General features: G+C 51.0%; 1 protein-coding gene across 1 annotated transcript; it reads left to right on the top strand.

Annotated features, from left to right (window-relative positions):
- The first annotated feature begins 236 nt into the window (after nucleotides 1–236).
- Nucleotides 237–84,838, top strand: LOC135892786 (junctional adhesion molecule A-like). Its single transcript, XM_065420585.1, has 9 exons — nucleotides 237–314; nucleotides 23,073–23,132; nucleotides 32,219–32,332; nucleotides 74,279–74,434; nucleotides 76,591–76,712; nucleotides 76,798–76,900; nucleotides 80,750–80,872; nucleotides 82,580–82,742; nucleotides 84,784–84,838. Exons 2-9 carry the CDS (start codon nucleotides 23,096–23,098, stop codon nucleotides 84,836–84,838), a joined length of 873 nt encoding a protein of 290 aa, XP_065276657.1. The 5' UTR covers nucleotides 237–314; nucleotides 23,073–23,095.
- Nucleotides 84,839–121,896: the final 37,058 nt, after the last annotated feature.

Genomic DNA, 121,896 nt, shown 5'->3' with positions numbered 1-121,896 from the left:
GCTGTAAGTGTGAGACAGTCAGGGCACAGGGTTGACTATATTATTGGTTGACGACACCGTAGCGGCATCCAATCAGCACTTGGGGGCGGGGTGCACGGGGCGGTGGGCGTGGGCCGGGAGCCAATGGGGGCACAGAGGGCGGGGCCTCACCTGGGGAAAGGGTGGGGCCTCACCTGCGGGCGGTGAGCGGGGCCGGGTGGGGCTCAGTCAGGCAGCGGCGGGCGGCATCGCGCAGAGCTCTGTGGGTAGCTGGGTGCGCGGCGATGGCTGGGCCCGGGGCCGGCTCCACTTACTGCTCCTCAGCGTCAGCTCCTGTGAGTGCCGCGCCGGGGCGGGGGGGGCGGTCAGACCGAGGGGGCGCGGGGCAGTGAGGCGGGCGAGGGGAACGGTAGGGGCAGTGAGGCAAGCAGGCGGGGGGAGGGGAGGGTAGAGGAAGGGGGTGGGGGCAGTGAGGTGGGTGGGGGGAGGGTAGAGGAAGGGGGGGTGGGGGCAGTGAGGGGGGTGGGGGGAGGGTAGAGGAAGGGGGTAGGGGCAGTGAGGTGGGTGGGGGGAGGGTAGAGGAAGGGGGGGTAGGGGCAGTGAGGTGGGTGGGGGGAGGGTACAGGAAGGGGGGTGGGGCAGTGAGGCGGGTGGGGGGAGGGTAGAGGAAGGGGGGGTAGGGGCAGTGAGGTGGGTGGGGGGAGGGTAGAGGAAGGGGGGTGGGGGCAGTGAGGTGGGTGGGGGGAGGGTAGAGGAAGGGGGGGTGGGGGCAGTGAGGTGGGTGGGGGGAGGGTAGAGGAAGGGGGGGTGGGGGCAGTGAGGTGGGTGGGGGGAGGGTAGAGGAAGGGGGGGTGGGGGCAGTGAGGTGGGTGGGGGGAGGGTAGAGGAAGGGGGGGTGGGGGCAGTGAGGTGGGTGGGGGGAGGGTAGAGGAAGGGGGGGTAGGGGCAGTGAGGTGGGTGGGGAGAGGGTAGAGGAAGGGGGGGTAGGGGCAGTGAGGTGGGCGGGGGGAGGGTAGAGGAAGGGGGGTAGGGGCAGTGAGGTGGGGCGGGGGAGGGTAGAGGAAGGGGGTAGGGGCAGTGAGGTGGGCGGGGGGAGGGTAGAGGAAGGGGGGTAGGGGCAGTGAGGTGGGCGGGGGGAGGGTAGAGGAAGGGGGTAGGGGCAGTGAGGTGGGCGGGGGGAGGGTAGAGGAAGGGGGTAGGGCAGTGAGGTGGGCGGGGGGAGGGTAGAGGAAGGGGGGTAGGGGCAGTGAGGTGGGCGGGGGGGAGGGTATAGGAAGGGGGGGTAGGGACAGTGAGGTGGGCGGGGGAGGGTACAGGAAGTGGGGGTAGGGGCAGTGAGGTGGGCAGGGGGGAGGGTAGAGGAAGGGGGTGTAGGGGCAGTGTGGCGGGCAGGGGGGAGGGTAGAGGAGGGGGAGTAGGGCAGTGAGGCGGGCAGGGGGGAGGGTACAGGAAGGGGCCAGGGGCAGTGCGGCGGGCAGGGGGGAGGGTAGGGGAAGGGAGTAGGGGCAGTGAGGCGGGTGGGGGGAGGGTAGAGGAAGGGGGGGTAGGGGCAGTGAGGTGGGTGGGGGGAGGGTACAGGAAGGGGCCAGGGGCAGTGAGGCGGGCAGGGGGGAGGGTAGAGGAAGGGAGTAGGGGCAGTGAAGCGGGTGGGGGGAGGGTAGAGGAGCGGTGAGGCGGGTAGGGGCAGTGAGGCGGGCGGGGGGAGGGTAGAGGAGGGGGAGTAGGGGCAGTGAGGCGGGTGGGGGGAGGGTACAGGAAGGGGGTGGGGCAGTGAGGCGGGTGGGGGGAGGGTACAGGAAGGGGGTGGGGCAGTGAGGCGGGTGGGGGGAGGGTACAGGAAGGGGGTGGGGCAGTGGGGCGGGGGGGGAGGTTACAGGAAGGCGGGGTAGGGGCAGTGGGGCGGGAGGGAGGTTACAGGAAGGCGGGGTAGGGCAGTGAGGTGGGTGGGGGGAGGGTAGAGGAAGGGGGTGTAGGGGCAGTGCGGCGGGCAGGGGGGAGGGTAGAGGAGGGGGAGTAGGGGCAGTGAGGCGGGTGGGGGGAGGGTACAGGAAGGGGCCAGGGGCAGTGCGCCGGGGTAGGGGGAGGGTAGAGGAAGGGAGTAGGGGCAGTGAGGCGGGCGGGGGGAGGGTACAGGAAGGGGTCAGGGGCAGTGAGGCGGGCGCGGGGAGGGTACAGGAAGGGGCCAGGGGCAGTGTGGCGGGCAGGGGGGAGGGTAGAGGAAGGGGGGGTAGGGGCAGTGAGGTGGGTGGGGGGAGGGTAGAGGAAGGGGGTAGGGGCAGTGCGGCGGGCTGGGGGAGGGTAGAGGAAGGGGGGGTAGGGGCAGTGAGGTGGGCGGGGGGAGGGTAGAGGAAGGGGGTAGGGGCAGTGAGGTGGGCGGGGGGAGGGTAGAGGAAGGGGGGTAGGGGCAGTGAGGTGGGCGGGGGGGAGGGTATAGGAAGGGGGTGTAGGGACAGTGAGGTGGGCGGGGGGAGGGTACAGGAAGTGGGGGTAGGGGCAGTGAGGTGGGCAGGGGGGAGGGTAGAGGAAGGGGGTGTAGGGCCAGTGTGGCGGGCAGGGGGGAGGGTAGAGGAGGGGGAGTAGGGGCAGTGAGGCGGGCAGGGGGGAGGTACAGGAAGGGGCCAGGGGCAGTGCGGCGGGCAGGGGGGAGGGTAGAGGAAGGGAGTAGGGGCAGTGAGGCGGGTGGGGGGAGGGTAGAGGAAGGGGGGGTAGGGGCAGTGAGGTGGGTGGGGGGAGGGTACAGGAAGGGGCCAGGGGCAGTGAGGCGGGCAGGGGGGAGGGTAGAGGAAGGGAGTAGGGGCAGTGAAGCGGGTGGGGGGAGGGTAGAGGAGCGGTGAGGCGGGTAGGGGCAGTGAGGCGGGCGGGGGGAGGGTAGAGGAGGGGGAGTAGGGGCAGTGAGGCGGGTGGGGGGAGGGTACAGGAAGGGGGTGGGCAGTGAGGCGGGTGGGGGGAGGGTACAGGAAGGGGGTGGGGCAGTGAGGCGGGTGGGGGGAGGGGTACAGGAAGGGGGTGGGGCAGTGGGGCGGGGGGGAGGTTACAGGAAGGGCGGGGTAGGGGCAGTGGGGCGGGAGGGAGGTTACAGGAAGGCGGGGTAGGGGCAGTGAGGTGGGTGGGGGGAGGGTAGAGGAAGGGGGTGTAGGGGCAGTGCGGCGGGCAGGGGGGAGGGTAGAGGAGGGGGAGTAGGGGCAGTGAGGCGGGTGGGGGGAGGGTAGAGGAAGGGGCCAGGGGCAGTGCGGTGGGCAGGGGGGAGGTAGAGGAAGGGAGTAGGGGCAGTGAGGCGGGTGGGGGGTGGGTACAGGAAGGGGCCAGGGGCAGTGAGGCCGGGGCAGGAGGAAGTTCAGGAGCTTCACTTTTCATCCCGCTGGGTGTGTCTGCCTGGCATGATCCTGCTGGTGATGGTACATGAAGCTGTGTCTGTCTCTCTCTGAGGTGTTGGGACCCCAGTACCCTGGGGCTGCCCATGGCTCCTTTGCTCCTGGGTCTCGCTCCTTGCTTCGCAGATGGTTCGTTTTGTTGCTGAGTCTCCTTTTCTCAGCTGAGTCCCCACCCTGCATTGGCCCCTATTGCCTTTGGGGTTTGAGGATTGTGCTAAACATTTGGTGCTTTGAGTTCGAATCTCTGTAAAGCCCTCGCCAGGGCCCTTCTGGGCAGATTAAAGGCCTGGGAGGGTGGAGGTGGATTTTAGCGATGCTTCATTCTGAATTTTTGCTTGGTCTGAAATGGGAGAAGAAGTTTCTTTCCTTGTGAGTTAAACACCGTTTGTAAAATGCTGATGATTCCTTATCCGAGGCATGCAGAGGGGCCTGTGCAGCCATACTGATTGCAGGAGGCTCTATTTTCACAGTGCTCACGGTTGGAGACCCAGTTAAGTCACAAATCCTAGATGCTGCTAAACAAATCTCGTTTCCTGTATTAACAAGAACACCTCAAACTCAGGAAAATGGAAGCACTCTAGAAATCCAGTTCGGTTTTCACCATTGAGGTTATTCACTTCTTGCACTTAAACAGTGAAAACTAGTTGTATTTTTTTGGGTAGCCTGTCTGTCATTGTTCCAGTGTTTTCAGGCACTTTGAATGTTTGGCTTGCAAATATTGCTGGGAAAGCTTTGTTTATTTAAAGCTATTGTTCCCTTTGTGCTGCTTTTATGATGTATAAGAGCAGCCCAAATGTTGTAAAGTTTCATTTGCTTTCTGTAACTTTACAATTAGGAATATCAAGTCTTGTTGGTCCCTGTCCTTGCTGGAGGATGAGAGAACTAGAGTCTTTTCAACCCCAAAGGGTGTATGAATCTTCTAGAAAGAGCTATTCACCCAAATCTATCAGGATTTGCTTTAAATAGGTGTTAACTAATTTTGAAAGTTCTCAAGCTATTAGAGGTGGGCCAGACAGAAAATTGGGGAGCTGTGCCCCCCCCCCCCACCGTGAGGCCCGACCTCCAGCCAGGTCTGAAACTGGAGCTGGGCAGTGTGGGGCACTTGCTGCTTGCAGCTGGCAGGAGCTGCCTGGGTGTGGGGACCTGGCTCCAGGGCCAGCAGAATCCTTGGATAGCAGTGATTGGGGGGGGGGGGGGGGCAGGGTCCAGGAGCCCAGGTCGGAGTGAGTCAGTCTAGACCACTATGGAGAGCTCCAGCCCTTCACCTACCCTGGGCATCGTTTCCCAGCTAGTGGGGACACAGGCTGGGGGGCTAGTCTTAGGCCCCGTGCTTGGCCTTAATTCTCCAATGCTGCTGGAGCTGGATGCCCGGCCAGCAGCCTCTGCTCTGCCTTCAGAGCTAGGTGGCCGGAGAACGGCAGCTGGTGGGGTGGGGAGAGAGGGCTAAGGCAAATTTTGGGGTGGCTATAGGCCCTGCAAGGCTCCCCCCTCCCCTGAAGTGCTGCTCCTGGTCTAGGATGGAATTGGCAGAGAGGAATTCCAGCCAGGGATTGTAGATCATGTATTCAATAAGATTAGAGATAAAAGGGGGAGAGGCAATGGTATGGTAATGGAGGGAGAAGGGTGGGCGTTTTAGTGGGAGGAAAGAGCCGGAGAAGAGTAAGGGAGGGTATGAGACTGGGTGTGAGGCATGTGGGATGGAGTCAGTGAGGCAAGTGGAGGGGCTGGAGAAGGAAAGAAGATAAAAAAACTTCTGTCTGTGGTCAGGGAGAAGGAGGCGAGAGTTGTGAGGTGGGAGGGGAAGGTAAAGAAAGGGCAAGCAGATGGGAGAGGGACGGTCATGTCAGGTTTTTGTTTTTTCCTGGGAAGAAATTGATAAAATCCCGTGTCAAGAGAGAAGCCGAGATGCAGGAGGAGAGGAAGGTTTGAGGATTGAGGGCTACACTGCTGTGGAAAAAAGTGTATTCTTAATTCAGGTTCACTAATTTGGGTTTAAATAATAATGAAGACACAGTAACCTGTCTTTTAGCTCGGGTTAGCAGTGCAAGTTCATCTTGCCCTATAGACTTTAACTCCAGATGCTAACACATGCTGTGTAGCTGTGTTTTCACTGCTATTTTATCCTAAGTTAGCTAACCTGAGTTAAGAATACACCTCTAGTTTGCAGTGTAGACATACCCAAAAATGGTGAAAAGGCAGTTGGGATTGGAGGCATGGGATTCATTTAAGATGGAGTAGCAGAGTGGTTCATGTAGGAAGATGGTAGAACAGGAGAGAATGAATTTGTAGTGCATGCAATTAGCCTGGTCATAGCGGTTTTGCCAGGAACACACCACAATGCAAGAACAGGAGTGGAGGAAGCAGATGTTGGGGGTGAGCATGGGGGGAGGGGGAAGCTGGCAGGGCGGACCTTCAGATGGAAGGGGGTGAAAAATGTCAAGGGTGGATAAGTGAAGAATGGAGGGAATCAACAACCATTCCAGAGAAGAGGGATGAGACATCACCAAGTTAATGAACTGGAAGTTATGGGAAACAGTTTCCTTTCAATAGCTCTGGTTGATGTCAAAATCTGGTTAATTCTTTAGTGAGTCAGTGAATTTGTTCAGCAAAAGCTCTAATCTCTCATGTTTAAAAAAAAAAAAAAAAAAAAAAGCAAAAATACAAAACCCATTATTAAAACACAAATCAATTCAGGCCTTTTTTGTGCATTGTTTCTTCTTTACAATCAAACACATTTTCCCCTTTTGCTCGTCACTTAAAAAACATTAAACCCTGCCCGTTTCCATTGAATTTCTAAAAATCAATGGAAATTTGTGATTTTAGTTTTTAAAACTTTTTAAAGAAATACAAACAAACCATTTGTGCTTGTTTAATTTCTGGGTCAAAGCTGACCTGCCAACATCCTTTTTAAGGTAGCCTCTCTTTCCATTAAAAAAAATCTTGCTTTTCAGTCTTAAGTAATGCATGTTACATGTGTGTAAATTTGACTTTGAATGCATGTGTAGCTCCTGCAATCAGGGTTTGGCTTTTGCCCCCCTTTTTTACTTCCAGGTGGTCGTCTTGATGAAGTCAGACAAATTGACCACTTCTGTGTTCCAAAACCTCCCAGTTCCTTTTAACCATCCATCTTGATTAAATCATGGGGGTTTGTCTCCTTTGCACATGATGCAGGTTTAATGACATTCTTATGATGTATGAGCACTGGCTCCTCCTCTGCATTAATTACATGCTAGTGTTAATGGGTTAGTAATAAACCTGCATGTCTGCTTTTCCCATTACTCGTGAGAAGAAATCCTCATCTAAATTTGCAGTCACTGCCTTATGTCTTTTAAATCCATCCTTAGTCTATCTTTGTGAAACCTATTTATCACTACCATGTGATGACACTAGACTAGTGATCACTCGTGAGTACTAAGATCATTGTTACAACTAACCTAACATCCCTTCTTCCTCCCTCCTGTCTGTTCCCAAGTCAAATCTTTTGTCTTAGACTGTGAGCCTTCTGGGTAAATTTGTTTGTACCTTGCCTAGGACAATGGGGCCCTAATTCCTGATAGAGGTGCTTATAACAAATGCAGATTGCAGAAGGCTCCAGTCTGTCCACACAAAGAATCAATACTAATGTAAAGTTGGCTCCAAATTAAGGTGTTTCTTTAAGTGGGTTAAAAAGCACGTAGTCATTTTTCCTGTTTTCCTATAAAATGTATTTACAGATTTAATCTCTAAAACATTAGTAATAAGGGCAATATGCTTGACTGTTAATGGTAGAGGTATCCGCACGGGTTGTCTCAATAGTGCAGACAGAGGGCGGGAGTTTCAAAAGGATGTAAGAACCTCTGGAGAAACTGGTGGTCTAGACTAAGTCTTGATGGGATCCTGTTAGGACCAAGATCTTGCCTTTTGCTCCCTGAGCCTTTAAAATCCCCAGCGGGAGCATAACTCTTTCATAAACCTGAACTTCTCATCTGTGGGGGATGTAGTGACACGGTGATTGCTGACCCAGATGTTGGAGGGGAAATCTCCTTTGGAAGTGCAAAGATCTCAGTAATTAGTCTCATGCAGGGTAGAAGGATAGCTTATTGGATAAGGCACTGAACTAGGAATCAGGAGACTTGGGTCAGTTTCTTACTCTGCCACAGGCTTCTGGTGTGACCTTGGCAAATCACTTAATCTACCATGTGCCTCAATTCACCATCTGTAAAATGAGGATAATACTTATCTACCTTCATGGCAGTGTGAGGTTAAAATCCATTGGTGGTTGTGAGGAGCTCAGCTATAACTACCTAGATCTGCTTTTGCTCTATGGGATGTTGGTGTTCCGGGGTGTGGATTTTGGGGGGAAATTTTTTTTATAGTGAATCTGGGTTCATCATACATAAAAACAAACCTCTGTAGCTCAGATTGGAGAAATGAGCACCACACTGCTGCCTCTAGTGCCTGGGTGGAAACGATGTGGCGGAGAGGCAATCCTAAATCCCAGTTTGCCTTTGGAAATTGTAAACTCAGTTACAATCTCACTTCTGCATGAGACCTCTGAAGAGATTACTGAGGCCGATTACCATGATGTGAGAGAGCCCCATAAACGCCCTATTCCGCATCTAGGCATGCATGCAGCCCTAACCCTCCTCGCTCCAAGAGCCTGCACCAAACAACTTCCTTCCCAAAATAAAAGCCGCTTACAGGGCACCACCTTTGGCATTTGTCCTTCCCCAAGCACTGTCCACTGCGACTGGCTACCTTCCTCCTGGCTTGAGAACAGCTCCTGGCTGCATGCATCTAGGGATGCTGGGCTGTCTCCCTCCTCCTCAGCACCCTCGTTCCCGCTTTCCTCCTCCTCTTGCCTTGTTGAACTGGGCTCTGCAGTGTCAAAGTGGAGGTGGGGTCGCCCCCAAGTATCGCGTCCAGCTCTTTGTAGAAACGGCAGGTCGCGGGGGCAGAACCGGAGCGGTAGTTTGCCTTGCGCGCTTTGCAGTACGCATTCTGCAGCTCCTTCACTTTAACCCTGCACTGCAGTGCGTCCCGGTCATGTCCCCTTTCCATCATGTCCCTTGATTTCTGCCCGAAGGTACACCTCTACCCCGATATAACGCTGTCCTCGGGAGCCAAAAAATCTTACTATGTTATAGGTGAAACCGCGTTATATCGAACTTGCTTTAAGCCGCCGGAGTGCGCAGCCCCGCTCCCCCGGACCACTGCTTTACCGCGTTGTATCCGAATTCGTGTTATATTGGGTCGCGTTATATCAGGGTAGAGGTGTATCATAATTCCTACGGCTGGAGCGCAGCTGGGACTGGACAGCTTGCTCCCCCGAAACACTGAAGTCCAGCACCTCGCCATTGCTCCATACTGGGGATCGCCTGGCGCGTGGAGGCATGGTCACCTGGAAAGATTCGTTGAGAGCACTCCACACCTTGCTGTGCAAACAGGAAGGGGATTTTCAAAATTCCCAGAGAATTTAAAGGGCAGGGTCTGACGGTTGGTCACCTGAGGGCAGGGCAGTAGAGTTCAAAGTGATGACCAGAGTGGCTAGAACAGGCATTGTGGGACACTTCTGGAGGCTGATCAGGGCGTCAACACTGGCGCTGCGGCACTCCAGCCGGGGCGCAGCAAGCGTTATGCTTCTCGGGGAGGTGGATTACCAGGAGCGCTCCAGCCACGGAGTCTGGGTGCGCTACGTGCCTTGCCAGTGTGGACGCATCATGAGTTAGGGTGCCTGGGGCTGCTTTAATGTGCTCTAACTTGCAAGTGTAGCCAAGCCCTTAGTAAACAGCACCTCTTTACAAAGCAAGCAGGCTTGGCTGAAGTGGCTGGGCAATTCTTTCTTGTGCACTGAGTGACTGGTACAAATGCTCCTGCACTAATTCGTTGCAAAAAGATGGGTAATCGGTACTACTGGACAAGACTTGGAAGTTTTAAAACAGTGGGGGAGAAGCTTTCCCTTGTACTCCTATTGTAAGAGAAATTGGTTTCCCTGGCAGGTATGTACTTTGAGGAAGTAGTTATTCAAACTATTGTTCTGACCATTTGTCCTCCATTTACTTCAATTGCTGCAATATGCATTTCCTTGTCACTCAACCACACTAGCGCGCCCCATTTCTGCAGGGATGCAGGAAATACAGGAAGTGCTGAGACACTTTGTAGGACAGAGACTGGGTCATAGATTCCCCCCCCCCCCCCCCCCCCCCGAGAAATTGTTTTGGAAATTTTGGCTGGGACTTCTGGTCCTGATTTTGCAGCTTCAGAGAGTCAGATCTTGAGCTGGAGTTACAAAGCCATCCCCTGCCACGTTGCTCCTAAGGAGAAGCTTTCCCTGCCCCACGGCAGAGGGAAGAGTGTATATTGAAGAATTAACAGCAGTGGAAAGGTAAAGACTGCAAGGAAAGCTGACCAAAGAGGGCATCTGTACAAGTGGGAGAGTCTTACTGGAAGTATCTAAAGCTGACACCATGCCCCACAAAGTTGCTGGTTCATGGGCGATGCCTGAGCATTGCCACATAGACCAGGGTAAGGCTGTGGCAGCCTGCTGATCATGTTGCAGGATCCAGCTGCAGGAAGCTCAGCATCCTCCCCTGCTTCCTGCCCCCATCGCTCCTCAGCTGCAGGGGGAGGGGTCACTGTACGGGAAGCTGCTCCCCCATCCGCCCAACCCCCGTGCATCTGGACCTCCCATACTCAGACCCCCCTGACATGTCTCACCCTGTACACCCAGAACCCCCCCCTAGCCCTCCATACCCAAACCCCACCCCACTGAACCTCAACGCCTGCATCTGGAGCCCCCCTGCCTCCAGACCCCCACCTTGCACCCAGATCACCCCCCACTGAGCTCCCTGCACTCAACCCCCCACCCTGACAAGCCACACCCCCCTGAGCCCCCACATCCAGACCCCCATGCCACTGACCCCCCCAACTAGCTGCACCCAGATCCCCACCCCACCAAGTCCCACTCCCCCAGCACCCAGAGCCTCCTGCTGAGACCCTCGCACCCAGACCCCTCCACCGATACCCAGCCACTTTCACCTGGAAGCTCCTGCAGAGTCCCATTGCCCCTGCACCTGGAACCCCCGCCCCCAACGAGCCTCTGTGCATTCAGATCCCCCCACACTGAGCAGCCTGCACCCTGATTCTCCCACACAGAATCCTCTCACCCCACACTGAGCCCCTCCACACTTGGATCCTGCCTGGTTGAGCCTGCCTGCCCCACACCTGGCGCAGAGGGGCAGGGCCCCAGGGTGTGTCTGCAGTAGGCCCAGGCCTTGTGCTGGGTCAGGTGCAGCTAGGGTGACCAGGTAGCAAGTGTGGAAAAATTGGGACAGGGGGTGGGAGGTAGTAGGAGCCCATATTTAAAAAAAAAAAACCCAAATATCGGGACTGTCCCCATAAAATCAGAACATCTGGTCACCCTAAGTGCAGCCTCACCACTGAGTCCGTGTCCTGGGGGTGGGCAGTAGGGAGGCTGCAGGGTGATTCCCACCTTCGTACAACCAGTGGCCTGTGCTCCCCACTGCATGCTGGAGCCTCTGCATTTATTTATTGACAATAAAGCTTGAAGAGCTTTAAAATATTGTGCACAGAATTTTTTTTTTTTTTTTTTTTTTTTTGGGTGCAGAATTTTTAATTTTGCCCTCAGGAGTAACAGGCAGTTCTTTAATGTAGCAGGCAAAGGCAGAATGCCAGATCTGAGGACTAGAAAGTGAAACTTGAAAAATTTAAACCAGAAACAAGGGGGCACATTTTTAACAGTGAGGGGGCATATCGCTCACTGGGACAGTGAATCAAGAAGTTTGTCGGGTTCTCCATCACTTGAAATCTTTAAATCATGATTGGGTGTCTTAAAATATATGCTCTAGCTCAGTTACAAGTTATTGGACTTGAGACAGGAATTGCTGGGTGAAATTCTAAGGCCTTTGCTCTGCAGGAGGTCAGACTAGATGGCCACACTGGTCCTTCCAGCACTTAAAAATCTATGGTCCTGTGTCTTGTCTTCCACAGAATAGAGTCCCTTATGCCAGACGGGTTGCTATTAATGTAGTAAGATATCAGCTTTTGTGTACACTGAAACATGCCACGTCTGTGGTTCACGCTCTGAAACATTGGTGCAGGACCAGCCAGCGATGGATTTACTCCCACAAACATTTTTCTCAGGGAACTGTGGGGCAAGGCCACTTGGTACAGCATCCTTGGAGGGTGTGCTATATGTTATAATTTGGACCTAGCCACGGTGGTGCATCTTCGTGTTATATCTGTTTAATTGTGAAATGGCATCAGGTTGTTGTATAGACTTCAGACTACTGCTCAGGCTGAAACTCACTGACTCAAAGAACCGCTACTTTGTCATGTAGCTGATTTAGTTTTCCATGTGATTAGTGCTGCATATTACTGGTTTTCACTCTCTCTAGTTACTTAACTGAGGCCTTGGCTACACTGGCGCTGTACAGCGCTGCAACTTGCTGCGCTCAGGGGTGTGAAAAAACACCCCCCTGAGCACAGCGAGTGCAGCGTTGTAAAGCGCCAGTGTAATCAGTGCCTGCAGTGCTGCACGCTCTCGCAGCGCTGGCGGCGCGACTACACTCGCGCTTCACAGCGTCCTGAGTGTAGCCAAGGCCTGACTTTAATCAATGACTGCAATTTGATTTGCCCCATTTCCAGCCTGTTGCTGTGTCACGGAGTAAGGGGGGACTCAGGGCCCTGCACCCCCGGCTTCCTGCGATTCACCATGACTCTCAGCCAGCCAGTAAAGCAGAAGGTTTATTTAGACGACGGGAATACAGTCCGAGACAGGTCTTGCAGGCACAGACAACAGGATACCCCTCAGTTAGGTCCATCTTGGGGTCCTCGGACACCCCAGCCCCCTCCAGAGGTCAGAGCCCTCCCTGCCTCCAGCCACCTCACCAGCCAGCTCCCCAGACTCTGCCTTCAGCGACCCCTCCCACCTTTGTTCAGTTTCCCGGGCAAAGGTGTCACCTCGCCCCAGCCCCCTCCTGGGTTCTCATGTTACAGGCTCAGGTATTTCCCTTCGGTCATTCTCCCATCCCCCAACGCAGACCATCCCAGCCACACTCCCCTGTCAGCACTTACAGATCACAGTAAGAACAGTCCCAGTTCGTCACATCTCCCCCCTTCGAGACCGAACTGAGCGGGGTCACTTCAGCCAGTGACCCGGGGAAGTTCGAACCTACCCCCGTTCCCATGGATGCCCCCGCATCCCTCCCATTCCTTGGTGAGAATTACACCAGGCCCCTCCAGTTTCACGCCCCCCCTTAGGTCGGGGGTGCTCGAGGGCATTCGCAGTTCGCATGTGGGAAGGGTTATGCGGCCTGTGCCCTTTTCCCACCCCCAATACCCCTGGGGTTCCAACTGGGCTGGGGTCTTCTCCCAGCGCTCCAGTCTGGAGGTCTGTGCTTCGGGCTCTCTTGGTTCAGAGCCCCCCTTTTAACCTTGGCCACCCTCTGGAAAGGCTCCTCTATGCTGGGCAAGGGTCCTAAAGCCGTTTTCCCCTTGTCCCGGGCCTTCCTCCCCCTCTGACAGGGGTCACAGGATCGGCAGTACTGCCGGACAGTAACAAAGACCCCAGGCCAGTAAAAGCTCCGTAGCAGCCTCTGCTGGGTACGCCAGGTTCCCTGGTGCCCTGAGAGGGGGGTGTCATGGGCCCGGTACAGCAGCTGGCGGCGATACTTCTGGGGTACCACCAGCTGCCTCCTGATCCCCCCTGACTCCATTTTCCCTGGGGGAGCCCATTCTCGGTACAGGAACCCCTTCTCCCACAGGAACCTTTTCCGGCCGCCTCTCCCCATGGTCTGTACCGCACCGAGGTCGGCCAGGTCCCTTATCTTCCGCAAGGAGGGATCTTTCTGCACCTCGGCCTGGAACTCAGCAGCTGGGACAGGGATGGCCACCTGCTCTCTCTCGCCGGCTGGGTCTGAAGCCGCAGCCTCCCTGAGCCGTGTCCCTGGGTGTTCCCTCCCCACCAGGTTAGGGTCCTGCGCCTCGGGCAAGGCACCCTCCCCAAGGCCAGGGCGCAGTGCCCCTCGCCGGCTCTGACTGCGGGTCACAACCAGGGCACCCTGGGGGTTGCTTGACCAGTCCTCCAGGTCCCCCCCCATCAACACCTCAGTGGGCAAATACGGGTGTACCCCCACGTCCTTGGGGCCCTCCTTGGCCCCCCACTTCAGGTGTACCCTCGCCACGGGCACTTTGACTGGTGTCCCGCCCACCCCCGTCAGGGTCAGGTAGGTGTTGGGCACCACCTGATCTGGGGCCACCACCTCGGGCCGGGCCAGCGTCACCTCTGCGCCCGTATCCCAGTATCCATCGACCTTCCTCCCATCCACCTCCAGGGGAACGAGGTACTCTTTCCGGAGGGACCGCCCCGCGCCCACCGTATAAACCAAAAACCCTGAGTCTGGAGCATCCCGCCCCGCAGAGGAGCAGGCCTGGAGCTCTCCTCCCTCCTTAGCAGGTGGTACTCTGCCAGCCCCCCTTCCCTGGGAGTGCTGCCTCTCGCCTGGCTGGGTCTCTACCCAGTCAACCCTCTGTGGGTTTGGTCTGCTCAGTCTGTCCCTGAGCCTGGGGCACTGGGCCCGTATGTGACCTCTTTGGTCACAGTGATAGCAGACCATGTCCCAGGGGTTCCCTCAAGTGGGTTGGATGGACCTGACGCTGGATCTTCCCCTTTGGTGAGGTTTCTCCGTATTTTCCCGCTGGGATGGCCCATGGTGACTCTCGCTCTGCGTTGTGGTGGGACTGTTCCTTTGGGACTCCTCCCTGCCAGCCCCTGACCGGCTCTTTACAAACTCATCGGCCAGCCGGCCTGCATGTCGCGGGTTCTCTGGTTTTTTGTCCCTCAACCACAGCCTCAGGTCGGATGGGCACCGCTCATACAGTTGCTCCAGTACCAGCAGTTTAACCAGGTCCTCCTTCGTCTGGGCCCCATCTGCCCACTTGCTGGCGTATCCCTCCATGCGGACGGCTAGTTGCAGATATGAGATCTCAGGGGTTTTATCCTGACTCCGGAACCTTTCCCGGTACATGTCAGAAGTCAGCCCAAACTCACGTAGCAGGGCCTTTTTGAATAGTTCATAGTCTCCTTTTTCCGCCTCTTCCAGTTGGCGGTACAAGGCCAAGGCTTTGGGGTCCAGTAAGGGGGTGAGAACCCGGAGTTTGTCTGCAGGATCAACCTGGTGCAGCTCGCAGGCCGTCTCAAAGGCATCCAGGAAGTCATCCATGTCCTCCCCCTCCTTGCGTGGGGCCAGGATGCACTTATCAAAGCTCCGTGCAGTCCTGGGTTCCCCCTCACTCACCGCAGCCGGGGCTCGCGGCCCTTCAGCCTCGCCAGTTCCAGTTCCTGCTGACGCTGTCTCTCATTCTCCTCCCGTTCACGATGCCTCTCTCTCTCTTCATGCTGCCTCAGTTTCTCTTTCTCCTCCCATTCATGCTGCCTTTGTCTCTCTTCATGCTGTCTTTGTCTCTCATTCTCCTCCCGTTCATGCTGCCTCTGGTGTTCACGATCCTCCAGCTCTCTCAGTTTTAGCTCTTTCTCCCATTCCAGCCCATTCCGCTCCACGGATGCTGCGCGTGGCCGGGAGGATCCCCTGCTGGCCGGCGAGTGTCGCCGGGAGGATCCCCTGCTGGCCGTGGGGGTCACGGCGCCCTCGGTATTTGCTGGGCTCCTCCCCACCCTTCCCCTAGGCATAGGCAGGAGGGGTCTCTGGAAGCCCTCAGCAGCCGGCTGACCACTCCCAGCTGGGACAGACACTGGGGCCTGCGCTGCATCTGCCAGGCTGCTTCCCTCAGAGACAGGGATCAGTTCATTCGCGCGATCTCCCTTCTCCAGCTGGGCAATGAGCTGTTCTTTGGTGAGCTTCCCAATGCGCACCCCCCTCTGCTTGCACAGCTCCACCAGGTCGCTCTTAAGCCGCTTGGCATACATCTTCCTGCTGGCCACTCACAGGCCTGTGTGCCCACCGCTCCCCACAGTTTCCAGGGAGACCCCTAGTGTGCCAGCCCTTCTCGAGGTCACCACCTCTCTGCCAGGGTCGAGCTGCAGACTCCTCCGCCCCTGGGACCACTCGCTGCGATCCCCCGGGGGACCCTGTTACTGCAAAAGACCTTCTCGCTGGTCACACACTCCCAGGGGTGATAACCGTCTCTCTCTGACTCCTCAGCACGCCTGGTCCCCCTCAATCCCCCTTCGTTTTACTTCTCCCCAGTCACTTACTGCAGGAAGCGCCATCCACGGGGTGCAGTAGATCCCGCCGCTGCCACCAGTTGTCACGGAGTAAGGGGGGACTCAGGGCCCTGCACCCCCGGCTTCCTGCGATTCACCATGACTCTCAGCCAGCCAGTAAAGCAGAAGGTTTATTTAGACGACGGGAATACAGTCCGAGACAGGTCTTGCAGGCACAGACAACAGGATACCCCTCAGTTAGGTCCATCTTGGGGTCCTCGGACACCCCAGCCCCCTCCAGAGGTCAGAGCCCTCCCTGCCTCCAGTCACCTCACCAGCCAGCTCCCCAGACTCTGCCTTCAGCGACCCCTCCCACCTTTGTTCAGTTTCCCGGGCAAAGGTGTCACCTCGCCCCAGCCCCCTCCTGGGTTCTCATGTTACAGGCTCAGGTATTTCCCTTCGGTCATTCTCCCATCCCCCAACGCAGACCATCCCAGCCACACTCCCCTGTCAGCACTTACAGATCACAGTAAGAACAGTCCCAGTTGGTCACATGCTGTCATTTAGCAGCCATTTTTATCAGACTGCTGCTTAGGCTTTTTCTGCTTGATTCAATTACAGCCCTAATGTCCATTAACACTTCATTTTACACCTCTGTCATTTCTCTCCTGACTTGCAAAGTACCAGCCTAGCTTAGCCTCTCTCTCTCTCTCCATCCTGCTCTTTGTCCCTGGTGGACCTGCAATACTGATACAGTTAAAATCAATTTAATTTAAGGTATACTAAAGAACCAAGATGTAGTGAAACCTGATCATGGGACCTTAAACTGTATTAACCCTTGTCTTCTGCTTAAACCTAATCACCATTGTGTCACCGGCCTGAACACTGCAAGAACCATATTTAGAGGCAGCTGTGAAATATATAGCTTGTCTTTGTGGTCAGGAAAAATAACAGGATACAACTGTTAGGGAACTGTTTTAATCCTGGTAGATACTAGGCTAAGTCACAGCCAGGCTAAGAAACTGTGACAGAGAAGGAAATGTCATAAGCATGGGTGCCTCATCGCCAGATGTTATGACCATTTAAATTGGTTCTAAGGCCCCATCTACAGAACAGCCCAGTCACTGGTCCCGGTTACAACATAGCTTTCCCTCGGAATAATCAAAGCATGATTTACATTTGGTGGTGTAGACTAGATCTTGGCTGTTCCCGATGGGCTGTGTAAGAGCATTCCCAGACAGGGCTGAATCCTCCCAAGACCTGTCTCTACTACAAAGCGGAGCCATGATTTAGCTGTCACCTCGGTGTGGTTGTGGAATCAGTGGGGCTCTAGATTGTGAACTTCTTGGGGAGGAACCATGTCTTGTAAACCTCCCCCACGCTTATGACACTGTAGAAAGCCTCCCCTTGTGAGAAGGGATTTAAGGGGGGAGGGATAGCTCAGTGGTTTGAGCATTGGCCTGCTAAACCCAAGGTTGTGAGTTCAATCCTTGAGGGGGCCACTTAGGGAACCGGGGGGAAATCAGTACTTGGTCCTGCTAGTGAAGGCAGGGGGCTGGACTCGATGACCTTTCAAGGTCCCTTCCAGTTCTAGGAGATAGGATAGGATAAGTATAAGAATACTTACAGATGGGGAAACTGAGGCACTTGTGTGAGTTGCCCAAGGCAGAGCCAAGACTAGCTCTTAGCAATCAGGCATCCAAGACGACTGCCACTATAGAAGCATCCCATCCATTTGAAGCACACGCTAAATGTGTCAAGCTCCAGAAGCACACAAGATCACTAGCAAGTCTCAAATACTCATGCTGGTGGGGGGTAGTAACTTGCCTGCCAGTCGTAGGCATCTGGAGGAAACAAATGTAAAACAAATGGGGCAGCAGGTACCATTAAAATCATTAAAAACCTGCCACACTTCTGGGGAACCAGGACACCTGGCAAAGCAGCATGAGAAAGGAACTAAGAGTTCTTCTTCGAGTGATTGCTCATGTGCATTCCAATAGGTGTGCGTGCACGTGCGTGCTGCATGCACAATCATAGGAAGCTATTTTCCCCTAGCGATACCCGTCGGTTGGCTGTGGAGACCCCTGGAGTGGCACCTTTATGGCAGTGTATATAGGTCCCTGCCAACCCGCCGCTTGCTCAGTTCCTTCTTACCGCCAGTGACGGTTGTTGGAGCAGCTCAGTCTCTTGCGTTTGCAAGTGCCTACCTAGTGGTTCCCTTTCTTAGTTGTATATAGTTTAGTTTGTTATATAGTAGTTTGTAGTTTAGTTGCACTTACTTCGGGGGGCTTCCCCTCCCCCGTCCTAGTTTCCCCAGGCACTGGGGCATGCCTCAGTCACAGGGATTTAAGGCGTGTGAGAGGTGTGTGAAACCTATGCCCGCAGGCAATCCACATGCTGCCTGTCTCAAGTGTTTAGGAGAAGGCCATCAGACAGATAAGTGCCCAATTTGCAGGAGCTTCATACCCAGGACTAAGAGAGAGCGCGTTTGAAGCTCCTCCTGACGGAGTAGGCCCTCCAGCCGAGCTGGCACCAGAAGCGGCACTGGCATCTTCGGTGCGCAGCGCCCCAGTGCGGGATGTCCCGGCCCTGAGGAAGGACTCCTCCAAGGAGCACCGGTGCTGCTCCCCAACCCATAAGGCCAGTGCCACCATGCAGCACTGCTCGCAGTCCCTGGTGCCGCATAAGAAGGCGGACGGGGTCGTTCCTCCGTCAAGAAGCCTTGAGTGAACTCCAGCGTGGTGCGTCCTCCGGTGGGACACCCATGGTCTGGGCCTCAAGACCTGGCACCGTTGACTCCGGCCCCAACAGGAGGCCCATCGAGTCCAGTGCTGATGGACTCCCTAACTCAGGAGGATTTGGAGGAAGAGATCGACCGTCCCTCCATGCCGGACACCGATGAGGCAGCATGGGACCTCATTGCCATGACGGCACAGTCCCCGGCCCCGCAAGCCCAGGCACCAGTGGCGGCACCGGCTACAACGTCTAGCTCGGCACCACATGTGGCTCCGACACCGATGGCGGCACCGCCTCTGGTTCATCATCGTGGCAAGCCTATGATGTCACGGCACCGCTTACCATCACCCTGGTACTGCTCCCCGGCACCGTCCGGCTCCGCGCCCTCCCATCTCCTGTGGTTGGGCACAGACTACTCATCCGAGTCAGACGCCGAGTCTTCCGTCTCTTGACGCCGCCACTACCGCTCCTGGTCCTGGCACCGCAGACTGGTGGAATCATTGGCACCCGTGGTCGCCCGGCCACCCCGTGGCAGGGCCCAGTCCAATGGCCCTTTTGGACTCCTTGGGCCTACCACCAGGGTCAGGGCTCCAGGCTGGCATCGGTGGCATCTGCACCCCATGGGGGGCCCCCCCCCAGCAACGTCGCTGGCTCACTACACCCCCGTATGAGACAGGGACCCTGGGCTGTCATGCTCAGGCGCAGCACCCGATCCAGCGCCATCAGTGACACGAGAGCCACCTCCAGTCACGGGAGGCTCCGAGGTACCTGACCCGACCTCCAGAGAGCCAGAATGGCAGGAAGACCCTGTCCCCACGGGCCGCCACCGCCGCCTCCTTGCCCGACAAGGCAGGAGCGGGCACCACCACCCTACCAGTGATGGACACCAAGGGTCCCCAGGATCTCCTTAGGAGGGTGGTCCTAAACCTTAATCTCCAGGCAGAGGAGGTCATGGAGGGAGTCTGACCCGCTGGTGGACATCCTTGCCCCTGAGGGTCCTTCTAGGATGGCCTTGCCCCTCATAAGAATGATCCAAAATACCACAAAGGTGCTTTGGCAGGCTCCACCCCTTTAGCGGTGGGTGGTATAGAGGCTGGAAAGACAATATTTTGTGCCGCAGGAAGGGTACGAACACCTTTTCACCCACCCCAACCGGGGACTGTGGTGGTCGATGTGGCAAACCACAAAGAGCGGCAAGGACAGCCGGGTCCTGCGCCTAAGTCACGGGACACTAAGAACTGGACCTTTTTGTCCGAAAAGTCTAGTTGACTGGGGGCTCCAGCTTCGAGTGGCCAACCAGCAAGTGGTACTCAGCCGCTATGCTTTCAACTCTTGGAGTTTGTTGGCAAAGTTCCAGGAGTTACTCCTGGCTGACTCGCGCAAGGAGTTTAGCGCGCTCCTTGAGGAGGGCAGGGTTGTCTCCAGAACCTCCCTCCAGGCTGTGTTAGACGCGGTGGACTTGTGGGCTCGGACCATCGCCACCATCACAATGAGGTGCAGTGCGTGGCTCCAGGTCTCAGGGATACCACCTGAGGTCCAGAACACAATACAGGACCTCCCCTTTGACTGTGCAGGCCTGTTCACCCAAAATACAGACTCTCGCCTGCACAGCCTTAAGGACTCGCGGGCAACTTTGAAGTCTTTGGGGATCCTTTTAAGCCTCAGCCCCCGTCCCGCTTCTACTCTGGGCATCGTAGATGAGACTCGTCAAGGAGACGGGGCAGAAATAATAGGAGGCCCGCCACAGTCCTCAGGCCAAGGCCAGGGTTCGGCCAAACAGCCCCCTGGCCTGAAGCCAAACTTTTTGAAGATGCGCCCAAGGATGGAGCATCAGTTTCAGTCTCTCTGTTCCTCCCCCCCCCCCCCCCCCGTGAATCGACTCTCGTTGGGTCCTCAGCACGGTAGGGGTGGGATATTCTGTTCCCTCCCATCCCTGTCCCTTTTCAGGGACCCTTCTCACAAGCACTCCTCTTGCAGGAGGTGCAATCGCTCCTCGCTCTAGGGGCAATAGAGGAGGTTCCTCAGGAGTTCAGGGGCAAGGGGTTCTACTCCTGCTATTTCCTGATCTCCTCCCCCCCCCCCCCCCCCAGGACAAGGGTTGGCTCCGGCCTATCCTGGACCTGCGAGATCTCAACACATTCATAAGGAAGGTGAAGTTTCGCATGATCTCTCTGGCCACCATCATTCCTTCCCTGGATCCGGGGGACTGGTACGCAGCCCTCAATTTGAAAGATGCGTACTTCCATATATTTATTATCCCGGCCCACAGACGATTCATGGTCAGTGGCCAGTGCTAGCAGTTCAGGGTGCTCCCGTTCGGGCTCTCGGCGGCCCCCCGGGTATTCACCACGTGTATGGCAGTCGTGGCAGTGTCAGGCGCAAGTATTCCCGTACCTAGACGACAGGCTCATCAAGGCAGAGTCCCAAGCACAGGCCGCAGAGCATGTGTCCTTGCCCCAGGCCACATTCCACAGGCTGGGCCTCATATTGAATGTGCCCAAATCCACACTGGCCCCAACTCAGAGAATAGAATTCATAGGGGCTCTCTTGGACTCCATGCAGGCGAGGGCGTTCCTGCCGGAGCTGCGCTTCCAAGCACTCACGGACATCATCGAAAACCTTCGCCGGTTTCCCACAACCACGGCCAGAAATTGCATGAAACTATTGGGGCATATGGCAGCCTGCAGATACGTGGTCCAGCCCTCCAGGCGTGGTTGGCGCGGGTGCACAGGCTGGGCATGGACCCGCAGGACACGATAGTTATGCTCCCCCCTCGCATCCTCGAATCTCTCCACTCGTGGCTGCAACCACACGTTGTTTGTGCGGGAGTACCCTTTGCCAAACCCCATCCTACGCTATCCCTAGTCACGGACGCCTCAGCGCTCAGTTGGGGAGTGCACCTGAGCAATGTCAGAGCCCAAGGCCTATGGTCCCACACAGAATTATCGCTGCATATCAATGTAAGGGAGCTGAAGGCGGTTTGTCTGGCATGCCAAGCGTTCTAGCCCACCTGCAGGGCGCATGTGTGTGGGTGCTGACGGACAACACTGCAGCGATGTTTCTATAGAAACAAACAGGGTGGTGCTTGCTCCTCTCCCCTGTGCCAGGAAGCCCTCGAGCTGTGGGATTTTTGCATCGCCCACTTGATACACCTAGAGGCGTCGCACCTTCCAGGAGCACAAAACAAGCTAGCTGACCGCCTCAGCCGCTGGTTTCACGATCACGAATGGTCCCTCAGGCTGCACATCGCACACTCGATTTTCCAGAGGGGGGGCTCGCCCCACATAGACCTGTTCGCGCCGCAGAGCAACAGGAAGTGCCAGCGGTTCTGCTAGGAATAACGTAGCTGAAGTCGACGTACTTAGATCTACTCACCGTGGTGTCTTCACTGTGGTGAGTCGACTGCTGCCGCTCCGCCGTCGACTCCGCATGTGCCTCTCACGCCGGTGGAGTACAGGAGTTGACGGGAGAGCGCTCGGGGGTCGATTTATCGCGTCTGTGCCCTTGGCCTCTCCTGGCTGGAGGGAGCTCAGTGTAGGACTGCTCTTGGATTTCACCCAGAAACTCCAGTTGGGGAACATGCTGCTGCCCAGAACTACGTTCAGAGCAGTGCACCAGCTCCCTTTTGGGGCACAGGTACAATTCAGAGTATTGGTGAGAATCTTTAAACCTCTAAATTGTCAGGGACCCAGCTCCCGGAAAGATTCCCCGTCCTAGCCCGTCCTAGCCGTGTGTGGTCGCTTTTGTTTTCTGGCCTAGAACCAGCACGGAGTTTTCCCAGTGGAGGTCCCCATCCCATTTGAAACTTGCTGTTCATCGGAGCCAGAACCTCAGGGCTCTCAGAGTGTAATATAAAATTGTCTGCGTGTTTGGTGGTGGTCCTGGCAAGACTAGGGCATTGTGGCTTCCAGCCCCAATGGCAATCACGCTGTATTTATAGATCTAAAATTGCACTCATGTCAAGGGCAATAGGTGCTATAAAAGTTCTGAAACAGCGCTAGAAACTGTGATGGCATAAGCAAAAATGACTGGTCCGATGGCAAAGTGCAAAGCTGTCTGGGGAAGAGGAACCAGCCTGTGCACACTTCAGTCAGTTTTGGCTCTTTCTCGGTGGATCAGAGATAAGCTGAGTGGTTTTGTGTGGGGAGGAGGAGTGCTGCTGAGACTGGGGATGCGATTTGGGGGGCAATTGTTTAAAGAGGAAGCGGGGAAGAAATCTGTATCTTTAGATTGTAAGGTTTCAGAGTAGCAGCCGTGTTAGTCTGTATCCGCAAAAAGAACAGGAGTACTTGTGGCACCTTAGAGACTAACAAATTTATTAGAGCATAAGCTATCGTGGGCTACAGCCCACTTCTTCGTAGCTCACGAAAGCTTATGCTCTAATAAATTTGTTAGTCTCTAAGGTGCCACAAGTACTCCTGTTCTTTTTAGATTGCAAGCGCTTTGGGGCAGGGACTAGTCTGTACGCGTGCAGTGTGTAGCCTAGTTGTCCTAGTGATCCTTGTTCAGCGTCGTAAGGCCTTACCGAATACAAACATTTGACTTTGTCTTAACAAAAACCAACCAGAAAGCAAAGCTTGAAGCAGTCTGACTAAAACCCCTTTCCTGTAATGGGGTGCAGACCCTTGGCAACTACTGTAAGGCTAAGAGTTCTCCAAGAAAATGAGGTAGAAAAGAATGTTCTTAAGGTGTTGATCCTTCATAGGAGAGCTGAATCTCTGTGGGGTTGAGCTTGGCAGCTGTTCTGCTGTCTCTGGGATCACTTGGGTTCTGTGGTTTCTAAACAAACCTCTCTCCTAATCGTTTTTTTCTCCTTCCCATAGGGTCCTTGATATCAGCCCAGGTGATGGACACACAAACCATTCAAGTGCCTGAGAATGACCGTAAGTGCAGAGTGCTAAATTATATATTCAAAGGCCGGAAGGGTCACCATGATCTAGTCAGACCTCCTTGATAACACACGGCATAGGTCTTCCCTGAATTCATTCCTGTTTGAACTAGAGCAGATCTTCTGAAAAAACGATTGATTTAAAAATTGCCAGTGCTGGAGAAGTTGTTGATTGCTGCCTGTGCAGTCAAGGTGTAGTTCCACCCACTGGCCTTTCCCAGCTGGGGAATGATCTCTGGCTGAGGGTTGGTCTACACTGAAAACTTACATTGGCATAGCAACAGCTCTCAGGGGTATGAAAAATCCACCCCCCGGAGAGACAGCTATGCCAACCTAAGCCCCGGTGTAGAGCACTAGGTGAATGAAGAATTATTCCGTTGAGCTAGCGACTGCCTCTCGGGGAGGTGGGTTAACTACAGTGACACGAGAATCCCTCCCTCGCTGTAGTGTCTGTGCTCAAGCGCTCACCCTGACAAACTGCTACTGTGGCCCTGCTTCCTTCCAGCAGAAGTCAGTGTAGTGATCTTTAGGAGCACTGATGGCTCGGAGCTCACAAACTGCAAAGACTGGGTTGGTTCCTGCCAGCTGGTTTGGTTCAGTTGTTTTCAGCTTTGTGAAACGGTCCCTTGTAAAGCACAAGCGGTGTGTGTCTGTCTCTCTCTCTCATATATATATATTTTATTTATTTTACTGGTTTAGATGTGATTCTCTTTGCACGTATTGAATGTGATCTAGTCATGACCGCTTGTTCCTAAGATGATGGAAGGTCAGCTCTTCTTCGACTTGGTGTCCGTGTGGATTCCACTGCAGTTGCACGTGCGTCTCGTGGGCATGAGTTTGGTTTCTTTTGAATAGCTGAGCTTGTTGGAGCCACTTATCTTCTCCCCCCCTCCTTCTCACCCCCTTCGTGCTCCTGTTTAAGGGCGTAAAAGGCAGAGCAGACGCAATCCTCCCTCACTTCCCTTTGATGCCCATGGCAGCAAGACGGGACCGAGCGAGCGCCTGGCCCACTGTTTCCCCTAACTGAACACGTTATTTTTTTAAATCAGATTTGTGAAAAAATCTTCATCTTCACACTCCTTTCATGTGGACATTTAAAAAAAAAAAAAAGTGAGGACCCCCTCATACCTCATGCAAGCTGCCACGTCTCAAGGTGGACTTCAAAATCTGCCTATCCTGTGATGGACTCATGCCTGTCAAGGATGGACACAGTCAAGGCAGCTTCTGCCTATGGGAGAGCCACCTCCCGGATCAGTGCTTTGTGGGCAAGTCCATTTCATCCAGGACCCGCAAATCCAGGGACGCTCTGCTCAGGCGGCGTATGCTGGAGCAGTCCACGTGGGTCACTTCAGACACAGAAGTGACGGCCATTACCAGTGTCAGGCTAGTTAAGCCGGTATCGGCCAGCGCTCTCTTGAGCATAGGTCATGCTCCAGGATTGAGCGCTGGACAGAAGGCGAAGAGAATATCGGCAGAGCTGGCACAAGTGACTTTGATGCCAACCACTTCAATATTGGCAAAGGCCTCTGTACCGAAAGCCGCGGTACTGAGGCTCTTGGCACGGATGGCCCTGGTGTCCGCATCGGTCACTCTGGCACAGGCTTCCCAGGCAGTAAAGCTGGCATCCGTGCCTGTACATAAAGATGAGACGCACTCGTGGGACTGGACAGAGCCCATATGTAACACCAAACGTGAAGGAAGGTCCCAGAAGGAGGAAACAAAACATCGGTTCAAAGGACCAAGCATCTGAATTGTCTACATAGGCTGTGAATGGCACAGGGAATGAGGGACCCAGCACCAGTCTTGGCACAGGTGTCTGCCCTGGAGTAATCTGGATCACCTCCAGACATCTTCCCTGTTCTGAAGAGACTAATGGAACCAGCCCCAATGGCACATCGCCTGACGGCATTGCTGTTCGAAGAGATACTCCTCCTCACCTAACCCATGTACTCCGCCTTGCTCAAATTGAGTAGAGATCCCCCTCTTCCTTTGGAGTGAGAGCCTGTGACCGGAGTCCCGGGGGGGAGCCAACTGAGGTCACTCAATTAGGGTGAACTGCAGAGAATGGGACAGACAACCCCCAAAGCTGGTGGATATTCCGATACCTAGATTTACCAAACCAGCACAAAACAGGTTCTATAACACCTCACTGGTTACCCAGAAGCCAACAACTCCGTTTCCTTAAAGCAACCCAGCCTTAGGCCTCCACCCAGAGGCGCAAGTCAGATATGATGAGGATTACTGAACATCTTATTCATCATATAAATAAGTTCTACCAATCGCAAAGGATTGGACACATTACCTCCCAGGTTAATGAATATTTCAGATCTTACCCAAATACACGCTTACAGCCAGTTCTTATTAACCAAACAAACCTCTATTAAAAAAGAAAAGAGAGAGAGTGTATTGGTTAAAAGATCAGTATCCAAACAGTCATGAGTACAGTTCTTGAGATTCAGATTCATAGCAGAGATGGTGAGCTTTGTAGTTGCAAAGAGTTCTTTCACAATTTGTGCATAGGTTCTAGTCCAATGTTTATATTCAGGGTGGTCCAGTCAGGACTGGGGTCTGTCTTGGGCTTAAGCTTCCCCTGCATGAAGCATCAAGCAGATCTGAGATTAAAAAAGGATTGGGACCCAAGGCATTTTTACAGTTCGGGGCCCTTAGGTGAACAATAGGCAATCACGGATACTTTGAAGTGGAGCTATTTCCTAAGCATTACAGGTAATTAGCTACATGGATTTACATAAGGCAGTTTATCCATTAGGCAGTCTATCACAAACTTTAAAGTGACATATAGACAGTGACCTTATTTCACCCAAGACTCATCTAAATGTTAATATCCCCTTTTGATCTCTGAATCAATAGCTATAGCAGGGGTTGGCAACCTTTCAGAAGTGGTGTGCCGAGTCTTCATTTATTCACTCTAATTTAAGGTTTCGCGTGCCAGTCATACATTTTAACATTTTTAGAAGGTCTTTTTCTATAAGTCTATAATACATAACTAAACCATTGTTATATATAAAGTAAATAAAGTTTTTAAAATGTTTAAGAAGCTTCATTTAAAATTTAAATTAAAATGCAGAGCCCCCCAGACCAGTGGCCAAGAGCCGAACAGCGTGAGTGCCACTGAAAATCAGCTTGCGTGCCGCCTTTGGCACGCAAGCCATAGGTTGCCTACCCCTCAGCTATAGTGACAGACAGGAACTGACTTGTTTAATGTTAGCCATGTAAACAGATATAAGTAAACATAAAATTAGTATCACCTTTAATTTCTAACAACATAGGCTAGAACTTTGAAATGCAAATCTATCTACCATGGAATGGCCCTAATTACCATTTGCATACTCTTCTAACTCTCTAAAGGTTGGCTTTGGATTATATAGCCTGCAAGCTGCTTAACCCTTTCTGGCCATGTGTCATACTTTGTATAAGATTTGCTGCAGTTCTAGAACAGTGGTAGCAACAATGGTTTACATGGTCATATTTTAATCAGATAATGTCACAGACCCAAAAGAGGTGGCTGGGGAGCCTAGTACCCATACGACGTCACCTTAGCCTTACTGGGGACCATCAGCTCTTGTGTCTGGGAGCAAGATTCCCTCTCCCATGTTTCCAGAAAGGAGGCGATCCCGTTCCCCAGTGGCATCGTTAACCAGGCCACCCACACCAGAACCACACATGGGCCCGCAAGAGCAGGAAGCAAGGGAGGGATCGCAACGACCCCCATCTCCACTCAAGGACAAGGCAGTGACACCAGCCCCGGCCCCAGCGATTGATTTGAATTTAAAACTTTTCAAGACCTCCTTTTCTGCATGCAGAGACCTTGGATACTGGGACTACATTTATACAAGAGAAGTCTTTATTTTGAGCACCATGATGCTGGCCAGAATCACCCTTCCTATTAACAAGGGGCTCCTGGAACTGGCTAAAGGACTGTGGCAAATGCCGGGCACTTTTCCTCCCACTTTGAAAAGGGTGGCGAACAGATACCAGTGCCCCCAAAGGGTTTTGAACGCACTTATGTCCATTCAAATGCAGAGTTCCTGGCTCCTTCAGCACAGGAGAAATCACAGTCCACGAAAGGCATGCCTAATGACAAAGACCCCAAAAGTTGGATCTCCATGGACATACGGCATACTCATCAGCCTCCCTCCAGCTGGCAAATACCAGGCTCTGTTCACCAAATACATCTATCTCAATTGGGAGAGGGTCACTCCCTTCCTATCCAAGATCCCTCAAGATAACAAGGAAGAGTTCAAAGAACTAATCAAGGAAGGCCAGATGGTCGTGAGAGCATTCCTACAGGCGGCCAAGAACGCATCTGGTATGGCCACGGTCGTCACTGAGACAGCCTCGTGGGTACAGGCCACAATAGATGGCCTGCCCTTTAATGGGATGGAGCTCTTCAGGCAGAAAACAAATGAAGTATTCCAGTCCCTCAAGGAAAGCTCTGTGATTCTTAGGGATTTACACACCTAAAGGAACCCTTACAAGTAGCAGCCCAAGCAGAGGCAGAGGACACCATCCTACTAGTGGGATTGACAGCCAGAGTTACCCACAAAGAGAATCTCAGATACTCCTGGGGACACCCATCACCTCTGTGCACCAGACTCCCTCTGAGGCAGCAGATTTGACAGGAGCATTGGGAGTTGCATTGGAGTCAGTGTGGAGCCTGCGTCCACCTTCAGGAACTGCCTTTCCACTGGGCCTGGGCAGCCATCCGAGCCAATAAATGGACATTAGAAATTGTCCATGGCTCCCCTATCCATTTCCACGCATTACCCCCTGCCCTATCCTTCTTCAGGGATCCTTGTCATGAGAACCTATTACAAACAGAAGTGTACTAGTTGCTTCATCTCTTCTATGGCATGTAGGTACCTATGGAGTACTGGGGAAGAGGATTATACTCCTGTTCTTTCTTCTTCTGAAGAAGAAAGGAGTTTTCGTCCTATCCAAGCTTCATCCTAGACATGAGAAGATTGGACATATACAACACTGTATCCTATTCAGGATGGTGACATTTGCCTCCATCATCCCATCTCTTGAGGCTCAAGGCTGGTTGGTGGCTCTCTGCTGACATGACATGTACTTCCACGTCGCTATCCATCCAGCTCACAGGAAGCACCTAGGGCTCACAGTGGGGGCCCCATCATTATCAGTGCAACGTTCTGCCCTTTAGACTCTCCGTGGCACGAGTCTTCACAAAGTGCCTCGCGGTAGCAACAGCTCATTCACCTCTACCCTCAGCTCGACGGCTGGATGATGGGGGCAGATCCCAGGAGGAAAAGCCTGGACTACACACTATCCCTATTCTCTCAGCTGGGCCTCCTGATGAGCTAGGGGAAAAAATCTCTTATCTCACCACAGGCAATAGAGTTCCCAGGAGCCTTGACTGACTCTGGATCAGTCAGAGTGAGCCTTCCTGGAGACAGAGGTAGTCTTTAGTACTTGGGATAGAATCAAACCAGACTGTGACAATGCGGATGTGTCTGGAGCTGTGGGGACATATGTTAACGTACACATACATGACATCGCTTGCCAGGTTTCACCTGCGGCTGCTCTAGCTCAGGCTCAAGTTGGTCTTTTTCCCCAGTAAAACACCTGATAAACAAGAAGGTTGTGCAACCTTCCTACCTGCTCTCCCGAACTCCACCATGCACATCCTGACTGACCAGACCTGCGACACACTACATCATCAAGCAAAGAGGTGCACACGTGTCTCCCCTATGGGGATGCCTTCAAGCTCTGGACACGGTGCCGCCGACACAGGATAACCCCAATGGCTCTCCATCTCCCAGGAGTAGGCAACAACCTGGTGGGCTTGCTGAGCAGAAAATCCATAGCTAGTCGGGAGTGGTCCCTGCAGAGATCCATGATTGCGCCAAGATTCCACCATTGGGGAACTCCTGTGATAGACCTGTTTGTCACCCAGGAAAACACCAAGAGTCAGCATTTCTGTTCTAAAGTGGGCAGGAGCCTGGCAATATTTCCCAACACTGTTCTTCTGCAATCGAGTCCAGGTATCCTGTTTGCCTTTCCTCTGATTCCCCTGGTCTCGGCATGATTTCCAAAATCAAGAGACAAAGCCACAATCATTCGTGTAGCTCCCAACTGGCCCAGGCAGTTTTGGCCAATGGACCTTTTGCCAGTGTCCATTCAGCCACCAGTCCTGTCCAGACCTGATCTCCCAGCATCCTGGCCAGATACTCTGTCCAGACGTGAAGTCCCTGCACCTGACTGCCCGGATGTTGGCTGGGTGAATGACACAGATGGACTGTCTTAGACAAGTCTAGGAGATCCTGATACAGAACACTGGCTTTTGTCAAGAATTATGCATTGGACTTAGCTGCCAGGGCAGATGTAAAGTTTGGGAGAGCAGTATTACAATCCCTATTTGACTGATGCAGTTGGCTCTCTTCGTTCCCACTATCCAGAGGGGACACTGATGGCCAGTCACCTACAGTGGAATCGACACCGACAGATACTTTTAGAAAACAGTCTGGTTCCTTACTCTGCAGTAACTGTGGTTCTTCGAGATGTTGCAGTCAGGGCGGATCCCACGAGCCACCTTCCATTGCCAGTTTCGGAGTCATCAGCTAATTCATAGATTCTAGGACTGGAAGGGACCGCGAGAGGGCTTTGAGTTGTGAGGAAGCTGAAGGTCATGCGTGGCCCTTGTTAAATGATGTCGAAGGCTGAAATGTCGTTGCCTTGGTAACGTTCTTCAGGCTGCTCAGTGCTTCAGTCCTTGGAGCTTCAGTGTTACCAGTACTAACAGCAGATAATGCTCATTCAGCGGACCTCGATGTTTTTCATAAAGAATGACCACTGGCATGGTAAGGTGACAAAGGCACTCGGCCAGGTTTATTGCCCTCAGGGCACAGTCCTAGTGCCCTAGCTCTGTGGTTACAGGTACACTAACACATGAGTGCCTGGTCAGCAGCAGCAGTCTCTGCTATCCCCCAGGCCACACAAAGTGTTAAGGCGAGGTACCCCGACATTTGTAGGCTGAGATAAATAACTTACGTACCACCTTATGTTCCATGACCTCTGTTTTTTACCTCCCCTTGTTCCTGATGTCTTGGAGAAAATATCCCTATTCATAATTCTGTCACACCCCAATCTAGTACAAGATCAGATGGTTTATCTGTACTAGCTGGAATATATTTACATAAATATCTAGTGCCTAGTACACTAGCAACAACTTTGACAAGTTCACGTACTGAATAGTGAACTTACAAGCATCTGCTTTAATACACGGCCTGACTTTGGTTCACAGCCTCTGGGTCAGGACACAGATCTTGCACCAGGCCCAGTGCTCCAGGCTCTCTCTGTCTACTACAGCCCTGAACAGATACTGCTATTCAAAATATCTGAACTCGTGCACATGAGACACATGTGCACCTTCTGTGGGATCCACACTGACTAAATCTCGAAGAATCACAGCTACTGTAGGGTAAGAAACTGTTCCCTCCAGTAGTAAATACACTTGGAGTCTTTCTGCACTCAAAGCAATACTATAGTAGTTTTGGTGAGTATTGAATCTTTGAAATTCAAGTACTTCTTGTTCCAGAGATTCCAGTGTCCATGTCTCAGATGAAATGTAGATGAAAGTTTGGGGCTTAATAGCTGTTGTATCAGAGCATAAAGATGAGGTTCAGGGTGGAGATAATGACTGAGCCCTAACAAGAAGACTGAATTAGTACAGAATCGGGAATGGCCTCTGGCAAGTTGAACTACTAAATCTAGGGTAAAACTTTCAAACAAGTGCCTAAGCGGCCAGATTGTCAAATGTATTTAGGTGCTTATTGATGTAGATAGGTGCCTAGTGGGTGTTCAAAAGCACCTAGGTGGGCTAGAAATATAACTCCCATTGCTTTCACTTTTACAAATCCCAATAGGTGCCTCCCTGCATCTTTAGGTACCTAAATACCTTTGAAAATCTGGCCCCAAGTGACTTGAAAATTTTACCCCTGGGTTTTTTTTTTTTTTTAAATGTCAGTTGCCCGTGATAACTCCATCTCTAGTCTCCCAGGCATTCAAGAAGGAGCGAAATGTAGCTCCACTCTGCTTCGGGCTGTCACTATGATGTCAGTTTTCTAATTTATTGTTAATTTTGGATTGACACTTACAGGAACACTGATTTGTAATCTAGTAAATCTCAATGAGTTCCCAGTAGATTCAGATACAATTCTTGTCCCTGCTAGTTTCTGCAGCTTCACAATTAATTTCCTATTTTAAGCTTTCATAAGTGAATTTCTGCCCCTTTGCTGATTGAAAGACCCACATAAACTGACCAGACAAGGCAGCATTGAAACGGACTATACCCAAAGTGCTGCCAAATGCACAAAGTGAACGAAAAAGCTCGTTAATGTTTTTGTTCCAGTGATTTTAGTATTGCATGTCAGCACTAGGCTGCATTTTCAGACCCATGTGACTTTAAGATGGTGGCCCTCAAGAAATGGTAGATTTCTACGGCCAGAAGGGACCATTAGATCATCTAGTCTGACCTCCTGCATCACACAGACCAGATAATTTCACCCACTTACCCTTATATTGAGCCCAATCACTTGTTTGGCATCTCTTCCAGCAAGGCAGCCAGGCCGGATTTGAAGGCATCAAGAGTTGAGGAATCCATCGCTTCCCTGGATGGTTCCAATGGTTAATCACTCTTTTAAAAACAATACAATATTGTGAACAGGTCTGGCTTTTTCCAGCCATTGGTGGTTCTTCTGCCTTTCTGTACCCAAGAGCCCTTTAGTGTATTTTTTCCCCTCCGAGAACGTACTTGTATGCCATAATCATGTTAGCTGGCAATCTTCTTTTCAATGAACTAAACAGCTCTCTAAGCCTCTCACTGTTAGGCATTTTTTCCAGCCCTTGGGATTCAGGAAGGATGATCCCTTCACACTACGTTGTAATTGGTCCTGGGTATAAATGAAAATCTGGCTCCCAGTCCATTTTAAAACAAATATGTTCGTGGCTTAGCTCTGCCAAGTGTTTACAAATAGGATCTTATTACATGACATTACCTTTGGGGTGCAGTGCAAATGCTGTCTTATTGCTGTTTCTTTCCAGCAATTGATATACCCTGTACTGCGTACGTATCGCAAAGCGGAACACCCAGGGTCGAGTGGCAGTTTGAAAAGGGCCGTTCAATAGTGCTGTTCTACTATGATTCGAAATTCACAGGTACGTGAGTCCATTGTACGGAATGTCTGAGGGCCCCTTTACGGTCTCTGGGCCAGGTGTTGGATAAGCACAGGTTATACCAGCTGGTTGCAGCATCTGAGGCAGGGTGGATTGCTTTAAATCAGAGTGCTTTAAATGATTGATTTTTATCTTGTTTTGCATTTGTGGTGGCTTTAGCATGGGTTGATGGGTTCACTTGCACCCACAGATAGCATGAAACCAAGGGTGCAAAAACAGAAATACCCGATGTGAATGGGAGGCCCCAGTGGGCAGAGGGGAAGGGGGGGAAATATTTTTGAGTGAGCCTGCCCTGCACCCTTCCTGCAACATCAGCTTCTGCATCCCCCGTTCCGGGTGTTGCGACCTGGTGCATGGGGTAGTGGTACCACTCAGGTTTTGCCTTGTCTAATGGAGGGGCCAAACCTGAGTGGTTCTACTACCCCATGCACCAGGTCACAATGCCTGGAGCAGGAAGCCGGGCCCTGCCTTGCAAGACATGAGCCATCGCTGTAGGTAGGGTTGCCAGGTTCACCAGCTTGCACTCCTCATGAGGGAGGCTGGACAAAACTTTACAAACCACATCTCCGCTGGCCTGGCACACACACTGCTCCTGGCACGTTGGGTGGAAGGTCTCCCCAGCCTTATAATAAAATCCCAGGTAGACACATCCACATTGGGACATAGGGATGCACTCATCACCACTGAGCACAAAGCCCTCATCACACACGCAGCCGTCCCAGCACTGGGCCGAGCACTGAACTGGGGCATAGAGGCTGCTACAGGTCGACTGGCAGCCCCGGGCGTAGACCTCACGGTGGCTGTTTTGGGCACAGGAGAGACCTGTCATTGAAACAACAAGACGGTAGCATCCCATAAAAGTAAACTAGCTGGATTCTGAACTATGTAACAACGTAAGGGCTGGAGAAGGGAGCCTGATGACAGCCCTGGAGAATGGAGTCTGTTGGGTGCAGTATGGGAAGCTGCCAGGCAAGCTTCCTTCATACTGTGCCTTGCCAGTATGTTGTTGCAGGACCCCTTGTCAGAGGAAAGTTCAGTCTCCATGGCCCCTTCAGCTCTTGGCCTCTTCTGACACTGGCAACTCCAGATATTAGCATGAGCTCTGTGACAGGCTCATTTGTACAATAAGGACCTGCATGAGACCCACACACTCATGAAATACAGGCCCCATATCCCTGGACAACCCACACTGAGTCAACTTCTACCCCTAGGCAGGGCCTGGATTGGAATTTGCACCCTCCAGGGGACAGGCCCTGAATTCCAATTCCCTGCTCCTGAGCCAGTCAGTTCCCCTGTCTTGGGATCAGATCAGAATTGGTGCCCCCTAGAGGGGAAAAGCCCCATATCCTCTCCCATGCCCACCCTGACCTGGCCAGTCCCCCTACCCTGGGGCTGGATCAAAGCCTGCACCCCCTAGGGGAGAAACATCTCGTATCCCCTTCCCTGAACACCAACCAACTTGGCTTTCCCTTGAGCAAAGACCCTGTTTTCTTTCCCTCGTACATTAACTTTCATCCCAGAAGGCGGTCCCAAGCTGCTTCCACTTACTGCAGAAGGAGTTGGTCCTCCAGGCATATATAGTGACCCCGGTGGCCTGGCAGGCTGCAGTATAGCTGGTGATAAGCTGGCATATCACGGCTTGTTGGCCTTTGAAGAAGCAATAGTCGTACACGCAGTCTTGGAAGTAGCCCTGCAGAACCCCGCCCCTCTAAAGAACTTTACAGGTAGAGCTGATTGAAAACAAACCCCAAATGGTGAATTTTGAATTCATTTTCATTCTGTTCGTTTTTTATTTTCCTTTTAAAAAAACATTTTTAAACTATGTTTCAGTTTCCCATTTGCAGGTTAAGTAGTTTTTGAAAATGAAATTTTATTGATTCCAAAACCAAAAAATTTTCAATTTGGGAAATTTTTTTAGTCATAAAAAAATCCCACCGTTTTTTCTTCAGGGTGACTGATTACAATTGCCAATACAAACCTATCCATCTATTACATCCATTTAATCTCTCCATCCATTTTAGCCACGTATCCTCCACTTAATCTATTTAATCACCCAATCCATCTAATTGATCTACCCATCTATTAAATCTGTTTAATCTCCCTATCCATCTAATCCATCCTCCTAACAATATATTGAGTCTCTCCCTTTCTCTAATCTAATCTAATCTGGCTCCCTCCCCTGCCGGAGCTGCTCCCTAACGGCTCCAACCAACGCAGCCGCTCCGTCCCCTCCCCCTCCCAGAGGAGCCATTAGTGCTCACAGTAAGATGACATTTTTCTGGCTGTGGTAGATAGTAAGTGTGATAATTGGTAAACACAGTACTTACATTGCATTTACATTCATCTCCCAAAAGACCTCTTCCCAAGAATTCACACATACACATTGCCCATTATACAGTACCTTGGTCTCATTATCCAATTTATCCCACATACACGATCCCAGCGATATATCTTTGGTACAGGGCTCTGGGGCAATAGGTAAGGACAAACATACCCACTTTTGAGGAGTCCATTCGGTTCAACCTCTGGTGTCCAATAGCTTCCCTCCCTCCCCAGCCCACTGGCTCGAGATCCGGGGTAGCAAGAAAGATCCCATGTGCAATATGGGGAGTGGACTAACTTTCCATATCCTTGCTTCCAGAGACTGTTGGGGTGCAATTTTACCAACAATTTCTCTAATTAAAAGGTCTGGCCTTACCATGCTAGAAACATACTGCATCCATTCATATTGATAAGTATCAATGATCTTTTTCTTTGCTTTAGAAGTGTATTAAAACCTTAGTGTTTCCCGCTATTACCCAAAACATTTCGTGATCCAAGGTGGACAAAGCAAGTATCTGCATTTCAGTACATCCCATGGCTATAGCAGTATGGTTTTCAATTTCCATCTGTTTCCTATACAGCAGCCAGGTGATGGCATTGAGCCACATATTCCATCTAGCTTTCAAATTACCCAGACTTATTTGGACTAGATCCACATTAGCATGTATTTGTTTCTGTATCAGGCTGTCCTGTAGCTGGGACAGAGAGCTTAATTTATTCTTAATTACCTCCAGGTTCAGTATTCATAATTCCTACTCCAAAACCAATCCCTCCTAATATTGTGTCTGCTACCTGAGGATGTTTCCCTGTTAACAGACTGGCATTCCTTGACCTCCACCCTTCTGCAACATTGGCTTCTGAAAATATAGTTAAACTACTGCATTAAAAGCATTTTTCAATACATAACAATGCTAGCAACAAGACAAACAACACAACACAAAACACAAGTTTTGTTACGACAGTAGATCCATGGTATTCTGGGTTGCTCTTCAGTTGGTACCAGCTTTTTGTGATTTTCTGAAAGACAAAAACACCATGTTTCTACCCCTTTTGGGGTGGCAGATTATTGCTTAAAATATCCCTTTCTTTTACAAATAGCCTTGCTGATTTCAGGCAAAACAGAGGAATTACCCCCATATTTTCCTGTGTTTTTGTTCTATAGGCAGGCCAGGTTTCAATGTCTTTTACCTTTTAAGGGTTTAGGGGAAATTATCCCACTGTTCAGTCATTAAATTCAGGAGGTGGTGTACCTCAGTTTCCCTTCTTATCCAGAAGACCAAGTTGATAATGGTTTTTCTGCTGTGCTAAGCTTTACATTTATTCACAGGTAATAGTTGAGAAGCATCATTACCCTATGACCTTAAAGGGGTACTTATTAACATTACATTTATCCCAATGTTTAATATTAACATCAAATCTATTAAAAGTATCTTGTTATACCATGAATTATATCCTTGGGCTTTTGGTGAATTAAAAGGTAGGGGTGTCATGTATATAAGCAGAACACTTTTGTATTTGTCTTCAGATTTCAGCACTGCATACTGCATTTTTCTATTTAGGGTTAACCTGTCCCCCTCTTATTCTTAGGTTTGACTCCTTCCACCTTCCTCTGGAGGGTCATAATTTGAGTCTTTTGGTTTCAGGTAGTTTGTTTGCTGACCAGATATGTCCTTTATCTGTGGCTCCTTTGTGCTGCCAATTATGGGCAGTTCTCTCCTTCCTCTATCAGTTAGGTAATTTGCATATAGTAATTTTTACATGTATATTTTACCTCTACCTATATATATATATCCTTCAAGGCCAGGAGGTGGACAAACTCCTCTATCCTTCAGAGTTTGCCTGGTTGGCAAAATAGAAGTGCCAAGCCTTCTAGAGCTGGCGGTGTGCACGCCAGTTTTCACAATAACCACAACATATGCCAATATTCCCCCTTTCACAATTCTCCACCATAATGTTATACTTAGAAAACGATGTTAAGCAAATCCAATTTCCCCATAAGAATTAATGTAAATGGGGGGGTTAGGTTCCAGGGAAATTTTTTTCACCAGACAAAAAACTATATTTTATCTATCTATCTATATACACACACACAGAGTATAAGTTTTAAAGAAACAATTTAATACTGTACACAGCAATGATGATTATGAAGCTTGGTTGAGGTGGTGAAGTTAAAGGGTGGAAGAGGGTGGGCTATTTCCTGGGGAATACCTTACTGCTAAATGATTAACTAGCATTCGGCTGAGCCCTCAAGGGTTAACACGTTGTTGTTAACGTAGCCCCACACTCTACAAGGCAGCACGAATAGAGGGAGGGGAGACAGCGTGGCAGACAGAGACCGAGACACACACCCTGTGTGAGTGGGAGAGAGAGAGAGATGTGCATAGCCCCTCTTAAGTATGCTGACCCCACTCTAAGTACAAAAATCAGGAAGTTGAGACAGCAGCTGCGGTTAGCAAGCTCTCTCCATCCTGAGCCCGGTCCTGTCCCCACCCTGCTCTATATGCAGAAGGGGTAACCGGGGTGCAAGAGTAGGGGGGAGGGAGACACCCTGACATTAGCTCCCCTCCTTCCCACTCCCCTGCACAGCAAGCAGGAGGCTCCCAGGAGCAGCTCCAAGGCAGAGGGCAGGAGCAGCACATGGCAGTGGCGGGAGGGACAGCTGAACTGCCGGCAGTTGGTAGCCTGCTGGGAAGCTGCTACACAGGGAACTTAAGGGAACGGGGAGCTGATAGGGGGGCTGCCGGTCCACCCTGGTTCCAAGCCCCCACCAGCCAGCTGCAACGAGCTGCTCTTCCTGCAAGCAGTGGACAAAGCAGGTGGCTGCCAAAGGTTATACGGGAGCATTGTACAACTTGAAACGAGCATGTTCCCTAATTGATCAGCAACGTAACAATGAAACAACATTAACTGGGATAACTTGAAGTGAGGAGTTACTATATTGCCATTGGCAATTGACAATGGTCTGAGTCAACATGGCTGATGAGAGCAGGGTGTGGAGGAAGTGAACTTATAGGAGTTAATACCCCCAGCAGGGGGCGGTACCTTGTAATATATCCACTTCTTGAAGCACCCACAGCTCTGCAGCGCCACGCAGCCCTGGCCATCGAAGTCCTCCATCACTAAACCATACACAGCTGCCCACTCCAGAATTTGGGTTTCAACTTGGAACACGTCCCCTTGTCTGCAGCTCTAACCACTAGACCAAATGTCCCTCCAAGAGTCAGAAAGAAAACCCCAGAGTCCTGACTCCCAGCCCTTCTGTGACTAAGCAACTAGATCCTAATCCCTTCCCAGAGCTGGCAGTACAACCCAGGAAACCTGATTGCAAGCCCTCCAGCTCTGATTGGCTAGATCCTGGCTCCCAGCCCTGCCTGCTCTAACCCAGTAGACCCCACGTCCCTCCCTGAACCATGACTAGAACCCAGGAGTTTTGGCTCCCAATTCCCCCGAACAACACTATTGTAAGTGATACCTGCACCTTCTCTTCCGGTGGTGCCTTAATTTAAGAAGCTTTCTCTCACCCCCATCTGCACGTTCCCTCTGATCTTCTCCTGCAGGTGCCAGCTGCCCCAGTAACTCACACTACGAGCTCTGTGGGAGCGGCTGCCCTGCCACCTGCCACAGCCTTTAGGGGCCTGATGGCTGTGACGCCCCCTGTGCCGAAGGTTGTTTCTGTGACGCCGGGTTCCTCCTGAGCAGAGACTGGTGTGTCCCCGTCGTGCAGTATGTCTGTGTGCACCAGGGCAGGTACTACAGGAAGGGAGAGGAGTTCTACCCCAGCGCCTCCTGCCAGGAACGGTGCCGGTGCAAACACAGCGGGGTCGTTGAGTGCCAGGAGGCCTCCTGCGGAGCCAATGTGCAGTGCAGGGTGGAGAATGGAATCCTAGGCTGCCACGCCACATGCTTTGGCAAATGTGTAGCATCTGGTGACCCTCACTATCTGACCTTTGACGGACGGGCCTTTGATTTCCAGGGCACTTGCACTTACAGCTTGGCCAGAGTCTGTAGTAGTGAAGCTGGGCTGGCAAACTTCTCTGTGGTGGTAGAAAATGAGAGCTACAGCTGTGATGGGTTGGATCACAGAAACCCCCTTGGAAACTGCCAAATGATGTGCCAAGACTACTTCTGCCCCTGCCTTCCCTGCCAGCTCAGGACTCCAGCACCCTGTCTTGCTGAGCCAGACACTCCCGTCTGCTCCAATACAGACCCAGGGTCTGAACCACGTGCCACAAAGCTGCAGAGTTAACTGAAAGCAGTTTACAGAGGTGTTCCTGTCTTTAGCACTCAGATGCCCAACTCCCAATGGGGTCTAAACCCCAAATAAATCCATTTTACCCTGTATAAGGCTTATAAAGGGCAAACTCATAAATTGTTCGCCCTCTATAACACTGATAGAGAGATATGCACAGCTGTTTGCCCCCCCCCCCAGGTATTACTACATACTCTGGGTTAATTAATAAGTAAAAGGTGATTTTATTAAATACAGAAAGTAGGATTTAAGTGGTTCCAAGTAGTAACAGACAGAACAAAGTGAATTGCCAAGCGAAATAAAATAAAACACGCAAATCTAAGCCTAATACAGTAATACAATTGAGTACAGATAAAATCTCACCGTGAGAGATGTTTCAGTAAATTTCTTTCACAGACTGGACACCCTAGTCTGGGCCCTTTCTGAGAAGATGGAATGCCACCTCGGCGTGTCATGACTCCGCTTCATTTTTTGGATGGTTATTTTCTCCGATCAGTCCAAGTTAGCATTTACAGTCTTGAGAAAAGGGATTAAAATGGCCATTCATGTGCTGTAACTTTCTTTCACCTTCCAGTAAGCTGGGGTCTAACCCATTACGTCAGTTTGCAAAGAAGGACCCTTCCTGACAGCTTGCTCTCTATCACCATGAGCATGTTTGGACTCAAGCAGCAAGCAGTACTCTATCATTTTGTTGCCTCAGCTCCTCAAAAGAGGTGAAATAATTAGTTTGTGCGGGAATCGGACATATGTCATACATTAACTAGGACAATTTTAGCTTGATTACTATAGTGCTCTTTATACTGCGACTCCTGCTGCAGTTGTTTGTATCCTTCTTCTGTATCCCCCTCAACAGTTCTGCAAGGCAGCTGACTGAATTCTTACAGGGCCAAGAGACCAAATTAGATGGTTTCACTGCCTTTCAGGGAGCTGACTTTAAATCTATGGGCCATACATATTAACCAATAATCCTATTTTATACCAGTTCATTATATAATAGGTACCCCTACAGGAAGGTTATGCCAATTAGAGAGAGGAACCAAGTTCCAGGTACAGTTTGTGTACACAAATGCTATGGGTATATCTGAATATAGAAATATGCCTCCCCACTCTGACACTGAAGGCAGAAACACAGTTTGGGCTGGCTCCTAGAGGAGGTGCAGGAACCCAAGCTGCTGTATGTTTAAAGCCAATTTTCTTGTTTAATAATCCAGATATTCTCTTCTGTATTTTATTATATACTTTATTTTTATTTTGATTACTTTTTACACTCAAAAAAACAGCACACGAGCAATGTCTATTGCACCACAAAATTTGAATGCAACAACATTTTGCTGTGGTGGAGTTGTGCGAATGCAATACAAGAGTGGTTTTTTGTAAAGCCTGACAATGCACCTCATTTTTCTGATGCTGAGAGCAGTGCAAGATGCTGCTCTGAACATGGAAGCAGGAATTCCTGAGTTCTAATTCTAGATCTAGCCCTTACTCCCTCTAATGGTGAGTAGAAGCTTTATACAAGTAGAGAGCAGGGAAGGGGTTAATTCAGGTCAGAGGGAGATTGGCAGTGGGGCAGGTGGGGTCCATTAATAAAAAGACTGGGTTTTCATAGACCACCCTCTTTGAGACAGCAGAGAATGAAGCTCTAGAGTGGGCTTTACGCACCCCCCAGGTATTTTCCTATGTGGAAGTCTGTGTAGCCTGACTTTCTCCAGTATGCCTAGAGCACAAAACTGCCCTTCCTGCCAGACAAGCTGGGAACAAGTGGGAGACTGAGGTAGCAACTGTACCCAGCAGAAAGAGGTAAGGTACTCCTACGCAATCCCACTGTGATGCTAGTCCTGTCACTTGACTTCTCTGTCCCTAAGGGCCCACCTTGTAAAATGAGTATAATGTAACTATCCAAGTTAAAAGCATGTGATGTGTGTAAATTCACCTGTATTGGGAATATTCTTTGAGATGGAGAAGCTAAGTATTTTGTTCTTGCGTTAGGAAAAGTAAGAACGTCCTTAAGAAACAAAGAACACTATTAGACTTAATGAGAAGTGCTACAATCTTAGAGGCCACAGGGCTGTGAGAAAACAGTAGTAAAGATCAAAGGGAAACAGTGTCTAAGAAACACTGAATCCTGCAGGAGGAGCACAGGCAGCCTCATTCCTTGCCCCTTCATTTACACTGGTCTGCATCAGGAGTAATTCTCCTCAAAATCTCTACCGGTCCAAGTTGGTCCCCTTTCCGCGGATCATGCATTCCTTCTCTCTGATTCCACTCCGGTAAACCTTTTGGGTCGGGATCTGTTATGTAAACTTGGCTGTACCATCTATTGTTCCCCAGATGGTGTCTACTTATAAATACCCCAGTCCTCTCTGAGCCATTCTGTGGCCTCCCTGCTGTCTGAAACTTCCCTTTCCACTCCAGTTCCCTGTTACCCATTCATCCCGTCCCTTGAACACCTAATTTCGCAGGTCCCATCTTTTCTGTGGCCAACCCACCCATCTGAAGTGGGCCGCTTAAATACTGACCCCGTCTGCATTATTGTTGACTCCTCTAAACCCCTGTCTCAATACCCTTTAAACCCCAAAGCAGAGGCTGGCATTGCTCGGGTCATGACCGCCCTGTGGGAACAAGGCATTATTGTCCCCTACTCCAGCCCCTGTAACACCCCTATCCTCCCAGTTTGATGGTAAATCGTGGCCGTTTGTTCAGGATCTTCGAGCCATTAACCGCATTGTTATACCCGCCTTTCCTGTTGTCCCTAACCCAGCAACAATTCTGGCTTCTATCCTACCAGGTGCAACTCATTTTACTGTTGTTGATTTGTGCTCTGCTTTCTTTTCTGTCCCGGTTCACCCTGACTCCCAGTATCTTTTTGCCTTTTTTTACAAGGGGCAACAGTACACATGGACCATGCTCCCTCAGGGGTATACTGAAAGCCCATCTTACTTTTCCCAAGCATTAACCCGAGACCTTGCTGACCTTGTTTTTCCGTCCAGGTCCACACTAGTCCAATATGTAGATGATCTACTCCTCTGTTCCCCTTCGTTGTCTGCCTCAGAAACTGATTCTTTAGTGCTCCTTACTGCCCTAGCAAAGAAGGGTCACAAGGCTTCTCACTCTAAGCTACAGCTCTGTCAGGCCTCCGTCACATACCTTGGCTTTCTCCTCTCCCAGGGTTCCCGTACACTTTCTCCCGCCCGCGTCCAAGCTATCCTCAGCTTTCCCCGACCCCGCTCCCCACACCAGGGCCGAAAGTTTTGGGGCATGGCTGGATTTTGCAGGCAATGGATTCCCCAATATGCCTCCCTTGCAAAACCTCTCCAGGACCTCACTCGAGTCTCTGTCCCTGACCCCATGCCGTGGCCCCCTGAGGCCAACTCTGCCTTTGTTTCCCTCAAACAGGGTTTGGCTTCTGCCCCCGCCTTAGGACTGCCTGACTATTCTAAGCCCTTCACCCTTTTCTGCCACGAGCAATCTGGGTGTGCACTGGGAGTCCTCACTCAGATGCACGGAGACAAAAACCGCCCAGTGGCTTATTTCTCTGCCACTTTGGACCCTGTTGCCCAAGGCTTACCCCCCTGCCTGCATGCTGTGGCTGCCGCAGTGTACCTTGTCGAAATGTCCAAATCCCTTGTCCTCCGCTCTCCTCTTACCCTCATGGTACCTCACTCTGTGAAACCCTCCTGCTACAACATAACACAGGCCACCTCTCCACCGCCCGCCTTACCAGGTATGAACTTTTACTGCTGTCGGCTTCGTATATCACCATAAAGCATTGTTCTCAGTTAAACCCTGCCACTCTCCTTCCTTTGTCTGATGACGGTGATCCCGATGACTGCCTTGCAACTGTCTCTGCTGTCATCGTCCCGCGCTCTGACCTTTCTGATGTCCCTCTCCCTAACTCTGACCTTGTTTTGTTTACTGATGGTTCCTGTTTTCGAGACAACCAAGGTCGTCTCCTTGCAGGATACACTGTAGTGTCACTCTCTGAAACTCTAGAAGCTGCGCCTTTACTTTCTGTAACCTCAGCGCAAGTTGCTGAATTAGTTGCCCTCACCTGTGCCTGCTTTTTGGCGGAGGGATGCTCCGCCACCATTTACACTGACTCCCGCTACGCTTTTGGGGTTGTACATGACTTTGGCACCCTCTGGCAAGCTCGGGGTTTCCTTACCTCCCCCGGTACCCCTATCAAAAATGGCCCCTACATCGCTGCTCTCCTGTATGCAGTTTTACTTCCGTCTGCCCTAGCTATTGTTAAGTGCCTTGGCCACTCGATGGCGGATACTGATGTTGCTAAGGGTAACGCATTTGCTGACGCCTCTGCTAAACATGCTGCTGCCATAGAACCTTCTCCAGATGCATTCCTAGGTTCCCTTTCTGTTTCTATACCATCGCCGTCCCTCACTAACCTCACCCTGCTCCAAGACTCTGACCCAGAAGCCGAAAAAGATTCCTGGGTTGCCCAGTTGCTCTCTACATCCTGATTCCCTTTGGCATTCGCCTGCTGGCGCCTTTGTGGCCCCCTTTTCACTCTACCCGTCACTGGCCGCCCTGCTACACGGTGTTTCACATGTCGGAAAGGAGGGGATGGTCTGTGCTGTAACTAAGGCAGGATGGTGGGCCCCCCATTTCAGCTCTTTTGCAACCCGTCACTGTGCCGCCTGTACCACTTGCCAAAGCCACAATATTGGTAAACCTGTAAAAGTGGCTCAGGGGTTCCGGGGCCTGCCCCAAGTACCATTCTTGCATTGGCAACTTAATTTTGTACAAATGCCTAAGTGTCAACAATATGCATTTATTTTGGTTATGGTATGCTTATTTTCTGGTTGGATCAAAGCCTTTCCTTGTCGAAAAGCTGACTCACTGTCTGTTGCCAAATGTTTATTAAATCATATTATGCCTGCCAAGGGAATTCCTGCCACTCTGTCCAGTGATCGGGGTACACATTTTACTGGACAACTTGTTCAACACCTGGATCGTGTATTACATATCACACACCTGTTGCACTGTCCCTACCACCCACAGAGCGCAGGTGTAGTTGAAAGACGAAATGGTGTCCTTAAGAATAAGCTTGCTAAAATTTGTGACTCTACAGGGTTAAGTTGGCCAGCGGCTTTACCTCTGGCCCTTATGGAAATGCAATCCACTCCATCCCAAAGGCATAAATTGAGTCCCTTTGAAATTGTGATGGGACGCCCTATGCGAGCTATGGCTACCATTACTCCAGTCCCAGACTTGAACTCGACTCACAGTACGCTCCTTCAATATTGCAAGGGATTAATGCAAGCCGTAAGTCACTTCCATTCACAGGGTTGAGCTGCCTGGCCAACGGAACCCACCTCTGACGCTTGCCACGACCTCGAGCCAGGTGATTGGATCTACGAACGGCACTATCATCGAAAACACGCCTTGGAGCCCTGGTAGAAGGGTCCTCATCAGGTACTGCTTACTACCCAGACGGCTGTTAAACTATCTGGCATCGCAGCGTGGATACATGCTTCGCAGTGTAAGAAGGCACCATCCCCAGCAAACCAATCATCACCTCAGAACCACGCAGAGTCAATTTTGACTAAAGAAGAAGACGTAGAGGAACAGCCTGCAATACCTTACAATCTACACTCTCGTAAGGGTTGCCAGAAGCAGACGACGACCTAAAGCAAGGCGCAAGAAGAAGCAGTAGCGAGCCTAGCGCCTGCTCCCTGGTGGATGTAAAACCGTGACTGCGGTTCCCTCAGTTGAGGTTGTCAGAACTAGCAGGGCCTTGCCTCCAACATGCGCCTCTGGTGGCGCCTGTTCCTTGGCTGCTGGTGTCTTAAGGTCCGGGAAGTCCACAATGACAATTCTTTTATCCAGCAGCAAGTGTGGATAGCTCAGACCCTTAATATTTCTAATTGCCGGGTCTGCAGCCACATCCCAGCCCACTCTCAAGCTGGTGTTCCTGTCCTGGCAATCCCACTCAATTCCCCAGATCTCACTGGAGGACCTCGTCCGTTTAACAAAACATGGAACAGCAATGACACTTGGGAAGCAGTGGGAATAAATGTATCTAAATGGATAAGTGTGGTGGAGGGAAAAGGTCATTGGTGTTGGGTATGTAATGGGACAGGGTTGGATCTGGGAAAAAGCCGTTGCCTTCGGCATATTGTGGCCAATGGTGTATGGGATTATTCGAACAAAACTAAAGAGTGGCGGGCCGGGTATGGGCATATGAATTTTTTCTCGTCCTGGTATCAAACAGAAAAATCAATCTCATGTTCCCCCTATAGTAACCTTAGTGAAAACAATACAATCTTTCAATGCCATGCAAATAACACCACTCCTCGTAAGGAGAATTACCCTGTGCCCTTTGGAGGATATTACTCCTTCTTTGCAGGCACCTATGTGACAAATGGGTGCAACCGACCCTTCCCGGCCTTAATAGGCCATCATTGGGTTTGTGGGACCAATACTGCGTTACCAGCTAACTGGTCAGGTATCTGTTATCCCGCCCGACTCTTCCCAGAATTCCGAGTGCTAGGGTCCTTCCCACGAGAACCTAATGATTTTTGTATGTTTTCAGTTAATCTCCTGTTGTATCCAGAATTGTGTAAGGTATGCCACCCAGGTGACTGCCCCAAAACAGAGTGCGAATATGATGATTTTGAATATCGCTGATGAACAAAGAGATAAAGAACGGTTAATATGTGGAACCCAGTAATTGTTGGTCATAGCGTAGCTTGACCAAAAGGAGGGATTGTGAAAGTAGAATGAATTATATTGTAAAAATAGAATGGATTGAAGAAATGCTGTATGTACCTTTAAGCAGAAATAAGGAATGTTGAAATACAGGTGTCAGGAAAAGGAACATTAAGGCATAAACAATGAGTCCGCTTAAGCTAATGGTGGAACATTAGCCGGAGATCTGTTAAAGTTAGTAAGGAAATTGAATATGTATATGTAGCCTCCGGTAAACTTGTCAGTTCTGCTTTCTTTGTCCTCTTGTTCAGTTCTCGCCCTTTTTATCTGTATAAAATAAGGTAGTGTGGGTCTTGCATGGTGCTCACATTATCTGAATGTATTAGCAGAGCGCTGTGCTAATAAACAGAGTGGTCTAACAAATTGTGAGTCTTGAATCTAACTTTGACAGGAGTTAGAGGTGGGATCCACAAAGGTACTTAGGTGCCTAAGTCCCATTTTTAGGCCCTACTGAGATCCACAAAACTCCCCTTTGACTGCTGCTTACCCCTGTACGTTCCTAAACTAATTCAGTGGCGAATCATGTGCAGAGGGAGTACCCTAGGTGCCTACATTTCTGCCTGTGTGCATGTGCTGTGCTGCCTCACCGCAGGCGCTCAGACGCCATCTCCTGTCTATGCTCCAGGCTGATCCACAAACCAGGGAAGACAGGCATTTGTCCACCTAAATTGCATGCTGGGCCTGATCAGGTAGGCATGCCCAGAGGCTGCTTACTGGATTGGGCCCATTAGGTGAGTTAACACAACAGTTGCAGGTGGTGGAGGGAACCTTCCTTTATAATCTTTAGCTTAGTGGTTATGGGATGTGGGAGACCCCCAGTTCAAGTCCCTCCTCTGCCTGATGAGGAGAAGGAATTTTAACAGGGATCTACATCGCTCAGGTGAGTGCTCTAATCACTAAGCTATAGTGTCATTTAACTTTGTCTAGCCCAATTAATATAGAATCATTTAATTTAAGTTGAAAAACTTTAATAGAAGAGACTGAGGGAGCCCCATGTCAGGATATTCCATACCATAGTGATTAGGGTTCTCACCTCAGATGTGGCAGATCCCTGTTCAAATCCCTGCTTCCTCTCAGGAGGATGTGTGTGTGTGGGGGGACTTGAATGGGGGGGATTGTCTTCCACATCTTGGGTGAGTACTCTAACCACTAGGCTAAAGGTTATAAGAGAGCTGCTCTCTTTCTCCACCCCACCCCACCCCAGCTGTTTTGTGTAAACTCATCTAAAAGTCCTGATCCAGTTGGTGGCATCTGAGCACACCTGTCAAATCAGGCCCATTCACCGCTTAGGTGACCTAATGCCTTTCTTACCTCAGTTCATGGATCTCTAGCAGAGATAGGTGCTGAACTCTGAGAGAAGCGTGGGACTTAGGATACGCCCCTGTTGTCTGCATCTCCCGCTGGATGGCTTAGGTGGCTCCTAGCATGCTGGCTTTGTGGATTGCATTCAAAGGTGCCTATCGCTTTGCCTAGGGGCCTAAAAGTTAGGTGTTGTGACACTGATCATCCTATGCCTAAGGCCCTTTTGTATATATTAGCCTATGTACCTAAATACCTTTGAGGATCTGGGCCAAACACATTTCGATGTTGATGAGAGAGATCTGGTTGACTTGATATTTTATGGACCTAGTGCTGCAACCCTTACTCAGATCTGAATTGTACTTACGCTTGTGGGCCTGTGCGTTGGGGTTTCCACCCCACACAAGGCCTGGAGATGAAGATTAGGCCAATTAGGCCTTAACATTTCCTGGCTTTCCTCCATGTGTAGCCTATAGGTAAATTGGCATAACTTACCCCTTCAGGCCTTGTTTGGGGATGAACACCGCATCACAGCCTGCTTGCATGAATCTGCACCACTCAGGAGTAAAAGATGCAAAACCCAGAGCTTTTATTTGAAAGGCTATTTATCAAAATCTTACATCTCAAACAATTATAACCAGGTGAGTATAACTAAAATCATTACAATTGACCTAACACCAGATATAATATAAACAGAAATGCAAACAATTACAATCATAATAATTGGGAATACAATAAAACCATTACCATTACAATAATTGGGTACATTGACTAACCAAATGAGGCCCAAGTTTGATACTGCAATAGCCATCAAACAATAAATGCGAACTTATGCCAGTGCTTTGTCTCTCATTCTGCACAGACTCAGCAATATTTCCCACTCTGATGTGCAGTGTGGATCTCCATAGCATGACGGGGGAGGGATAGCTCAGTAGTTTGAGCATTGGTCCTGCTTTGAGGAGGGGGTTGGCCTAGATGACCTCCTGAGGTCCCGTCCAACCCTGATATTCTAGGATTCTGCATGCAAAACATCAACTGCCATCCAAGGGAGTTCCACTTGTGGAATGAATGCAGGTCCATAGCAATTGGGATCAATAGTGATTCAGACTGTTGGGGAGTTGGTTTGTAAAGCATGTTGGGAACCTCTGGTATGAAAAGCAACAAAGGGTCCTGTGGCACCTTATAGACTAGAGGGCTTCCAGATCACCGCAGAACTGTATCATGTTTGTGGGGGTGGTGGGGCAAAAAGAGAGTCCCCGAGATAGGACAGTCGCTTCTGCCGAGTTAAGTGTGGAGCTGGATAAATTGACGATATTGCTGGGTGAGTTAGGGGTACCACTATTCTATCGTGGCCCCATGTGGCAGGTAGGATTTTAGACAGCTTACAGTCCTTTTTCCTTTGTACAGAGGTGAAGTGTGTAATGTAGATCTCCTGTCTTCTTTTAGTAAAGTCCGTTTGTGTGGAGGGTTGGTTATTTATGAAAGTCTCCAGGTTGGAGAGCTCTTTTTTGATGTTTTCCTGTTTGCTGTTTGTACTCCTCCAGGTTTTTGTATATTGCCATTGCTAATATCTGACTTCTGTCCATTTATCCTTTTATGTAGGGACTGTCCAGTTTGGCCGATGTACATAGCAGAGGGGCATTGCTGGCACGTGATGGCATATATAAGATCGGTGGACGTGCAGGTGAATGAACCGGTGATGTTGTAACTGATCTGGTTAGGTCCTGTGATGGTGTCGCTGGTGTAAATATGTGGGCAGAGTTGGCATCGAGCTTTGTTGCTGGTGAGAATATGCTTAAGGTTGGCGGGTTGTCTGTGGGCGAGGACTGGGCTGCCTTCCAAGGTCTGTGAAAGCGAGGGATCATTGTCCAGGATGGGTTGTAGATCACTGATGATGCGTTGGAGAGGTTTAAGCTGAGGACTGTAGGTGATGGCCACTGGAGTTCTGTTGGCTTCTTTCTTGGGCTTGTCTTGCAGCAGGAGGCTTCTGGGTACACGTCTGACTCTGTTGATTTGTTTCCTTATTTCCTCGTGCGGGTATCATAGTTTTGAGAATCCTTGTAGGTGTTGGAGCAAATGCGGTTGTACCTCAGTGCTTGGCTGTAGACGATGGATCGTGTGGTGTGTCTGGGATGGAAGCTGGAGGCAGGAAGGTAGGCATAGCGGTCGGTGGGTTTTCGGTATAGGGTGGTGTTAATGTGACCGTCACTTATTTGTACTGTGGTGCCTAGGAAATGGACCTCCCGTGTAGATTGGTCCAGGCTGAGGTTGATGGTGGGGTGGAAGCTGTTGAAATCGTGGTGGAATTCTTCCAGAGTCTCCTTCCCATGGATCCAGATGATGAAGATGTCATCAATGTAGCATAGGTAGAGAATGGGCGTGAGTGGACGAGAGCTGAGGAAGCGTTGTTCCAGGTCAGCCATAAAGATGTTGTCATATTGGGGTCATGCGGGTGCCCATAGCGGTGCCACTGGTCTGGAGGTATCTATTGTCACCAAATTTGAAATAATTGAAACAATATACAAAAACCTGTGGCAGAACACTTCAACCTCCCTGGCCACACAATAGCAGATTTAAAGGTAGCCATCCTACAGCAAAGAAAAACTTCAGAACCAGACTTCAAAGAGAAACTGCTGAGCTTCAGTTTATCTGCAAATTTGACACTTTCAGCTCAGGATTAAACAAAGACTGTGAATGGCTAGCCAACTACAAGAGCAGTTTCTCCTCCCTTGGTGTTCACACCTCAACTGCTAGAAGAGGGCCTCACCCTCCCTGATTGAACTAACCTCGTTATCTCTAGACTGATTCCTGCCTGCATATTTATACCTGCCTTTGGAAATTTCACTATCAAAGAAACTGAGGAACCACCTGATCAGCATCCTATACAGCAAACAGGAAAACATCAAAAAAGAGCTCTCCAACCTGGAGACTTTCATAAATAACCAACCCTCCACACAAACAGATTTTACTAACATAAGACAGGAGATCTACATTACACACTTCACCTTTCTACAAAGGAAAAAGGACCGCAAGCTGTCTAAAATCCTACCTGCCACATGGGGCCACGATAGAATAGTGGTACCCCTAACTCACCCAGCAATATCGTCAATTTATCCAGCGACACACTCAACCCGGCAGAAGTCTGTCCTATCTCGGGGACTCTCTTTTTGCCTCACCACCCGCACGAACATGATACAGTTCTGCGGTGATCTGGAAGCCTACTTTCGCCATCTCCGACTCAAAGAATACTTTCAAGATAATACTGAACAGTGCACTGATACACAGATACCCTCCCACCAACAACACAAGAAGAACTCCACATGGACTCCTCCTGAGGGTCGAAATGACAGTCTGGACCTATACATAGAATAGACCTATACATAGAAACAACCCTGACATTATAATCAAAGAGGCTGATAAAGGAGTTGCTGTTGTCGTCATGAACAGGTCTGACTACCAAAAGGAGGCTGCCAGACAACTCTCCAATACCAAATTCTACAGGCCACTTTCCTGAAATCCCACTGAGGAATATACTAAGAAACTGCACCATCTACTCAGGACACTCCCTAAACTAACACAGGAACAAATCAACACACCATTAGAGCCCCGACCGGGTTTATTCTATCTACTACCAAGATCCACAAGCCTGGAAATCCTGGATGCCCCATCGTCTCTGGAATTGGCACGCTCACTGAAGAACTATCCGGATATGTGGAAACTCTACTCAGACCCTACGCCACCAGCACTCCCAGCTATCTCCGTGACACCACTGATTTCCTGAGAAAACTACAGTGCATTGGTGATCTTCCAGAAAACACCATCCTAGCCACCATGGATGTGGAGGCTCTTTACACAAACATCCCACTGTGGCAAACCCAGGACAAACAGCTACAAAGGGCGGGGTAGTAATCAGTCCCAGGGGGTTAAAAAGGCCTCTCCCAAGCCACTGAAGAGAGAGAACCATGGGGAAATAAGGTTCAGCTGGGCAAGGGGTTACTAGGGAACTAATTAGGTTCAGCTGGCTCCAACTGCTTGGGACCTTTTTAAACCCTCCCCGGCGTGGAAGGGGGGGGGAAGAGAGAGTGAGAGAACCAGGGAAGCTGCCAGTAAGTTAGGAGCAGCAAGGCTCTGAACCCTTCCAGCAAGGAAGGCTGCACTCTGTCCCCAGAAGGGAAGACAAACAAGCGCAAGGGACTGACTGAGGGGAGGAATAGCCAGCCCCTGTGCTACCTACAGGGTTTTGCTTTGTCCAAGCCTGGGTCTCCAAGGCTAAAAAGGACTGAGCCTGCTGAGGAGAAGGAGGTACTTTGCCACACCACACACAGATGAAATACAAGCTGTCAGGAACAGTATCCCTGATGATGACACAGCACAACTGGTTGCTGAACTCTGTGACTTTATCCTCATGCACAATTCTTTCAAATTTGGTGACACTATATACCTCCAGACCAGTGGCACCGCTATGGGCACCCGCATGGCCCCACGATATGCCAACATTTTTTTGGCTGACCTGGAACAACGCTTCCTCAGCTCTCGTCCACTCACGATCCCTTCTCTACCTAAGCTACATTGATGACATCTTCATCATCTGGACCCATGGGAAGGAGACTCTGGAAGAATTCCACCACGATTTCAACAGCTTCCACCCCACCATCAACCTCAGCCTGGACCAATCTACATGGGAGGTCCATTTCCTAGACACCACAGTACAAATAAGTGACGGTCACATTAACACCACCCTATACCGAAAACCCACCGACCGCTATGCCTACCTTCATGCCTCCAGCTTCCATCCTGGACATACCACATGATCCATTGTCTACAGCTAAGCACTAAGGTACAACCGCATTTGCTCCAACACCTACAAGATCTTCACCAAGGATTCTCAAAACTACGATACCCGCATGAGGAAATAAGGAAACAAATCAACAGAGCCAGACGTGTACCCAGAAGCCTCCTGCTGCAAGACAAGCCCAAGAAAGAAGCCAACAGAACTCCAGTGGCCATCACCTACAGTCCTCAGATTAAACCTCTCCAACGCATCATCGGTGATCTACAACCCATCCTGAACAATGATCCCTCGCTTTCAGAGACCTTGGAAGGCAGCCCAGTCCTCGCCCACAGACAACGCGCCAACCTTAAGCATATTATTGGCTGTAGCTTCTGAAAGTTCCTGAGGAAGATGGCATCCACCTGAAATAAGAGAAATGGAAATAGAATATTAGACACAGCTGAACAATCCCCATTTTACCTCTCCCATTTGCTTTTATTGTCCATGTTAATATACCCTCAACTTCACCAGCCAGCTGGATCTACATGACTCTTCAAAAGGATAAAATACAGAGCCGCCTTCCCCACAGTGAATCAGAAGAAACAAGGAAAGAACTGTGGGTAGAGAACAGTAGACTCCAGTATATCCCAAAGTGTTTAGTAGAGCGAACTCCACTGATTTGCATTGTATTGTTCTGGAGAAGGTTGCAGGAGACAATGCCAAGGAACTGTGGAAAACTAGATCCTGTTCGCAATCTCATAAGCATGAATAATTAGAGTCGCTGCTAATGATTGTGTTTGACAAGAGAGAGGAACTAGGCAAAGGCAGGAGAACCAGTGACTCCAGGCTTTTTAACAGTAAAATTCATTTAATATTGCAGATAACTGAGTCTGTGATAAAGGAAACAAGGCCCTCACTCTCACACAACAGAGAAGGAACAAGATAGCATGATACAGGGTAAAGATGAAACATGGGGGATGGATAGCTCAGTGGTTTGAGCATTAGCCTGCTAAACCCAGGGTTGTGAGTTTAATCCTTGAGGGGGCCACTTAGGGATCAGGGGCAAAATCAGTACTTGGTTCTGCTAGTGAAGGCAGCGGGCTGGACCCAATGACTTTTCAAGGTCCCTTCCAGCTCTAGGAGATAGGTATATCTCCATATTATACTTGCTAGGGGAATTCATATGACCCACATTTTTCTGTGCCCCTGCACAGAAAAATGCAAATAAAATCTACCGGGGGACACGGCCTCTTCCCCAGCAGCGCGTCTGTTCTAGCATGCATCGAGCAACCTCAGAGAGAGGGGCGGGGGGCTGGGCATGCATGCCTGCATGATCTCAGGGGGGGGTGTATGTGGTATGTGCATGAACAATCGAGAGAGAGAGAGAGAGAGAGAGAGAGAGACACTCTGTCCCTCTCCCTTGCTACAACAGCTGACTGGTGTGGAAGGGTAGGGCTTTTTATTATGCACAAGGCAGTCTAGAGGCACAAATGTAGTAGCCCTGCCTGAGTTAATTGATTCATTCTCTGAGGCATTAGTAGCCTGATAATGTAGTTAGTAACATCGTTAAAGTTGCTGTTGTTGGTTAATTGATCTCATTCTCTGAAGCAGAAATGTAGCAGCCTGACTGTTACAGTTAATGTTGTTAATGTTGCTATTGTTAGGTAACTCTTCCCTTTCTCAGTCAATTTCCCCAGGAGCATAAAACCTGTAAAAGTTTTAAGGCCCCTACATTGCCAGAGTGATGTAAAGGAGCCTTATTATAAATGACAGTAAGGGAATCCTCAGCTAGGAAGATCTATGTGCTTTCTCACTTTATTTCTGTGCCAAAGTGGCACAATGGGGTTAGAATACAGCTCAGGATTTATTTTACTTACCCATTAAAAAAAAGACTTTGAGGGCAAATAAAACATTTACCAAAGAGTCAATAAAATGTCAGGACAATCCGAACCAAGCACTTCCCAAAGTACCCAGCCAGGTCCAGGACAATGATTACCAAAACTGTATGACTTTCATGTGTGAAAGTCTGAACAATTTAAAATGACATTCTACTGTTTGTTGTTGTTGCTGTTTTGTGTTCTGTAATGTAATTTAAATGAAAGGGTATTAGTTACCAAGTGTTTGTAACTTAACTTTCATGTGCCTAGGAAATGCTGAATAGTTATTGTGATTTTTCTGTATTGTAGTTTAAGTAAATTACCAAAACAGTTGAATCTGATGTGATTATATTGCATTATTTTGACAAATAAAGGATGCAGAATTTTGATTTTGATTTTTTTTTTTTGGCGCAGAATTCTCCCAGGGGTAAAGGATATTGACTTTTGAAGGAGATGCTAAAATGAGAAGCTATGACCAAGTTTTGTCATAGACCAGGCAGTGCCCTGAGTGATCCAGAAGCTGGTGCTTCTTTAAAATGCCTGCAAGGTGTGATCATCCAACAATTCCCCTTTCAGGAAGACGATTGCCATATTACACGCCTCCACCCTACTCCCTACACTGACGTATCACCCTGTGTGGTGTTTGAGGAGGGAGGAACTGAAGAGAGACTCAGTATTTGCTGGGCAGAAGATGACCCACTCTTCAGTTGATCCGCCTGAGACTGTGAAGTTGGAGATGAAGAAGATCTCTGTCTCAAGGAAAAAGAAGCACAAACATTTGCATCAGCACAATCCCATTTTACCACCTCTCAGTAAGATCTGTATCAATCTGCTGCATTGTAAGCTCTTTTGGGCAGAGACATTGTATGCTGCTCTTTAAAGCTCTGATGACATGATATAAATTGGAAAGTAAAGAATCATTCTTTCTTGATGTAAATGCTAAGATGAGAAGCAATAGTTGGGGGAAGGTGTTGGTCGGCCAGTGTCCTGAGGAATCTGGAATTTGGTGCCTCCTTAGAATGCCTGGAGCAACATAATCATCTTGTATTTACGTTTTCAGGTAGATGGCAACTCTATTCCATGCTTTACCCTGAGCCTTTACTGACCCCTCCCCGCACAAAAGAAAGATGTACCTGCACAGTAGATCTCCTGTACTCACTGAATGGAAGAGGGTCTGTTCTAAATTAAATAGTAGTAAACTCCTTTGCCAAAGCAGTAACTGAGGCTTGGTCTACACTGGGGGGGATTGAGCTAAGTTACGCAACTTCAGCTACGTGACTAATGTAGCTGAAGTCAACGTACTTAGACCTACTCACCGCATGTCTTCACTGCGGTGAGTCGGCTGCTGTCGCTCCACTGTTGACTCTGCCTGCGCTTGTCGCGGTGGCGGAGTACAGGAGTCGATGGGAGAGCGCTAGGGGGTCGATTTATCGCGTCTAGACTAGACGTGATAAATCGACCCCTGCTGGATCGATCACTGCCCGCTGATCTGACAGGTAGTGTAAACATACCCTGAGTCTTTGAATCACTCTGCAAATATGTTAAGACTTTCCCCTTCCACTGAAGTGCAGTGATAGGGGAGAATATGACAATCACTAACTAGATAGAAGCAGGGTGAAGTCAGGATTGCGGGAAAGGTGTATTTGCATTGCAAGAGAATGTTAACGTGAGGAGGAATGGTTGGAGCTGGTTGTTGGTCAGAAAATGCCCAGGGTGAGAGAGAATGTAGTTCTTTCTTACAATGACTGCAGAGAATATATTGTTATGTGTTTATCTTTTTAGAAATGTGGTAACCATATTGTCTACACCCAAAGCCCTGCACAAACTTGGACATGCACCCTCCCCAATATACATACAGATAAAGAAGTGAAGAAATCCCAATACTCACTCAGAGGTAGAGGGTCCGAAACTTTCGTCATTCTCAAACAACCGAGCCTCGGGGGGTACAGGGGCAGGCAAGGGAGAGTCACTGATCCAGTGACTCCATGCTGGAGTATTGATCCTAAAATAACATGAATGGAAAGGAAATATGAGTATCAGGAAAGGAATTCTCTCCTGTATCTCCTGCCTCCTCATATACCATAATTTACATTAATAACACTGAATGATCCCACGGCCTGGTAAAATCAATGTTAATGTGACTTTCTTCCATCCTCTAATAAAATCTCGATTGTTTCATCAACAGAAATTTCAAATCAATTTGGGGAACTGGGCTCCCGCAGACTCCTAAATTCTCATATCAGCTAAATGGTCAAGAGAGAGGAAAAGCAGTGAGCCCCATGACTCCCTAATCCCTATATGGCCATCAGCTGTCTCACCATGTGCTTTATTGCATCAGCCATTCTTCTTGGTCTTGGTCACTACCAAAGGAGAAAATAAACTCCATTGAATCAGGGATGGAGTGTTCCATTACTCCCGGGCAAAGGATTTTAGGGAATAATCTCTTTACAAGCGATTGAGATCTTTGGAGGAGCTCTCAGTTGCCCCTTCCCCAAACTACACTGTAGAAATACCTTTGTAAGTACGTTGTCCTCTTAGTAGACCTGTTCCTCACCCCCTGCCTACCCTACAGTCCCAGTGAAATACAGAGAGCAAAGTTGAGATCACACTAACATGTGACTGCTGCATTTTCTGTTCCTAATTCCCTTCTTTTCTCACTCTTGAGAGCATCATAAACTAGAAAAATGGGTCCCAAGCTCCAGATGTGGGCATTCCCAGACTTTGCCGGGGTCCAGGCAGGACACACACCCCTGGCGAAGGAAGAGTTTTTTGAACAGTGCTGCATCCACATTTTCAGAAAGATGGGGGGCCCTGTTCCATACATGTACCTGAAACCCTGCAGCCCCCAAAGTACTCTAACCTAGGGCAAGGAGTATGCTCATTGCCAGAATTACCTGAGCAAGGATGGATCTAGCTTTTTAAAAGGTGGGGAGGCTGGATTTGGGAAGACAAAATAGGTTAGGGGCCAAAACATCGTTGCCAATCTCGTGTGGACCCTTGGTTTGGCCCTTGATGGAGTATTCATCCTAAATTAAATGGAAACAACAAAATGTTAGGAATGGGTAGGGCACTGGGAGGAGTCTATTGATTTAGGGTTGGAATACACAGTCTGTTTATTATTCTGTTCCTCTGTGTAAAATGACAGACAATATCCCAATGAGTTCCTAATAAGAGTATTTTACCAATAACCAAAGCAATTTATGAACTGTGGGTTTAAGGAATGCTGTGAACAGTAGAGGAGCTAAAGGATTGCTGACTCCAGCATTGAGCAGGAAACCTGATTTAAAAGGGTGGCTTAATGAGTTTTTGAGGCACCTAAAACTATTATTTTAGGAAGGGATCTCTGAGAGGAACCCAGACATTTAACCACTCAACTGTTAGGGGGTTCAGAAGGAGACATGCGACACTATACACTAAGCAGAGCTGCCTGCAGGATTATGTGTGAAGCTGTCAGTGGCCTACATGGTATTCTGAGGCTTTTTGGCTACACTATGTGGCTCAAACTCAGACCTTTTTCCCTGTCACTCCCCCCCCCCCACACACACACACACACTCTGTACAGAGTGACAGTGTGTACAATGTAAAACTTTTCTTATCTTCTTACCAAGAATCCACCCTTGACCTGAGGTACTCCATCCTCCACGAATGGGTTCTGAGATCTTAACTGAATACAAATAGAGAAATTTATATTAGACATTAGGGAAATCTTCCATGCATTTAAAGAGAGATGATTGGACAATGGGAGTATCTTGTCTTCTGAAAGTGACCAGTGCCAGATGCTTCAGAAGGAATGAACATTACTGGGCAATTTCAACATTACTTTTTACAGATTCAGACTAACACAGCTACCCCTCTGATACTTCAACTGTTGTACAGTCCCAGCTTCTAGCACTAGAGGTTTAGGATACCTGGAGCATGGAGATTGAGTCTCTGACCATCTTGACTAATAGCGACTGATGGATCTATCCTCCATGAATTTATCTAATTCTTTTTTGAACCCAGTTATACTTTTGGTCTTCACAACATCCCTTGGCAATGAATTCCACAGGTTGACTATGCATTGTGTGAAGAAGTACTTCATTTTGTTTTAAATCTACTGCCTATTAATTTCATTGGGTGACCCCTTTTTCTTGTGTTATGTGAGAGGTAAATAGTACTTCCCTACTTTGGTAGATGGATAGAGAGATGTTGTGGTGATTGGTGCTCTCTCTCTCTATATATATATATTTAGGATCACTGGCTAGACAAAGGATTATTATTGACTTGTGAAGATAGGACTGTTTTTCAGGTTGGTACTCATCTCATTAATGATAGGGCAAAGGAATTAATTAAACAATGAGGTGATCTCTGCAGCTGAAACTGGCCTTAAAACTGTTCCCATATCTCATAGAATATCCCTCTGTTTAAGAGACTGATTAAGTCCTATTTAGGTTAAGATTCTTTCAGGCTTTTCTTTGTTAGCTTTGTTTTCATTTGGAATCATCTAGGTTCAAAGTTACAGGAATAATCTATCTAATGCCCACTGAGAACTAGGCTGAAACCCCTGTGGCCCCACAACTCCATTCATAAAAAACCTCACACAGTTCTCTTATATTGGGTACATGGAAAAACTCACTTACTTCTGAGGTCGGAATGCCAAATCTTGTAATGACTAACAACTGAAAATTGCTGCAGTATAGCACGGCACCAACTGTCTCTCTCTGAGGCCAAGTTGCGCACTGACTTTTGTTGATTGCCTCAATAGCTTTGCTTGGGCTAGAGGATGTCACAATGAAGGCTGTGGTGCAATTGCCATGACAACCAGGTGTTAACTCACAAAAAGGGGGTGATGTAGTGGCTGTTATATATGTGTGCATCCCTGCCTGCCCCTGCCCTGCCCATTTGTTTATGAGTATGTGCCCTCTCTAGAGACTAGCCCAAAAAGATAAATAAAAGCTCCAAGTTTAGGGAGAACTGGTGGTAATTCTCTTTGTGCTCAAGTGACAGAGGCCTATTTTTGGAGCTGAAGATCCCGAGTTCTGCTTCCCATGCTTGGCTAACAGCCGGCATTTCTGGTGTCTGTCTGCAGTCAGCCCTGGTTCAGTAAAAGTAGTCCATCACAGAAGGTGTAGTTCATCACATGACAGGTAGCTAGAGAGCGGAGGATAGAACAGGTGAATCAGGAGATCTGGGTTCTTTTTATGGTTCTGCTTTGACTGACTGTGACTTGTAGAAATTGCTTAACATCTGTGCCCCAGGGACTGACTACAGATAATATTTTGTAGGGATATTAAAGAAGGTACTAACAGTGATTCCCCCAAGTGACAGTGACCCCCTCATAATTTGTCCCCCACACTTTAAAATCCAACAGTTTCACCAAGTACAAAAATCTCTTGGGTCTTCTGTTAAAACTTGTAAGCTACTGTCTGTAGAAACCATTGCTTATATCTATCCTGTGAAAGATACTTTGTTACTATGTAAAACTTACAAACAAGTTAATTGACTTTGTTCTTGAAGTAATTGATACAATGTAAACAAACACTATAAGCCGTTAAGTGACTTTCACTTCATTCAACGGCTCCTAGGACAGACCCCCACTCTCTGTGATTAAAGGGCCGGGAATCTCAAATGAATTAGCACACAGCCTGAAAGTGGTGGAGACAGTAAATTAAAATATGGTTAAGATATGGAATGTATGCTGATGAATGCTTGATATACATGAATGGTTAGGGAGGTGCCAGCCTAGAAAGGGAGTATCCATCGGCCGAAGAATGTGTCGAGTAGGACCACCAGACAACCCCCTGAGGGTAAACTGGGATCCACCCCATCACCTGGAAGGATGAGAAACACAAACTTTGGACAGTGTGGAGCCACCAGGAATGTGCCACTTTGGACAGGAATGTGCCATCTGCTGATTGAGTCAGCAACAGCAGGATGAAACAGCTCCCATAAACTAACATAGGAATTAAATCCTATAAGAATGGACTCTCAAGACTGAGGACTTTGAGTCTCTGGTGCTTCTGCCAACCTCCAGGAGCATCAGGTGCATCTGACACAGACTCGGCTCCATCCTCATGACCAAGATACCTGGCCAGTAACTTGGCATGAGCAACTTCTAGGCTGGTAACTATAACACCTATACAGAACTTAAATGAATGATTGTGTGAATGAACCTCTCTCTCTCTCTCTCTCTCTCTCTATATATATATATGTATGTGTGTGTGTGTGTGTGTATAAGAAATAAGTAGTCAAACAACATTGTTTACTTTTATCTTTTGCTTTATCAGTATATTTACAATAAATGTGGCATCTTTGCCTTATCCCTCTTAATAAGATCCTGCTGGTTTTTATTCTATTGGTATAACAATTTCAATGATCTACTTTGTCTTTTGAAGTAAAGTACCTGCTGAAGAAAAGCATTATATATCTTTTTCATCAAGCCATACATTGTACAAATACATTTATAGTTATAAACTGACAGTTGCTCTAAATATCAGATATTAAAGCAATACCCTAATTAACTCTTTCTGATCCTTTCATCATCAAATATTGAAGTGCCAAACATTAATTAAAACAACAGAACACCCTTGTGAAGTAATTAATTATTATTAATCTCATTTTGGTGGAGTGAGTGTAAGTGGTGTAAGGGAAGTCAGTGACAGAGGTGGGAACTGAATTCAAGTTTTGACTTTCACACCCCTGCTCTAACTACTAAAAAACACTGATAGGGTCTTAAGACATTTTGTGTTACTGACTACAGGTTAACAGATCTTACTTTTAAAAAGAAAACTGCTCCATGGATGTGATATCTCAAACTTTACTTAGCACATACTACGTAGATATGTAATACTACTATGTACAAAAGGGCTTAGTTACCTTAAGTTCCTTTGGCCATTTGTCATTCACTCTAATTCCCTTAGTGTGGTATGCTACATGAAATGCTGTAGCAAGAGTGTCTCTCTTTTGGCTTTTTTAAAACATACAATTAAGCATTGGTCTCTGCTGCTGTGGGTCTTAATTTGTATCTGATGTGATTTCTACATTCTTGCCAGAAAGCACCACATATGAGATTGCCAAACATGATGGGTGTGATCAAAGACGTGAGCCCAGCTAAACATTTAGTGCCCTGCCTTAGCTGTTCTGAAAGCCAGAGGTGCATGGTTCTGCAGTGATTACAAGGAAACTGTTGAAGTAGAAATTATTGCCATGGAGCTGCTGTCCCAGAGGTTTCAGGAGTGTTCCAGAACTTGGATGGTGAAGGAGATGGATTGTCATGGCTGGATTCTTAGGAGGGGTTTTTCCTCAAAGGGTTCAGTTGTCTGGTGTGTTGGGAGCTGTTATTTCCACAAGTGCTTGGCCTAATTTGTGCCCACAGCTTCTGCAAGCAGTGGCTGGTAAAGAGCCTTATCTGCCAGAACCAAGGTCATGTAATAGATGATTCTGCTTCTTTCTGTGCAGGAAAGTAAGTACAGATGTTCATTTAGTCTAGTCACAAAAAACGGTGTGGAGCAGACAGGTATTCTCTCCATTTTAAAGATGGATAAACTGCGGCACAGTGAGAATTAATACTGATAAATAGCCTATTAAATATCAAACATTAAATGTATCACCTTTTTATTTATATGCAACACTTTTTATTTATCTCGTAATAGAACTGTCATAGATTCATAGATTCTAGGACTGGAAGGGACCTCGAGAGGTCATCGAGTCCAGTCCCCTGCCCACATGGCAGGACCAAATACTGTCTAGACCATCCCTGATAGACACTTATCTAACCTACTCTTAAATATCTCCAGAGATGGAGATTCCACAACCTCCCTAGGCAATCTATTCCAGTGTTTAACCACCCTGACAGTTAGGAACTTTTTCCTAATGTCCAACTTAGACCTCCCTTGTCCCGGTTAACGTTGCTGATCAATTAGGGAACATGCTTATTTAAAGTTGTGCAATGCTCCCCTTTGGCAGCTGCCTGCTTTGTCCTCTGCTTGCAGGAAGAGCAGCCCGTTGCAGCTAGCTGGTGGGGGCTTGGAACCGGGGTGGACCAGCAGCCCCCCTATCAGCTCCCTACTCCCCTAAGGTCCCTGTGCTGCAGCCGCCCAGCAGGCTATCAATTGCCAGCAGTTCAACTGTCCCTTCCCCCACTGCCATGTGCTGCTCCTGCCCTATGCCTTGGAACTGCTCCCAGAGACTCCTGCTTGCTTTGCGGGGGGGCTAATTCATAGATTCATAGATTCTAGGACTGGAAGGGACCTCGAGAGGTCATCGAGTCCAGTCCCCTGCCCGCATGGCAGGACCAAATACTGTCTAGACCATCCCTGATAGACATTTATCTAACCTACTCTTAAATATCTTCAGAGATGGAGATTCCACAACCTCCCTAGGCAATTTATTCCAGTATTTAACCACCCTGACAGTTAGGAACTTTTTCCTAATGTCCAACCTAGACCTCCCTTGCTGCAGTTTAAGCCCATTGCTTCTTGTTCTATCCTTAGAGGCTAAGGTGAACCAGTTTTCTCCCTCCTCCTTATGACACCCTTTTAGATACCTGAAAACTGCTATCATGTCCCCTCTCAGTCTTCTCTTTTCCAAACTAAACAAACCCAATTCTTTCAGCCTTCCTTCATAAGTCATGTTCTCAAGACCTTTAATCATTCTTGTTGCTCTTCTCTGGACCCTTTCCAATTTCTCCACATCTTTCTTGAAATGTGGTGCCCAGAACTGGACACAATACTCCAGCTGAGGCCTAACCAGAGCAGAGTAGAGCGGAAGAATGACTTCTCGTGTCTTGCTCACAACACACCTGTTAATAATGTCAGGGTGTCCCCCTGCTCCTGCACCCTGCTTACCCCTTCTCCATATAGAGCAGGGAGGTGACACCGGTGGAGAGAGACAGAGAGTGCTTGGGGCAGCAGCTGCTGTCTCAACTTCCTGATCCACTTAAAAAGACAATGCACTTAAGAGTGGGTCAGCTTACTTAAAGGGGCAGTGTGCATCTCTCTCTCTCTCTCCCACAAACAAGGTGTGTGTCTGTCTCTGTCTGCTGTGTTCGTATACACAGTGATTTTTTAATCAATGAGGTTCAAGGGAAGATTCATCAGGAAAGTGTTCACCTGTTAAAGCAAGACACATGGGATATGAAACATTGCTCACCTCTGGTGGAACCTCTCACACCAGCACAGAACTCTGGTCCATGATTACAATAATAAGCCACCTCTGTTCAAATAATCATCCAGTCCGGCCTGCTTCCTTCCCTACAGCTTGCCTGAATCCCAGCTCTAACCAGACTTGAATTTCCCCTGGCATTAGCTATTGCAGGTCCCTCCTCTCTGTCCTACTTGAGCCCCAGCTCCCCAGGTTCCCACCTCTGCTGGATGCTATTGACACTGTGAGGGAGTGCTCACCCCACACCTGCCCCTGAAAGGGTTAAGGTGGCTAGACAGGCCAATTAACCACCTAAGATGCACCTGGAGGAGGAGCCAGGGAGCAATGAGAACTAATTAAAGAGTGAAGCTGAACAGGAACAGGTGGGGTTGGTATAAAGCAAGGTAGCTTAGGGCAGAAGGGGGCTGCAGGGAGGAGGTCTGCAGTCACTCTCTGAGGCTAGGGAGAGGTGAGGGGGTCTTGGCCAGGAGGGAAGGGTGTAGCCGGAGAAGGGTAGAGAAGGAGACTGATAGAGGCAACATAGGAAGCAATCCAAGGAAACAGAAACAAGGCATGGGACAGGGTAGACCTTAGCTGCTGGTTTTAGGGTCCCTGGGCTGGAACCCAAAGATGAGGGTGAGCCCACGTTCCCCTACCAGCCACTGGGGATGTGGCACCATAGAGGGGCAGTGAATTGGAAGACTGCCTGGGGCAGTTGGTGACACTCGGTACACAAACCTCCCAGAAAGGAGAAACTACAGTGACCTAGCCAGAGGGCCAAGCCACCAGGAGGGAGCCATCGAGTTCAGGTAGAGAGAGTGTCATACAGTCAGCACTCGCAGGCAGGGGCTTCAGAAAGGCAGAGCTAATTCCAAGCTGCAGCCACAAGGAGGTGCCCCATTGGGGGTGAGAGCACACTCTGACAGTGTGGACACTTGTGGATGGGAGGGAAGAGGTAGATGTGGTATATCTTGAATTTAGTAAGGCTTTTGATACTGTCTTGCATGACCTTCTCATAAACAAACTAGGAAAATACTACCTAGATGGAGCTACTATAAGGTGGGTGCATAACTGGTTGGAAAACTGTTCCCAGAGAATAGTTATCAGTGGATCACAGTCAAGCTGGAAGAGCATATCAAGGATCAGTTTTGGCTGCAAGGATCTAGTTCTATTCAATATCTTCATCAGTGATTTACATAATGGCATAGAGAGGACACTTATAAAGTTTGTGAACGATACCAAATTGGGAGGGATTGAAAGTGCTTTGGAGGATAGGATTAAAATTCAAAATGATCTGGACAAACTGGAGAAATGGTCTGAAGTAAATAAGATAAAATTCAATAAGGACAAATTACACCCGGAGGAATTCTGCGCCAAAAAATAAAAAATTCTGCCCACAATGTTTGAAAATTCTGCAAAATTCTGCATATCTTATTTGTCAAAATAACACAATATAATCATGCCAGTTTCAATTATTTTGGTAATTTATTTCAAGATATCTGTCAGTATGTATAGACCAAAAAAAAAAAAAAAAAAAAGAAGAAGAAGAAAAAAAAGAAAAGATTCTGGCAAAGTTGTTTTTGACAGATTCCTTACTAGGCATATTCATACAGAACTTTGTAAAAAGAACAGGAGTACTTGTGGCACCTTAGAGACTAACAAATTTATTAGAGCATAAGCTTTCGTGGGCTACAACCCACTTCTTCGGATGCAGTGGGTTGTAGCCCACGAAAGCTTATGCTCTAATAAATTTGTTAGTCTCTAAGGTGCCACAAGTACTCCTGTTCTTTTTGCGGATACAGACTAACACGGCTGCTACTCTGAAACAGAACTTTGTGTAATTCATTTATATTACAATACAGAACTGTAATTCCTGCACCTGTCAGAAGCAGGGCAAAGGCCTGGGGAGTCAGGGGTAACGGAGGACCTCAGGGAGAGAGAAGGAACCTAGGAGTGAAACTGGAGAGTGTTGGGTGTGGGTGGGAGGTTTTTCTTCATGGGGGGTGGGATTGTTAGGGTATTGGGAAGCCTCCCCCATGCAGACTCTGGATGACCCCAAGCCTCTCCCATTCAGTCAGGCACATCTGCCCCATCCCCAAACCCCTCATCCCCACGGGTCTCTGCAGCCTCCCTCCCCCCTCCCCAGGCTCAACGCTGTCACCCAACTAGCTCCTGAGCCCATGTGCCAGTCTGTCCTCCCTACAAGTCATTCTGAATCCCAGTCTGTGACCCCCCAGCAGCCCTGTGTGCCCCACTCTGTCCTAAACTGGCTCCACGGGCAAGGTGCTGCTCATGGGGGAATTCTGCATCACTGGCCATAGAATTTAGTATTTTCCCGCATAAAATACATTTTGCCTCAGAAGTGCTGCAATTCTGACTTTTGCACACCAGAGGCCGCTGTGGCACTATAACAGCAGGCATAAAGCAGCTGGCTGTTCTGGTATCACAGCGGCCTCTGGTGGGAAAAAGGCAGAACTGCAGCACTTCTTAGGAAAATGTTTTTTATGTGGGTAAATACAAAATTATGCGAGAATTTCCCCAGGAGTAACAAATGCAAAGTGCTCCACTTAGGAAAGAACCATCAGTTGCACACATAGAAGATGGAAATGACTGCCTAGGAAGGAGTACTGCAGAAAGGGTTTTGGAGGTCATAATGGATTACAAGCTAAATATGATTGAACAGTGTAACACTGTTGCTATTAGCAGGAGTGTTTTAAGCAAGGCACAAGAAGTAATTCTTCTGCTCTACTCTGCACTGATTAGGACTCAATTGGAATATTTTGTCCAGTTCTGGGTGCCACATTTCAGGAAAGATGTGGTCAAATTGGAGAAAGTCCAGAGAAGAGCAACAAACATGATTAAAGATCTAGAAAACATGACCTATGAGGAAAGATTGAAAAAATGGGTTTGTTTAGTCTGGAGAAGAGAAGACTGAGAGGGGACATGATAACAGTTTTCAAGTACATAAAAGGTTGTTTCAAGGAGGAGGGTGAACAAATTTTCTCCTTAATCTCTGAGGATAGGACAAAAAGCCGTGGGCTTAAATTGCAGCAAGGGAGGTTTAGTTTGGACGTTAGGAAAAACTTCCTAACTGTCCGGGTAGTTAATCACTAGAATAAATTGCTTAGGGAGGTTGTGGAATATCCATCATTGGAGATTTTTAAGAGCAGGTTACACAACGACCTGTCAGGAATGGTCTAGGTAATACTTAATCTTGCCATGATTGCATGGAACTTGACTAATGACCTCTCGAGGTACTTTCCAGTCCTATGATTCAGACACCTTCTCACACATCTGAAGTGTAACCACATCACCTCAGTCCTTAAATATCTCCATTGGCTCCCTGTTTATAGAAGAATGTGGTTACAATTCACCCTATATTTCAAAATCCTTCCATGCGCTGTCTGCAACTTTTCTGGATCACACAGGTGACTTTCCACAAATGTTTTAGAGAGATTAGAGACAATTTGAGAAACTCACCAGGACTTTCCCAGGGAATTGATTGCTGACCCTGAGGTTAATCTGATAAACCTTGATCTGTACAGGAGCGGTATTGTTCTCCTGGAAGTAGACTTTAAAGTCCACCAGTCCCTCTGCCTTCTCGCACAGAGCCGTGAGCTGGTAGTGTCAGGTGCCCTTGGAAGTCGTATCTCTGTCCATCAAAGGTGGCATAGCACAGATTCCTTGTCACAGAGCAGATGGCATAGCTGGAAGGGTAACAGCCCCGTACGCCATTCACTAGCCCGCATCTCTCTGAATGTTTGCATGTAGCACCCACACATTCGACTTGTCTAGTGGCTGCATTGCACATGCACCATGTCCCACATGCCTCTTCGATCCAGAAGCTCTCATTGGGGGCATGGGGCACCCTTTAAACTGGCACCCACAGTTGCCCTGTGGGATGCATTTGCCCTGGCTCAGCACAAAACCATCCTTACACTGGCAGCTTTCCACGCAGGGGTCTTGGCAGCTGCTGGGGACTGACTGGTCCACACACGTGGCTGGGCAGGCTGTTCCACAGAGCTGGTACTGGCTGTTCTCCAGGGGGCACTCCATGGCTGGAGAGTGAAGGACCCACAGATTTAGCAGCAAGTTCTCTCCATGAAAAAGCAGAATTTAAAATAGACAGAAAGGGACATCTCTAATGGGGCACAGAGAGCTCTCCAATCCCACTCACCTCAAGAAGAGTCAATGATGCTCATCACATTGCAGGAGGTGCCTGGCACCCTAAAGGATCAGGCCCATAAAGGGATGATTGACTTAAAAATTGGCATCAACTTATCTCAGACTCCCATGTGTCATCGGCAGATGTTATATATTCACAGTGAGAGCCACCTTAGAAATACCATAGACAGACAGGCAGAGATACTGTAGGTACAGTACAACCAAGAGTCCTCATATCCCAACCACTGCTCAAAGCACTAGGCCACACTCCCTCCTAAGGAGAAGAATAGAATGCAGGAGTGCTGACCCCCAGACCCGTTTATATAATGTTGGCATTCAAATCTGTACTCACGGCATCTGGCCAGCTGCCTCCATTCTCCAATCCTGACCCCCTCCAGCTGGCAGGCGTCCACGTAGGCCTTCAGGACCTCACACAGGGCCTTCCTGTAGTCGTCGTTGTGGCACAGATCGTACATGCAGTTGTCCAAGTAGACTGTAGGATCCACCTTGATGTGGCACTGGCTGAAGGGCCCATCTGAGACCTTGGTTATCAGGCCGCACGAGGCCTCCTCCTTGTACTTTCTGGCTATGCTGGGGGCACAGGGTCTGCAACCTCCAATGCAATTGTGCCAGCAAAACTGATCCTCATCTTCCACTTCCCAGTTTTGCTCCTGGAGTATGGCACTGGGATCCTGATCCTCGGCTGGGGTCCAGAAGTCATCGGAAGGGTCCCCATTATAATTGCTGCACAGACCGCACAGGCTCTCAGAGAAGTCATTAGGGACGGTGACCCTCAGGTGTTTGTTCCAGTCGTAGGACACTCTGAGGTTGAAGTTGGTGTGGAGGACGAGGGAGGTGTCGCTCTGATAGAGCCGAAGGGCCCCATTGTTGAGGGAGATGGGTAAGTGGGCCCTGGTGTTATTCACCTTCATGGTGAGAAAGAAAGGGCAAAGGTCACAATCGACGGCACTAGTCATTTACATTTCATTCTGACCTCTGCTCAGATTAGCAATGGGCCCCATCCAAAATTTTCAGTGAATCTGGTCCCAAATCGGAGCCAGAAATAGTTTATAGCATCATGTTAGATAGAACTGGCTGGAGAAAAGTAATTCTTTATGGTGGAGGATTTCAATATTTCGAAAATTGGTTCCGTCCCAATTTAGAATAAATCTAATCAATTGCAAAATTTTCTCTGAAGGGAAATGGAGACCCGGCTCTGAGGCAATCCTGCTGGCAAGATGCCAAAGAGCCAGGTCAGCAAGCTGGGAGAAAACCAGGTGGGTTTTGGAATTTGCATGGTTTCCATCAGAACATCATTGAAATTGGACCATCTCTTCAAAGCCTTTTGATTGTCACAAATTGGCAAATACTGAAGAAAAACTATTTCATTGGGATTTCAAAAGGACTAAGACTAGGAATTGGTGAGGCCAACCATGGGGGAGGGGGACGGCTCTGGTTAGAGCCTTTAGGGAGCCACCCCTGTGGGGGAGGGGTCTATGGTATTGCCAATCTCAAGAGATCAAAAATTGTGAGTCAGACCCTAAATCTCATGAAATCGGCCCCAAGAAATAAAGAGCTTCTTTTAAAAGGACTGCACTGTGAATTGCGGCCTGTCTTTTGATGTTAGAACTCTCCCGCCCACCTCAGTGCGTGTCTGTGACAATTCATGTTGCCCACTCTCCTAAGGGAAGGGGATTTTGGTCCCTGTTGCAGGAGCTGTCACCCCCACATTTGCCTGTCCCCTGTGCAGTAATTAATCCTGTCCCCCAGTTCCCCCTTCTATTCTCTCTGCACCCATTCCCCCCATCAGTTCAGCCACCTCAGTAACCCCCCATTGCCCACCCTCCATCGGTCCAGCCCCCCCACCCCACCCCAGCCCACATCCCCATCAGTCCAACACCCCCAGTTCAGCTCCCCATTCTCCACCCCAGCAGTACAGCTCCCCTCAGTTCAGCACCCCAGCCCCCACCTCCATCAATCCCCCGTCAGTTCAGCCCCAGCCTCCGCCCCAGCAATCCCAGACTCCCACCTGCTCAACTCAGCCCCCCACAGCCTCTCCTCTGCTCCTCCTGGGATTTTTCACCCCTCTCCCTCCCGTCCCAGGGAGGCCTGCAATGGGTTGGGAGCAGCTCCTGGGGCTCCTCACCCCCATTTGCCCCTTCCCAGGGTGGGTGCTGTGGGTGGGGGAGGAGCATAGGAGCTGTCCCATCCCGTTGCTCATGGGACAGGGGAAGGGAGGGAGCGGCACCACCCTGGGCAGCTGGACTCTTTGCTCCCCCAATCAGAGCGGTGAGCGGAGAGGAGCGACTTTGCTGGCTCCCAGCGGGGCTGGACTTCACCAGGGGCCTGGAGCTTCTCGCGCCATCACCAGACAAGCCCCAGCCCCCCGGCAAAACCCCGGCACTTGTGAAAAAAACACAAGACTGGCAATGCTGGGCCTGTGTCAGCTGGAGCCATTAGGGAACAGCTCCTGAGGGAGAGGGGGCTGCATTGGTTAGAGCCATTAGGGAGCGGCCCCTGTGGGGGAGGGAGCTGCGTCCATTGGAGCCGTTAGGGAGCAGCTCCTGTGGGGGAGGGGGCTGCGTCGGTTGGAGCCGTTATCGAGCGGCTCCTGTGGGGGAGGGGGCCACGCTGGTTAGAGCCATTAGGGAGCGGCTCCTGTGGGAGACGGGGCTGTGTTGGTTGGAGCTGTTAGTGAGCAACTCTTGCGGGGGGGGGGGAAGCCATGTCGGTTAGAGCCATTGGGGTGCAGCTCCTGTGGGGAGGGGGCCATGTTAGTTAATAATCACACTTACTATCTACCACAGCCAGAAAAATCTCATCTTACTGTGAGCACTGATTTAGCTGAATTCTCTGTCAATCTTGATATTGAATGGCAGGAATTCACCAATCACCTATTAAAAGGTAAAGAGGTAACACAGTTCCTAGAACAAACAAAAGGGAATGTGGGAAACCGAACCATCCATATTATGAATACAAACAGGGATATGTTAAGAATTGCCACTGCAGAGAGACAGATAACAGCTTACCATTGGTATGACATATTTTCCGGATGGTCCCCCACAACTACTGTAATGTTACATCCCCTACTATTGCCTTATTCCCTGAATAAGATCCTGCTGGTTTTCATTTTCTAAGTATAACAGCATGACTGCCTTCCCAGGGCTGGGGAGAGAACCGAAGAGTCCTGACTCCCAGCTCCCTGCTCCAACCCCTAGACTCCACTGCCCTTGCAGGGACACGGTTCATGGAACAAGCCTTGCACCATTAGTGCCTTTCGCCTTTCTACAGAGATTCATGTATTGCCATTGGCAAGTGACAACGGTCTGATCCAACATGGCTGATGAGAGCAGGGCATGGAGGAAGCGAACGGATAGGATTTAATACCCCAGCAGGGGGCAGTACCTTGTAATATATCCCCTTTTTGAAGCACCCTCAGATCTGCAGAGGCACGCAGCCCTGGCCATCAAAGAGGAAGCCATCATCGCACTGGCAGCCTTCGGCGCCGGTGTCTGGGCACTTCCTGGCATCGGTGATCCTGGCACAGGTGGTGGTGCAGAGGTCGGCGCACAGCTTGTAGTGACTGTTGGCCGGGCAGCTCAGAGCTAAAGCAGAGAGAGAAGTAATTGATGGCTGGAGAGATCTCACCCCACACCTTAGAGGGACAGACATGAAGGAGAGGAGAATCTAACAGGGACGAGAGGATCAGGTCACCTTTATAACGGAACATGAAGTTGTTGGTTCCCACCCAAAGGAGTCTCTCAAGAAGCCCAGCGGCCTGGAATGAGATACCTAGATACCTGCAGAGGGAGGGGAGCGAGTGGGACAGGCCCTTGTGCTACACCAGCATCACGGCACTTACTGCAGAAGGAGGTGCTCCTCCAGGGCTGGACGGTGACCCGGAACTCCTGGCAGGCTGTCACGTAGCTGTGGATGCTCTGGCACAGGACCTGGGAGTCCCCATTGCCCAGGCACAGATCATACAGACAGCTGTTGAAATACACAGTGGGGCTGACTGTGCTGTGGCAGGTGGCGAAGGGGCCATCGGGCACCGTGAGCAACCCGCAGTATTTGCGCTGTTTGAAGAAGTCCTTCTTCATCTCCTTGCAGACCAGACAGCTGTTCCTGGTGCATCCATCCTCACAGGCCACCCCCGGGATCGGGACTTTCCGGGCAGAACTGAACGCTGCCACGTTAGGGGCCGCCCTTCCATCGGGGAGCAGGAACTCGTCGTCCCAACGCCCGTTGTGGTTCCCGCACAGGCCGCACGTCTGGCCCTGGTAGTTCCCTGGGATGGTGACTCTGGCGTGGTAAACCAGGTCATAGCTCACAGTGAGGCCGAAGTCTGTTTGCACCAGCACGTTTCCACCATGCTGATATGCTTGGAGCTGCCCATCGGTCACGACCACAGGGAGGTTGTGAGACGCCCCGTCCACATGGAAGAGACGGAGCATTCCCTGTGAGTCGGGGGAGTGGATGCTGTAGGGGTGGGTTATGGGCACAAGATAGGGTCTCAGTGACACCTGGGCAAATCTGTAGTGACTCCACTGAACTCAATTATGTTATGGTCACTTCTGATTTCACTGACCCCAAGGTAAATCCAGGGTCACCTCTTCCAGTGTAATGGCATCAGGGCCTGATTCTGATATCAGTTCCCTGGGCTTACTCTGCAATCATCCACTGAGCGCAATGAGCTGAGGGCAGGATTCCGATCTCACTTGTCCCAGAGAAAATCCAGAGCGATTCTGCTTTCTTCAGCGGGATGCCTCTGGATTGGCCCTGGTGCCAATAAGGTCAGGATCAGAACCTGAGTGTCTGACCCCTCCTGCCTGCGCGCTCCTAATGAGTGACCCAGGAGACAAGTGCTCCTTGCATTGCCACATCAGTGGGGCTGCCCCATTGCAGGGTTCAGCCCCCTGGGAACATCTTGAGCAGGACTTACCATGACAAGCCCCATCCTGTTCTGCAGCAGGGTGAGCGTGAGCCCGTAGACCTCCAAGGACACCAGCTTGGTGACAGACATCTTCCCATTGCCCCAGGGCACATTCTCCACCTTCACGGCAAAGAATGTCAGGTTCCCGGTGTTGGTGCAGGTCTTGGCCAGGATGTAGGTGCAGGTGCCTTGGAAATCGAAGGCGACCCCATCGAAGGAGAGGTAGTGGGGGTCTCCGGCTGCGGAGCATGTTGCGGATCCGACAGGCTGGCATTTCCGGATGCCATCCCATCCTGGAGCCCTCACCCCTTCTGCATCCCACCCCCCTGACCCAGCCTGGAGCCCCTTCCAGTGCCCCAAAGCCCTCATCCCTGCCCGTACCCCCTCCTGCACCCCAACCCCCTGCAAGGGTGGGGGAGAGGGAGGGAGGGGGAATGGAGTGAGCCGGGCAGGGCGTTGGAGTAGGGGTGGGGCAGGGGTGTTCGGTTTTCTGCTATTAGAAAGTTGACAACCCTAGCTGTGGGGATGTGTGGGGGGCAGACTCACTCTCCAGCCTGCTCCACCACACCAGGGCCGGGATTAAGGTTTTAGTGCTGGGGTGCTGCTGCAGGTGGTTGGTGCCCCCTCAGTAGCTTAGTATAGTTCACCCATTGAATTGGGAGGCTTCCTCCACCCCCGGTTATTTTCCTAAAGAAGCATTGATTTTTAGTAATTGATATTCATTAAAATGTGTTCAATTGCAACTAAATATAGCTTTACCCCAAGTTTGCTGGTGCTCTTTGCTAAGCAGGTGGATCCACATTTAGTTAAGCAATTATATAGCTTAACATACAGTTCTTCAAATTCTTAAAGTTTACATTTTTTATTGTTTGAAAATGGGGAATTATGCATTTCTTATTTACTTGATTTAACTTTTATTGTGATTGATTTGTGTCAAACTCTGGAGATCGGAATTCAAATAAAAAGGCACAAACTCAGCATTTAAACGTTTTTTAAGCAGTTAAATAAAACCACCTTACGTGCACTGGATAAATAAGAAAAGTTTGACAGTATGTTTAGCATTTAAAACTAATTTATTAAACAAAGTATAACTTTAGTGAATTGAACTGATTGTTTCTGGTCACCATGGCAAGATTTTAGAGCTAGTAGATCTCATTCTCTTACATCTACTTTTTATTCATAGTCTGCAAGAAGAAAACAAGCTTTTCTGCTTTTTCAGCTCCCAATCGGTTTAATGAATGAACGACTCATTCAGATGAATTAGTTAATAAACTGAAAATAGGGAAAAAAATTCTCTCAGCAGTAGCTTCTTCTGCATGTGCAGTCCAAAGCTGGTTCAGCATGTCAGTAAACTCTGGTTTCAAGACCTTAGCCAGTGACTTCCACCAGTTCAGACTTTCATTAAAACTTCAGCAGTGAACATACTGTTCCTTTTTAAAAAAAATTTAATTTAAATTATTTTAATAGACTATAGTAAGTTTGGCCTTAATACAGGTTGTAATAATTTCAAATTTATTTTTAAATAGGTTTATTTTTGAAAATAATTCTGTATCCAATTTAAATGAGACTTTTTTTTAATCATTGATTTTTATCCACCCTGATCCGAAGTGAGGTCTTTAGCTTGGGTCCTTCTGAACCAGTTCAGTCCGTAACTTCTCAATATGGGCAGGAAGCCACAGGCATTGGCAGCAGTTACCCCGATTCAGCTACTTTCCCACAATGCAGTGCTTCACATCTGGAAATTAGCCAGAAGCGCCTTCTCCTAGTAACAGAGCTGGACCCTCTGGGGTAGGTGTTTCAGGAATCCCAGCATGCACTGATGCTACCATGGCTGAGCTGTGGTGTACAGATGTGCTGAGGTGTTACGAAGACAGGCGAGAACCAACCAGCCATTTTGTGTCCTCTGTCCTAGCAGATGGGTTCCTCGCCTTCTGCAGACCCCTTTGTCGCTCAGCCATATCAGCTGAACAGTTTGAGAACAGTCTTTTAATGTGACTGGTGTAACCACACACAGCGTTCTAGATTGCTTTGCCTGGAATCAGCTTTCCCACTGCTAACTCATTTCTTAAAAGCACTGAGCACTCGTGGGAAAAGCTACGAGGAAAGAAATGGGGTGGAATAACCTCCTTACTAACTAGTTCATATCTGCCAGCAGCACAGCATAACAGAACCCATTCCTTAAACCCTGCAACAAACCCCTCCATCCCCCGGCCAGCTGTGATTGGGCTGGCTTGGCTATTGGACATAGGGGCATGTAGCTTCCTTTTGCAATGGGGAGACCTCTTGTTGTATTTGAACTGAATCCCATTTAATCAGCTCTTCTCCTTACCGTGCTCTCTGCTCTGAGGCTGGTTCTTGGGGCTGCCCTTCCCCCCCTTCTCCACACCAGCAGCCTGTTCTGGCTCTCACTTGGATTCCTCCACCTCCAAGTGCTCTCAGCTTCTCACTGTCTCCCCTTTCTCTGCAGACCCCTACAAAGACCGTGCTCAGTTCACAGCCACGGGGATTCGTTTCACTTCGGTGACTCGGAAGGACATGGGGAAGTACATCTGCGAGGTCCTCTGGACTGGGAGCGGGGGCATTGGCCGACTAAATAAGTCAGAAGTTGACCTCATCGTCCAAGGTACTATTGCCTTTCTGTAATTACAACTTGGGACCGGTTGCCATGGCTAAAGTTCCAGGCCTTCTAGTCTCGGAGAGAGGGGGCCCCTGGGGGCATGTTGCTAACTGTGGGCAAGGAGTGTGTTTTCATAGAGTTTAAGATTCGAAGGAAGCACTATGAACTTCTAACCTGCGTGGCACAGACCGGGGAACCTCCCCACTGACTCCTGCCGCAAGGAGGGTATTATTTTTCCCTACTAAGAGTCCAATGGCTTATTTGAACAATGTTGCTCTCCGCACACCACGGCATCATCAGTGGATAGCAAACTAGCCTGAGGTCACTGAAACAAGACTCTTTCCACATTGGACTTAGACTGTAGGGAAGCCTCAATCGTCTAAACCTGGTTCTCTGAAATTCTCACCCATGTCCCCTGACCACGGACCTGCAGGGCCAGAGCGGCGCATGAATGGAGCTTTAGGGCCTTCCTGAGAGCAGCGTCAGTCCTGCTGGAATAGAGCCATGGAATAAGGCTGCTTTGGGCAGTGGCAAGTATCCTGTAATCCAGTCAGGCTAGCCAGGTTCGAAGGGGGGCCCTGGGGAAAGCCTAATGCCCAGATTATCCAATGGTTTCAAAAGCCTCCAGTTCTGTTGGCTCCGCATCTTCAGAACCGTTAAACACAACTGGTTCTCGAGGACTGCCTCGCACAGGTAAATGCATAGCCCATTATGTGGCAAAGAAGAAACAATCCTAGCTACATGGGGGCACTGTTATTTCTGTAACACGCACTCAGGAAGTCTGACACTGTAACTGTTCCCCCTGCTGACGTGGGCAAGTCCATGCTTATCTTGCATTACATGCGAATGGCATTTAAGCAGAGATCCCCTTCATACAGATGTGCTGTCAGTCCACTTTTTCACACCTTGAAGACTCACTGTCAGCACCAATCTGAACCTTGGGTGTATTGTCTGCAGAAACCAATGGAGACTGTCCTCACCCCAGAAATGGTCCCTTCATGGCTGGGCTGAGGTCCCTGGCAAAAGATTAGGGGGGGAAGATTGCACTACTTTTACAGTGCCTGTTCTGTGGCCGTACCCAGAGCCTCACTCACAAATGCTGTCAGTCTAGCACCTTTCACCAGCGCTGCGAAATCAGTCACCGAATGGGAGCCCAGTGTTGGACCAAACTCTGTTTCCTTCCTTCAGGATTGCAGCAGTTTTGGTCAAACATTTTGTTTCGACAAGTTGCTCCATTAAAGTGGGAGGGACACTGGTTTCACCCACACGGCCAGCATCGCACCTTTCACCTGTCAGCAGGGTGGCTACTGCCAGCAGCAGGGCTCGTAGTCAAAGCGTTAATTTCTGGTCATGACACTTCTCCCCATGTGCACTTGCCATTTATGTTGAACGCCGGGCACCTGATTCTGTCTCCCTGCTCTTCGTACAGTCGTTTGCACCAGAACACTGAGAGCTGCTCTGATTTAGTTGCATTCCACACCCATTTTATTGTGGTGTAAATGACTGCCCAGGGAGCAGGGCAATGGAAGAGCCAGCCCAGTGAGTGCCATTAATCCTCTCTTGAATTAAAGGGCAGCTGGTGCAGAACCCACGCAAGGAACTGCTGCTCTCTGTGGAATGTGTCCCAGGAGATCCAGACAATAGTGTGGCTGGATTTTAAAGAAAAGTCCACTCCTATTTGTAGTTGTGCTGACATGAGTATAATCAAGCTTCAGGGCAGCACAGGATCTCTGCATGGGTCAGGAAGGAACCGCTTTTCACTCCTTCCCCATCGCAATTAAAGGTGCGTTGTCGGGGAATGACAGTTACACTGGCCTGAGCTCTGGAACGTCACTGATCAGCCCTGGAGCAGTGCCAAGAAAGCCCTGTCAATGGAAGGGGGCCCAGCCACTGACTTAGTTCACGAGTCAACGGACTATCAAGCTAGACATGGATGCTGCTTACCACTTACTTCACTTAAAATGAGCTGGCCATTTGTTTGCCTTCATGTCACTTAGCCGGTCCTCTATTAACCCATGACTGACTGGATTAGACTAAACGCAATTTAACAAATGCAGATGACCGCGTCTTGGGTGTGTTTAGGGCAGGGGGTCACAGCGGTGGGTTCAAGGGTCATCTGTAACATGTGCCTCTTTGCCTTGTGCTGACATGCATGGAAACAGATGGCTCTCCACCTCCTACCTGCCAATGCTACAGGTACGACGTCCTTATGACCTCCAACCCCAAGATCAACGAGAAATTCAGGAACTCCTGCTACGCGATCGACACCAAGACAGGAGTGCTGGTATGCACGGGGCAGGGGGCTGCTTGACTCGTGGGGAGTTTACGCCTCTGTCTATGCCTCCCTCACGCCTTCTTTCCCACTCCAGATGAATGAGCCCGTAACCAGCTTCGACACGGGGGATTATTTTTGCGAGGCTCAGAACAACGTTGGGACCACTCAGAAATCGGAAGCCATCCACTTGGACGCCAGTAAGGAAATGGGGACTTGCAGAGCCTGCGTGTGGGTGGGTGGTTGCGTGCGCACGTCCGCACTGGGCTCTTTGGAAGTCACTTGCAAGCTTACAATAGCCGGTGGTGTTACTGCCCCTTCCCCGGCCTCCTGCAACTACTCCCTGTACTGGCTGCGATAGATTAAAGATTGGACAGTGCCCAAGCGTCTTGATGGGAAAACAGGCATGTGCTTTGCTGCAAGGGCTGGGGAGAGCCTGGAACCAGAAGCCCATTGGGCTGCCCTGCTAAAAGAGCAACCTTCGCAGAGAATGGAGTCTCCTGAGAGCCGACAAGTGGTTTTTGGCGTATCCTGCCTCCTATGTGACCTCCGGAGCTGGGCCTCGGTACAGACCCGGAGGAGGCTCCTGCCCTAGCCTAGTGCACCCTGGGATTGGGAGTGACTGAAGTTGGGGATAGGTGTGTTTGCTGGGCCCAGTTCCGATGACAAGCATTCCAACCCTCCCCTCCTCTGAAAAGCTACCGTGCCGTCAGCCCCCGTTCCCTGGAGCTGCCCTCTTCCTCTTGCACTCAGCCCCTCCCATGACCCTAGATGCTGAACTGGTTGAGTTAAAGCTGAGACTGTAACTCGACCTATTCAAACTGAGCTGAAGGCTTTAGACTGTCTACATTGGTGCCAAATGGGGTTTTCAGTTGGGGTTAAACTCAATAGGGAAAACAGTGGGTTTTTTTCCTATCTACACAGCATCCGTCCTGGTATAACTCTGCTGTGAGGCGGTGCGGGAGTGGGGATGTGATTTTTATTTTTACAGATAGTCATTCTGGCACAATCCCAGTTGTGGATGCAGTTATACTGGTGTGAGGGTGCCTCAGACTGGGGTGACTTATTCCCTTTCCTGTACTGACATCGTTAAACTGGGACAACTCTTGTGTGTAGACAGAGCCCCTTGGCTAGACAAGGGCTACACTACAGCACGACCTGCTGATGTGACTGTGGAGGTGGTAAGCTACATCCACACTGGGTGGGGTTTCAAATCGGCTGAGCTACCCCCGTGCCTTTTTTAAACCTTTCCCCCTCGTCTAGACAAAGCTGCAGGTGCTAGAGCAATGCTGGGAGATCTCCCCCCAATAAGCCTCAGTACTGGACTCGGCCGTGTCTACAGGTCCAGGGCCAGCTGTGGGGAAAATTCACTTCCATGCTCTGTATCCAGGTCTCTTTCTCTCTCTCTCTCTCTGTGTGCCCTTGAATACAGCCCGCAGCAGTCAGAGTTTACAGTGTGTGAACGAGAGCAGAATTTGGCCCCCCCCCCCCTCCCCCCCGGTGTCTTGCACAGCCTGAACCCTGCTCCAGCATGTCAGGAGCAAATGAATCCTGTGTCTGGAAAATCAATGGTTAAAGGAATAACCCGGCTCTGCTGTTGCCTTATAGGGGCCGGATTTTGCCCATGAGTGACTCCTACTAAAGACAAGGGGCCTGATTCTTGTGTCAGTTCAGGGCACCTGCACCTCACTGGCCCAGCAAGGGTACCCGGTCTGACTTGCAGCTCCCCCGGTTGTCATCTCTCTAGGGTGGAGACATGGGTCTCTCTCCTTGCTGGCTGGGGTCTCTCCAGGCTGCTGCAGCTCCCTGCCTTCCCTGTGTTGGGTTAGTCTGCCCAAGCAGGCCTGCTGGCTTTCCCCTCAGAGACTAATAACAGTGGAATTGCTACAATTATAAGTTACCGCATGGTTCTTCAGTGCTTAATTTGTAATGAAATGCCAGGGCTCATAGGCGCTGACTCCGTGGGTGCTCTGGGGCTGGAGCATCCATGGTGAAAAACTAGCGGGTGGTTAGCACCCACTGGCAGCCAAGCTCTCCTCGCCTCCTCCTCCCCTGAGTGCACTGTGTCCCCACTCCTCTGCCTACCTCCCAGCGCTTCCTGCTACCTAACAGCTGTTTGGCGGTGCTTTGGACTTTCCGGGAGGGAGGGGGCGGAGCGGGGAGGAGGCGGAGAAAAGGCAGGGTGGGGACTTGGGGGAAGGGGGTGGAATGGGGGCGGGGACTTTGGGGAAGGGGGTGGGGTGAGGGTGGTGTAGGGGTGGGCCGGGGCCAGGGCAGGGGGCAGGTCGAACACCCACCTGGCAAAGGGGAAGTTGGCTCAAGCAATTTTTTTTTTTTACTTTCATAACTCATGAGGCAAGCCCGGAGATGCCGGGGCTCTGAACTGCCAGGCCCGGAGATGCCGGGGCTCAGCCCGGGCAAGCCCTGGCGCTAATTAGGCACTGCAGTTCTTCCTACATGAGCCTATTAATTTTTGAGGCAAAAGTGTTGCAGAGAAAACATATGAAAAAACAATTAAAAAACCTAAACGCCTGCTAATAAGCTTACCAGAGATCACCCCCTCCAATGTAGGCTTTGGTAGGAGCAGCCCTTCCCAGCCCCGCCCAGAGGTTTCCCTGCGGTGTCAAGTTCATCCCACTCTCTGTTCAGAAGAGAACACTGAGAGTCACTCCTTTATCCAGTTGGGTTCTTTGAAGTGACCTTGAACAGATAATCCACCAGACAACACGATCTCTGCTCCAAGTGCAGCTTCTAAAGCAGTGGTTCCCAAACTGGGGTTTGTGAACCCCTGGGGGTTCGCGAAATGTTACAGGGGGTTCTCGGGGGGGGGGGGAATACCCTAATGGCAGGCAGAGCTGTCCCCAGGGATCCCGAGCAGCACAGGGCCAGTAGCCCGGAGCCCCTGGACTTCCAAGACCTAAGTAGATAAAGCAAGCATATCTATCACACTGAGGAGATTTAAACTTCAAGACTCCTTATAAGAAATGGAAAGGGAGGTGGATATTTTTTGCTGTTTTTTTAAATTAAATAGGCAGCTAGTATTGTTTTTAAAATTATTATGAAGAACAAGTTTAAGCTTTGTTGTAACATGCGTTGTTTGCCTGGACTGCTGAAGACCTGAATGCTTGTGTAGGAGGAACTCTTTGAGTTGGCTTCTTAAATACAGTACCTTCCTGCTGTTTCACATCTGATGCTCCTTGATGAAACATAGGAGCCTTGTCTTATAACAGGCTTATTCAAAGTGATACAAGCTATGAAAGTGAGATCTTGAAAGAGTGTTGCTGTTTTCATAATGTAATAAACATGCTGTAATGATAAATAATAAATAGTGTGTAATAAGCATGCCATAAAAACAAATTTTATATTTCCAAGATCACTGCTTTTATAATTTATACTCAGGTAAAGGAGAAAATTCCTGGAAATATTCATTTTTAGGAGGGGGTTCGCAAAACTTGACATTTTAGTGAAAGGGGTTCACAGGTTGTTAAAGTTTGGGAATCACTGTTCTAAAGGATAGATGGAGGTGGGTCGTTTGCATTTCCTTCAGCCTCCAAGTATTTCCTGGGAAATCCACTTCCCATGTATTGTCCCAAAACATCCCCTGAAGTTTCTAATATCGTCCAGAAATTGTGTTAGTCAAGGCCATCCTCCAAGAGAAGTGCCGTACAATCCCTGAACTCCCAAAATACTTAAACTTAAGTTGGTTGGGTTTAATGTAATTCCAGTTTTGCCCAAGAGATTGTGTAAATCAGAATTCTGACAGATATGACAAAGGCCCTTTTATACGGCACTGGCCCTGGTGGTGTAAAGTTCAGTTTCTCACTGAGAGCAGTGTACAGGGCCTCAGTGTAGCTAGGAATCATCTCACACGGGGAGGAGACTAGACCATGTGAGGGGCTGCAAGGGCTGATCTGCTGCAGCCTGTGGATGACCCCCCGACTCTCCGTCCCTGTGATTGGGGGAGCAGAGGGGTTTGCCCCTGGTTGCTGGGGGCGAAGGCTTGCTGGGGGAGCGGAAGAAGTGACTGCTGGTTTCTGCTTTCCACAAAGGAAACATCATTTCCCACAAGGACATGAAAGCGCTGGTCGACAGCGGGAATGCTCGGATTATCGACGTGCGGTTGCCAGAGGAGGTGGCGAACGGCCATATCGCCAACTCGGTCAATATTCCAGGTGAGGGTTTGCTGTGGGTGCCAGCAACCAGGGCTTCGATTGCACTTAGAGGGAGCGTCCCCCCCACTGCAGAGGGCAACATGTAGTGTCACAGACCAGGGCATGAGCGGTCAGGCCGAGCGGTCAGAGCCAAGGGTCAAAGCTGGAGTCAGGAACTGAGCAGGGCTGGAGCAGGACTGGAAACAAGGCGGGCACAGGAGTGATCGCAGCTGCGGGCAGAAGCATGGAGGAGTCAGCGACCTGCCGCTGAGTTTAAATGCAGCTCCGTAGTCTCCTTGCAGCCAATGGAAGAGCCAATCAGGCGACTCTGCCACAGCCCAGCTGGGCTCATTAGCCTGCCTGAGGGCTGAGCCAGCCAGCCCCAGGTCAGCTGCAAGGACTCCAGGCCCATCGTTCCTGATACATAGCACTAGAGCCCTGGAGAAAGTGGAATTAGTAACTCAGCAGGGGGCGCTCTTTCTTCCCTGCTCTCCAGTGTGCTGGGGAAGTGACATGAGACCAAAGCTGGATCAATGAAGACCCTACGTGTGCACAAGCAGATGGGTGTGTAGAGGGCTTTCCCTTCACCCCCTCCCCTGGTTCTTGTCCCACAGACAGAAAGCAGAAGACCAGAAGTCCGAAGTGCAGGCAATGTGATGTTTATTGGGGTTGGTTTTAAGGCAGCATGTCAATAACTTTGACACTGCAGAGCCTTGTTCCCCAGTGTTCCGTTCTCTCCCCACTTTAGCAGGCAGCATTATACCTGCAATGCACGCTTGGGGTCCCCCCCCCCCTTACAATTGATGGTCATGTTCCGTTTTGGGGGTCATGAGTCTGGGGGTTTGGTCCCACCTCTTTTGTATCCCATGGGAGGGGTAAGGAGTGAGGTTGTGGTACAGTCAGGAACAGGTGCACTTTTTTTTTTTTTTTCTTTTTTGGCTTTTAGTGTGTTATACCTTCCCCCCAATCCCCTCCTGCCCTTCCCAACGGGTTGTTTGACCTTCCCTTAAGATAGAGGTTGAGGCAGTGTTAACATGTGCACTCCTATATTATACTTTCATTATACCCAGTAACACTTCAGCTGTTCTTATCTGTTCCCATTATACTAACAAACGTATCTGGCTAGGCAGAAGCAACATGCACAGTGTCTGTCCTTTGTTTACACATATTAGTAAGAATATAAATGTATCAAAAATTAAATGAGCAAACAAATCTAAAATTCTATCTCAGGCAAAAATACAGGCCTGAATTCTGCATTATTACTAGCACTCCTAATAGGGTGTAACCCTGGCCAAATTCCAGCTTGGGGAATTCTCTCCTTCCTTAAACTACCTTGGTGGTTTTAAATGGATGCAGGATTCTACTTCACTTCCTGTTCTAAATGGACGTGCAGAGTTTCCGTGTCTTGCTCATTTGCTGTGTTCCACCACAGAAGGTGCTGCATTTCAGGAGTGGGAAAAGTGGTAGCTTGTGTCCCTTTATAAAGAACGTGGGACTTGTATGCATAAACATAAGAGCATCATCGCCTGTATTTATGGAGCAGTGTAGCAGTCGCCCACAATCATCATCATCAGGGTTTAACTCTGCAACTTCAGCATCAAGATACAGACCTTTACCACTTGAGCTAAAGGAGTAACTCCATTAGCTAGTGTCACATCCCCATCTAGTGGAGATGTGATACACCAACACTGCTGATTGCGATCATCTCTCTCTCTTTCCCCCACCCAGCGGCAGAAGTCGAGGAAGCCCTGAAGATGGACCCTGAGACGTTTAAGATGAAATATGGCATGGACAAGCCACGGATGGATGACGAGAACTTGATCTTCTACTGCCAGAGGGGCAGGAGAGCGGCTCAGGCCACAAAGATCGCCATAACCCTTGGCTACGCCAAGTGAGCCTGCCCCTCCACCTTGGGCTCTTGTACCATGGGGCACTAGACCCTCAGGGAGATTGTGAACGTACCATGGGCTCTGTGGGTTTGGAGGCAAGGGGTGTAGGTGCTTAAAATGCCCTGGGTCCTATGGACTCCAGCCCTTCTGAGCGCCCCCCTAAGCTCTCACGTATAGGGTTATTAATAGAGAAATCAGTGGGTCGGGTGGAGAAGGAGAGGGCTCAGATATCCCTCAGCACCGATCTTGCTTATACTGGTGTATTCTGGAGTAAACCCACTGGAGGGGATGGTGGTACTCCAGATTCTCACCAAGGCCACAGAGACAAAGTCTTGGTTAGCTACTGAGAGAGAGGACAGAGTAATTCCTAGCTAACTGTTGAGCAATAGTCAACATGGTTTCTGTAAAGGGAAATCGTGTCTTACTAATCTATTAGAGTTCTTTGAAGGGGTCAATAAACATGTGGACAAGGGGGGGTCCAGTGGACATAGTGTACTTAGATTTCCAGAAAGCCTTTGACAGGTCCCTCACCAAAGGCTCTTACGTAAATTAAGTTGTCAAGGAATAAAAGGGAAGGTCCTTTCATGGATTGAGAACTGGTTAAAAGACCGGGAACAAAGGGTAGGAATTAATGGTAAATTCTCAGAATGGAGAGGGGTAACTAGTGGTGTTCCCCAAGGGTCAGTCCTCGGACCAATCCTATTCAACTTATTTATAAATGATCTGGAGAAAGGGGTAAACAGTGAGGTGGCAAAGTTTGCAGATGATACTAAACTGCTCAAGATAGTTAAGACCAAAGCAGACTGTGATGAACTTCAAAAAGATCTCACAAAACTAAGTGATTGGGCAACAAAATGGCAAATGAAATTTAATGTGGATAAATGTAAAGTAATGCACATTGGAAAAAATAACCCCAACTATACATACAATATGATGGGGGCTAATTTAGCTACAACAAGTCAGGAAAAAGATCTTGGAGTCATCGTGGATAGTTCTCTGAAGATGTCCGCGCAGTGTGCAGAGGCGGTCAAAAAAGCAAACAGGATGTTAGGGATCATTAAAAAGGGGATAGAGAATAAGACTGAGAATATATTATTGCCCTTATATAAATCGATGGTACGCCCACATCTCGAATACTGCGTACAGATGTGGTCTCCTCATCTCAAAAAAGATATACTGGCACTAGAAAAGGTTCAGAAAAGGGCAACTAAAATGATTAGGGGTTTGGAACGGGTCCCATATGAGGAGACATTAAAGAGGCAAGGACTCTTCAGCTTGGAAAAGAGGAGACTAAGGGGGGATATGATAGAGGTATATAAAATCATGAGTGATGTGGAGAAAGTGGATAAGGAAAAGTTATTTACTTATTCCCATAATACAAGAACTAGGGGTCACCAAATGAAATTAATAGGCAGCAGGTTTAAAACAAATAAAAGGAAGTTCTTCTTCACGCAGCGCACAGTCAACTTGTGGAACTCCTTACCTGAGGAGGTTGTGAAGGCTAGGACTATAACAGTGTTTAGAAGAGAACTGGATAAATTCATGGTGGTTAAGTCCATTAATGGCTATTAGCCAGGATGGGTAAGGAATGGTGTCCCTAGCCTCTATTTGTCAGAGGATGGAGATGGATGGCAGGAGAGAGATCACTTGATCATTGCCTGTTGGTTCACTCCCTCTGGGGCACCTGGCATTGGCCACTGTCGGTAGACCGGATACTGGGCTAGATGGACTTTTGGTCTGACCCGGTACGGCCGTTCTTATGTTCTTATGCTCTAACCCCATAGGGAATGTTCCCACAGCTACCTTGGTTCCTCAGGGACCCTTCAAATTCATCCGTATGACCCTGTGCTGGGGACAGGTTATTTCTCAAAGTTCTGGGCACAGCTCCGCCTCTGATGTTCTGGTCCCACTTGGGTTTCTGGCCCATGAGCAGTCACAGGGCTGGGTTTGTCTCTTCCACTCCAGAGGCAGCGGGTCCATCTAGCTGTGGATAGTCCCTCCCATCTCTCATTCTGATCCATATGTCACTTCCTGTCTCTGCAGGGCCCGTAACTACGAAAGCAGCTACAAGGAATGGTCTGAGAAGGAAGGGAAGTGAAGTGGAAATGACTCCGCGAGGGCTGGTGTCTGTCCCTCCACGCCCAGCAGCTGGCTTTACCCTGAGGATTCTTCCTTTGCTTCCTTGCTGCAACGTCGTCCTATTGCTGCTGATGCCCGGTGCTGGGATGGGAACGCTCTGGGCCCTGGTGGGCTCTTGGCTAACGCACCTGTCTGAGAAGCTGCCACTCTGCTTTCTGCCTCACCTTCCAGCCCAGTGTCTCACCTGCTCCAAATGTAGTCACTCCTCCTGCCCCCGATAGCAGCTGGGGGATTCAGGCACTTTATTGGGGGGGAGATATCTGCACCCCCACATTCACTCCATCTCCCCCAGCTCCCCTGGGAATCTGGGACCCCCACCCATACGCTTCCTATGGGGTAAGTCCTCCGCTCTTAAGGAGGTAGATTGAGGTGGGGTAGGAAAATGACCATCAATTCTTCAGCTGAATCTGCCACTTCCACCTGTAGCCTGCTATTTCTATAACATACTGGGTGCCCCTCAGCCACCTCTGCACGGGGGATTTTCTCTGCAGCCACTCCTGGAAAAGAGAGCTCTCTAGCATTTCCTCCGATGTAGTACATGGCTCTGATAAGGGATGGGACGTATGTGAAGGATGGAAGAATCCCATGCACTGCTACAGGCTGGGGACTGACTGGCTAAGCAGCAGTTCTGCAGAAAAGGACCTGGGGATTACAGTGGACGAGAAGCTGGATATGAGTCAGCAGTGTGCCCTTGTTGCCAAGAAGGCCGACGGCATATTGGGCTGCATTAATAGAAGCATTGTCAGCAGATCGAGGGAAGTGATTATTCCCCTCTATTTGGCACGGGTAAGGCCACACCTGGAGTATTGCGTCCAGTTTTGGTCCATCTGTCGTCTTCTTCTCCCCCTCTCCTCCTCCCCCCCCCCCCCAAGGGATGTGGACAAATTGGAGAGAGTCCAGTGGAGGGCAATGAAAATGATTAGGAGGGTGGGGCACATGACTTATGAGGAGAGGCTGGGGGAACTGGGGTTATTTAGTCTGCAGAAGAGAAGAGTGAGGGGGAATTTGATAGCAGCCTTCAACTACCTGAAGGAGGGTTCCAAAGAGGATGGAGCTTGGCTGGTCTTAGTGGTGGCAGATGACAGAGCAAGGAGCAATGGTCTCAAGTTGCTGGGGGGGGGGGGGCAGGGTCTAGGTTGGATATTAGGAAACACTATTTCACTAGGAGGGTGGTGAAGCACTAGAATGGGTTACTTAGGAAGGTGGTGGAATCTCCATCCTTAGAGGTTTTTAAGGCCCAGCTTGACAAAGCCTTGGCTGGGATGATTTAGTTGGTGTTGGTCCTGCTTTGAGCAGGGGGTTGGACTAGATGTCCTCCTGAGGTCTCTTCCAACCCTAATCTACGATTGTATGATGGCAACAAGACAACAGTGGAAATTGCTCAGGGTCAGCCAGGTTTTAGATTATATTAAAGTCTTTGTACGGATTTGTGTTTCTCAGCCTCTTCACATGGGTGAGCCCTTATTCACATTAAAAAAATTGCACAACCTCCCCAATAACAATAAAAAATGTCTCATTTCTGACCATGCTTAGGGCTGGTCTGCATGCAGAACTTGCATTGGCAAAACTAGATCTCTTGGTCTTTTGGGGGGGAGGTGTGTGGTGTGTGAAAAATCCCCTCCTCTCCCCCCTCCCCCCGAGATGTAGCTATGCCAACCTAACCCCTAGTGCAGACAGAGCTAGACGGATGGAAGAATTCTTCTGTTGACCGAGCTACCACCTCTCGGGGAGGTGGATTATCTCCAGTGTTGAGAGAACCTCTCCCAGCACTATAGTTATAGTGAGTATTTACATTGAAGTGCTGCCGCAGGGTTTTAAGCACAGACCTACACTTAGAATATAGAATTGATGTGTGGGAGGGTGGAGAATACCTCATCTTGAAGGGTCAGGGGATGGGGGGAGCGAGACTTTTCTTTGGTTTAGACTGTAATATTTTCAACGCCTCATGACCCCACTGCTGGCCTTTCCTGATCTCCTGGGACAGTCGTGATCCACCCATTGAAAATCCCTCGTCTAGAGCAGGGGTCTCAAACTCAAATGACCATGAGGGCCACATGAGGACTAGTACATTGGCCCGAGGGCTGCATTACTGACACCTCCCCCCTGCTGCACTTGGCCCCGCCCCCACTCCACCTCTTCCATGAGGCCCTGCCCCTGCCCCGCCTCTTCCCTGCCCCCATTCCAACCCCTTCCCTGAAATCCCCACCCCAACTCTGCCCCCTCCCTGCCCCCAGGGGGTGGAGGTGGGGGCTCAGGGCAGGGAGTTGGGGTGTGGGGTGCAGGAGGTGTGAGGTACAGCAGGGGGCAGCAGTGGGTTGGGGTGCAAGAGGAGTGCGGGGTGCAGCAGGGGGCTCAGGGCAGTGGGTTGGGCTGCAGGAGGGGTGCGGGGTGAGGCAGGGGGCTCAGGGCAGGGGGTTCAGGAGGCAGGATCTGGCCCGGCGCATACCAGGGGCAGGGCAGGCTCCCTGCCCCGCCCCGCCCCACCCCGCCCCCATGCTGCTCTGGGAAGAGGCTGGAAGGGGGGTGGAGGGGCTGTTTCTGTTGCTTCAGACACTGCCCCCAGCAGCTCCCATTGGCCACGGTTCCCCGTTCCCGGCCAATGTGAGCTGCTGGGGGCGCTGCCTGAAGCAACAGCAACACACAGCCCCTCCGCCCCCACTTCCCCACGTTCCAGCCTCTTCCTGGAGCGGTGCAGGGCAGGCAGGCAGGGAGCCTGCCCTGCCCCCGGTGCACGGCCGGCCGGAGCCGCTCTAGGTAAACACTGGGGGAGGGCTGGGGGGCTGCGAGGGGCTCGCGGGCTGCAGAAAATAACCACGTGGGCCGCGTGTTTGAGACCCCTGGTCTAGAGCATGACAAGCAACCCCTGGAGTTGTTCTGAATAATCCACGGGTGTTGTCACATCCTGGCAAACGTGTCTCCCCTCTGCCAGCGGGAAGTGGAACACAACGAACGGGTGGCATCTTGCAGCTGATCCCAGCACCTCGGAGGCTCTGCTCCAGAGAGCAGTGGGGAACAGGGAACTCCGGAGCACATGGAAGTTGGTTCTTTTTAAGCTATGATCTAAGCTCTTGTCTACACAGGAAAACTGCACTGGTTTAACTTAAGGCGTTGTCTGAAACAGTCAGTTAAATTGCTGCAGACCTCTCTGGACGCTTCTATTTCAGTTTAAGAGCCACTTATTTTGCTTTAGCTTAAGTCAGGTTTAAGTTAAGTGCACTTAAACAGAACTAAGGCCTAGTCTACACAGTAAAGTTATAGTGGCAGGGGTGTGACGCCTCCTACCCCAGCAACATAGTGATGTTGACAAAAACCCTGGTGTAAATGCAGCTACATCCTGCAGGGAGGTGGCCTTTCTACACTAGAAAGTGAGGTTGATGTAAGCCACCGTGCACCAACCCTAGCTGTGTGTGTCTAGGCTCAAACTGTCTCCTGCTTCCATGAAGTGCCCCAATAAGGCAATACTGGAAAACCACCTTCCCTACTGGTATTGCACTGTGGTCCACCTATAGCAGTAGGAGAGCTGACCCTTACAGTCCTCCAGCAGCTGTCCCACAATACCAAACAGTGGCTGCTCTGGTCACAATTGTGAACTCCGTGACCCAGCCTCCAGAGACTGGAAACAACTTCCCCTCCCCCCGTCCTTTTAAAACCCCCCACATATTTTTGAAATGCCTTTTCCTGATTGCGCAGCTGGGCGAGCACACCTAGCAGCTCGCCTTTGTTGCGTGCAATTGCCCAATCAAGTATGCTGGCTACATGCTCCAAATGCACTCTGATCTAGAGTAGACTGGAGCTCTTGGAGCTCCTGGGCCTGGGGGGAGAAGAGGCTGTGGATCTCTATGAAGATTGCCTGGGGGAATGCAGCCAGAGGGGTACAACGGGGATCAGTAGAGGTGCCGGATGGAAGCAAAGGAACTGCAGTGGGCAGACCCCGCGCCCAGGGAGGCCAACAATTGACCTGGTGCTGAGCCACAGACCTGCAGCTTTTACAGTGAGCTGCCTGCTCTATATGCAACCACCGTAAATACCTCCGAGGAGCCTGAGCCAGACCCCCGCTGTGGGAGGAAGAGGGGGAGACCCAGTGGCAGGGCAGCTTTGCTGTGAGCCAGCACCTGTTTGAGATGCTGCCACAGTCTAGCCAGTCCCACCAGGCAAGCATGGACGAGCCTGCTGAAGGGGAAGAACCTTGCGTAAGTGCGTGCATGCATTTCCCCTGGCAATGTTTCAAGACACAGGTATCAACTTTTCATCATTTGACTTGTCTGAGAAGAGGAAGAGGTACAACACACAGAGAGAGTTGGCATCAGCGTTTCCTTCTGCTGGGTTAGGGGAGGCAGGGGAGGGGTTGTTTATGTACACAGGGATGTCCTATGTAGCCTCTTGAGAGATCTCAATGAAACTTTCACGGAGGTACTCTGTGATCCTCTCCCACAGGTTTCTAGGGTAGCAGCCTTATTTCTTCCTCTGCAGTACAACACTTTCCCATGCCACTTGACCATGAATTCAGCTGGCACCATTGCACCAACCAGGCTAGTGACACATAAACCCTGGCAGTTTTGGGACACCAGCAGCAGCTGTGCTCTGCGCCTTCGTGAGCAAGCTAGCAGCTAAAATCACCACTGCCTGTGGAAAACCGTGCCAAGTTTCTGTGCAGAAATAGGGACCAAAATATTATTGTTTCATACAGCCAAAAATCGTACTGGCCTCTTCCTTTTCCCTGCGCCCGGCCCCTGGCAGGCTGTACTCGCCGTGGCAGGGACTGGAGCGAGGAACTCCAAAGCTAATCATCACAATCAGCGCCATGTCTTAGTACAACATTTGATGGGAATAAGGGAGGGGAGTTTTGAAACTTGCACTTTCTGCTGTGATTGTAACTACCGTAGTAGAAAGAGAGCCTGAAGCACGGGCCTAGTGCAAGACCTGAGGCCTGAACCAAAATCAGCAAAAGTTACGCTATGAGCAAAAGTCAGGCCCCGTCAAAAGCAGGCGCTTGCCTGCAAATCAGAGTCTGACAGCACAGAGAGAGGACAGTGGTTCTCAAACTGGGGATCAGGACCTGTCAGGGGGTCACAAGGTTATTACATGGGGGGTCGCGAGCTGCCAGCCTCCACCCCAAACCCCGCTTTGCCGCCAGCATTTATAATGGTGTTAAATATATAATTTATATGGGGGGGTCGCACTCAGAGGGTTGCTATGTGAAAGGTATCACCAGTACAAAAGTTTGAGAACCACTGGGCTAGAATTCAGAGTAGCAGCCGTGTTAGTCTGTATCCGCAAAAAGAACAGGAGTACTTGTGGCACCTTAGAGACTAACAAATTTATGCATCCGAAGAAGTGGGTTGTAGCCCACGAAAGCTTATGCTCTAATAAATTTGTTAGTCTCTAAGGTGCCACAAGTACTCCTGTTCTTTTCACTGAGTTAGAAGATACACACAATAAACAAACAGGCACGCATGCACGCACGCAAGCTCTGAAGTGCGTGCGCATCTGAACGTACTGATGAATCTCATGCCCACCACGTACACATTTCAAGCTGTTAGCAGATAATGGTTTAAAGATTTGACACACTAAAATGGGAAGAAAATGAAAATCTGTATGAGAATACGTTTCAGAACACAAGGAAGTATTTGAAAGTTTAAAAAAAAAGAAAAACAGGAGAAAAGGATGAATTTGAGTGTATGTGCTGCAAATTGTGTGGCCCAATTATTAAATGTACAGTAAAAACGGTGCTATCTGGCCCTGTACCAACTGGAAAGCCCTTTAAACCGGCATTTCAAATTTTCATAGAAAGTCCGGTTTATGCTCTGGTTGATGCAGGGCCGGTAGGCTCCCTACTTGGCTCCGTGTGGCTCCCTGGAAACGGCCATCTGTCCCTGCTGCTCCTAGGCAGAGGCATGACTAGGCGGCTCTGCACGCTGCCTCTGCCCACAGGTGCCGCTCCTGCAACTCCCATTGGCCGGGAACCGTGGCCAATGGGAGCTGCGGAGCCAGCGCTCAAGCTGGGGCAGGGGCAGCGTGCAGACCCGCTTGCAGCATGTCCACCTAGGAGCAGCAAGGACAGGTCACTGCTTGCAGGAAGCCGCCCAAGCTGATCGCCCCCCCCAGATCCGGCACCCCAAAATCCCTCCCACGCCCCTAGCTCCCTCCCACACCCAAACTCCCTCCCAGAGTCTGCATCCTGCACCTCCTCCCGTGCCCTAACCCCCAGCCCTGCACTCCCCTCCCGCACCCAAACTCCCTCCCTTTTAGTTAACCGGAATTTTTCACTTACTGGCATCCCCCATACTCCCAACATGCCGGATAAAAAAGATTTTACTGTAAATATTTATAGGCTAATAGTTCTAAGTCTACAACAGTAAACTCTTTATTCAAATGATAACTTTTATTTGGGGATCAGAGATATATTATTTTCTTAAACTCAGAGGTGGCCTTGTGCTTTAGTTCTGCAGCAAACCACATCGATTAATGGAATTGAAAGCATTAATTTACTGAATACTCCCCCCCCATCTTTCAGACCACCAAAATAAACTCCGATATTTACCCATAAAAATTATTAGAAGTTTTTTTTGTTATTGTTGTGGTAATAAACACTGATCAATTCCCAGGAAAAAATAAATAAAAACTGAAAACGAAGGGCCCTCGTCCACCAGTGATAACAATGTCCACAGTACCCGGGAGGTGAGCCCCATTGTCCCCCTCACCACAAGTAATATTGTAGCAATCAACACACCTTGTAGGGACACACAGAGTAACAGAGAAGAAAAACAGTGTCTGATTTTTTGCAACCGCTGACTCCCTCCACCTTTCTCTGAATCAGGCTGACTGGAGCTGGCTAATGGAAACCAATGGGCCCAGTCCTATTTAACATATTCATAAACGATCGGGAAAAAGGGGTAAACAGTGAGGTGGCAAAATTTGCAGATGATACAAAACTACTCAAGATAGTTAAGTCCCAGGCAGACTGCAAAGAGCTACAAAAGGATCTCACAAAACTGGGTGACTGGGCAGCAAAATGGCAGATGAAATTTAATGTTGATAAATGCAAAGTAATGCACATTGGAAAACATAGTCCTAACTATACATATACAATGGTGGGGTCTAAATTAGCTGTTACCACTCAAGAACGAGATCTTGGCGTCATTGTGGATAGTTCTCTGAAATCATCCACTCAATGTGCAGTGGCAGTCAAAAAAGCAAACAGAATGTTGGGAATCATCAAGAAAGGGATAGATAATAAGACAGAAAATATCATATTGCCTCTATATAAATCCCTGGTTCACCCACAGGTTGAATACTGCATGCAGATGTGGTTGACCCATCTCAAAAAAGTTATATTGCAATTGGAAAAGGTTCAGAAAAGGGCAACAAGAATGATTAGGGGTATAGACCTGAATGAGGAGAGATTAATAAGAATGGGACATTTTAGCTTGGAAAAGAGGCGACTAAGGGGGGATATGATAGAGGTCTATAAAATCATGAGTGGTATAGAGAAAGTAAATAAGGAAGTGTTATTTACTCCTTCTCATAATACAAGAACAAGGGGGCACCAAATGAAATTAGTAGGTAGCAAACAAACACAAGAAAGTATTTTTTTCACGCAACGCACTGTCAACCTCTGGAACTCCTTGCCAGAGGGTGTTGTGAAGGCCAATACTATAACAGGGTTCAAAAGGGAGCTAGATAGATTCATGGAAGATAGGTCCATCAATGGCTACTAGCCAGGATGGGCAGGAATGGTGTCCCTAGCCTCTGTTTGCCAGAAGCTGGGATTGGGTGACAGGGCATGGATCACTTGATGATAACCTGTCTGTTCATTGCCTTTGGGGCACCTGCCATTGGCCACTGTCGGAAGACAGGATACTGGGCTTGATGGACCTTTGGTCTGACCCAGTATGGCTGTTCTTATGTTCTTAACCTGCCAATTTATTCCTCCATGCCTATAAAGTCTGCCCATAAATCTGTGACCTGATTGCAATGGTCTATATAGCATCTGTGCATATGACGTACTTCATATGTTACGTTACATGATGATGGTTCAGCAGGATCAAAATGTTTCGAGGTCACCGAATGGAATGTGTTTGGACTTTCTGTTCTGCGGATAACATTTCCCAAAAATCAGGATTCCCCTGGGGGAGGGAAATGCTGTTTCTCCTGCTCTCCTGGTGAAACTGTTGCTGCCACCTGGAACTTCAGTTTGCACTGCCTGGCTCAGACCCGCTCATGTGGCCCTGAATAGAGACAGGGCCAGAGCCTGAGGGGGGGAGCCTTTCCCCAGCACCCAGCCTCAGGCCGCCCTGTCATACTAAGACCAGGCGGCAGGGTGGGGTGCTGGGCCACAAGGGGCAGGGCGTGGGGCTGGGCTTGGGAAGGGGGTAGGGTGACCAGATGTCCCGATTTTATAGGGACAGTCCTGATTTGGGGGGCTTTTTCTTATATAGGGACCTATTACCCCCTACCCCCTGACACGATTTTTCACACTTGGTATCTGGTCATCCTAGAAGGGGGTACCATGGGGTGGGGACTGAGCTGGGCCAGGCCACAGGGTTTGGGAGGAAGGCTGGCTGGCTTGGGTGATGCAGGAGGGAGACATGACCTGGCCAGACGGGTTCCTGGCCACAGGGAAGGTGTGTGTGGGGCTCAGCCTGGGTGCAGGGACTGGGGGGGTCGGGTGGGGGGGACCTTGGGCCACAGGGAGGTGCAGGAAGGGGGTGAGCTAGGCCGTGGGGAGGAGGCTGGGTGCAGGACACGGGTGGGGGGTGAGCTGGGCTGGGGGCAGGGCGGGGGGGCAGGTTTCTCCCAGCAGCCTCTCTGATTTGGGGGAGCCTCAGTCCCTGGGTGCAGCCCCGCCCCCATCAGCGCCGAGCGGGGGTCGCGTTCTTTGGGCCAATCGAGCAGAGTGTGGCCTCCGTCACCATGGCAACCAGAGAGTCCTGGCGGGGGGGAGGGGAGGGCCTTGGGGCGGGGACTAAGTTCACGGGGGCGAGGTTAAGGGCCCCCACCGGTAGCCAATTAGGGCGGAGCTGTAGGTGTGAAACAGTCAGGGCACAGGGTTGACTATATTATTGGTTGACGACCCCGTACCGGCATCCAATCAGCACTTGGGGGCGGGGTGCACGGGGCGGTGGGCGTGGGCCGGGAGCCAATGGGGGCACAGAGGGCGGGGCCTCACCTGGGGAAGGGTGGGGCCTCACCTGCGGGCGATGAGCGGGGCCGGGTGGGGCTCAGTCAGGCAGCGGCGGGCGGCATCGCGCAGAGCTCTGTGGGTAGCTGGGTGCGCGGCGATGGCTGGGCCCGGGACCGGCTCCACTTACTGCTCCTCAGCGTCAGCTCCTGTGAGTGCCGCGCCGGGGCGGGGGGAGCGGTCAGACCGAGGGGGCGCGGGGCAGTGAGGCGGGCGAGGGGAACGGTAGGGGCAGTGAGGCAAGCAGGCGGGGGGAGGGGAGGGTAGAGGAAGGGGGGGTAGGGGCAGTGAGGTGGGTGGGGGGAGGGTAGAGGAAGGGGGTAGGGGCAGTGAGGTGGGCGGGGGGGAGGTTACAGGAAGGGGGGGTAGGGGCAGTGAGGTGGGTGGGGGGAGGGTACAGGAAGGGGGGGTAGGGGCAGTGAGGCGGGCACGGGGGAGGGTACAGGAAGGGGGGGTAGGGGCAGTGAGGTGGGTGGGGGGAGGGTACAGGAAGGGGGGGTAGGGGCAGTGAGGTGGGCGGGGGGAGGGTACAGGAAGGGGGGGTAGGGGCAGTGAGGCGGGCAGGGGGGAGGGTAGAGGAGGGGGAGTAGGGGCAGTGAGGCGGGCAGGGGGGAGGGTAGAGGAAGGGAGTAGGGGCAGTGAGGCGGGTGGGGGGAGGGTAGAGGAAGGGAGTAGGGGCAGTGAGGCGGGTGGGGGGAGGGTACAGGAAGGGGGGGTAGGGGCAGTGAGGTGGGTGGGGGGAGGGTACAGGAAGGGGCCAGGGGCAGTGAGGCGGGCGCGGGGAGGGTAAAGGAAGGGGCCAGGGGCAGTGAGGCGGGCAGGGTGGAGGGTAGAGGAGGGGGAGTAGGGGCAGTGAGGTGCGTGGGGGGAGGGTACAGGAGGGGGGGTGGGGCAGTGGGGTGGGGGGGAGGTTACAGGAAGGCGGGGTAGGGGCAGTGAGGCGGGTGGGGGGAGGGTACAGGAAGGGGCCAGGGGCAGTGCGGCGGGCAGGGGGGAGGGTAGAGGAAGGGAGTAGGGGCAGTGAGGCGGGTGGGGGGAGGGTAGAGGAAGGCGGGGTAGGGGCAGTGAGGTGGGTGGGGGGAGGGTACAGGAAGGGGCCAGGGGCAGTGAGGCGGTCAGGGGGGAGGGTACAGGAAGGGGCCAGGGGCAGTGAGGCGGGCAGGGGGGAGGGTAGAGGAAGGGAGTAGGGGCAGTGAGGCGGGTGGGCGGAGGGAAGAGGAGGGGGAGTAGGGGCAGTGAGGTGGGTGGGGGGAGGGTACAGGAAGGGGCCGGGGCAGTGCGGCGGGCAGGGGGGAGGGTAGAGGAAGGGAGTAGGGGCAGTGAGGTGGGTGGGGGGAGGGTAGAGGAAGGGGGGGTAGGGGCAGTGAGGTGGGTGGGGGGAGGGTAGGGGAAGGGGGGGTAGGGGCAGTGCGGCGAGCGGGGGGAGGGTAGAGGAAGGGGGTAGGGGCAGTGCGGTGGGCGGGGGGGGAGGGTACAGGAAGGGGGGGTAGGGGCAGTGAGGTGGGCGGGGGGAGGGTACAGGAAGGGGGGGTAGGGGCAGTGAGGTGGGCAGGGGGGAGGGTAGAGGAAGGGGGTTTAGGGGCAGTGTGGCGGGCAGGGGGGAGGGTAGAGGAGGGGGAGTAGAGGCAGTGCGGCGGGCTGGGGGGAGGGTACAGGAAGGGGCCAGGGGCAGTGAGGCGGGCAGGGGGGAGGGTAGAGGAAGGGAGTAGGGGCAGTGAGGCGGGTGGGGGGAGGGTAGAGGAAGGGGGTGTAGGGGCAGTGAGGTGTGTGGGGGGAGGGTACAGGAAGGGGCCAGGGGCAGTGAGGCGGGCAGGGGGGAGGGTACAGGAAGGGGCCAGGGGCAGTGAGGCGGGCAGGGGGGAGGGTAGAGGAAGGGAGTAGGGGCAGTGAGGCGGGTGGGGGGAGGGTAGAGGAGCGGTGAGGCGGGTAGGGGCAGTGAGGCGGGCGGGGGGAGGGTAGAGGAGGGGGAGTAGGGGCAGTGAGACGGGTGGGGGGAGGGTACAGGAAGGGAGTGGGGCGGGGGGGAGGTTACAGGAAGGCGGGGTAGGGGCAGTGAGGTGGGTGGGGGGAGGGTAGAGGAAGGGGGTAGGGGCAGTGAGGTGGGTGGGGGGAGGGTAGAGGAAGGGGGTAGGGGCAGTGAGGTGGGCGGGGGGGAGGGTACAGGAAGGGGGGTAGGGGCAGTGAGGTGGGCGGGGGGGAGGGTACAGGAAGGGGGGTAGGGGCAGTGAGGTGGGCGGGGGGGAGGGTACAGGAAGGGGGGGTAGGGGCAGTGAGGTGGGCGGGGGGAGGGTACAGGAAGGGGGGGTAGGGGCAGTGAGGTTGGCAGGGGGGAGGGTAGAGGAAGGGGGTGTAGGGGCAGTGAGGCGGGCAGGGGGGAGGGTAGAGGAGGGGGTGTAGGGGCAGTGAGGCGGGTGGGGGGAGGGTACAGGAAGGGGCCAGGGGCAGTGCGGCGGGCAGGGGGGAGGGTAGAGGAAGGGAGTAGGGGCAGTGAGGCGGGTGGGGGGAGGGTAGAGGAAGGGGGGGTAGGGGCAGTGAGGTGGGTGGGGGGAGGGTACAGGAAGGGGCCAGGGGCAGTGAGGCGGGCGCGGGGAGGGTACAGGAAGGGGCCAGGGGCAGTGAGGCGGGCAGGGGGGAGGGTAGAGGAGGGGGAGTAGGGGCAGTGAGGCGGGTGGGGGGAGGGTACAGGAAGGGAGTGGGGCGGGGGGGAGGTTACAGGAAGGCGGGGTAGGGGCAGTGAGGTGGGTGGGGGGAGGGTAGAGGAAGGGGGTGTAGGGGCAGTGCGGCGGGCAGGGGGGAGGGTAGAGGAGGGGGAGTAGGGGCAGTGAGGCGGGTGGGGGGAGGGTACAGGAAGGGGCCAGGGGCAGTGCGCCGGGTAGGGGGAGGGTAGAGGAAGGGAGTAGGGGCAGTGAGGCGGGCGGGGGGAGGGTACAGGAAGGGGTCAGGGGCAGTGAGGCGGGCGCGGGGAGGGTACAGGAAGGGGCCAGGGGCAGTGTGGCGGGGAGGGTAGAGGAAGGGGGGGTAGGGGCAGTGAGGTGGGTGGGGGGAGGGTAGAGGAAGGGGGTAGGGGCAGTGCGGCGGGCTGGGGGAGGGTAGAGGAAGGGGGGGTAGGGGCAGTGAGGTGGGCGGGGTGAGGGTAGAGGAAGGGGGTAGGGGCAGTGCGGTGGGCAGGGGGGAGGGTACAGGAAGGGGGGTAGGGGCAGTGAGGTGGGCGGGGGGGAGGGTACAGGAAGGGGGGGTAGGGGCAGTGGGGTGGGCGGGGGGACGGTACAGGAAGGGGGGGTAGGGGCAGTGAGGTGGGCAGGGGGGAGGGTAGAGGAAGGGGGTTTAGGGGCAGTGTGGCGGGCAGGGGGGAGGGTAGAGGAGGGGGAGTAGGGGCAGTGAGGCGGGTGGGGGGAGGGTACAGGAAGGGGCCAGGGGCAGTGCGGCGGGCAGGGGGGAGGGTAGAGGAAGGGAGTAGGGGCAGTGAGGCGGGTGGGGGGAGGGTAGAGGAAGGGGGGGTAGGGGCAGTGAGGTGGGTGGGGGGAGGGTACAGGAAGGGGCCAGGGGCAGTGAGGCGGGCAGGGGGGAGGGTAGAGGAAGGGAGTAGGGGCAGTGAGGTGGGTGGGGGGAGGGTAGAGGAGCGGTGAGGCGGGTAGGGGCAGTGGGGCGGGGGGAGGGTAGAGGAGGGGGAGTAGGGGCAGTGAGGCGGGTGGGGGGAGGGTACAGGAAGGGAGTGGGGCGGGGGGGAGGTTACAGGAAGGCGGGGTAGGGGCAGTGAGGTGGGTGGGGCGAGGGTAGAGGAAGGGGGTGTAGGGGCAGTGCGGCGGGCAGGGGGGAGGGTAGAGGAGGGGGAGTAGGGGCAGTGAGGCGGGTGGGGAGAGGGTACAGGAAGGGGCCAGGGGAGTGCGGCGGGCAGGGGGGAGGGTACAGGAAGGGGGCCGGGGCAGGAGGCAGTTCAGGAGCTTCACTTTTCATCCCGCTGGGTGTGTCTGCCTGGCATGATCCTGGTGGTGATGGTACATGAATCTGTGTCTGTCTCTCTCTGAGGTGTTGGGACCCCAGTACCCTGGGGCTGCCCATGGCTCCTTTGCTCCCGGGTCTCGCTCCTTGCTTCGCAGATGGTTCGTTTTGTTGCTGAGTCTCCTTTTCTCAGCTGAGTCCCCACCCTGCATTGGCCCCTATTGCCTTTGGGGTTTGAGGATTGTGCTAAACATTTGGTGCTTTGAGTTCGAATCTCTGTAAAGCCCTCGCCAGGGCCCTTCTGGGCAGATTAAAGGCCTGGGAGGGTGGAGGTGGATTTTAGCGATGCTTCATTCTGAATTTTTGCTTGGTCTGAAATGGGGGAAGAAGTTTCTTTCCTTGTGAGTTAAACACCGTTTGTAAAATGCTGATGATTCCTTATCAGAGGCATGCAGAGGGGCCTGTGCAGCCATACTGATTGCAGGAGGCTCTATTTTCACAGTGCTCACGGTTGGAGACCCAGTTAAGTCACAAATCCTAGATGCTGCTAAACAAATCTCGTTTCCTGTATTAACAAGAACACCTCAAACTCAGGAAAATGGAAGCACTCTAGAAATCCAGTTCGGTTTTCACCATTGAGGTTATTCACTTCTTGCACTTAAACAATGAAAACTAGTTGTATTTTTTTGGGTAGCCTGTCTGTCATTGTTCCAGTGTTTTCAGGCACTTTGAATGTTTGGCTTGCAAATATTGCTGGGAAAGCTTTGTTTATTTAAAGCTATTGTTCCCTTTGTGCTGCTTTTATGATGTGTAAGAGCAGCCCAAATGTTGTAAAGTTTCATTTGCTTTCTGTAACTTTACAATTAGGAATATCAAGTCTTGTTGGTCCCTGTCCTTGCTGGAGGATGAGAGAACTAGAGTCTTTTCAACCCCAAAGGGTGTATGAATCTTCTAGAAAGAGCTATTCACCCAAATCTATCAGGATTTGCTTTAAATAGGTGTTAACTAATTTTGAAAGTTCTCAAGCTATTAGAGGTGGGCCAGACAGAAAATTGGGGAGCTGTGCCCCCCCCCCCCTCACCGTGAGGCCCGACCTCCAGCCAGGTCTGAAACTGGAGCTGGGCAGTGTGGGGCACTTGCTGCTTGCAGCTGGCAGGAGCTGCCTGGGTGTGGGGACCTGGCTCCAGGGCCAGCAGAATCCTTGGATAGCAGTGATTGTGGGGGGGCAGGGTCCAGGAGCCCAGGTCGGAGTGAGTCAGTCTAGACCACTATGGAGAGCTCCAGCCCTTCACCTACCCTGGGCATCGTTTCCCAGCTAGTGGGGACACAGGCTGGGGGGCTAGTCTTAGGCCCCGTGCTTGGCCTTAATTCTCCAATGCTGCTGGAGCTGGATGCCCGGCCAGCAGCCTCTGCTCTGCCTTCAGAGCTAGGTGGCCGGAGAACGGCAGCTGGTGGGGTGGGGAGAGAGGGCTAAGGCAAATTTTGGGGTGGCTATAGGCCCTGCAAGGCTCCCCCCTCCCCTGAAGTGCTGCTCCTGGTCTAGGATGGAATTGGCAGAGAGGAATTCCAGCCAGGGATTGTAGATCATGTATTCAATAAGATTAGAGATAAAAGGGGGAGAGGCAATGGTATGGTAATGGAGGGAGAAGGGTGGGCGTTTTAGTGGGAGGAAAGAGCCGGAGAAGAGTAAGGGAGGGTATGAGACTGGGTGTGAGGCATGTGGGATGGAGTCAGTGAGGCAAGTGGAGGGGCTGGAGAAGGAAAGAAGATAAAAAACTTCTGTCTGTGGTCAGGGAGAAGGAGGCGAGAGTTGTGAGGTGGGAGGGGAAGGTAAAGAAAGGGCAAGCAGATGGGAGAGGGAAGGTCATGTCAGGTTTTTGTTTTTTCCTGGGAAGAAATTGATAAGATCCCGTGTCAAGAGAGAAGCCGAGATGCAGGAGGAGAGGAAGGTTTGAGGATTGAGGGCTACACTGCTGGGGAAAAAAGTGTATTCTTAATTCAGGTTCACTAATTTGGGTTTAAATAATAATGAAGACACAGTAACCTGTCTTTTAGCTCGGGTTAGCAGTGCAAGTTCATCTTGCCCTATAGACTTTAACTCCAGATGCTAACACATGCTGTGTAGCTGTGTTTTCACTGCTATTTTATCCTAAGTTAGCTAACCTGAGTTAAGAATACACCTCTAGTTTGCAGTGTAGACATACCCAAAAATGGTGAAAAGGCAGTTGGGATTGGAGGCATGGGATTCATTTAAGATGGAGTAGCAGAGTGGTTCATGTAGGAAGATGGTAGAACAGGAGAGAATGAATTTGTAGTGCATGCAATTAGCCTGGTCATAGCGGTTTTGCCAGGAACACACCACAATGCAAGAACAGGAGTGGAGGAAGCAGATGTTGGGGGTGAGCATGGGGGGAGGGGGAAGGGGAAGCTGGCAGGGCGGACCTTCAGATGGAAGGGGGTGAAAAATGTCAAGGGTGGATAAGTGAAGAATGGAGGGAATCAACAACCATTCCAGAGAAGAGGGATGAGACATCACCAAGTTAATGAACTGGAAGTTATGGGAAACAGTTTCCTTTCAATAGCTCTGGTTGATGTCAAAATCTGGTTAATTCTTTAGTGAGTCAGTGAATTTGTTCAGCAAAAGCTCTAATCTCTCATGTTTTAAAAAAAAAAAAAAAAAAAATACAAAACCCATTAAAACACAAATCAATTCAGGCCTTTTTTGTGCATTGTTTCTTCTTTACAATCAAACACATTTTCCCCTTTTGCTGGTCACTTAAAAAACATTAAACCCTGCCCGTTTCCATTGAATTTCTAAAAATCAATGGAAATTTGTGATTTTAGTTTTTAAAACTTTTTAAAGAAATACAAACAAACCATTTGTGCTTGTTTAATTTCTGGGTCAAAGCTGACCTGCCAACATCCTTTTTAAGGTAGCCTCTCTTTCCATTAAAAAAAATCTTGCTTTTCAGTCTTAAGTAATGCATGTTACATGTGTGTAAATTTGACTTTGAATGCATGTGTAGCTCCTGCAATCAGGGTTTGGCTTTTGCCCCCCTTTTTTACTTCCAGGTGGTCGTCTTGATGAAGTCAGACAAATTGACCACTTCTGTGTTCCAAAACCTCCCAGTTCCTTTTAACCATCCATCTTGATTAAATCATGGGGGTTTGTCTCCTTTGCACATGATGCAGGTTTAATGACATTCTTATGATGTATGAGCACTGGCTCCTCCTCTGCATTAATTACATGCTAGTGTTAATGGGTTAGTAATAAACCTGCATGTCTGCTTTTCCCATTACTCGTGAGAAGAAATCCTCATCTAAATTTGCAGTCACTGCCTTATGTCTTTTAAATCCATCCTTAGTCTATCTTTGTGAAACCTATTTATCACTACCATGTGATGACACTAGACTAGTGATCACTCGTGAGTACTAAGATCATTGTTACAACTAACCTAACATCCCTTCTTCCTCCCTCCTGTCTGTTCCCAAGTCAAATCTTTTGTCTTAGACTGTGAGCCTTCTGGGTAAATTTGTACCTTGCCTAGGACAATGGGGCCCTAATTCCTGATAGAGGTGCTTATAACAAATGCAGATTGCAGAAGGCTCCAGTCTGTCCACACAAAGAATCAATACTAATGTAAAGTTGGCTCCAAATTAAGGTGTTTCTTTAAGTGGGTTAAAAAGCACGTAGTCATTTTTCCTGTTTTCCTATAAAATGTATTTACAGATTTAATCTCTAAAACATTAGTAATAAGGGCAATATGCTTGACTGTTAATGGTAGAGGTATCCGCACGGGTTGTCTCAATAGTGCAGACAGAGGGCGGGAGTTTCAAAAGGATGTAAGAACCTCTGGAGAAACTGGTGGTCTAGACTAAGTCTTGATGGGATCCTGTTAGGACCGAGATCTTGCCTTTTGCTCCCTGAGCCTTTAAAATCCCCAGCGGGAGCATAACTCTTTCATAAACCTGAACTTCTCATCTGTGGGGGATGTAGTGACACGGTGATTGCTGACCCAGATGTTGGAGGGGAAATCTCCTTTGGAAGTGCAAAGATCTCAGTAATTAGTCTCATGCAGGGTAGAAGGATAGCTTATTGGATAAGGCACTGAACTAGGCATCAGGAGACTTGGGTCAGTTTCTTACTCTGCCACAGGCTTCTGGTGTGACCTTGGCAAATCACTTAATCTACCATGTGCCTCAATTCACCATCTGTAAAATGAGGATAATACTTATCTACCTTCACGGCAGTGTGAGGTTAAAATCCATTGGTGGTTGTGAGGAGCTCAGCTATAACTACCTAGATCTGCTTTTGCTCTATGGGATGTTGGTGTTCCGGGGTGTGGATTTTGGGGGGAAATTTTTTTTATAGTGAATCTGGGTTCATCATACATAAAAACAAACCTCTGTAGCTCAGATTGGAGAAATGAGCACCACACTGCTGCCTCTAGTGCCTGGGTGGAAACGATGTGGCGGAGAGGCAATCCTAAATCCCAGTTTGCCTTTGGAAATTGTAAACTCAGTTATATCTCACTTCTGCATGAGACCTCTGAAGAGATTACTGAGGCCGATTACCATGATGTGAGAGAGCCCCATAAACGCCCTATTCCGCATCTAGGCATGCATGCAGCCCTAACCCTCCTCGCTCCAAGAGCCTGCACCAAACAACTTCCTTCCCAAAATAAAAGCCGCTTACAGGGCACCACCTTTGGCATTTGTCCTTCCCCAAGCACTGTCCACTGCGACTGGCTACCTTCCTCCTGGCTTGAGAACAGCTCCTGGCTGCATGCATCTAGGGATGCTGGGCTGTCTCCCTCCTCCTCAGCACCCTCGTTCCCGCTTTCCTCCTCCTCTTGCCTTGTTGAACTGGGCTCTGCAGTGTCAAAGTGGAGGTGGGGTCGCCCCCAAGTATCGCGTCCAGCTCTTTGTAGAAACGGCAGGTCGCGGGGGCAGAACCGGAGCGGTAGTTTGCCTTGCGCGCTTTGCAGTACGCATTCTGCAGCTCCTTCACTTTAACCCTGCACTGCAGTGCGTCCCGGTCATGTCCCCTTTCCATCATGTCCCTTGATTTCTGCCCGAAGGTACACCTCTACCTCGATATAACGCTGTCCTCGGGAGCCAAAAAATCTTACTATGTTATAGGTGAAACCGCGTTATATCGAACTTGCTTTAAGCCGCCGGAGTGCGCAGCCCCGCTCCCCCGGACCACTGCTTTACCGCGTTGTATCCGAATTCGTGTTATATTGGGTCGCGTTATATCAGGGTAGAGGTGTATCATAATTCCTACGGCTGGAGCGCAGCTGGGACTGGACAGCTTGCTCCCCCGAAACACTGAAGTCCAGCACCTCGCCATTGCTCCATACTGGGGATCGCCTGGCGCGTGGAGGCATGGTCACCTGGAAAGATTCGTTGAGAGCACTCCACACCTTGCTGTGCAAACAGGAAGGGGATTTTCAAAATTCCCAGAGAATTTAAAGGGCAGGGTCTGACGGTTGGTCACCTGAGGGCAGGGCAGTAGAGTTCAAAGTGATGACCAGAGTGGCTAGAACAGGCATTGTGGGACACTTCTGGAGGCTGATCAGGGCGTCAACACTGGCGCTGCGGCACTCCAGCCGGGGCGCAGCAAGCGTTATGCTTCTCGGGGAGGTGGATTACCAGGAGCGCTCCAGCCACGGAGTCTGGGTGCGCTACGTGCCTTGCCAGTGTGGACGCATCATGAGTTAGGGTGCCTGGGGCTGCTTTAATGTGCTCTAACTTGCAAGTGTAGCCAAGCCCTTAGTAAACAGCACCTCTTTACAAAGCAAGCAGGCTTGGCTGAAGTGGCTGGGCAATTCTTTCTTGTGCACTGAGTGACTGGTACAAATGCTCCTGCACTAATTCGTTGCAAAAAGATGGGTAATCGGTACTACTGGACAAGACTTGGAAGTTTTAAAACAGTGGGGGAGAAGCTTTCCCTTGTACTCCTATTGTAAGAGAAATTGGTTTCCCTGGCAGGTATGTACTTTGAGGAAGTAGTTATTCAAACTATTGTTCTGACCATTTGTCCTCCATTTACTTCAATTGCTGCAATATGCATTTCCTTGTCACTCAACCACACTAGCGCGCCCCATTTCTGCAGGGATGCAGGAAATACAGGAAGTGCTGAGACACTTTGTAGGACAGAGACTGGGTCATAGATTCCCCCCCCCCCCCCCCCCGAGAAATTGTTTTGGAAATTTTGGCTGGGACTTCTGGTCCTGATTTTGCAGCTTCAGAGAGTCAGATCTTGAGCTGAAGTTACAAAGCCATCCCCTGCCACGTTGCTCCTAAGGAGAAGCTTTCCCTGCCCCACGGCAGAGGGAAGAGTGTATATTGAAGAATTAACAGCAGTGGAAAGGTAAAGACTGCAAGGAAAGCTGACCAAAGAGGGCATCTGTACAAGTGGGAGGGTCTTACTGGAAGTATCTAAAGCTGACACCATGCCCCACAAAGTTGCTGGTTCATGGGCGATGCCTGAGCATTGCCACATAGACCAGGGTAAGGCTGTGGCAGCCTGCTGATCATGTTGCAGGATCCAGCTGCAGGAAGCTCAGCATCCTCCCCTGCTTCCTGCCCCCATCGCTCCTCAGCTGCAGGGGGAGGGGTCACTGTACGGGGAGCTGCTCCCCCATCCGCCCAACCCCCGTGCATCTGGACCTCCCATACTCAGACCCCCCTGACATGTCTCACCCTGTACACCCAGAACCCCCCCTAGCCCTCCATACCCAAACCCCACCCCACTGAACCTCAACGCCTGCATCTGGAGCCCCCCTGCCTCCAGACCCCCACCTTGCACCCAGATCACCCCCCACTGAGCTCCCTGCACTCAACCCCCCACCCTGACAAGCCTCACCCCCCTGAGCCCCCACATCCAGATCCCCATGCCACTGACCCCCCCAACTAGCTGCACCCAGATCCCCACCCCACCAAGTCCCACTCCCCCAGCACCCAGAGCCTCCTGCTGAGACCCTCGCACCCAGACCCCTCCACCGATACCCAACCACTTTCACCTGGAAGCTCCTGCAGAGTCCCATTGCCCCTGCACCTGGAACCCCCGCCCCCAACGAGCCTCTGTGCATTCAGATCCCCCCACACTGAGCAGCCTGCACCCTGATTCTCCCACACAGAATCCTCTCACCCCACACTGAGCCCCTCCACACTTGGATCCTGCCTGGTTGAGCCTGCCTGCCCCACACCTGGCGCAGAGGGGCAGGGCCCCAGGGTGTGTCTGCAGTAGGCCCAGGCCTTGTGCTGGGTCAGGTGCAGCTAGGGTGACCAGGTAGCAAGTGTGGAAAAATTGGGACAGGGGGTGGGAGGTAGTAGGAGCCCATATTTAAAAAAAAAAAAACCCAAATATCGGGACTGTCCCCATAAAATCAGAACATCTGGTCACCCTAAGTGCAGCCTCACCACTGAGTCCGTGTCCTGGGGGTGGGCAGTAGGGAGGCTGCAGGGTGATTCCCACCTTCGTACAACCAGTGGCCTGTGCTCCCCACTGCATGCTGGAGCCTCTGCATTTATTTATTGACAATAAAGCTTGAAGAGCTTTAAAATATTGTGCACAGAATTTTTTTTTTTTTTTTTTTTTTGGGTGCAGAATTTTTAATTTTGCCCTCAGGAGTAACAGGCAGTTCTTTAATGTAGCAGGCAAAGGCAGAATGCCAGATCTGAGGACTAGAAAGTGAAACTTGAAAAATTTAAACCAGAAACAAGGGGGCACATTTTTAACAGTGAGGGGGCATATCGCTCACTGGGACAGTGAATCAAGAAGTTTGTCGGGTTCTCCATCACTTGAAATCTTTAAATCATGATTGGGTGTCTTAAAATATATGCTCTAGCTCAGTTACAAGTTATTGGACTTGAGACAGGAATTGCTGGGTGAAATTCTAAGGCCTTTGCTCTGCAGGAGGTCAGACTAGATGGCCACACTGGTCCTTCCAGCACTTAAAAATCTATGGTCCTGTGTCTTGTCTTCCAAAGAATAGAGTCCCTTATGCCAGACGGGTTGCTATTAATGTAGTAAGATATCAGCTTTTGTGTACACTGAAACATGCCACGTCTGTGGTTCACGCTCTGAAACATTGGTGCAGGACCAGCCAGCGATGGATTTACTCCCACAAACATTTTTCTCAGGGAACTGTGGGGCAAGGCCACTTGGTACAGCATCCTTGGAGGGTGTGCTATATGTTATAATTTGGACCTAGCCACGGTGGTGCATCTTTGTGTTATATCTGTTTAATTGTGAAATGGCATCAGGTTGTTGTATAGACTTCAGACTACTGCTCAGGCTGAAACTCACTGACTCAAAGAACCGCTACTTTGTCATGTAGCTGATTTAGTTTTCCATGTGATTAGTGCTGCATATTACTGGTTTTCACTCTCTCTAGTTACTTAACTGAGGCCTTGGCTACACTGGCGCTGTACAGCGCTGCAACTTGCTGCGCTCAGGGGTGTGAAAAAACACCCCCCTGAGCACAGCGAGTGCAGCGTTGTAAAGCGCCAGTGTAATCAGTGCCTGCAGTGCTGCACGCTCTCGCAGCGCTGGCGGCGCGACTACACTCGCGCTTCACAGCGTCCTGAGTGTAGCCAAGGCCTGACTTTAATCAATGACTGCAATTTGATTTGCCCCATTTCCAGCCTGTTGCTGTGTCACGGAGTAAGGGGGGACTCAGGGCCCTGCACCCCCGGCTTCCTGCGATTCACCATGACTCTCAGCCAGCCAGTAAAGCAGAAGGTTTATTTAGACGACGGGAATACAGTCCGAGACAGGTCTTGCAGGCACAGACAACAGGATACCCCTCAGTTAGGTCCATCTTGGGGTCCTCGGACACCCCAGCCCCCTCCAGAGGTCAGAGCCCTCCCTGCCTCCAGCCACCTCACCAGCCAGCTCCCCAGACTCTGCCTTCAGCGACCCCTCCCACCTTTGTTCAGTTTCCCGGGCAAAGGTGTCACCTCGCCCCAGCCCCCTCCTGGGTTCTCATGTTACAGGCTCAGGTATTTCCCTTCGGTCATTCTCCCATCCCCCAACGCAGACCATCCCAGCCACACTCCCCTGTCAGCACTTACAGATCACAGTAAGAACAGTCCCAGTTCGTCACATCTCCCCCCTTCGAGACCGAACTGAGCGGGGTCACTTCAGCCAGTGAAGTTCGAACCTACCCCCGTTCCCATGGATGCCCCCGCATCCCTCCCATTCCTTGGTGAGAATTACACCAGGCCCCTCCAGTTTCACGCCCCCCCTTAGGTCGGGGGTGCTCGAGGGCATTCGCAGTTCGCATGTGGGAAGGGTTATGCGGCCTGTGCCCTTTTCCCACCCCCAATACCCCTGGGGTTCCAACTGGGCTGGGGTCTTCTCCCAGCGCTCCAGTCTGGAGGTCTGTGCTTCGGGCTCTCTTGGTTCAGAGCCCCCCTTTTAACCTTGGCCACCCTCTGGAAAGGCTCCTCTATGCTGGGCAAGGGTCCTAAAGCCGTTTTCCCCTTGTCCCGGGCCTTCCTCCCCCTCTGACAGGGGTCACAGGATCGGCAGTACTGCCGGACAGTAACAAAGACCCCAGGCCAGTAAAAGCTCCGTAGCAGCCTCTGCTGGGTACGCCAGGTTCCCTGGTGCCCTGAGAGGGGGGTGTCATGGGCCCGGTACAGCAGCTGGCGGCGATACTTCTGGGGTACCACCAGCTGCCTCCTGATCCCCCCTGACTCCATTTTCCCTGGGGGAGCCCATTCTCGGTACAGGAACCCCTTCTCCCACAGGAACCTTTTCCGGCCGCCTCTCCCCATGGTCTGTACCGCACCGAGGTCGGCCAGGTCCCTTATCTTCCGCAAGGAGGGATCTTTCTGCACCTCGGCCTGGAACTCAGCAGCTGGGACAGGGATGGCCACCTGCTCTCTCTCGCCGGCTGGGTCTGAAGCCGCAGCCTCCCTGAGCCGTGTCCCTGGGTGTTCCCTCCCCACCAGGTTAGGGTCCTGCGCCTCGGGCAAGGCACCCTCCCCAAGGCCAGGGCGCAGTGCCCCTCGCCGGCTCTGACTGCGGGTCACAACCAGGGCACCCTGGGGGTTGCTTGACCAGTCCTCCAGGTCCCCCCCCATCAACACCTCAGTGGGCAAATACGGGTGTACCCCCACGTCCTTGGGGCCCTCCTTGGCCCCCCACTTCAGGTGTACCCTCGCCACGGGCACTTTGACTGGTGTCCCGCCCACCCCCGTCAGGGTCAGGTAGGTGTTGGGCACCACCTGATCTGGGGCCACCACCTCGGGCCGGGCCAGCGTCACCTCTGCGCCCGTATCCCAGTATCCATCGACCTTCCTCCCATCCACCTCCAGGGGAACGAGGTACTCTTTCCGGAGGGGCCGCCCCGCGCCCACCGTATAAACCAAAAACCCTGAGTCTGGAGCATCCCGCCCCGCAGAGGAGCAGGCCTGGAGCTCTCCTCCCTCCTTAGCAGGTGGTACTCTGCCAGCCCCCCTTCCCTGGGAGTGCTGCCTCTCGCCTGGCTGGGTCTCTACCCAGTCAACCCTCTGTGGGTTTGGTCTGCTCAGTCTGTCCCTGAGCCTGGGGCACTGGGCCCGTATGTGACCTCTTTGGTCACAGTGATAGCAGACCATGTCCCAGGGGTTCCCTCGAGTGGGTTGGATGGACCTGACGCTGGATCTTCCCCTTTGGTGAGGTTTCTCCGTATTTTCCCGCTGGGATGGCCCATGGTGACTCTCGCTCTGCGTTGTGGTGGGACTGTTCCTTTGGGACTCCTCCCTGCCAGCCCCTGACCGGCTCTTTACAAACTCATCGGCCAGCCGGCCTGCATGTCGCGGGTTCTCTGGTTTTTTGTCCCTCAACCACAGCCTCAGGTCGGATGGGCACCGCTCATACAGTTGCTCCAGTACCAGCAGTTTAACCAGGTCCTCCTTCGTCTGGGCCCCATCTGCCCACTTGCTGGTGTATCCCTCCATGCGGACGGCTAGTTGCAGATATGAGATCTCAGGGGTTTTATCCTGACTCCGGAACCTTTCCCGGTACATGTCAGAAGTCAGCCCAAACTCACGTAGCAGGGCCTTTTTGAATAGTTCATAGTCTCCTTTTTCCGCCTCTTCCAGTTGGCGGTACAAGGCCAAGGCTTTGGGGTCCAGTAAGGGGGTGAGAACCCGGAGTTTGTCTGCAGGATCAACCTGGTGCAGCTCGCAGGCCGTCTCAAAGGCATCCAGGAAGTCATCCATGTCCTCCCCCTCCTTGCGTGGGGCCAGGATGCACTTATCAAAGCTCCGTGCAGTCCTGGGTTCCCCCTCACTCACCGCAGCCGGGGGCTCGCGGCCCTTCAGCCTCGCCAGTTCCAGTTCCTGCTGACGCTGTCTCTCATTCTCCTCCCGTTCACGATGCCTCTCTCTCTCTTCATGCTGCCTCAGTTTCTCTTTCTCCTCCCATTCATGCTGCCTTTGTCTCTCTTCATGCTGTCTTTGTCTCTCATTCTCCTCCCGTTCATGCTGCCTCTGGTGTTCACGATCCTCCAGCTCTCTCAGTTTTAGCTCTTTCTCCCATTCCAGCCCATTCCGCTCCACGGAGCAGAGATGGTGAGCTTTGTAGTTGCAAAGAGTTCTTTCAGAATTTGTGCATAGGTTCTAGTCCAATGTTTATATTCAGGGTGGTCCAGTCAGGACTGGGGTCTGTCTTGGGCTTAAGCTTCCCCTGCATGAAGCATCAAGCAGATCTGAGATAAAAAAGGATTGGGACCCAAGGCATTTTTACAGTTCGGGGCCCTTTAGGTGAACAATAGGCAATCACGGATACTTTGAAGTGGAGCTATTTCCTAAGCATTACAGGTAATTAGCTACATGGATTTACATAAGGCAGTTTATCCATTAGGCAGTCTATCACAAACTTTAAAGTGACATATAGACAGTGACATTATTTCACCCAAGACTCATCTAAATGTTAATATCCCCTTTTGATCTCTGAATCAATAGCTATAGCAGGGGTTGGCAACCTTTCAGAAGTGGTGTGCCGAGTCTTCATTTATTCACTCTAATTTAAGGTTTCGCGTGCCAGTCATACATTTTAACATTTTTAGAAGGTCTTTTTCTATAAGTCTATAATACATAACTAAACCATTGTTATATATAAAGTAAATAAAGTTTTTAAAATGTTTAAGAGGCTTCATTTAAAATTTAAATTAAAATGCAGAGCCCCCCAGACCAGTGGCCAAGAGCCGAACAGCGTGAATGCCACTGAAAATCAGCTTGCGTGCTGCCTTTGGCACGCAAGCCATAGGTTGCCTACCCCTCAGCTATAGTGACAGACAGGAACTGACTTGTTTAATGTTAGCCATGTAAACAGATATAAGTAAACATAAAATTAGTATCACCTTTAATTTCTAACAACATAGGCTAGAACTTTGAAATGCAAATCTATCTACCATGGAATGGCCCTAATTACCATTTGCATACTCTTCTAACTCTCTAAAGGTTGGCTTTGGATTATATAGCCTGCAAGCTGCTTAACCCTTTCTGGCCATGTGTCATACTTTGTATAAGATTTGCTGCAGTTCTAGAACAGTGGTAGCAACAATGGTTTACATGGTCATATTTTAATCAGATAATGTCACAGACCCAAAAGAGGTGGCTGGGGAGCCTAGTACCCATACGACGTCACCTTAGCCTTACTGGGGACCATCAGCTCTTGTGTCTGGGAGCAAGATTCCCTCTCCCATGTTTCCAGAAAGGAGGCGATCCCGTTCCCCAGTGGCATCGTTAACCAGGCCACCCACACCAGAACCACACATGGGCCCGCAAGAGCAGGAAGCAAGGGAGGGATCGCAACGACCCCCATCTCCACTCAAGGACAAGGCAGTGACACCAGCCCCGGCCCCAGCGATTGATTTGAATTTAAAACTTTTCAAGACCTCCTTTTCTGCATGCAGAGACCTTGGATACTGGGACTACATTTATACAAGAGAAGTCTTTATTTTGAGCACCATGATGCTGGCCAGAATCACCCTTCCTATTAACAAGGGGCTCCTGGAACTGGCTAAAGGACTGTGGCAAATGCCGGGCACTTTTCCTCCCACTTTGAAAAGGGTGGCGAACAGATACCAGTGCCCCCAAAGGGTTTTGAACGCACTTATGTCCATTCAAATGCAGAGTTCCTGGCTCCTTCAGCACAGGAGAAATCACAGTCCACGAAAGGCATGCCTAATGACAAAGACCCCAAAAGTTGGATCTCCATGGACATACGGCATACTCATCAGCCTCCCTCCAGCTGGCAAATACCAGGCTCTGTTCACCAAATACATCTATCTCAATTGGGAGAGGGTCACTCCCTTCCTATCCAAGATCCCTCAAGATAACAAGGAAGAGTTCAAAGAACTAATCAAGGAAGGCCAGATGGTCGTGAGAGCATTCCTACAGGCGGCCAAGAACGCATCTGGTATGGCCACGGTCGTCACTGAGACAGCCTCGTGGGTACAGGCCACAATAGATGGCCTGCCCTTTAATGGGATGGAGCTCTTCAGGCAGAAAACAAACGAAGTATTCCAGTCCCTCAAGGAAAGCTCTGTGATTCGTAGGGATTTACACACCTAAAGGAACCCTTACAAGTAGCAGCCCAAGCAGAGGCAGAGGACACCATCCTACTAGTGGGATCGACAGCCAGAGTTACCCACAAAGAGAATCTCAGATACTCCTGGGGACACCCATCACCTCTGTGCACCAGACTCCCTCTGAGGCAGCAGATTTGACAGGAGCATTGGGAGTTGCATTGGAGTCAGTGTGGAGCCTGCGTCCACCTTCAGGAACTGCCTTTCCACTGGGCCTGGGCAGCCATCAGAGCCAATAAATGGACATTAGAAATTGTCCCTGGCTCCCCTATCCATTTCCACGCATTACCCCCTGCCCTATCCTTCTTCAGGGATCCTTGTCATGAGAACCTATTACAAACAGAAGTGTACTAGTTGCTTCATCTCTTCTATGGCATGTAGGTACCTATGGAGTACTGGGGAAGAGTACTGACGCTGAATGAGTACTGACGCTGAATGAGTACTGTCTCTCATTCTCCTCCCGTTCACGATGCCTCTCTCTCTCTTCATGCTGCCTCAGTTTCTCTTTCTCCTCCCATTCATGCTGCCTTTGTCTCTCTTCATGCTGTCTTTGTCTCTCATTCTCCTCCCGTTCATGCTGCCTCTGGTGTTCACGATCCTCCAGCTCTCTCAGTTTTAGCTCTTTCTCCCATTCCAGCCCATTCCGCTCCACGGATGCTGCGCGTGGCCGGGAGGATCCCCTGCTGGCCGGCGAGTGTCACCGGGAGGATCCCCTGCTGGCCGTGGGGGTCACGGCGCCCTCGGTATTTGCTGGGCTCCTCCCCACCCTTCCCCTTGGCATAGGCAGGAGGGGTCTCTGGAAGCCCTCAGCAGCCGGCTGACCACTCCCAGCTGGGACAGACACTGGGGCCTGCGCTGCATCTGCCAGGCTGCTTCCCTCAGAGACAGGGATCAGTTCATTCGCGCGATCTCCCTTCTCCAGCTGGGCAATGAGCTGTTCTTTGGTGAGCTTCCCAATGCGCACCCCCCTCTGCTTGCACAGCTCCACCAGGTCGCTCTTAAGCCGCTTGGCATACATCTTCCTGCTGGCCACTCACAGGCCTGTGTGCCCACCGCTCCCCACAGTTTCCAGGGAGACCCCTAGTGTGCCAGCCCTTCTCGAGGTCACCACCTCTCTGCCAGGGTCGAGCTGCAGACTCCTCCGCCCCTGGGACCACTCGCTGCGATCCCCCGGGGGACCCTGTTACTGCAAAAGACCTTCTCGCTGGTCACACACTCCCAGGGGTGATAACCGTCTCTCTCTGACTCCTCAGCACGCCTGGTCCCCCTCAATCCCCCTTCGTTTTACTTCTCCCCAGTCACTTACTGCAGGAAGCGCCATCCACGGGGTGCAGTAGATCCCGCCGCTGCCACCAGTTGTCACGGAGTAAGGGGGGACTCAGGGCCCTGCACCCCCGGCTTCCTGCGATTCACCATGACTCTCAGCCAGCCAGTAAAGCAGAAGGTTTATTTAGACGACGGGAATACAGTCCGAGACAGGTCTTGCAGGCACAGACAACAGGATACCCCTCAGTTAGGTCCATCTTGGGGTCCTCGGACACCCCAGCCCCCTCCAGAGGTCAGAGCCCTCCCTGCCTCCAGTCACCTCACCAGCCAGCTCCCCAGACTCTGCCTTCAGCGACCCCTCCCACCTTTGTTCAGTTTCCCGGGCAAAGGTGTCACCTCGCCCCAGCCCCCTCCTGGGTTCTCATGTTACAGGCTCAGGTATTTCCCTTCGGTCATTCTCCCATCCCCCAACGCAGACCATCCCAGCCACACTCCCCTGTCAGCACTTACAGATCACAGTAAGAACAGTCCCAGTTGGTCACATGCTGTCATTTAGCAGCCATTTTTATCAGACTGCTGCTTAGGCTTTTTCTGCTTGATTCAATTACAGCCCTAATGTCCATTAACACTTCATTTTACACCTCTGTCATTTCTCTCCTGACTTGCAAAGTACCAGCCTAGCTTAGCCTCTCTCTCTCTCTCCATCCTGCTCTTTGTCCCTGGTGGACCTGCAATACTGATACAGTTAAAATCAATTTAATTTAAGGTATACTAAAGAACCAAGATGTAGTGAAACCTGATCATGGGACCTTAAACTGTATTAACCCTTGTCTTCTGCTTAAACCTAATCACCATTGTGTCACCGGCCTGAACACTGCAAGAACCATATTTAGAGGCAGCTGTGAAATATATAGCTTGTCTTTGTGGTCAGGAAAAATAACAGGATACAACTGTTAGGGAACTGTTTTAATCCTGGTAGATACTAGGCTAAGTCACAGCCAGGCTAAGAAACTGTGACAGAGAAGGAAATGTCATAAGCATGGGTGCCTCATCGCCAGATGTTATGACCATTTAAATTGGTTATAAGGCCCCATCTATAGAACAGCCCAGTCACTGGTCCCGGTTACAACATAGCTTTCCCTCGGAATAATCAAAGCATGATTTACATTTGGTGGTGTAGACTAGATCTTGGCTGTTCCCGATGGGCTGTGTAAGAGCATTCCCAGACAGGGCTGAATCCTCCCAAGACCTGTCTCTACTACAAAGCGGAGCCATGATTTAGCTGTCACCTCGGTGTGGTTGTGGAATCAGTGGGGCTCTAGATTGTGAACTTCTTGGGGAGGAACCATGTCTTGTAAACCTCCCCCACGCTTATGACACTGTAGAAAGCCTCCCCTTGTGAGAAGGGATTTAAGGGGGGAGGGATAGCTCAGTGGTTTGAGCATTGGCCTGCTAAACCCAAGGTTGTGAGTTCAATCCTTGAGGGGGCCACTTAGGGAACCGGGGGGAAATCAGTACTTGGTCCTGCTAGTGAAGGCAGGGGGCTGGACTCGATGACCTTTCAAGGTCCCTTCCAGTTCTAGGAGATAGGATAGGATAAGTATAAGAATACTTACAGATGGGGAAACTGAGGCACTTGTGTGAGTTGCCCAAGGCAGAGCCAAGACTAGCTCTTAGCAATCAGGCATCCAAGACGACTGCCACTATAGAAGCATCCCATCCATTTGAAGCACACGCTAAATGTGTCAAGCTCCAGAAGCACACAAGATCACTAGCAAGTCTCAAATACTCATGCTGGTGGGGGGTAGTAACTTGCCTGCCAGTCGTAGGCATCTGGAGGAAACAAATGTAAAACAAATGGGGCAGCAGGTACCATTAAAATCATTAAAAACCTGCCACACTTCTGGGGAACCAGGACACCTGGCAAAGCAGCATGAGAAAGGAACTAAGAGTTCTTCTTCGAGTGATTGCTCATGTGCATTCCAATAGGTGTGCGTGCACGTGCGTGCTGCATGCACAATCATAGGAAGCTATTTTCCCCTAGCGATACCCGTCGGTTGGCTGTGGAGACCCCTGGAGTGGCACCTTTATGGCAGTGTATATAGGTCCCTGCCAACCCGCCGCTTGCTCAGTTCCTTCTTACCGCCAGTGACGGTTGTTGGAGCAGCTCAGTCTCTTGCGTTTGCAAGTGCCTACCTAGTGGTTCCCTTTCTTAGTTGTATATAGTTTAGTTTGTTATATAGTAGTTTGTAGTTTAGTTGCACTTACTTCGGGGGGCTTCCCCTCCCCCGTCCTAGTTTCCCCAGGCACTGGGGCATGCCTCAGTCACAGGGATTTAAGGCGTGTGAGAGGTGTGTGAAACCTATGCCCGCAGGCAATCCACATGCTGCCTGTCTCAAGTGTTTAGGAGAAGGCCATCAGACAGATAAGTGCCCAATTTGCAGGAGCTTCATACCCAGGACTAAGAGAGAGCGCGTTTGAAGCTCCTCCTGACGGAGTAGGCCCTCCAGCCGAGCTGGCACCAGAAGCGGCACTGGCATCTTCGGTGCGCAGCGCCCCAGTGCGGGATGTCCCGGCACTGAGGAAGGACTCCTCCAAGGAGCACCGGTGCTGCTCCCCAACCCATAAGGCCAGTGCCACCATGCAGCACTGCTCGCAGTCCCTGGTGCCGCATAAGAAGGCGGACGGGGTCGTTCCTCCGTCAAGAAGCCTTGAGTGAACTCCAGCGTGGTGCGTCCTCCGGTGGGACACCCATGGTCTGGGCCTCAAGACCTGGCACCGTTGACTCCGGCCCCAACAGGAGGCCCATCGAGTCCAGTGCTGATGGACTCCCTAACTCAGGAGGATTTGGAGGAAGAGATCGACCGTCCCTCCATGCCGGACACCGATGAGGCAGCATGGGACCTCATTGCCATGACGGCACAGTCCCCGGCCCCGCAAGCCCAGGCACCAGTGGCGGCACCGGCTACAACGTCTAGCTCGGCACCACATGTGGCTCCGGCACCGATGGCGGCACCGCCTCTGGTTCATCATCGTGGCAAGCCTATGATGTCACGGCACCGCTTACCATCACCCTGGTACTGCTCCCCGGCACCGTCCGGCTCCGCGCCCTCCCATCTCCTGTGGTTGGGCACAGACTACTCATCCGAGTCAGACGCCGAGTCTTCCGTCTCTTGACGCCGCCACTACCGCTCCTGGTCCTGGCACCGCAGACTGGTGGAATCATTGGCACCCGTGGTCGCCTGGCCACCCCGTGGCAGGGCCCAGTCCAATGGCCCTTTTGGACTCCTTGGGCCTACCACCAGGGTCAGGGCTCCAGGCTGGCATCGGTGGCATCTGCACCCCATGGGGGGCCCCCCCCAGCAACGTCGCTGGCTCACTACACCCCCGTATGAGACAGGGACCCTGGGCTGTCATGCTCAGGCGCAGCACCCGATCCAGCGCCATCAGTGACACGAGAGCCACCTCCAGTCACGGGAGGCTCCGAGGTACCTGACCCGACCTCCAGAGAGCCAGAATGGCAGGAAGACCCTGTCCCCACGGGCCGCCACCGCCGCCTCCTTGCCCGACAAGGCAGGAGCGGGCACCACCACCCTACCAGTGATGGACACCAAGGGTCCCCAGGATCTCCTTAGGAGGGTGGTCCTAAACCTTAATCTCCAGGCAGAGGAGGTCATGGAGGGAGTCTGACCCGCTGGTGGACATCCTTGCCCCTGAGGGTCCTTCTAGGATGGCCTTGCCCCTCATAAGAATGATCCAAAATACCACAAAGGTGCTTTGGCAGGCTCCACCCCTTTAGCGGTGGGTGGTATAGAGGCTGGAAAGACAATATTTTGTGCCGCAGGAAGGGTACGAACACCTTTTCACCCACCCCAACCGGGGACTGTGGTGGTCGATGTGGCAAACCACAAAGAGCGGCAAGGACAGCCGGGTCCTGCGCCTAAGTCACGGGACACTAAGAACTGGACCTTTTTGTCCGAAAAGTCTAGTTGACTGGGGGCTCCAGCTTCGAGTGGCCAACCAGCAAGTGGTACTCAGCCGCTATGCTTTCAACTCTTGGAGTTTGTTGGCAAAGTTCCAGGAGTTACTCCTGGCTGACTCGCGCAAGGAGTTTAGCGCGCTCCTTGAGGAGGGCAGGGTTGTCTCCAGAACCTCCCTCCAGGCTGTGTTAGACGCGGTGGACTTGTGGGCTCGGACCATCGCCACCATCACAATGAGGTGCAGTGCGTGGCTCCAGGTCTCAGGGATACCACCTGAGGTCCAGAACACAATACAGGACCTCCCCTTTGACTGTGCAGGCCTGTTCACCCAAAATACAGACTCTCGCCTGCACAGCCTTAAGGACTCGCGGGCAACTTTGAAGTCTTTGGGGATCCTTTTAAGCCTCAGCCCCCGTCCCGCTTCTACTCTGGGCATCGTAGATGAGACTCGTCAAGGAGACGGGGCAGAAATAATAGGAGGCCCGCCACAGTCCTCAGGCCAAGGCCAGGGTTCGGCCAAACAGCCCCCTGGCCTGAAGCCAAACTTTTTGAAGATGCGCCCAAGGATGGAGCATCAGTTTCAGTCTCTCTGTTCCTCCCCCCCCCGTGAATCGACTCTCGTTGGGTCCTCAGCACGGTAGGGGTGGGATATTCTGTTCCCTCCCATCCCTGTCCCTTTTCAGGGACCCTTCTCACAAGCACTCCTCTTGCAGGAGGTGCAATCGCTCCTCGCTCTAGGGGCAATAGAGGAGGTTCCTCAGGAGTTCAGGGGCAAGGGGTTCTACTCCTGCTATTTCCTGATCTCCTCCCCCCCCCCCCCCCCCCCCCCCCCAGGACAAGGGTTGGCTCCGGCCTATCCTGGACCTGCGAGATCTCAACACATTCATAAGGAAGGTGAAGTTTCGCATGATCTCTCTGGCCACCATCATTCCTTCCCTGGATCCGGGGGACTGGTACGCAGCCCTCAATTTGAAAGATGCGTACTTCCATATATTTATTATCCCGGCCCACAGACGATTCATGGTCAGTGGCCAGTGCTAGCAGTTCAGGGTGCTCCCGTTCGGGCTCTCGGCGGCCCCCCGGGTATTCACCACGTGTATGGCAGTCGTGGCAGTGTCAGGCGCAAGTATTCCCGTACCTAGACGACAGGCTCATCAAGGCAGAGTCCCAAGCACAGGCCGCAGAGCATGTGTCCTTGCCCCAGGCCACATTCCACAGGCTGGGCCTCATATTGAATGTGCCCAAATCCACACTGGCCCCAACTCAGAGAATAGAATTCATAGGGGCTCTCTTGGACTCCATGCAGGCGAGGGCGTTCCTGCCGGAGCTGCGCTTCCAAGCACTCACGGACATCATCGAAAACCTTCGCCGGTTTCCCACAACCACGGCCAGAAATTGCATGAAACTATTGGGGCATATGGCAGCCTGCAGATACATGGTCCAGCCCTCCAGGCGTGGTTGGCGCGGGTGCACAGGCTGGGCATGGACCCGCAGGACACGATAGTTGTGCTCCCCCCTCGCATCCTCGAATCTCTCCACTCGTGGCTGCAACCACACGTTGTTTGTGCGGGAGTACCCTTTGCCAAACCCCATCCTACGCTATCCCTAGTCACGGACGCCTCAGCGCTCAGTTGGGGAGTGCACCTGAGCAATATCAGAGCCCAAGGCCTATGGTCCCACACAGAATTATCGCTGCATATCAATGTAAGGGAGCTGAAGGCGGTTTGTCTGGCATGCCAAGCGTTCTAGCCCACCTGCAGGGCGCATGTGTGTGGGTGCTGACGGACAACACTGCAGCGATGTTTCTATAGAAACAAACAGGGTGGTGCTTGCTCCTCTCCCCTGTGCCAGGAAGCCCTCGAGCTGTGGGATTTTTGCATCGCCCACTTGATACACCTAGAGGCGTCGCACCTTCCAGGAGCACAAAACAAGCTAGCTGACCGCCTCAGCCGCTGGTTTCACGATCACGAATGGTCCCTCAGGCTGCACATCGCACACTCGATTTTCCAGAGGGGGGGCTCGCCCCACATAGACCTGTTCGCGCCGCAGAGCAACAGGAAGTGCCAGCGGTTCTGCTAGGAATAACGTAGCTGAAGTCGACGTACTTAGATCTACTCACCGTGGTGTCTTCACTGTGGTGAGTCGACTGCTGCCGCTCCGCCGTCGACTCCGCATGTGCCTCTCACGCCGGTGGAGTACAGGAGTTGACGGGAGAGCGCTCGGGGGTCGATTTATCGCGTCTGTGCCCTTGGCCTCTCCTGGCTGGAGGGAGCTCAGTGTAGGACTGCTCTTGGATTTCACCCAGAAACTCCAGTTGGGGAACATGCTGCTGCCCAGAACTACGTTCAGAGCAGTGCACCAGCTTCCTTTTGGGGCACAGGTACAATTCAGAGTATTGGTGAGAATCTTTAAACCTCTAAATTGTCAGGGACCCAGCTCCCGGAAAGATTCCCCGTCCTAGCCCGTCCTAGCCGTGTGTGGTCGCTTTTGTTTTCTGGCCTAGAACCAGCACGGAGTTTTCCCAGTGGAGGTCCCCATCCCATTTGAAACTTGCTGTTCGTCGGAGCCAGAACCTCAGGGCTCTCAGAGTGTAATATAAAATTGTCTGCGTGTTTGGTGGTGGTCCTGGCAAGACTAGGGCATTGTGGCTTCCAGCCCCAATGGCAATCACGCTGTATTTATAGATCTAAAATTGCACTCATGTCAAGGGCAATAGGTGCTATAAAAGTTCTGAAACAGCGCTAGAAACTGTGATGGCATAAGCAAAAATGACTGGTCCGATGGCAAAGTGCAAAGCTGTCTGGGGAAGAGGAACCAGCCTGTGCACACTTCAGTCAGTTTTGGCTCTTTCTCGGTGGATCAGAGATAAGCTGAGTGGTTTTGTGTGGGGAGGAGGAGTGCTGCTGAGACTGGGGATGCGATTTGGGGGGCAATTGTTTAAAGAGGAAGCGGGGAAGAAATCTGTATCTTTAGATTGTAAGGTTTCAGAGTAGCAGCCGTGTTAGTCTGTATCCGCAAAAAGAACAGGAGTACTTGTGGCACCTTAGAGACTAACAAATTTATTAGAGCATAAGCTATCGTGGGCTACAGCCCACTTCTTCGTAGCTCACGAAAGCTTATGCTCTAATAAATTTGTTAGTCTCTAAGGTGCCACAAGTACTCCTGTTCTTTTTAGATTGCAAGCGCTTTGGGGCAGGGACTAGTCTGTACGCGTGCAGTGTGTAGCCTAGTTGTCCTAGTGATCCTTGTTCAGCGTCGTAAGGCCTTACCGAATACAAACATTTGACTTTGTCTTAACAAAAACCAACCAGAAAGCAAAGCTTGAAGCAGTCTGACTAAAACCCCTTTCCTGTAATGGGGTGCAGACCCTTGGCAACTACTGTAAGGCTAAGAGTTCTCCAAGAAAATGAGGTAGAAAAGAATGTTCTTAAGGTGTTGATCCTTCATAGGAGAGATGAATCTCTGTGGGGTTGAGCTTGGCAGCTGTTCTGCTGTCTCTGGGATCACTTGGGTTCTGTGGTTTCTAAACAAACCTCTCTCCTAATCGTTTTTTTCTCCTTCCCATAGGGTCCTTGATATCAGCCCAGGTGATGGACACACAAACCATTCAAGTGCCTGAGAATGACCGTAAGTGCAGAGTGCTAAATTATATATTCAAAGGCCGGAAGGGTCACCATGATCTAGTCAGACCTCCTTGATAACACACGGCATAGGTCTTCCCTGAATTCATTCCTGTTTGAACTAGAGCAGATCTTCTGAAAAAACGATTGATTTAAAAATTGCCAGTGCTGGAGAAGTTGTTGATTGCTGCCTGTGCAGTCAAGGTGTAGTTCCACCCACTGGCCTTTCCCAGCTGGGGAATGATCTCTGGCTGAGGGTTGGTCTACACTGAAAACTTACATTGGCATAGCAACAGCTCTCAGGGGTATGAAAAATCCACCCCCCGGAGAGACAGCTATGCCAACCTAAGCCCCGGTGTAGAGCACTAGGTGAATGAAGAATTATTCCGTTGAGCTAGCGACTGCCTCTCGGGGAGGTGGGTTAACTACAGTGACACGAGAATCCCTCCCTCGCTGTAGTGTCTGTGCTCAAGCGCTCACCCTGACAAACTGCTACTGTGGCCCTGCTTCCTTCCAGCAGAAGTCAGTGTAGTGATCTTTAGGAGCACTGATGGCTCGGAGCTCACAAACTGCAAAGACTGGGTTGGTTCCTGCCAGCTGGTTTGGTTCAGTTGTTTTCAGCTTTGTGAAACGGTCCCTTGTAAAGCACAAGCGGTGTGTGTCTGTCTCTCTCTCTCATATATATATATTTTATTTATTTTACTGGTTTAGATGTGATTCTCTTTGCACGTATTGAATGTGATCTAGTCATGACCGCTTGTTCCTAAGATGATGGAAGGTCAGCTCTTCTTCGACTTGGTGTCCGTGTGGATTCCACTGCAGTTGCACGTGCGTCTCGTGGGCATGAGTTCGGTTTCTTTTGAATAGCTGAGCTTGTTGGAGCCACTTATCTTCTCCCCCCCTCCTTCTCACCCCCTTCGTGCTCCTGTTTAAGGGCGTAAAAGGCAGAGCAGACGCAATCCTCCCTCACTTCCCTTTGATGCCCATGGCAGCAAGACGGGACCGAGCGAGCGCCTGGCCCACTGTTTCCCCTAACTGAACACGTTATTTTTTTAAATCAGATTTGTGAAAAAATCTTCATCTTCACACTCCTTTCATGTGGACATTTAAAAAAAAAAAAAAGTGAGGACCCCCTCATACCTCATGCAAGCTGCCACGTCTCAAGGTGGACTTCAAAATCTGCCTATCCTGTGATGGACTCATGCCTGTCAAGGATGGACACAGTCAAGGCAGCTTCTGCCTATGGGAGAGCCACCTCCCGGATCAGTGCTTTGTGGGCAAGTCCATTTCATCCAGGACCCGCAAATCCAGGGACGCTCTGCTCAGGCGGCGTATGCTGGAGCAGTCCACGTGGGTCACTTCAGACACAGAAGTGACGGCCATTACCAGTGTCAGGCTAGTTAAGCCGGTATCGGCCAGCGCTCTCTTGAGCATAG

This window comes from Emys orbicularis, chromosome 20 (genome assembly GCF_028017835.1).
Source record: "Emys orbicularis isolate rEmyOrb1 chromosome 20, rEmyOrb1.hap1, whole genome shotgun sequence".
NCBI classification, from domain to species: Eukaryota; Metazoa; Chordata; order Testudines; family Emydidae; genus Emys; species Emys orbicularis.
Note: the sequence above shows the minus strand (reverse complement) of the source record. Positions and strands in the feature narration are given on the sequence as shown.

What these genes read in the sequence shown, in the direction of transcription:
- LOC135892786 (XM_065420585.1), top strand. Translation starts at nt 23,096, where the DNA reads ATGGACACACAAACCATTCAAGTGCCTGAGAATGACC. An exon ending in AGCCATCCACTTGGACGCCA is followed by an intron (nt 76,901 to 80,749) that starts GTAAGGAAATGG and finishes CTTTCCACAAAG; the next exon opens with GAAACATCATTTCCCACAAG. An exon ending in ATAACCCTTGGCTACGCCAA is followed by an intron (nt 82,743 to 84,783) that starts GTGAGCCTGCCC and finishes CTGTCTCTGCAG; the next exon opens with GGCCCGTAACTACGAAAGCA.